Source organism: Panthera uncia, chromosome B1, assembly GCF_023721935.1.
Source record: "Panthera uncia isolate 11264 chromosome B1, Puncia_PCG_1.0, whole genome shotgun sequence".
In the NCBI taxonomy this organism is placed as follows: Eukaryota; Metazoa; Chordata; class Mammalia; order Carnivora; family Felidae; genus Panthera; species Panthera uncia.
In genome coordinates, this window is record NC_064811.1 from 92,722,383 (window position 1) to 92,866,561 (window position 144,179).

A 144,179-nucleotide genomic window follows, 5' to 3' on the forward strand; every position below is an offset into this window, starting at 1 on the left:
TTGACAAATATTTAGGATGTGTAGAATGTATACACTGTGAGATAGATATGAAAAAACTTTTAGCTATTTGCTGTATTCTAAACCTTCATTTATTTATTTTAAGAGAGAGAGAGAGAAAACGTGAGTGGGGGAGGGGCAGAGACAGAGGGAAAGAGAATCCCAAGCAGGCTCCAGCTGTCAGTCCAGAGCCCAATGTGGGGCTTGATCCCATGAACCATGAGATCATGACATGAGCCGAAATCCAGAGTTGGAAGCTTAACTGACTGAGCCACCCAGGCGTCCCTCCTATATTTTATGTTGCCTTTCCTTAGAACACCATTCCTGCTTGCTGGTGTATCAGTGTCCGTGGATGCTTCTGCACCTGTACTGGGGGAAATAAGGAATGATACAGATCAGGAATAAGACAAAAATTGCCAATGAATAGTCAGTCAGTACATCTTGGTGTCACCTTCAAATTCTCTTTGAGATATTCAGTCAATTCAGTGTTCACCTCCCATTAAGTGCTGTTTCCTCTCTGTCAATGCATATTCTCTTCCTTTCTTCCCTCCAGCGTTGAAATGAGAGGTCTAGACACACATGCCCTGGTGGGGAGAGGATCATTTTTGTGCTTACTGACTTCTCTATGCCTTCAACAAGTTGTTCACTTTGCTTGGTCCATGGTGTCCTGAGACTGTACTAAGAAATGAAGTCTGTTTTACGATTAGGGAAATAGAACACTTGCTCAAATAGTCTTGGATTATCCCAGATCTATCTGGGTGTCTTTCCTCCCGATTCCCCTGAGGTTTGGATTGTAATAGGAAGTCGGAATACTTACTTCAATATTCCTAAACAGTTTCATTTCTCTACCTCATTTACTCATCTCTCCCCCAATTCACACCCACCCACCCTAAATAGTCTTTACCATTTCTCATAAGAAGGGACTTTCTCTACATCGTATCATGCATTTCCATATCATACATGTGCCTATCATATATCCTCCCTGCAAAAGGCTTTATCAGAATGAAGTTTATGTTTTGTTCCTCCTAGTATACTTTATACTCCCCAAGTCTTATTCTTGGTGTGTAATTATAAACTTTAGATATTGGAAGACCTTTGCCTATTTCTATAAAACCTGGATTTCAAGGGGCGCCTGGGTGGCGCAGTCGGTTGAGTGTCCGACTTCAGCCAGGTCACGATCTCGCGGTCCGTGAGTTCGAGCCCCGCGTCAGGCTCTGGGCTGATGGCTCGGAGCCTGGAGCCTGTTTCCGGTTCTGTGTCTCCCTCTCTCTCTGCCCCTCCCCCGTTCATGCTCTGTCTCTTTCTGTCCCAAAAATAAATAAAAAAGGTTGAAAAAAAAAAATAAAACCTGGATTTCAATATTAACATTTTACTATTCACACAAATGAATTCTAATTTGAAAGTCAAAGTGAAACAAAGAGCTATTTATTCTTGACTATCTTCCCTACATCGTATGTAATAATTCAAAGACGGAAAATATAGGAGCCCATAATGAAATTATATTTACATGTAATAAAAAAATTGAAGCATGTTTAGAAAAGAAATTCTTTGTGATATATACATTGGGTTTTTGATAGGATGATTCATTTTTATGGGGTATTGGTGAGGATTCTACATTCTTTCCAAATTCATATGTTGCTGGTGGAAATGTAAAATGGAACAATCACTCTGGAGAACAATTTGACAGTTTCTTAAAAAGTTAAACATACATTTATCATATCCAGCCATTCAACTCCTAAATATTTACCCAAAATAAATAAAAGCATGAATCCATACAAAGACTAGTATGCAAATATTTATAGCAGCTTTATTTGTAATAGTCCCAAACTTGGAACAACTCATCAACTGCTAAATGGGTTAAAAAAAAAAAAAGAGAGAGAGAGAGAGAGAGAAAACTATTGATACATACAGCACAGATGATCTCAAAATAATGATCTAAGTGAAACAAGCCAGATATAAAACAGACACATACTGTATTATTCCATTTATATACAATTCTAGAAAATGCAAACTAATCAATAGTGATAGAAAGGAGATCAAGTGAGTTCCCGGGGACAAGGATGAGAGTAGGGAGACAGATTACAAACGGCTGGGAAGAAGCTTTTGGAAAGATGAAGTTAATTTATACATTAGAACCCACATTATGGAGGCGGTTCCAGTGGCTGGGCCCATGTCACAAATCCAAACCTAAGTCAGTCTGCAGTTACTACAAACGCCTCACTGTCAAGGAAACCTAACACATACCAATCACAATCTTCCAGCTCAGCTTCAGTTAGGTTACCTTACTTAGAAAATAGGACCTGCTAGTCTAATAAGGAAATCCTCACCTCCTCACCAATCATGCCCTGTTTCTCCATGCCTCTTCTAATGCTCTGTAAACCTTGCTCTTACCCAAAATCCTTTGGGAAGAGTATGCTACTGCTTGTGAGGCACTGCACCCCCCTCCCAAGTCCATGGAGTGGTTCCCCTTGAATAAAGGACATCAAATTTGTTACTAAATTGTTTTAGTTTTGTCATTTGACAGGAAGTAATAAATGTTCAATATTTTAACTGTGGTTACAGGTACGTACATATATGAAAACTCATAAAATTGTTCTCTTTATACACAGGTTATTGTGTATCAATTCTACCTCAATAAAACTATATTTAAAAAAGGAAAACATATATACTCACTTAAAACATGTCCTATGTTTGTAGAAGGCAGTAGGAACAGTTCCTTTTATTGCACCATTCACTTAACTTTCATAATATTTCATCTATTTTACTCCACATACATTTTAGAGTTCTCTGCTAGTGTGTTTGTGCTCTCTGGTATGTTAAGATTATGGTTGAGATTATGGTGAAATGAATTTTCCTGTAGTAAGACTACGTAAAGATTTCAGATTGCACCTACATCCCTGTTCTGTGGAATTTCTGACAGACCAACTCCCCTCAAAACTACTGGTATCAAATATGCTTAGCAAACACAACCAGCACAACCGGTTTTTCACTTCAAACCCTTCAAATGCAGAGGTGATGCCTTCATCAAATCTCTTGGATTTTTCGTTTCTAGTTAAATACTTAAAAAGACGCAACAGAACTCCCCTGTTTGGGGAGAATGTATCCTTTTTTTTTTTTTTTTTTTAGAGTCTATGTGTACACAAATGTTTTGGCCATCTTTCTAATTGCAGGGTCAATTTTGACAAAACATTGCTACCATTGACTACTTTGTCTAATTAGATAGCATGTGAGACATAATACCGTATACAAAGGTCATCTTTTGAGCTGTGGTCCTAAATGTGATGGTCTTAATTCTTCATATTTTATTCTTCAAAGCTACTGGAATCATACAAACTCTATTGGTTAGACTAATATTTTTACACAGGGTCTGATGCATTGTGAGTGTTTCATCAATCTTAAGATAATCCAGTGATAGTAAATAATTGCCATTTTCAAGGTACATTTGGTGGTTTTGCCAAGGGCAAATGGACTCTTTCAAGCAGAAGTCAATTATGCCTGCCTCCTTGTAGGTGCAATTTTCCCCTCACTCACTGAGCCCTTAGGGTACAATTCAGAAGAGGTTTTGTGCCCAAAATGAGTGATGGTCTTTAACAACTGTAATACTTGGTGCCATTTGCCAGAAGTGTCCTCTGCCTTTCATTCAGTCTCAGCCACATGCATCATATAAATTTGCCGGGTTTTCCAGGATGACTTTTAGGTTGAAAGGGAATGTTAGTGAATGAGAAAAAAAGTGCTCAGCCAGCCTAGTGTACAGTCTGTGCTGAGGGTCTTTGTTTTTTTAAATTAATTTTATTTTTTATATTTTGAGGAGGTATCTTTTATTTTATAAATAGCTGCTGCATATCTGAAGCCCACTGCATTGGTCAGCTATTCCCAAATTGTGTTATGAGAGCACTAGAGGTTCATGAGATATTAATAGGAGTTTGCTTAAAAAAATTAAAATGTCCCATTAAATAAATGTGCCTGAGTGCCTCAGTTGGTTAAGTAGCCGACTATTGATTTCAGCTCAGGTCAAGATCTCATGGCTCATGAGTGGAGTCCCACGTCGGGCTTTGTGCTGACAGTGCAGAGTCTGCTTGGGATTCTCTCTCTCCAACTCTCTCTCTGCTCCTCCCTTGCATGTGTTCTCTCCCTCTCAAAATAAATAAATAAACTTAAGAAAATAAAATAATTTTGGGAAACTGTGTTAAATAAAGTTGAGCAGATTCCTCCACAGCAGGATTTCTCAGAACCTTTCATAAGCCACTGAATTTTTAATCCCTAAGATAAACCCGTAGTACACAGTACTGACTAAGCATATCTGATCACAGCACCTTTTTTTAAATTCAAAAATGCCTAATTTTCATCTTGCAGAACATGAACACACTTAAAATTAATTTGGAGAAATCCTTCTCTATATGCTGCTTTTCATATATATTTTAATTAAATATAAAACCAGATAATTAAAATAAATTTTAATTTATTTAAAATAAAATAATTTAATAATTTAATTAAAACAAAAATAGAAATAGAAAAATGACTATAAATTTAGCAAATAAATTTGTCTTCATACTTGTGAATGTATAAAGTATATACATATATTAAGTATTGCAACACATATATTAAGTATTAATATTAAGTATTGCAACACATATATTATACAAATTGCCACATGTGTGCATTATTGCCTTTTTAAAATATTAAAATGAATAACTTCCTGTCATGCGTCACACTTCTACAATTTTTCTCTGCAACATTCACTAAAGAACATCTAAACTTTTGTACAACAAAATTAGTAGATTTTTAGTGAAGTGCCTCTGTTCATCACCACCTTCCTACCCCATTGTCCTCAAAAAGAAGAAAAGAAAAGGAAAGAAAAGGGGCAGTTCTGTTGGTTAATTGTCCGACTTTGGCTCAAGTCATAATCTCATGGTTTGTGAGTTTGAGCCCCATATTGGGCTCCCTGCTGTTAGTGAGGAGTCCTCTTTGGATCTCCTGTCCCCGCCACCCCCGCCTCTCCTGGCTCCTTCTCTGTCTCTCTTTCTCAAACTAAATAAACTTAAAAAAAAAAAAAAAAAAAAAAAAAAAAAAGAAACTCATTAAAGAAAAAGGAAAGAAAAAAAAGGAAAGATAAAGGTAAGAGCTCATATTCACTGTCAGAATGCCAAATATGAAGTGTTTTGCTGTCGATTTTAATTTTATTTGATGCCCCTAGAATTCTTTCTGGCTTTTCTTCACAAATATCATAGCAAAGTTTTAATTTTGGAATGTGGTATCTGGAGAGTCTAAGAAATGACTGAAGTCTAGAGAGATAAAGGGAGTTCATTCAGTAACACATGCTAAAGTTGGGGCAATTGAGAGTAACATTTGTCTTTCCTTTTTTTTTTTTTTTTTAATTTCCTTCCTTAATTTTTAATTTTTTAAATTTTTTTTATTTTTAAGTAAGCACTATGCCCAACACGGGGCTTGAACTCACAACCCTGAGATCAAGAGTTGCATGCTCCACCAACTGAGACAGCCAGGTGCCCCAAAGATTATGTTTCTTAATTCACTGTTGAATCAATGTGTTTATGGAGGACGATAATCTGATAAGTGAGTTTCAAAGTTTTCAGGGATGTAGAATGATAGGAAAAAAATCCGTGAGAATACAAATTGAGAAAAGCTGAATATATTAGCTAAAGATAGAGTTATATTTTGAGTAAATCAAGAAAACTGGATGTGTTCACACAGCTTCTGGGGAGAAAGTGTGGGTGGTTCAGGTAAACTACCAGTAAATCCACTAAAAACTCCCAGTACCTTCACATAGGTCCTTGTTACAGGTCTTAATGACTGAACAATGACATTAGGATTGTTGATTTCATTATCATCCTCCTCATTATCCAAACCATCAAAATTGTGAGGAAGAGTGACTACTTTTTTTTATTTTGCTTTATCTGTTTTTTTACAAAAGACACAGAAATAATGTCTACAAAACTTTGACATAAATGTTGAACATCTTCCTCCTTTTCAATGTTTTCTTGCTCCCTTTCACTTTTTCTTAACAATAATGTAAACTTTTATAATTGGCTATTAAAAATATCTTATATATGTGTGTGTGTGTGTATGTATGTATATATATATATATATATGTATATATACATACATACATGTATATATGTTTATTTTTGAGAGAGAGAAAGCTCAAGCTGGGGAGGGGCTGAGAGAGAGAGAGGGAAAAAGAGGGTTCGAAGCAGGCTTTGTGGGGCTCAAACTCATGAACCGTGAGATCATGACCTGAGCAAAAATGAAGGGTTGGTCGCTTAACTGACTGAGTCACCTAGGCACTCCAAAAATACCTTTATTATAAAACAAAACATGAATCATGAAGCAAAACTTCCAAAGGGAAGACTGTGATCAATGGTTGATGTATTCTTGAATATTCTAGGCATGTGTCAGATTAATAAATATTTAACTAAGATTTCTCCCTTCCACCCCAGATTCAAAGCATTTCAAGTGTCCCTATGATTTTGATTAGGTAAGAGTTATTCAAATATTATTTTTACCTTTGATTCTAGTGACCATTCATTCTTTATGAATTTGATCTTATACTGGATTCTGGGATACCAGTGAATAAATTCTGCTTACTGTTCTGGTCATTCCTCAGTCAGTCTTGCAAGGATTCCTCTTCTCCACCTGACACTTATTTGAGATTTCCTAGTTTTCTGTTGTCAGGCTTCTGTCCTTTCCCTTAGCTCTCAGGTTGAATGTGAAATATACCACCACTAAATGAGTAAGTTAACTGTAACTGTGTGTTTTAATTATCTCTATTTGTCTATCTCCTTGAAGTTCTCTCTCTAATCCTGGCCAGGAACATGTGCATGCCAAAAAGCTAGAATTCTCTCTCTTACTTGCCATATTCTATCATTTATAAGTCCTAAAATTCTTGGGCGCTTGGGCGGCTCAGTTGGTTGAACATCAGACTCTTGATTTTGGCTCAGGTCATGGTCTTGTGGTGCATGAGATGGAGCTCCACGTCGGGCTCTGTGCTGACAGCATGGCACCTACTTGGGATTCTCTCTCTCCCTCTCTCTCTGCCCCTCCCCCACTTGTGCTCTGTCTCTTTCAAAATAAGAAAATAAATTTTAAAGGAATAGATAAAATACACCATTATATAAGTCCTAAAATTCTATTTCTTAAGCATCTCTTTAATCCATTCCTTGATCTTATTTCAGACCTTTGTCATTTCTTACCTTGAAAATTGAAATAACCTCTATTTTCTTAATTACCAGGCTAGTCCCTTTCTGGGGCACTTTGGACCTTGTCTATTTATAACCCTTCAGTATCTGTATAATCCAAACCCCTCGGCAGGACATAAATCCCCGTTGTGATTGGGCCCTTGTCCACCTTTTCAGCCTTATCTCCCCCCATTCTGTCTGAGGCTGACAGATTTGTTCTGGGAAACTATTGCAATACATCAAGTTACCTCTCTCTCTGGCCTCTGCAGTTTTGTACAAACTCCTCCATCCATCTGAAGCACTTGTGCCTCTTTGTCTTTTGAGAGACACCTATTTATCCTTCAGGTGACACTGTTCTGTGCCGTCATCTTCATGACCCCAGTCCTGTAGAATGTGTTCACAGACTTTTTTATGACATGCATCGTATTATATTTTAGTGGTCTTGGAGACCTGTGTGTTTTATTTGTGTGTGGAAATCTTACCTTGCAGGTCTTTGTACGCTCAATTACAGTTTCAACATAAAAGATAAAATAACTAGGAATTAACAAAATGACAAGTACATGATTTTTTATGAAAAAGTTTTATATATATTCCCCATATCTCAAAGAAGCCATGAACAAATGGAAAGGCATACCTTGTTTTCACATAGGAAAATTCAGTATCTCATACATTTTTTTCCAAAGTTTATCTAAATATTTAACATCCTCCAAAAATAATATCACTGATGTTTTTCTTTATTTTTTTGAGCTACACAAGTTGAGTTTAATATTCAAATGAAAAAGAAAAAAGAAAAAAATGACCAAAAATTGCTGGAAAAGGAGAATAATGTGTGAGGGGAAGAGGACCAGCCTGGATGTTTCAAATATTTAAAAATATTTTATTAGGTATTTAAAGCATTAAATATTTAAAAACATTATAGGGGCACTTGGGTGGCTCAGTCGGTTAAGCATCTGACTTCAGCTCAGGTCATGATCTCATGGTTTGTGGGTTTGAGCCCCGCATCAGGCTCTGTGCTAACAGCTCAGAGCCAGCCTGCTTCAGATTCTGTGTCTCCCTGTCTCTCTCTCTGCCCCTCCCCTACTCATGCTCTGTCTCTGTCTCTCTAATAAATAAATAAATATTAAATAAAAGAAGAAACACTATAGTGCTGTAACACATAGAACATAGTATTGGAATAGAAAAAGATACAAACCAATGGAAGGGAATAGAAGGCCAAGAAATAGATTGGGATACATATGAAGATTGAATGTATGATTAAGGTGGCATCTTAAGTCTGTAGGGACCAACAATTGCTATAGGGACTATGATCAATTTTGAAAAATAATTTTTATGTGACACCACAGTAAGTAGCATTGAATTAAAGATTTAAATGTGAACAATTAAAGCATAAAAGAAATACTTCAATAAGCCATAGGAAAATCTGTTCATAAAATTGGAGTAGGGAAAAGCTTTCTTCACTATATGATGTAAAAACAATACGCCATAAGAAAAAAAAAACTGATAAATTCAACTACATGTAAAGAATTTCTGCATGCAAAGATTACCATAAATAAATTCAAGAAATAATCTCCAAATTAGGGGAAAGTATTTGTAACTCGTACCACAGACATAGGGCTAATCTACCTAATATACAAAGGGCTCTCACATATCAATAAGAAAAAGACCAATGAACAAATAAAAATAGGTAAAATAAATGAAGAGATAGTTAACAGAAAAGGAGGAATGAATGCTCTTCAGTGTAGGAAAAAGAGCGTGACTTTACTCACAAGAGCAGTACACATTGAAACACGTTGTACTATTTATTGTCTTTCAGATTAGCAAATATGAACACATTTTGCTAATAATTTGTGTCAGAAGATGTGGGAAAACAATCTTTTCCCAGAGATTGTTGGTAGGAGTGTAAATGGGTACAACTTTTACAGAGGGAAATTTGGCAACATGTATGAAAATTAGAAATCCAACAATTTGATCCCACCATTCTCTATGTAAGGACTTAATTGACAGATATATTTGGGACTGTGTTAAGGTATTTCCTATTTTAAACTATAAACAAATTTTTAAAATAAAAATTAAATGAACTTTTGTTTAAAAAAAGCCCTCATTTCACCATCTTTTGGCCCAGATTTTCCCTACATTTTGTTTCAAACATTTAGGACTTTGTCATGAATCCCCTGTGATTCTGACAAATACATTTCTCTAGAAACTACATACTTTAAAACTTAGTAAAAATTAGTAGAAAATTTAGAAGGAAAATGTTTACTCTTTGTATCTTCAAGTTTGAAACTGAAATGTTAGCATTTTATTTGGCCTGAGAAAGTAAAGGGTCTTAAAAAATTATTGATATAATATACATTGGTTATATACCATCCACTGCTTTTCTAAAACACTTATTTTTTTAAAAAATCAATTATGTCTTTTAGGGTGGATGCTTTGATCAAATGTTGTTCATTTATTTTAACTGAGAAGAAAAATTAAAAATATGTGTGACATATGGACTTACCTGACTCGATGGTTTTGTGGAGCTATCGTATAAATATTTGACCTTCATCTGGGCCTCCGGGGAGCAGAGTAAGCTTTAAGCTTTTCAGAATAGAGATCTCACACATATGGCTACATGCTCTGCTGTCCTGGAGAAGCAGGTGGCTAAGTCTGGCCCTGGCCACAGAGTCCCCAAAGATTTACTTTTACCTGCCAACCACACAGGGAAACTGTATAATCAATAGTTCCATTATAGGATACCCGGAGTACCATGTGCCTAAGCGCATCGGGATGTCTTTTTTTTTTCCCATGTGCTTCACTGAGAGTGTTTTTTTCTCCCCTTCTCAGAAGAAGACTGTTCCCCAGAGAAAGTACTCCGAAAGACTTCGATATAAGGAAATATTATGTAGAATCACACTGCATTTAATTAATGACACGGGTTGCCAAACAGAGAACATGCACACTGAATTTATTGGTGGCGAAGAAGTTTATGCCTTGAAGTACAGCATTAAGATTTTAAAACAGAAGCAGATAGATACAGGTAAATAAATAAGACAATGTTATACAAGCACGGGCATGGCTAAGATGAAAACCAGTACTGGAGTGGATTGCAAACTAAATTGTAATGTGGCATCAGAAAAATCAAAATGCAGCATTCAGGAATTGCAAAGCGCCGTTTCGGAACACCGTGTAAATCCAGGCTAGTGCGCTCAAGCATTCCAGTTCACCTCCTCCGTAATCGTTCAGTTTCAGGAGCAGCATACATTTTCATCTTTGCAGCCACCATTATGTGCAGTTTTAATTTTGTACCCACACTATTCACTTATTAAGGTTTTTCATTTTTTTCTCCTTCTGAATGGGATTCCCTTGTTTTCCCTTTTGAACTAAATTTTTAGAGGAAATAAACACAGGTTGTGATTTTAGGATTTCTCAGTTGCATAGGACTCTGAACATTGCATAAAGTGTTGTGTGTTACACTTTATTGCCTTTTAAAGGCAGTTGAGTGGAGTTTATTGTACAGAAGTCTTGTATTTGTAGTTAGAGAAAAGCCTCACATGATTACCATCTGTTTGTTTTTGCAAGAGTAGCCTTAGAATTTAGTTTAGATATGCCAACGGAAATGTTATTTTAGTTTTAGTCAGGACTGGAGTTTTTAGACAGGAAATTTAATTCTCATACCAGAAAGAATATTTGTGACCTCTGATGGTAAGCCACTTTTAGGCTACGACTTTGAAAATCACTTACAAAAAAAAAAAAGAAAAATAGAATAGGTGGTGTAAGAATTTCATTTTAATTCCTGCTTGTTACAAACTTGGGGGTCCCTGAAATAGGCCTTTGTTATTGGGGGTTTTAATGTGGAATAAATGTATCCAAGTACTATGTGGAGAACATAGGGAGAAATTTACTGGATCAAATGGTCATTTTCCATTTTGTGTCATTAATGGAGTGATTTTGTTATCTAATATTTCAGACCCTGCATTACTTAAGCACAATTCTTGCTGGCTGGGGGCACATTTCGGCGTTTCATGTCTGAGTGGTGAATAGGAGCAATCCGGTCCAGCTGCCCCCCAGACTCAGCCTGTTCATTAGGGAAAAGGGCTCAGTGACCAGAGCTAACAAAGACAAGCTGGGGAAGAAAACAAAAAACTTGCAGCTGCTGATCGTCAGCTGCCTCACTGAAGGGGCCTCAGAGAAAGAATTCAATTTGTCTTACAACACACCTGCTCATAGAAATATTCTTCCACCATGCCTGAACCAGAGATTTTAAATTATAAACATGTGGAGATGCAGTTAAAGGAGAACACCGTTCTGGTTGGTGGGGTCTTTGCTTGTTTGTTTTGTTTCTTGGGATTAGAGCAAGAGCAAGTGACATTGACGTGGGGTCAAGTGGATTCCTCAGAACGATGGCACATCCATGCTCTTCTTTGGTTTAAATGTATTCTGAAAACTACAGTGTTCAAAAAGTCTGGACCCGTTTTAAATATACATTAGTTATTTTTATTTTTATTTTTTGTGAGTAAGCTTTATGCCTAGTGTAGGGCTCAAACTCATGACCCTGAGGTCAAGAGTCTCATGCTCTATGGATTGAGCCAGCCAGGTGCCCCACCTCAGTTATTTTTTTTTTTTAATGTTCATTTATTTTTGAGACAGAGACAGCATAACTGTGGGAGGGGCAGAAAAAGAGGGGGACAGAGGACCTAAAGCAGGCTCTGTGTCAACAGCAGAGAGCCTGATGCGGGGCTTGAATTCAAGAACCGAGAGTGGAAGTTGGACATTTAACTGACTGAGTCACCCAGGCGCCCCTCCTCCCCCATTGGCCACTTTTAAATTTTATGTGCTCAGTGTATGTTTCTTCATTCTCCAGATATGTTTTTTGTTGTTGTTGTTGAGGTACCCAATTGTTAATCTGGAAAAGATACAATAAATACAAAACAGAGTATGCAAAAAGTCTGCAAATACCAGGAAATTTAGAGGTAGTTCACCTGAAAACATGTCTGGAGGTTGAAGAAAAACATATTGAGAATGCTTTGTGTAAATATGACTAACATACTCTTCTGTTTCCCAACACCCTGTGGTTCTAGAAACTGTAGTTGGATGCAACTGTAGTCGCATCAGAGGATGCCTGGACCTCTCCTGAGGATAAGGAATGAATTTGGAAGTTTTAGCATTTGGTCGTCATATGTCCTTTGTAAAGTAATCCACATTAATCACTGTGATTAACCATTTTTGGAAATGCTTAATTGTATATTGAAAAAAATGTTTTACCTTTATAAAGTAGTTATATGCTTCTAATTCTCATCTTATCTTCATAAATGAGCCCAAAGATTTGGGAGATTCCATGCTTTCCAGGGCTTCATTGTTAGGAGAGATCACACACACCCCATCCATATACACACACTCACACACATCCACACCACTATGCTTGTGGTCCAATATGACAGCACTTTGGTTTGGGAATTAGAAGAACAAATAACATAATAATTCACACCTGGTGGAGGGCAAAAGATGTAATGTGGATCCTCTACTGGGACTACTTTTATCTTTCACTTTTATTTTGCCTGCTTTCTCATTTTGGAAGAATTGCTCTGTGTGATCTTGACTGAAGAAATTCTTGATAGCAGGAAGATTATGTACTTTTTGTAATGATAAGTGCTTTGAGAGGAGTGTTTGGTGTAATGTGAGTCAATTCAATCACTAATATACTGATCATTTAAAAATTGTTCCCTCTACTCCAAAAGGAATACGTGGTTTCTCATAGATAATTTCAAACATAAAGATAAGCCCCAAAGGAAAAACAAAAACAAAAACAAAAACAAAAACAAGCACCCCTGCATCCACCAAATTGTTAAATTTGGTCTTTTTTCATCTTTTAATGCACATGTATTTACAAAAACTCTTCTGTTTTCTCATTTATTCATTCAACAAATATATGCTGAGCACAGACTAGGTGCCTGACACTGTGCTAGATGCTGTAAACACTTCAGTGAATACGACAAATAAGATCTCTGTGCTCCTGGCACTAGCTGGGAGCGACAGACAGTCACTAGATGTGTAAGTGAAGAAACAAATGGGATCATCAATGGTTGTGATAAGTACTATGAAGGAGGTAAACAGCACATGCGATGTGAGATGGAGAGTAATGCAAGGGTCGTCTTTAGACATGGCAGACAGGAACTGACTCTAGGAGGAGATTCGTAAGTCCAGATCTGAACTGAAGGATAAGAAGGAACAGGCCATGTAAGAGAGAGAGAGAGAGACTATTTCAAGTAGAGAGGACACTCGATGCGTACACAATTTTTATCCTGCCCTTTTCCACTAAATATAAATGTCCGCAATTCTTTGTAGACATCTCTTGTGGTGATATTTGGGAATTCAGAAGTTTTTGAACTCTTGAAACATATTATGGTTAAGTATGCATATTTGGTAACATTTTCAGCAGTGTCTGGGCAGCACCCTGTAATCAAACACATGACTATTTCTGCAATGAAGCATAAGAATAATCACGCTGTGTGAGATAAATAAAGCCTCTGAATAGTCTCCCTTCTAATTAGGTTTTGGTGTCAAATGAGTTCTAGCGAGATTGGGTTTTTCTGCCAAATAATTTATACATAAACTTGACTTTTTGTACTTTCTAGGTTTCAAGATCATAGGTAAGGGGACTGTGGAACAGTATTCCATAATATGAAACATCATAGGGGTGTCTGGGTGGCTCAGTCAGTTAAGCATCCGACTTCTGCTCAGGTCATAATCTCACAGTCCATGAGTTCGAGCTCCGCCTCAGGCTCTGTGCTGACAGCTCAGAGCCTGGAGTCTGCTTCAGATTGTGTCTCCCTCTCCCTGCTCACTCTCTGTCTCTCAAAAATGAATAAATGTTAAAAAAAAATTTAAAAAGAAAATAATCATAATTAATGCCATGTTTTTGTATATTTAGATCGTCTCCACTTAATTATTTTAGCCTGCTGGGATGAACATTCTTCTAGCTACCTATTTGTGCACATTACTAATGATTTTCTCAGGAAGCATTAAATCGTTATATAAGGGATGTGCAAAAAACATTTTAATGCAGATTTTTATATAGATTTGATATTTTAAAGGAACGTACCAAAATTGGGGACTCCTCAAAAGAGCTTCCTAATTCTAAGCTTAGCTGAGGGTAAATATTTTCATAATATCACATCCCTATCGAATTTAATAACTTTTAAAGGCAATGACAACAACAAAAAGCATATCTTTGCTTCTGGTTGGTTTTCACCTTGATACCTTTTCACTCCTCCACTTGTAACAGAAACCATATATATAGAGAGATTGGATTATTAACCACTACAATGTCACCACTCAGGGTAAGGGGAGAGTGTACCTGGTTTATTTGCTATATCCAAACAATGATTCAGGATCTGTGCTTATAGAAAAAGCATCCTTCATTTAATTATAGAAGCATGGGTCATGTTTGCAGATTTCCGGGCTGTCATTGTCTTCTCTGAGCTTTTATGGATCTGATCATGCATCTGACCTTCCTGATTAAGATCAGCCTGGGGAAAACTCCAGAATTTAGTATTCAAATCTTATTCTGCTCAGAATGTGACAGATCCTTCCTTTCAAAGCAGTAACTCAATAAGTTCCTCACATCAGCTCTGGTTTAAGCATGTGTGATATCAAGGCCTCATTTCTGCTATGCACCCTCATTATGAGCCGTACGGTTCTCTCTCAAAAGTACCTGGGGTTTTTCAAGTGTGATGCCAATTCTGATGAAAACTTTAGAATCAAAATGTCAAATTGTTGCTGTTTGTTGCAAATGTAATTTTATCATCTCTGTCAATTCACTATGAAAGAGTATACAGTTTGTTTGAAGAGCATGTAAACTTTAGCAACTACAATATGAAATTCAAGGATTCTGCCATTATTTACACATATGTGCTCCAAGAGCCAAATGAAATTCTTCTTTACTTACACTGTACAATACACCTTTATATGGGTTTACTGTATGCATACAGGGTGTGTTCAAGACCCAAGTGCATTATTAACTCGCTATTCCTTTGGATCTCACAGGCTTCTCAAGCATAGATGTCTGTCACTGAGATCTGAATATTTTAAAAATTGGAATGTCAACATTATTCTTCTTGGAATAAATGAAGGGATTGTGGGTGTGAGTTGTGGCTGGTTGCTAAGAATATCTAATCAGGTTGCATTGCTATAGCAACAGTGTTGCTAGGACTTTAAAGTTCCCCTGCAATCAGTTGGAATTCATAAGTGAAAGACATTGTTTATCTCAGTGGTATTTTAAAGTGATCCTGGCTAGCATAAGGCAGGAATCCCATACTTTGGAAAGGAATGATGCCCCAAAGAACTGCACTCTATTTTATGATTAGTTCAGAGTATGTAATCTGCAGTACCAGGGTGATAATCTAACAGCCTGTTTTTAAAAGTGTTTCTCTTTCACAGACACTACCTAATTCAAGGGCATTACCACCTGACTCCTCCACAGGCCCACAAAGTAGCCACACCATCAATTATCACACATTAATTATTTGAGAGGAAAAGTATCATTTCACATTTCTGTCATACATCAGAACGTTGATAATGCCAAAAAAATTCTATTAATGTTCATTTCTCTTGTTTCCAAAATGAAAATCGCTTTTTTTAAAATTATAGTTGACATACTTCTTATCTAAAATACAGACAGTTTAGAAAGCATAAAGCAGATAGTTAAAAATCTAGAGCTAACTACTTTTAACATCTTGTAGTAAAAATCATGTATATCCATATTTGCTAAATAAATAGATATAAAGCATGTATATGTTTCCTTGGCAGTGTGTTATTTCAAAGGTAACTTTACACTGGATTTTTAAACTGTTTTAAAATTGTCTTCATGTTTGATCTATTGTAGTTTTGAACACTTTTTTTTTCCTTCATAAATACACTCAAAACACTGAAATTGTTAGGGGTTAGTCTCAGAGTGGAAAGCCTCTGTGTTTCTTACATATCTGCTCTGTCCTATTCTAAGAGGTATTCAAAATATTTGGTTAAGGATTTTGGTAATCACCATCTTAATGGAACATAAAGTCAGCATTTTTTTTCTTGTTTTAGTCACTAAACTTTTAAATGAGGGAAAGACATTGTATGACTGTTTCATTTCAACTTTTTAATACAGAATTTGATTCAGTTTAAAGAACTAAAATAACTACATTTTTTTAAATGTTTATTATTTTTGAGAGAGAGAGAGTGAAAACAGGGGAGAGGCAGAGAGAGAAGGAGACACAGAATCTGAAGCAGGCTCCAGGCTCTGAGCTGTCAGCACAGAGCCTGACATGGGCTCGAACTCACGAGCCGTGAGATCATGACCTGAGCAGAAGTCGGACGTTTAACTGACTGAGCCACCCTGGCGTCCCTAAAGTTACTACATATTTTTTTAACAGGTTGAGCACTGAGGACTGAAAAACTAGTTTTAGGTTGGCTGAACATGTAGTTGAAATGAGGCATGAACTATAAGTAGTATTCTCTGCTGTTGGTCATCTCACAGAGACCCAGAAATGAAAATAAAACAGAAAATCTTTGAAGATTTCATGGGGTGGCTTGGCTAATCAATAAGGACTGAGCTGCTTGTGGACCTAAGAGATAATAATAATAACTAACAATTTTTGAGAAGTACATATGTGCCGGGCACTGTTATAAAGATTTCATTATTATTAACTCACGTAGGCTTTAGGATACCCTATAAAGGTTCTATTACTTATGATAGCCCTATAAGATTTCTGTTATTCCCATTCTATAGATAGGAACACTGAGGAAGAGTAAGCAGCTTCGCAAGGTTACATGGCTAGTAAATATCAGAACCAGAATTTAAAACTGAGAGTTCACTTGCAGAGCCCTCTTTTAAAACCACAGTACTTTGCTTTGAGAAATACTGGGTGGCTGTTTAAGCTAAGCTTTTCTGTTGGGGATTCACAGCCCATGATTTTATCCACAGTTTTGCTGGTCAAGAAACGTGCTTTTGGTTTTGTTGGTTTATCCAGGGGGTGGACTATCTTTAGTGGTTTGCTCACAAAAACTCAATGCACAGGGTATGGATTATAAATCATTTAAACTATCTACAAGGAAAGATACAACTCACCCAGATACACAGACTAGTAATCTCCACAGAGCTTATATCATTTTCTTTGTATAAATCTACTAGAGAAGCAAGTTACAAATCAAAGAGTTCTGATGAAAATGGAATAAGTATTTCTCAAGAGAAGCTTTCATTTTCTTTTTTTAAATTTATTTAAAAAATTTTTTAACGTTTTATTTATTTTTGAGAGAAGAGGGAGGGGCAAAGAGAGAGGGAAAAAGAATCCCAAGCAGGCTCCACACTTACAGCAGAGAGCCGGATGCGGGGCACAAACCCATGAGCCGTGAGATCGTGACCTGAACCAGGAGATCGTGTCTAGAGCCAAAGTTGGACACTTAACCAACTAAGCCACCCAGGAGCCCTGAGAAATATTCATTTTCATTGTATCTGATTTTAATTCTAGGAATATATTATGTGAAGAAAAAAAAGAGGTCATCTGAGGTCAAAACACCTTCTCTTCACAGCAGTACTGATGGAACCAGCCAATTGGTATTAATTGGTTGTTCTTCATGCATTTAGCTTGCCTCATGTTTTGATAAATGACAATTTACTTCTTCATTTGCTGACCAACTTGAAGAGGTTAAGGCAATATTGCCAACTGGTTTAGGGCCATAACTTTTGCAGGCCGACAGACTGGGATCAAACCTGACTTTGCCACTTAATGGCTATGCCCCTTTGGAGAAGCTACTTCTCCAAGCCTCAGTTATCTCATCCTTATAAATAGAAATAATAAGGGCACCTGGATAGCTCAGTGGGTTAAGCATCTGACTCTTGATTTTTGCTCAGGTCATGATCCCAGTGTTGTGAGATCCAGTTCCATGTCTCTCTCCCTCAGCCCCTGTCCCCTGCTCATGTGTTCTCTGTGTCTAAAAAGTAGATGATAGATAGAGATAGTTAGATAGATAGATAGACAGACAGATAGATAGATAGAAATAATAAGTAACTATTGCTCTATTGCTATAGATTGAATGTGTTCCCCTCCCACCCAAATCCATATGTTGAAAACCTATTGGTATTGGGAGGTGATGCCTTTGGGAGGTGATTGGATCATGAGGGTGGACCCCTCATGGATAGGATTAATGCCCTTACAAAAGAGACCCCCAAGAGCTCCCCTGCCTCTTCTGCCCTGTGGGGGGTACAATGAGAAGTCAACAGTCTGCAGCCTGGAGGAGGCCACGCTGGCAGTGACCACACTGGCAATCTGACCTTGGACTTTCAGCCTTCATAACTGTGAGAAATAAATTTCTGTTGCTTATAAGCCACTAGTCTGTGGTATTCTATTATAGCAGTCTGAAGGGACTAAGGCATCCTCTTAAAGTTACTGTACAGAATAAATGAGAAATGTATATAAAGTGCATAGTGCTGTGTCAATACCCCACTGCTTGGAAGCCAATATTCTGTTCATATTGATTGGACTGGGGAGACATCATTTCTGTAAGTGGGGATCATATAGCATTTTGTCTACTGTTTATGGAGCGGGTTTAAAGAAATTGTTAGAAATAGCTCTGGCACCTTATAAATGTGTAGCTTTTGGCAAATCCCTAACCTCTTTTAAGCCTTAATTTCCCCCTATCTTTGAGAGTTATAATAATACCTTATTTTCAAGGTTGTGATGAAGTTTAAAGTTAGGATGAAAAGAGACTTAGCTCAGAGCCCTAAATAAATGCTAATGACTACTTTTTACTAATGTGACTGGTTGAAATTTTAACAGGTCTTACTTTCCTGATCATATGCCCAAACTTTGAGAACATCTAACCTGTAGCTCTCTATGCACTGTTAACTGCATTTTTAGTTGTTGAACTAAATGTTATGACTTAACATGTTCATAAAGTTGTTCACAATATCAGTATTCTTGGGGTTTTTTTTATTCCTTTTCTACCTACAGTTTCGTTGCTCTTAGTTCTACTTCATGAATAATAAAAAATATGTGGATTGTTGGATCACATTGAATCATGTTCCCTTTTCAGTGCAAACTACATGGTCTAATGATTAGGGTTAGGTGGGGTGTCATTTCACAAAAGGAATTCAGAAATATCATGAAACCTGACAGATTTTGAATTCCCAGTTGTGTATATTTTCTTTTGTTCAACATGTTTTTTTTTACTTCCTTGAATTTTTGCTTGTTTATTTCCTAGAGGATTGAAGACAATTCAGCATAAATCCAAAAAGTCTTGCTCAAGGTTGAAGGATTAGCATCTTGTACATTTGGGGAGATGAGCAAATAAGGAGATAACGGTATGGTCTTTAGAAGTCAGTGTTAGCAAAACACAAATGTTATCAGGGTACAAAAAAAAAAAGATATAGAAACATTCAAGAGAATTATCAGAGAAAGTTCTTCCCAGATAGTTTTGTTTTTTTTTGTTCTTCTTAATTTTTTTAAATGTTTTTATTCATTTTTGAGAGACAGAGAGAGAGCACGAGCAGGGGAAGGGCAGAGAAGAAGAAGACAGAGAATCCGAAGCAGGCTCCAGGCTCTGAGCTGTCAGCACAGAGCCCAACGTGGGGCTGAAACCCATGAACTGTGAGATCATGACCTGAGCTGAAGTCAGATGCTTAACCCACTGAGCCATCCAGGTGCCCCTCATGTAGCCTTGTTTTATTCCAAATTCCCTGGTAGATGACAAGTTTCCTATCATTGTGGACAGTTAGGGAGAGAGGCCTAGAGAGATAGAAACTTCATCTGATGTGTGGCCCGTAGAATCTTTTATGGACATTTTAATGACTGGGAAGCACAAACTCTTCTAGGTTCTTCACCCACCAAGTTTCTGCTCAGCAACTCATAGCTCATGTGCCAAATGGTGATGCAAGACAGTTTTGATGGAATGGTAAAATTGTCACATTCTTTTTGAAAACTACCCTTTTCATTTTCAGAGTCCCTACTATCTCTTCCTGCTCTGGCATGCTCTTCCCCACGTCTCACCTTCTTCACTGGGCTGCCATCTTGGCCCTGCAAAGGGCTAAATTTCTGCTGAAGGCATTAGCTGATGTGATACCTCCCTTCACCTCTTGTGGCAAGAGCTGTGACACATCTCCACCACTGTAGGATTTGTGCTTTTTTTACAAGACCCAAAGGAATGGAAAATTATAGAGAAGGAAAATGGCTCCAGGGCAACAGTGAAGAAAGGATTCTGATTTTTTAGTGAGTATGTACAACATTCTGCCAGAGAGAGTTGTCATGGAGAGATTGTGGGAAGGTAGTGAGGATGGGAAGGTTCAAAAGGCCTACTTTTGCTACTGTTCTTCCCTGTTCCGCTGAGTCTAAGGCTCAGAAGGGTGTGGATTGTCTCTCACTGCCCACCTCACATCAGTTTAGAGGGCTTGGGGGCCATGTCTCCATACCCTCTGCCTGATTCCTCTCTCCAGCAGATGAAGGAGAATAGCCATTAGCACTCTTTACTGTTCCCTTCACTTTTTTTCTAAGCCTTAGAAATGTGGCTCCCAACTTCTGAAAATTTTGTGGGTACCTACAGCAAATAAACAGCCCTTAATTTTTTTAAAGAGTTTATTTTTAAGTAATCCCCATACGCAGCATGGGGCTTAAACTCATAACCCTGAGATCAAGAGTCTCATGCTCTACCAACTGAGCCAGCTGGGTTCTCTAACAGCTCTTAATCTTTAATTTAAAAGTGTCTCAAAGGCTTTGTAGCTAATTTTTAACCTCAGTGTATGCTGCTGGATTGTCTTTTGCAAAAGTTTATCTTCCTGTTTTGTTTAGCTAAATATTAAACGTATTTCATATTCCTTGAGTACCTTATATAGCTTAAATGTTTCTAAGCACCCATTTCACTTTTGGAAAATGTCTTGGATGTGTGAAAAGTCTGATTTGGTCAGTTTTCTGTTTTGTGAACAGCATTGTGGCTGACAATATGAACTCTGCAGAGAGTAGAAATAGAAAAAACAAAGGGTGAAGCCCAGTGTGCAGTATGTCTGAACAAGGTAGTGTTTTGTTTTGTTTTGGTTTTTTAGGTTTTTACTTAAATTCCAGTTAACATATAGTGTAATATTAGTTTCAGGTGTACAATATAGTGATTCGACAATTCCATATATCACCCTGTGCTCATCACGACAAATCTGCTCCTTAATCCCCTTCACCCATTTCACCCATTCCCTCTCCTGCACCTCCCTTCTGGTAACCATCAGTTTGTTCTCTACAGTTAAGAGTCTGTTTCTTGGTTTGCCTTTCTCTCTTTTTTCCCCATTTGCTCTTTTCTTTTGTTTATTAAATTCTACATATAAGTGAAATCATATGGTATTTGTCTTTCTTTGATTTCGCTTAGCATAATACTCTCTAGCTCCATCCATGTCATTGCAAATGGCAAGATTTCATTCTTTTTTAAAACTAAACACTATTCCATTGTGTGTATATGTGTATATATATATATATATATGTATATATACCATATATGTATGTATATATATATATATATATATACACACACAACTGTGTATATATATATGTACACAACTGTATATATATATAAACACACATATATATATATACATATATATATATGTATATATATATACACACACCACATCTCCTTTAACCATACATCAGTAGATGGACACTTGGACCATTTCCAAATTTTGCCTATTGTAGATAATGCTGCTATAAACATTGGGGTGCATGTGCCCCTTTGAGTCAGTAGTTTTGTATCTTTTGGGTAAATACCTGGTAGTAAGCATAGTCGTTTTTGGGTTTTTTCTTTAAAGAGAAAACTTGGCAAGACTGAAGTCTCTACTTTGGCCTATCACAGAAGAGAAAAGCTAAAACCAACATTGCAGAAATGAGAACTGTAATACATTTTCTGAAGGTTCTAAAATTTAGTTAATGGACTCTTTCTTATGACATATGCTACAACTGTAAATCTTTTAGGAACCCATATTATTTGGGTTCCATCCAAACCTTGGATTTGCATCTCTCATTAACATGCAGAGTTTCATATGGACCTTTAATGCTCTAGTTGTTTCAAGTGCACTTGAAAATGGGTTAGAAAACCTTGGCTGGTGAAGGGTGAATTTTAGCCGCAGCATGCAGTTTGTACGGAAGCTCCTATCAAGTAGACACACTGAGCCAATGGTATATGATACAATGAGATCCATACCAATTGTTCTGAAAAGCTTTTTCTCTCTACCTTTATTTCAGTGTCAAATGACCCATGAGGCCTGGTTCTCAGATGTTGAAAACATTCATTTTCCAAATAATTGGATGTGGTGGGTGTAAAAGAAAAGGGCTGCTGAGATACTCTTTCTTATGTAGACTTAATGGGATAAAAAGAAGAAAAGTTCAAAGTAATATGTGTGAAAACAATGGGAATCTATCACCCTTCTTGATGATACTTCCCTTGAAAATAACAAGATGAAATGTTTCGTGCGTTAGGTTTTTAAAGAGTGCTTTCATTGTCAGTCAGTCTCACATCTGCCTGTTCAGACTGATGAGACCAGTATTCTGTAGCTGGAGGCAACTGGCTGAAATTAATGATATGAAACACAGGCAACTTGACAGCAAGTCATTTTACAAAGCTAGTGGTTGTGACTTGGAGAAAATGTGAAATTAAGTCTATCTTGGAGTAAGGGCCGTACTTTGAGGGATTTTAGTCATTGACCATCAATCAAAACACCAGCTTACAATTAAAATGCATGGGTTTAACTTTGGTAGCAAAATCTCTAAGGAACTGTTGTGTTAAGAGTCGGTGTCATAGGAGTTGCTCATATTCTTCTAGAAGAGAAGTCTCTGTGAATGGAAGATAAGTTAAATCATTCTTTATTATTTGACAGCTTACCAGTTGAGAAATTTAGTTGAGGAATAGGGTCCAAAGGCTGCTTTCTTTACCACTTGTGCTATATGTGGTAAGTGAGATGATTGTTTTTTGGAGCCATAGCCAGGGCCAGCCACAGCAAAACTGTAAAGAATATACCAATTCTAGCATCGACATGGTTTCTCTTCCTGTCGTCCTACAGAATCACAGGAGCCTGAGGCCTGGGGGATGTTTCTCCAGATTGTCCCTGGCCTTGTTTCAGCCACCAACAGGCAACTGCAGCCGTCCCATTCTTCCTGAAGGGCTAATTTTTGGCTGGGACCACTGTTTTCATTTTCCCCATTTCCTTGGGATGTGAATGAGCAGAGTTTGGGTTGGTGATTCTTGCAAGGATATCAATTTCTTGTGTTAACTTTATAATTCTCTGTGATTATCTATTATTCCTTTCATCTAAGTTGACACATAAATCCAAGGTGAAGCCAATTCTACTAAACTATTGGACTTCTCCCAAAATTAGCAAGTTTAGGGGAACAATGTCACCTTCTTATTCTTGAGTGCTTATGGTAGGATTTCAAGGGTTTTAATTTAAATTAGCAATTAAAGATGTATGTGTATACTTACATTTAATTATATACATACTTATAGATTCTGATCTGCCAGGTTTTTAAAAAAATTTATTTATTTATTTATCTATCTATTTATTTATTTATTTCAATATGAAATTTATTGTCAAATTGGTTTCCATGCAACACCCAGTGCTCATCCTAACAGGTGCCCACCTCAATGCCCATCACCCACCCTCACCTCCCTCCCACCCCCCATCAACCCTCAGTTTATTTTCAGTTTTTAAGAGTCTCTTATGGTTTGCCTCCTTCCCTTTTTTTTTTCCTTCCCCTCCCCCATGGTCTTCTGTTAAGTTTCTCAGGATCCACATATGAGTGAAAACATATGGTATCTGTCTTTCTCTTCCTGACTTATTTCACTTAGCATAACACTCTCCAGTTCCATCCACGTTGCTACAAAAGGCCATATTTCATTCTTTCTCGTTGCCACATAGTATTCCATTGTGTATATAAACCACAATTTCTTTATCCATTCATCAGTTGATGGACATTTAGGTTCTTTCCATAATTTGGCTATTGTTGAAAGTACTGCTATAAACATTGGGGTACAAGTGCCCTATGCATCAGCACTCCTGTATCCCTTGGGTAAATTCCTAGCAGTGCTATTGCTGGCTCATAGGGTAGATCTATTTTTAAATTTTGAGGAACCTCTACACTGTTTTCCAGAGTGGCTGCACCAGTTTGCATTCCCACCAACAGTGCAAGAGGATTCCCGTTTCTCCACATCCTCACCAGCATCTATAGTCTCCTGATTTGTTCATTTTAGCCACTCTGACTGGAGTGAGGTGGTATCTGAGTGTGGTTTTGATTTGTATTTCCCTGATGAGGAGTGACGTTGAGCATCTTTTCATGTGCCTGTTGGCCATCTGGATGTCTTCTTTAGAGAAGTGTCTATTCATGTTTTCTGCCCATTTCTTCACTAGATTATTTGTTTTTTGGGTGTGGAGTTTGGTGAGTTCTTTATAGATTTTGGATACTAGCCCTTTGTCCAATACATCATTTGCAAATATCATTTCCCATTCTGTTGGTTGCCTTTTAGTTTTGTTGATTGTTTCCTTTGCAGTGCAGAAGCTTTTTATCTTCATGAGGTCCCAATAGTTCATTTTTGCTTTTAATTCCTTTGCCTTTGGAGATGTGTCAAGTAAGAAATTGACGTGACTGAGGTCAGAGAAGTTTTTTCCTGCTTTCTCCCCTAGGGTTTTGATGGTCTCCTGTCTCACATTCAGGTCCTTTACCCATTTTGAGTTTATTTTTATGAATGGTGTAAGAAAGTGGTCTAGTTTCATTCTTCTGCATGTTACTGTCCAGTTCTCCCAGCACCATTTGTTAAAGAGACTGTCTTTTTTCCATTGGATATTCTTTCCTGCTTTGTCAAAGATTAGTTGGCCATACTTTTGTGGGTCCAATTCTGGAGTCTCTATTCTATTCCATTTAAACTATCCCTATCTATTCCATTTAAACTATCCCTGTCAAAAGCATTTTGTATTGGGGCGCCTGGGTGGCTCAGTAGGTTAAGCATCTGACTTCATGACCTTGTGGTTTGTCAACTCAAGCCCCACATCAGGCTTTCTGCTGTTAGCTTGGAACCCGCTTTGGATCCTCTGTCTCCCTCTCTCTGCCCTCCCCCTGCTCACACTCTCTCTCAAAAATAAACATTTTTTAAAAAGTATTTTGTATTTCTCATTAATATCTAGTTAAAAGTGCTCATCAGTTCTGTCACTTCACATACAGTGTAAAATAGATACACAGAGAACATGTTACTTTAACTACACTTGTAAATAAAGTTGTGAACACACTTTCTGTATCTAAAATCTGCCCCTAGATTTATAAAAGTCCTTCCAAGCAAAACACTTTCAGTTAAATGTTTTTATTTGTTCTTGTATAAATGTTCTTTATTTTTTCTTTAATTTTATGGACAGAAATAAATCAGGTGAAACAAAACACATACAAAATATTCCAGAAAAAAAATTGTACTGGTTCTTAATGATCTAGTGATCTAATGATCTAGCTATTTTTGTTCTTGTTAGTATTTAAATTTTTTGAAAGAATGGATTCAGTGTTAAAAAGAAATTAAGAGGTATGTTATTTATGAACACAGATTCACAATCATTTTAAGTCTAAATGCCATTGTACATGAGAAAATTATAATGGTATTCAACAAAATTCAGTACTTCTTCTGAGAATGTCGTTTTGGACCATTAATATGTTTTAAGGAGAAATCTCCCATTTTTCTATTTTGTAGCAGAGTTATTTCACTAGGTTAAAATCTGAAATAGCGAAGCTATTTTTTTATGATCATAAAAATCCAGAAAAATACTGTCCATATTCCTAAATGCAACTGACTGTATTTATTTGTGGATTTTGTTTCCAAACTAAGTGTACATGAAGGAGGCATTCCCTATTGTCTAATTAATGTAGTGCAACTGTATAGATGATGGAGCAAACTTCAAAGACTGGATGTTGTTTACTGCATCAAAGATATAGTGGTCTTGGGGCACCTGGGTGGCTTAGTCGGTTAACATTCGACTTCAGCTCAGGTTATGATATCATGATTCATGAGTTTGAGCCCCACATCAGGCTCTGTGCTGACAGCTCAGAGCCTGGAGCCTGCTTCAGATTCTGTGTCTCCCTCTCTCTCTCTGTTCCTCCCCTGCTCACATTCTGTCTATCTCTAAAAAATCAATAAAGCTTTAAAAAATTTTTTTTACCGATATATTGGTCTTGCTGTGATTCAGAAGACCTATGTAACTGGTTATTCAGTCATTAGATTGATACCAGCTGTGCAGAATTTTTCTATTTTAAGTACTTATCAGCTAAAAAATTTATATGCAAGACATATCCCATTTTCGCTGTCTTGGATTTTTTTGCTTATAGTTTTTGACCCCCTGAGCCAAAGAAATCCTTCACTTTTGCTTCTGAAATAGTTTTAATGATAAAATATTTCTGGTCTGTATTCTGCCAAAAGACAAAGTGAGATTCTTAATGAATTTATCTGAAAAATGGAGAGAATAGCGTAGCAGTTCATTTAGAGGATAGGAGTATAAATTCAGGGCATTGCTTTGGGTTAGAGAAATAGAAATAATAAATGATTTTTTCTTTCTTTTTACTCTTTTCAGCAGATACTCATTTATTATAAGGCAGGAGCTATATAGCATTAATTAATAAATAATAATGGCATGGAACATGTTCTTTGGAATGCAGTTCATGGCTTCTTGCCCAGGACAGCAGAACAGCTGTTTCTGCTGAATTATTGGAATGTGAGAAGCAATGATGTAAACTCTTCAAAGCATAGCGAGTCAAGGGATTTTTTTCTCTTAAATCCCAATGAATAGAAGCTTTTATACACAAAGAGAGAATTCGAAGAGCCTTGTACTTTTTGAGCATAACACTTCTTCCCTTTGCACATTCCCATTATTCCACTAGATTCTGAGTGTGAGATGTTCCAGGGGTTTCTGGTCACATAGACTATTCTATTCTCCCATAAACCATTCAGAACCAGACCCCCCTAGAGTCTCCGTAGCGTGAACACCTGTAAAAGCTCTGCAGTGAGAGGGTGGAGAGCAGTGCCAAGTGGAGGGAAGCTTGGGCGTGGCTATCGTGTGACCCATAAGGGCTCTGGAGCTGAAGGACCTTAGAGCAGATCCCAGCTCTGCCTCTTCTTAGCTCTGGGGAACTTGGTCAAGTTACTTAACATTTCTATGCCTCAATTTTTAAAATTAAAGAAAAAATTATCAATAGCACAAGGATAATAATAGTAGGATCAATCTTAAAGGGTCCTTAATGAGTATTAACAGAAAAGATTTGTGTAAAGCAAAATGGCTCCTGGTAAACACTGAATGAATGTGGGGCTACTTTTCATTTTATTCCAAGGCATTTTTCAATAGGTTCATTGTACAGTAGGTAACATTTATAGTATTGAAAGATCTGTTTAAAAACATACTGGAAGGAAAATCAAGGAGATCCTGGTCAGACACTACTAAATACTTTTTGTATGGTCTAGAAAAGTCATTTAGGGGTGCCTGGGTGGCTCAGTCGGTTAAGTATCCGGCTTCGGTTCAGGTCATGATCTCACGGTTCGTGAGTTTGAGCCCCGTGTCGGGCTCTGTGCTGACAGCTCAGAGCCTGGAGCCTGCTTCAGATTCTGTGTCTCCTCCTCTCTCCCTGCCCCTCCCCTGCTCACGCTCTGTCTCTCTTTATCTCTAAAGAATAAATAAACTTAAAAAAATTAGAAAATTCATTTAACTTCTCTACATTTCAGTTGATGTATCTGAAAAATGAAGGCAATAATGGCTTATATTGATTCTATGCTTGTTACATGGTAGGTACTGTGGTAAGTGCTTTGCATGTCTTAGTTGATTTAATCATCTTAACAACTTTAAGTGATAGGAACTGTTTACAACATTATACAGAGGAAGGGACAAGAGAGAAATCTGATTCCATTCATTTGAAGAGTACTTACAGGACACCTACTATGTGCCAGACACTTTTTCTTGAAGATGGAGATGTAGCCATGGAAAACATAGACAAAAAGGGCAACAGCAGGGTCTCTTACAGGCCTATGTTCTAACAGGAGAAGAGAATGAACCAAGTGTTTTAAAAAGAAAATATAGCATATATTGGGGTGATAAGTGCAAAGAAGAAAAAAAAGAAAAAGAAAGCATGAAACATGTGGGATGATTTGTAATATTAGGTACAGTCACCAGGGATGATCTCATGGCAAAAGGTAGCATTTTGAGGGTAAAACCTGAAAGGATTGAGGAATTCTAGAGAGCGGAAAGAAGAAAGTGTTTGCATTTTCAAATGCTTCCCTATGCTGCTAGTGTAAACCCACCCACCTCTTTGAGCTCTTGAGAAGATCAAATGAAATAATATGAATAACCTTTGTAAACAATAAAGCACTAGGTAAGAAATAATAATTGTTATTCAGAAGAGGAAGAGACCGTTGTGATACAATTTAGAATCAGACAGAGATCTATTAGATTTTCTTGACTCTTTCGTTCCTTAAAACTACATTCTCAAATACAGAAGACAATGTGAATTCACTTCCTAAGGCAAATCTTCATAGAGAAAGCACCTTACTCTGCTATCTACCAGATGTAGACGCATCACTGAATTTCAATAGCTCCTTGGCAAGTTTCTTGATTTGTCAAAATGAAGGCAGTGTGGGCTATCAGAAAATTCTTTCTCCTTTTGTGATATAACGTTCAAATAATGCAGCTCTTTCTCATTTTTTTTCATAGTCCAGTAATCATTAGTCACCCATATGATTCAGCCCCACCTGACTCAAAACTAGCACTGAAAACACTTGCGATTTTGTTTAACAGCTTCATGATTTTCTAATGACCCAGATGAGACCAAGTTAGCCAAAGTGACTGACCATTTATTCCAGTGATTAGATCCAATAAGTTCTCTCCTTTTCCATTGTTGTTTCTTTTAAGGTCATATGGCTTTAAGTAAGAATTCTTCCAATGTATTTACTGAAGTTTAGGAGTCTGTAATATAAAAAAGATTTATCTGGGAGAAATCTCATACAATTCAAAGAAGCTTTTCTTTTAGGACTGCAAAGCTTTCAGATCATATAACCCACAAACTTTAAGCCTTGTATTAATTCTGACAATAGTGAAAACTCCTCTCAGTTAAGCAACTATTGATACCGTAGGTGATTCTTCATGTTTCATTCCTCTTATTATTTTTTTTAAATAAACTTTAAATATATAACATTCACATCAGCTTTGTAGTAGAAGAGCTTCCCAAATGTATGGGGTAAAATGATATAGAGAGCCTCTGGTGATTGATCCTGAGTTGAGAAAGCATATCCCTAGCAGAACCAGGGGAAAAAATCCAGACTGGGTTCCTGAGGAGCAGAGAGCTAAATTCTTTGGACACTTTTTATTTACGTCTACTGGATTGGACCCCATTTTATCTCTCTTGTATGATTTTTTAAATGTCAAGCAACATTATCTTGGAAAAAAAACTTTGCCATCTTTCTAAGCAGATGACTTTCTGAAATATATACACGTATCTGTACTTCATTGGCTGAGATATTTTATTATGTATTTACGGCAACCCCTCTACTTCTCTATGTGATTGTTAAACCTGTGTTACACACAAGTATGTATTAGGTAATCTAAGTCACAACTTTTGAGGAGCTTGGAATCTAAGGGAAAGAAAAAACACTTAGATAAAACTTTTAAGAAGTAACTATGCTTTAAAATATTAACATAACGTGAAGCTTCCCACTTTGAAGTCAATAGTCCTTGGATAGCTTTCTTGTTCTCTCCTACTCCCCCCCCCCCTTTTTTTTCCCTAAATCTTTGAAACTTCTAAATGTTTCTCCTGTTTGGGTAATTTTATATTAATAGATCAAAACTTTGGAACTTTTTTTGCTGGTCAGGGAATCTGGCCAGTTTGCTTCTACAAAGAATTGTGTGTGGGGGCACCTGGTTGGCTCAGTCGGTTAAGTGCCCGACTTCAGCTCAGGTCACGATCTCACAGCTTGTGGGTTCGAGCCCCGCATCGGGCACTGTGCTGACAGCTCAGAGCCTGGAGCCCGTTTCAGATTCTGTGTCTCCCTCTCTCTCTGCCCCTCCCCCACTCGCACTCTGTCTCTCTCTCTCCCCCCAAAATAAATAAACATTAAAAAAAAAAGAATTGTGTGTGCACATGTTCATGTTTGTGTGTATTTTTTCCCCCATGGGAAGGGAAAATAGGGCAGATTATCAATCTGTGCATGCAATGTTGCAGATTGTATGTATGTGATAACACACGTAAATCTACACATCATTATTTTACAGCAAATTCAGCATTATTGTTCCCATTATTTATGAAGTGTATGTTTTACCAGATTGCAAACAGGCTTAAGAGGAAAAGCCATTATTTCTGTTAAATTGTATTCTAGTTCCTTTTCCTTAAATTGCATATTTCTCATCTGTATTGTATTTGATATTCAGCTCTAAGATAATGGCATTGTCCAACTGGAAGGGGCTCTGGTACAAACCCTTCACTCTTCACAGTGGTGTAGAACAGTTCAGAGAGTTACCTAGTATTTGGTAGGCCTGGAACCCCGGTCACATTCTACAGGCTCTTGACCATTGCCAGTGAGTAGGCACTGACTATATGTGGAATTTTAGGGTGTATTGCATCCATTAGCGTTAAACATGATAACAATTTTAGAAACCAAAAATATAATTGCTACTGCTTCTGTCAGTGTGGCTGACATGAAGTCATTTAACCTTGAGGGAGTTAAGGGAGTGGCTTTGGTGTCATAAGAACTATGGCCTATTTTTAGCGGAAACTTCATATCACCTTTCATTGACTGGATGATGCAATAATAAGTCCTGAAAAATTAACCAAATTTGCCTCATTATGCTTTTTCCATCCTGATGGGAGCAGTGCTGCTGAATTTCAAGAGGTTAGCATAATCAGTACAATGAAGTGACAGCAAAAAGGAAGATTTCTCCTTCTATTACTTAAATTCTTTTAGAAGTAATACATGTTAAAACTGATTTTAAAAAATATGTACACAGTTCTAGGGGTGTCTAGTATTCAAAACTAGTTTGGAGTATGGGGGGGGGAAGGAAAACAGGAGCGAGTCAGTCCATAAATGAGGACCAAAAAATAGAGTGAATTCAGATCATAAAAAGCACTTTCAAAATGCTGCAAAAATTTTTCTTGATCTACAAAAACACACAAATGAAACACACACACGCAAATTCAATACACTCCAGGGGATACTCCTAACTGTCCCTGCCAGGAGTTGTGTAACTATAGCAATAGTCACGTGGCTTGTGGCCAGCATGATAATTGTGAACTACTCCAGGACAAACCCATTTCTCCTGGGTCTTTGTAAGGACTGTAGAGCTTTTATCTTAAGGACTCCAAGGACATTCTGCAAATTTAAATAAACCTCTACTCCCCAGCCTTACAGAGAGCATAAAATGAATACCGTGTACAAATTATTGTTAGAGCCTAGACGATAGTACAGTCTAGATTATTGGTCCTAAGTATTTGTTAGCTGCAAAATTTCAGGCCCTGTGGTAGTAGTAAAACGTGTGAAGAATGTGCTATTAAACATGCTAAAGATTAATCTCTTCCAGCATATGTTTTCTTTTAGGTTTTAAACTAAAAGAAATCTTTATTTAAAAAAAAAAAGACTTATTTTTTTAAAGTCATTTTAGGTTCACATCAAAATTAAGAGTAAGGTACAGAGATTTCCCATATACCCCTTTATCTTTACATTTATAGTTAATCAGATTGCTACAGTTTTAGAAACTCTATTTCACGTTAGTTTTGTACCTTTTGGTTTCTGTAGCATACAATTGATACTCTTGGAATGTTCTCTCATTAATTATCCAGAAACTAGAATTCTGAAAGTCATTATCTTTTTTTTTTCCCTAATTCTTACATTTGTAATCCTTGTACAAAGTACCCCTCATTATTCCTTTCTGTTCTAATTATTTCGTTGGCTCTTTTCTGCCTTATTCCCTATTTTATCCTAAAAATAACAGCCAGGATCAATCCTTAGATGCCACTCTAATCACATTGCATTTTTTTTTAAAAAAACAGGACAGCATATATAAAGGGACTCCCTGCATGAACTCCCCCATCCCTGACCCTTCACATGATGTAAGAATTGTGGCAGCACGGGAGGTGTATATGTGGGTATTGGGAGTCTCCCTGGCTATTCTTATATACTTTACTTCATTCTTGCCACCCCCTCCTCACATATTTATTTTCTGATAGGACCATTTCCAGTTGTATTCTTCACTTTGTCCAAACAAACGTAAATTTCTCTTTCTCCCTCTCTCTCTCTCTTTTGTTCCTTTATGGATAATCTCCAAACTCCTGGTATATAATGTTTCTTCTATTCAAAACATTGCTAAAAATTAATCTCTGTGACATTTTCTAGGCTTCTCTTGGATCGTACCTAAATTTCTTCAAAGTGAATAATGCTATCTCCTTATGCAGTTGTAATCAGCTTTGTATGTTTTTTTTTCTCCCCCATGGGTTCTTGTGAATGGTTAATGAGTACCTCTTTCTTTTTCTATATGAAATGTGTAAATGCAAATTGCTAAAGGTTGGGGGAAGGGAATTATTTTGTGGAAAGTAAGTTTTTGTGAGATGTGGCTGTATGGGTGGCATAACTAATAGCTATGTAATTTTAAATAGTGAGAAATTATACATAGGTAAACTTATTTAGACTATTTCATCTTTATGTGTTTTGACTTCCTAACTTACAAGGAGGACAGGGATATAAATTAAAATAGGAACAGACAGGTTAAGTAAATGAATGAAGCAGGATGGGCATAAGAATTGCTTAGTTTCTTGGTTATTTTGCACTTTGACATTGATAGACACAGAATATAAGATAGATTTCTTAAGGAAAAACAACACCTACAAGCACAAGTGCTGTGATATATGGCAACTGGCACTTGGGACCTGAGATGTGGAAAGCAAAGCTCTCTCTAAAAGGGACTGCTACAATTGAGCTCTACTTACTGTTTCCATGTAGAGATGTGAGATCCGTGTTGCCAGATCTGAGTTTTCAGAAGTAAGAAGTCAAAATTTTGACACCAAAACTCCTGACTTTTCTTTTTAGTGTTTATTTATTTACTTTTTTATTTTGAGAGAGAGAAAGCAAGCAGGGGAGGGAGAGAAGGAGGGAAAGAGAGAATCCCAAGCAGGTTCTACGCTGTCAGCACAGAGTCCAATGCAGGGCTCGAACTCACAAATCATGAGATCATGTCCACAAGCCTTGAGATCATGGCCTGAGTTGAAATCAAGTCAGACACTTAGCTGACTGAGCCACTCAGGTGCCCCCAAACTTCCTGACATTTTAAGTTGAGTTCTAACAAAAACAAAAAGCTGTGTGGGCCAAACTAAACATAATGAGGCTATGCAGTGAAGCCATCTTCAGCCCAAGGACTGCTGTGATCTATGCCCTAAAGACTAGGCTATCTCTAAGATTTCTTCTTGTGCCAGAGAGCTCTCTTCTAAGTTCCTTGGGGTCAGGAAGTGTCTACTCATACCTCTTTAACTGCTGCTGTGGATTAACAACTGATAATCAGAAATATTTTTATCAAAACTTTCATTGGATTGAATTTTTATAGAGAAATTTGACCAACTGAGGTATTTTCAGTGGACAGAGAATGTTGATAATCCTGAGAGCAGCCATTTATAGGAAAGGGCCCAAATGCGAAGCTGTGAAATATAGTCAAATCTGGCTTAAAAGATCTCATAGGATGCAAAGAAAAATGACAGAAATGACTGAAGAGGGTGGGATCATGTCGGGAAGTGCAGGGAAATGTCTGGAAGTGCAGAATCAAGGAGAAGGAAGTTATTCACGGTGGTGGACTGTGCTGACTGGCTTTTTGGAGGAATGAAATAAAATGATTAGTCCAGGAAAGAAGCAGTTTGATTTGGCTGAGAGGAGGTTATTGGAAACCTTGGAAAGGGTGGCCCTTTGCAGTAGTTGGGATCAAAGCCAGACTGGAGAAGGTTAATGGAGTTAGAGGTGAGAAACTGGAAGCTCCAGAGGTATGCCACTTTTCCAAGAGCTTGGATACAAAGAGAAAAGGGACCGGGATGAGAGTGAAGGAATCCACTGGTTTCAGAGAAGACAGTGCATTGAAAATGGGGAGTGTCTGTGTTTGCCTGAAGCTGGATGGTGATACACTCTCTTCATTGCCGTTGGTATCTTGGAGAGTAAGTGACTTCTTTTGACTTGCATGTCTGGTGACAAATGTGAAGTCCTCTATGGTGTTGAAACAGCATTTCTTGGTAACTTCTGGGTGGAATGATTAATAGAATTTTGAATCATTATTTCAATATATTCAGCATATATTCAGAAGCTCAATACCTTCGCTAAGATACAGGTTTCTTTATTTCCTATGTGTGAAAGTCACTCTAGCATGTAATAATGTCTCGAGACTCATGGTCTTAATTCCTTAAAGGTGGGTTGTACTTCAAATAATACCACTGTGGAGCCAACCTGAGCCAAGTATTTGTGCTGACCGTACAGAACCTGATCTCTACCTATTTACAGGCAACACTTCTACTGAATTCTGTCTGTTCCCTTCCTGGGGCTACCATTACGTGAACTGAACCACATGTTCATATCCCTAGGACTCTAGCATTACATCAGGTTGCCAAGAGCTTAAGGAAAAGCTCATGTCCCCATGGTCTTACAGCCATTTTCTTTGATCTCTTTTGAATGGTATGGTACATTACTATTTTCAAGAATTTAAAAATTCCTGTTAGCCCGTTGTTTCATAAAAATTAAACATAAATCTTGTATTGGGAGGTATTCAGGAGATAAGTAGAAATAGGAGTCTTTGTTTTTGTTGAAATTCCCTAAAAAACAGAAATATAGCTCATATACAGTAGGGAGACTAGTGAATTTATTTAGAAAGGGTGGCTTTGGGTGAAATGATTGATTTCTTTGCTTACAATACACTATCATGTTGTCGTGTAATGTGGTGGCACAGTTTTGTGGATGTTATAAATAATAAAATTATGATGGTGTAAAATGTGCATTCTTCTAGCTAGTCCATTTATTTATTTCAAATTTCAAACTTCAAGGTATTTCTTCTGCTCTGGTAGAGCTATTAAAATAGGTGACTGACATTCACCCATATACTAAAAACACTTATTTGGGACCATCTGTGGATTCTGCACTAGTGGTGATGGTAAGCAGTTTGCACATGTCTACTTTGTTTAGCGGGAAACATGGCCAATTAAATGATCGCAGTGGAGTAACATGTGCCATGGCCGGGGAGTGCAAAGTACAATGAGAGCACAGAGTGGACAAGCAGCTGATCTAACAGGACAGAGCTTCTTTAGGAAGTCACCTTTGGAATAAGACCCAGAGGAGGCATAAGGGGGAGCCAAACAAAAGTATAGTTGTGACCAGAGGGAAAGACCGGTGATACTGTCCAAGACGTAAGTCAGGGCATAGCAAGTCAGAAAAATGCAGAGAACATCTGTTAACTCTCTTTCATCAGAGAGAAAGAGAGGCATTGGATTAGGCGCTGGGAGTTATGAAATGCAAATGTCTTCATGGTGTTTATTATGTAGGCAGGAAGTAACTGGGCATTAATACATTAGCAAATAATTACAGGACAGTGCATAAGAACTAGAACAGAGGCATGTACAAAGGGTGTGGTAGAACAGAGGAGAAATAATTATGTTTGGAGTTCTGAAGGAAGGCTGGAGATTTATTTTACAGCAACCCAAATGTAAGGGGACCTTTTGTTAGGTTTTTATTTTGGGGCTTAATTCAGAATTTAACCTTGTGCGGCCAAGATGGTGTTTGCTTTACAGCAGGTTTCAGAATAAGAAACCTAGAATGAATGAGAAGGCTGCTTATGGAGTGTCCATAAATCCTATTCAGGGCAAAGGAAAACATGTGTTGTTTCCATGATGGAGAAGAACAATTTGCTAACTCAAAGGTTGCAGGAGATACCTCAAAGGCCTTCGACTTCTATCATAAATTGCTTTATATGAACCAAATATGCATAGTCTCCTCAGATAGGGGATTGAAGTAGTCAGTGAACACAAGTACTGGGTCTTAATATACATTAATATCTTGGAATGACATGTTGCTATGTGTTCTGTTAGTGCAACTCGGTTTCTGTTGGCTTGATCATATTTGATGTCAACACAGTTGAGTGAATTTAGAAGATTGAAATAAAAACCTGGATTCAGAATAATTGGAAAAACTCCAGGCAATTTTAACACATAAATAAGAGTAGATTATATATTACTTGTCAGTTTTCCTAGAAAAATAATATTTTAAGAAAGCAAAATTACTCTCAAGCAAGGGGTTTTATGATACATGGGGTTTGGGTATTTTTAAAAAGATACTGCAAATGAACAAGGCAGAGGTTTCTCTAAAATAAAATGGACATATGGAGCTTACAAGAACCACAGTGATTAGTTGGTCTGAGGCCCAATGAGTTGGAGTGATCTGCTCAGAATTATACACCCACAAGTAGAGCCTGACCTGTGCATCTCTCCTCATCCTTGCCTGTGATTTTCTCTGTGGCTCCATGCCTCAGGATGATAAGCTTATCTTAAGAAAAAAAAATATATGTTTACGTATATATTTATATGTTTATTTATTTATTTTGAGAGAGGGAGAGAGCATGCAACAGTGTGAACAGAGAAGGAGAGAGAGAGAGAGAGAGAGAGAGAGAATCCCAAGCAGGCTCTGTGCTGTCAGTATGGAGCCTGATGCGGGGCTGGAACTCACAAACCATGAGATCATGACTTGAGCCCCAGTCAAGAGTTGGTTGCTTAACTGACTGAGCCACCCAGGGGCCCTGACAAACTTATCTTGACAGCTCAAATACTTTTTTTTCAAAATTCCCTGGTAAATTAAGGAGGTAGAGTTATGGGGACACCTGTTGGCTTATTCTTAAGTTATAAGTAAGAGAAATAATACAGCGTGTATACCTTATTACTTGATTAATATTCACACAATTTTACATGATTTTCTCATTGCTCTATTTGAAATTGAAATGTAAAATCTGGTTTACTTTTTGGTTTATCTGCTACTGAGGTATGCTTTTTTAATGAAAGTAAATAATGATATTTATTATCTAGGATAAAATATATTATTAAAAAATAATATCTAGGAGTGCCTGAGTGGCTCAGTTGGTTGAGTGTTGGACTCTTGATTTTGGCTCAGGTGAGTACTCTCTCTCTAAAATAAAATAAAAAAATAATCTAGTGTACTATGTGAATCAAAAGGCAACAGAATGATGGTGTATAGATGGGTAATTTTGAAAAAGAAGGATGTGTTTCATCTGTAGAACTAAAAATTGGAAGAGGGTACATTCTTCATATTACAATAAAAATAAAATAAATCAGATAACTTATAAGGGGAGGGATCAGCCATCGGAGAATGGAAAGTCTTATATTTGACTCGTTTGATAGTTTTCTAAACAAGGTGGTCATCTCTAGCCTGGCTGACCTGTTGAGAAGAGAAGAGAACTGAAGTAAGCACCTAGGCAGTTCTCCATAGTTCAGTTCCCTTCTTCTGAGATATCAAGTAATGAGATGGGGGTTGAGGTCACTTGATTTAATATCTTTACAGATGACCTGGAAAAAAGAATCTAGAATATGTCTGTCAGATTTGTATTAATGTTTAAATTAAGTGAAACCCCAAAGGATAGAAATAAAAATTCAAATAGTTTTACAAACAGAATAAAAATTATATACAGAGAAGTATGGTGCCCTTTATAAGGCGAATACAGGATTGGACTCAGCATAAGAAATGAATCTGGAAAAAAGCTGAATATGAGTTAGCAATATGTTGCCATTGTTTAAAAATGCCTGCACCATACTGACTGTGGTTTTACTAATTCTATGTTTGTGAATTGCTAAAGTGCTTTATGAACTAAAAGGTAAAAGTCCAGAGTGGTTAAAGTGTAATCCATGGTGCCTGGGGGCTCAGTTGTTAAGCATCTGACGTCAGCTCAGGTCATGATCTCACAGTTCAGTCCCACATCTGGTGAGCTCAATCTCTGCTTCTGCTGAACATGAGCCCTAGGTGCCCCAGCTGAGCCCCGCTTCTCTCTCTCTCTCTCTCTCTGTCCCTTGCAAACTCGCGCACTCTCTCTCTCAAAAAAAAAAAAAAAAAAAAAAAAAAAAAAAAAAAAAAAAAAAAAAAGAAAGAAAAAAAAGAATAAATACATAAACAAAACTTTAAAAAATGTAATCCAAATGATAGAAAAGAAAGAAAAATGAGGTCACTCATGAGTACAGGTTTAAGAAATTAGGATGGTTCTAGCCAGAAAATTAAAAAAAAAAAAAAAAGGTAAGGTAAAAATTAATCATGTAGATTCTTTTAAGTACAGGAAGAGATATTTTTTTGGTTTTGGATGAGGGAGAGGTTGATCCTTTCCTTTTTATACTGAGATGAACAGAAAATGGGTTCAGTGAAAGTAAAAAGATATTTTTGGTGACTATGTGAGTAATAAATATTAGAAAGACAAAGAGAATAGTGAAATTACCATCCTGGAAAGCTTGACTAAGATAATGAATGGTTGTTTTTCCTTAAGATTTGAGATATTTACTTGCTTGAAAAATACTTAGCAGATGACTTGAATTGTCTAGTCTGCCAATTCTGTGACTATATTTTGAAGTTTGCCAAAACGTCTTTGAAATGAATTGTAAATTTTAACTAAAATAAACAAAAAGAAGAATTAGGCAACATTGTTAATGTTGAGACTTCTGTAGAGATACATTAGAAAAAATTTTAATTTTGTAATTGATTGATTATTTAGTTCAATATTTCTCTTTATTTCATCTTGTTTGGAGATATTTGTCTTTCTCTGAACCATCCATTCATCTTGCCTTGGATTTATTTATTTAAGAAGAGAGAATGCCCTGGGGACTGTTGCAGAATAATGGGCAGATGGGCTGATTTCTTGCTTATTAGTAAGCTGGAATGATTTGACTATCAACTTCTTCCTAAGGGATAGGAGCCACTTAAAATGAGGTTTGCTCAATCATGGAAATATAATTAAAAAATAAAGATATTATTTTGTCTCTCCCATCCCCCACCTTGTTTCTCTCTCTCTCTCTCTCTCTCCTTTTTTTTTTTTTTTTTTTTTTTTTTTTTTTGGTATTCTGGTTTGGCTTGATGACTTGGTGTTATCCCTGATGAAACCTTACGTAGACAGACCAGTGGTTTGTTCTTTTGTTCTTTTGTTATCAGAGTTGCACAGATGTAACTGCAGGATTCAGCATTAGGTAGCTAGGAGAAGCCTCTCATTAAAGAAGAATTGGGAAATCCCAACTGAACGCCCTCCTCCTATTATTTAGGACATGGGGGACACATGATGAATAAAACAGGGAAATTTTTAATATCAAATGCAAGGGTATGCAAAAACTGCTGTCAACCTATGTGTGCCTTCTTCTTAATTTTTTTCTTTTCTAAAACAAAACATTTGCATTTACTGAAGTTAGACACGGCATGTTTTGAGGTAGTCACAATTGGATGCAGTTACTACATTATCAAGTTGTAGTTGAACTCTTCTGTGAGCCCGATAGAGTACTTGAAAAATACAGAACTTCTGAAACCAAAGCATCCCAGACATCCATGGCAGGAATGTTAGTGTTATCACACATAAATCAAAGTATGATGTTTGACTCTAATTCATAGTTCTATTTACTGTACTACTCTTTGGCTACAGACACTATTTGATAAATATATGCAACTTAAATCATGTGTCTGCAGTTTTTGGAGGGAGAAAAACAATGACTGTTTTGAATTCATCTCTTTCTCTCTCTCTCTTTTTCTGTTTTTCCAATTGGTTTCTACATATGGAAAACCTATTGTTCCATGAATTTGTCCCAGACCTGGCACAAACGGTGTGGAGAGTCAAGAGCATGGGTTAAATGTGGAGCATGTGGAAAGTCGGAATGGGAACTAAAGAGTCTGCGTTGCAGCCTCTCCCCACCCTCCCTTCCCCCCACCAAGTGGGGTTTGCCTGGATTAGTAACCTCTTGGAGCCACAGGTCCCCTCCCATATGAAACAGGAGAACCTCTTCATAGAGGGTTATGGTGCACATTAAGGACAATAGTCTAGGTAAAGTCACCTTTGCATGTTAAGTGCTACGGTACCAGTTTGGTTTCTCATTGGGGAACTGAACTCCATTTTCTTAGCATAAAAGGGATCCCAGAGAAATGCAATATCAATCTTTCCTGTTTGAGTCTTTTTCTCTATTGCCAACTATTCTTTATTCCCACCTTCATCTTTGCAATGAGTCAGACTGTAACATAACTAAGAGATATCGCCTAAGGTAGTTTCTTCTATTTTCCACTGTCAATGATACTAGTGAAAGACCTAAGAATCAGCTTAGAGAGAAGGAAGGTTCTCTTTTATAATTGAGTAATCTCACTTGTATTATATTATCCAAAGAGACAGTCACCCTGTAATGTTCTCTTTCTGATAGGATAGTGTTCCTAGGCTGAATTTGAATACTCATTCAAATACTTGTAGATATATCCTTTCTGAAAACATCTACTGGCAGCCAGGTGAAACATCCTTTTCTGATCTGTGAAAGTAGTGAGTTCCTCCAGAAGAATCAAATTTTGGAAAGAGTTTTAGAAGAGGATCCAGCTGACATTCACTATACCACAAAACAGCGTCCAGTATCAGGGAAAGCATATGCATACACATTTGTGGAATCACAGGTACTGCTTTATTTGCCCACTTGGGCCATTTAGATTAGATTACACTTTCCTGTGTTTGGAAAGCCGCTCATTATCTGGAATTAAGAAACATGATAAAGATCCAAGGAACAACATGTGGCCACCAATGTAACACAGGATGACATCACCATCTTGTATTATATAAGGTAAGGATGGCTGAGTATATATCAGAATTATAGGTTTGTAGAACAACCTTGGAAATCATACCTGTAGTCTAACTTTCTAGACATAAAGGCACAGAGATTCAGGTGATTTGCCCACAGTTGTAATTGTGGTCCATCCAGGAATGGGATTCTTGTGTCCTGATGACTCATCCTATAGAACAAACCAAAAACTCATGGTCTATAATGGCATGATATGCAAAACAGTTCTCTTTAGGCAATTAAATCTAAGAAACATAGAGAAATACTTAAAAAACTAAAACAAAACTTCTCCACATCAAATGCTAACTTTGTGATATTATCATATGATCTTATAACATTTTTGGAGAAGAGAGATTTCTTTCTCTAATAATGTTAACTGACGATTTGAAAAAGAAGTCTGTGGATTTGATTTTAAGTTTGGTTAGATGAACACTGTCATTTTCACTACTGCCTTATCCAACATTATCAAGAAATCCAGCCATATGCATGATTATTTATGATAAAAAACAAATTAAAGGGGTATTTTCCGTTGGTTCTAGGAGTATAGGTTCTGTGACAGGCAGCAGTTTAAGGACAATCTAACTAGCACTTGACCCCTGTATTGACAACCTCCAGCAGTCACTTGCCTTGATTCTTTCTCCCACATTGTCTTCTTTCCACACCTTGGATGCCTGATTTGTCTGAGTCACAGGAAAGGCAGTCTTAATGATCCTGAAGAGTGTGTTGTGGCGTGCTGGCTGGACCTGCACTCCCGGCCAAATCTCCAGACCTGGTAGGTAGATTTGGGAGACCATCTCTTTTCTTACTGGTTCTGTTTTTCTGTGAGTGTGCTGCCATGCCAAATTAGCTAGCTGAATGGAATGAGTAGTTTTATTGGAATCATCAAAAAAGTTCAAGAGGAAGAAGCTCTCTCTTTTTTTAATGTTTATTTTTGAAAGAGAGAGAAACAGCACAAGCAGAGGAGACGCAGCATCTGAAGTAGGCTCTAGGCTCTGAGCTGTAATTACAGAGCCCAGATATGGGGCTTGAACTCATGAACCATGCGCCAAAGTTGGAAGCTTAACGGACTGAGACACACAGGTGCCCTGAGGCTTTAAAAGACTGAGGTTGAATGGTAGAACAGGAAAACCTTGAAGATGGGGTATATCTGAAGATGAAAATTATACCACGAGAGGGAGTCACGATCAGTTTAAATTATGTCACAAATATTCTTTAGGTGGGCCAAGAAGAGGAATCTCTGCCGTTTGTATTTTTGTTTAACTTATAACCAGATGGAGTTTTCCAATTCAACTAATAATAACTGAATAGTCTTGATTTATCTGCAATCTATTCAATTGATTAAGAAATATACACTGCCTGCTGTGTGATGAGTACTACCAGAAATATTGATAAGAAAAGACTGCAACCAATATAAGGGAATCTCCTGGGGGTGGTTTTAACCTTCCTAGGTTAAAGTGAAGGCCGAACAGAGAGTTCTCAATGAGGATGCTTTTTCATGCATACCCTTGAGGGTAAGCATCATGTCTTAATTATCTGTGTATCTAGAATGGAGAAAGGAACCTGGCACTTAGCAGATATACAATAATGTTTGCTGAAGGAGTATTGACAATCTTTCTGGGTAAATGTAGAGAATGAATAAATTACTAGATTCTTTTTCACCTAATGAAATCCCTCTCTCCACTTTTCTCCACTACCATGATGAGGACATGTATTTTGGAATCTTTAGTGGAGTATGAATTTCATTTTCCTATAGAAGACATATTTAAAATGGCAGTTTAGATATAATTGAAAACTGTTTTGGGGAGCACAAGGAACTTTGTGGATTATCTAGGAACGTATCAAGTCATATCTAACATAGTTTCTAGGACCGAATGTATACAAAATTGGGAACACAACCATTTTTCTAAGGTTCATACCCACTTGTTTTAAAAAAAATTTTATTTAAATTCCAGTTAACATGCAGTGTAATATTAGTTTCAAGTGTACAATATAGTAATTCAACATTTCCATATATCACCCAGTGCTCATCATAAATATACTCCTTAATCCCTATCACCTATTTAACCCATCACCCCACCCACCTCCTTTCTGGTAACCATCAGTTTGTTCTCTGTAGCTAAGAGTCTGTTTCTTGATTTGCCTCTCTCTCTCTCTCTCTCTTGTTTTCCGTTGCTCATTTGTTTTGTTGCTTAAATTCCACATATGAGTGATATCATATGGTATTTGTCTTTCTCTGACTGATGTTTATAACAACATTATTAACATATTAATAGCCAAATTATGGAAACAGCTGAAGTGTCCATTGACTGATGAATGGATAAAGAAGATGTGAGATATATCTATATATATATATATATATATATAGATATATATTTAAATATTTATACTTATATTTTATTAATAAATATATTAAAATATATTTATATTTATGTTTTAAATAATATATAATTAAATATTACTCAGACATAAAAAAGAATGAAATATTGCCATTTGCAACAACATGGGTGGAGCTGGAGAGTATTATGCTAAGAGAAAGAAGTCAGTCCACCTGTTTTTTCTAGATAGGCTCTTCTACTGTTCTACTGTTCTAGCTACTATGAGTTTGTAGAGGAAACAACAAATACCAACAACACCTTGCACCCAAGATAAAAAGATACTTATCAAAGAATATCTTTTTTATGGTGAGAGGTTGTCTTGGATTATCCATGGTTATTTTATTTGATGTTGCAAGGCGTCTAGTTGGGCATACAAAACAGATGCATATTCAGCAGTTAACTAGTTTGTGTGATTAATGCAGAGAAGTGGCATAGTGATCTCGAGAGAAGGAAAGTTTGATGTGGTTTGTTGTTAGAAAAAGCTCCATGGTCAATTTGGGACTTGAGTTGGGTACATTTTAGAGAGAAGGAAAAAAGTAAGAGTAGGTATTTTTTTTTTTTCAAAGTGGGAATTTTTCACTGACCCACCAACTCAGGATTTGATGCTCCTCCCAGAAGCTCTGGTAACATTTCCTTAATAAAAATCTGATCACATTATATTTTGATTTACCTATCTGCTTTCATAGGCCACCTTGGAGACAGGAATGTATAAATGAATTTGAGCAATAATTGGAATGCTTAAATTTATTCTGAGGATATTCAAGAGTGGAAAAAAATGTTCTATGAAGAATAAAAGTGCAACAGTCTGGAGGTCAGATTTGAGGAGGAAACCTGAAGGTGGTGAGACAGCAAATCCTGTTGATTAAAATAGTTCAGATAGGAGAGAGAGAGAGGTGGTGCTGCGGTGATAGAAATAGAATGGCAGGAATAGGTAAGATGTGTTTCCAAAGTAGAAACAAAAGGTTTTGTTTCCTCGGCATGAAAGACTGGAAAGAGAGAAGGGAAAGGTGACTACAGTTTCAAGCCTACTGGACACTTTCGAATTTCTGTCCAAACTGGTGGGTAAAACTCCACAGCATTGTACAAGTGCCAGATTTGCTTTCAAGGTCTAAATAATTTGTGCCATAAATGTTAGCATTTCTCTTTTCCTCATTTTCCAACTTCATTTGTTGACCTTGAGAAAACTTAGATTCTGTAGCATCATTCATCTTCTAGTGGGAAAAAGAAAAGCCCATTGAAAATGAAGACAGCAATATGACATTCTGTTTGCTATTGTATCACTGGCTATTTAATCTGCTCATTAAATTCTCTTTGAGTTATTTTCCCCCATAAAGTGTAGGTTTGTAGATTCAAGGACTTTTAGCAGTAAAAAAAAAAAAAAAAAAAGATACAGAAAAGTATCTTAGAGAAAAATAAGAGAATGATCACACATTGGGAGAGATATAGAAAGTGAAGCCCAGGTAAATTATAGGACATGTTGTGAATAAATGGCTGTTAATGACAACATGGGGATTTAAACCTACATGCATTGACTTTCAAACTCTTTTTCCTTATTGTATGCCATAGTGGTTCTGGCAAAACTACAGATAATGTGTGAAATCTTCCAAATGATATAAGCTAACTGTTAAAACTTACCTCACAGACATATATGTATGACTGCAGAGAATATGCAGGAAATCTTGCTTAGTTTCCATTTAAATTTAGACTGTCACGAAGGGCATTTTGGCATTTATCTCCTTAACTGTAGGATAACCTGTATTTTTTGAAACTTCCTGTTGAAGAGAGAATTATCTGTGGGCTCCTTACATTTCTGTACATCTTGCAAGCCAAGACACTGACTTTGTTCCAGATTAGTTTCTCAAGGAAGTTGGTATAGCAAACAGCCTTGGAAGATAGAAAAGCATGCTTACTATCCAGTATAATAAAGGTAATGGCTTCCTCTGTAGCAAAGCACAGATATGTTTACTGCCTACTATAAAAGATTCAGGTGTTCAAAAGTCAGGGTTCCTCTTTTCTGTTCAACCCACTGATTGTGCATGCATCCATTTAGACCATATCCCTCTGGACCACATCTCAATTCTGTGAGAATTGAAAGGAAAACTGACATGAGTATGCTGATGGCCATGCTATGCTGTGAGTCATGAAGTTCTTTGTCTCTGACCCAGGAGTCTCATATCTTCTGGCAGTATCCATAAAAATACAGCAGACCAACTTGTTAGGTTGTAAGTAGGATCTCAGATACTTCACAGTTCTTGACACATACTAGGTGTAGAGGTTTATGGGCCAGGGAAAAAGCTGATAATTGGCTATGTATAAATAAAATTCGAAATGTTGTATATCAGTTTTTACTCAGACTGTAGTTTTAGGTTGAACAGCTTAAGATCTGAGTGTGGTATTACTATCCTGGGGTTCACTGATAGGATTTGTGAAGTAGTACTTGCTCTCATCCATGACAAACTATACAGCATTGAATATAGTATTGTTGTTATATTCTAAATTGCTTTTTTAAATTTATAGGGTGGAAAAGGTTATTTTGGGAACAATTATGCAGGATAAGCTGGTAAACACATATTATGTAGTAATTTGTGTAGATAGTCAATGTGACCAAAATGGATGGCTTCACCATACTTTGGTCCCTGAAGTTTGCTTGTGTGAGTTGGAGAACTTCCTGGAGGAAGATGCTTCTTCCTACCTGAACTTGGAAACTTGCTTTCCAGGTCTGATTCTTACCATATTATCAAGGCTCCAAACATTTTGTTCTTGGTTGCCGGAGACCAGCTGCAGCAACCAGGGGTTCCTGAAGGAAGAATGGCGTTGGTGAAAATAAAATAAAACTAAAATAAAAAAACTAAATAAAAAATGAAAACTAAAATAAAAATGGACACAGACAACAGCAGTGTGTTGAACTGGTTGATTTATTGTAGTAAACGTGGCATCATATATGCTAGTGATTTCCTTGTAGCATACATCATCTATGTTTTTCTAACATTACCTAATTTTGAAAATGTTCCTATGTGTAAACAACCTTTAAGAAATAACATGGTGAGCTTCCTGTAATATTCCCACATACCCTTTGATTATTGATTAATTTCTTACGTTATTCCATTATGCATCTGCGTTTATCTATAATTATCTATAGTCTATAAAGCATTTGCTTTGCTGTTCGCGTCAAAGGCCCTCCATTTCTCAATACCTCAAGTGGAACAGTTACAGGGACATGACCTCCTAACCACATGAGGCCAGAAGAACAATGTGTTTGCCTCGGTCCGAGGTGCCAGGAAGGGGCCGAAAAAGCCTTAGAAACCCATGCCTCATACATTCTCAGAGAGACAATGCACCTAGGAACCAATGAACCATTCTGTACCTTAACCGACTAGGTTCAGTCATCATCTGGAATGCCTCTGGGGGGACAGGTGGGCCTAGGGGTTGAAGTCACCTGTGCCGAGAGATACACTCCTTAGTTGCTGGAGTGAGGCTTTCAAATCCATATGTCTCTCCTTTACAGGTCCTCTTTGCTGGCAAATCTATGAGGCTATCCTTCCTGTAAGTAGAGGAGTCTCCATAGGGGGTGGCAAGGACTAAATGTAAGGCTGCACAATTTCTTGCAGATCCTTATTTTCTTTCCTAATGGTTCTTTTCCCAGGGGGCCTGTCGAGGGCAATTCCCCAACAGACAATACCCCAGGTAGTCTTAAGGCCGAATTACCTAAAAGCGGGAGTACAAGAAGCTTCACTGTCGGTGGGCCGCCTTGAAGTCACCAATCCGTCCACAGCCCGGGCCCTGCCACTCAGGCTGGGATAGCTCGGCTTCCAGCACTTGGGAATTAAGCAGATTGAATAATTAGAATAGACATTGTCTGTTTTAGTTTTGTTTCTAAGCTTGAAACAGTAAATGTGAGGCTTACAAAGAAGAAGACATCATAAAGATTGAATGACAAAGGGAACCCATCAGATACATAGGTTTTGCTAAGGTCCGAAACATAATAGCCAACATCTACACAAATCACTACTAAAGACTAAATTTGGGTATGTGGTAACAGTGTGGTTAACAAGCTAATAATCTTGCCTCCAACTCTAATGTATGTTTAATCATTTTCTTGGTGTTGGGTTTAAAGCTAACAATGAATATGGCTGCACTGTATGTCTCTCTTTTGACATTATTTCAAGTTCTAACCTATTTTACTTTTATTGCCTTTGTAGGCTTTTTTAAAATAACTTTTTGTACAGTAGAATTTGTGTTTTAAAATCATATTTATATTGTTTAAAAGGATAGAATGGGTGCAAGAGTGGTAAGAGAGGACAGTGCAAAGAGAGTGAGAGTAAAGAGAAAAGTGCAAAAGAAGCCATACTTCAAATATACAGTACTTTCTGTGAATGTATTAGACACAATGGCTCATGTTCAGAAAATCTGATACATGAAACTCATCTTCAGAGATCAATAGAGACTTTACTTTGAGAGGAAATAGTAGAGTTTGACCCAGTAATATGTAGTAAATCATTCCAGAAACTGACATCGATAACCTTGTTTGTAAAAAAAAAAAATATGCAGAACGGTGCATTTCTAGCTAGCAGAGTCTGCTCATTTGGGAAAAGACTTTGTGTTTATAGTATGCAAAGTCAGCCCTTATACTTCATTTCCCTCATGGCCTACTTTACTTGCTAGCCATCTGTGGCAGATTACATTTTCCAAGATGGCTCCCATCCCATATGTTCTTCTGCAATGTGACCTGTCCACCCCCTCTCATCAAAAGGTGGAGTCCCTTAAAAACTGAAGATAAACTGAGGGTTGATGGGAGGTGGGAAGGAGGGGAGGGTGGGTGATGGGCATTGAGGAGGGCACCTGTTGGGATGAGCACTGGGTGTTGTATGGAAACCAATTTGACAATACATTTCATATTAAAAAAAAAAAGTGGAGTCCATTTCTTTACTACTTGAGTCTAGATGGGCCCCGGGGCTTCCTTGAACAGTAAAATATGGCAGAGCCCTTAACTGACTTGGTACTTTACATTTCCTGAAAGGTAGATGCCATGGTCTCTAAATTACCTTCTACATCATAATCTTTTGTGTTTTTGTCACTTCCGTTACCACCATGGTTACACATCTTTTTAAAATATGATTTTACATTTATATAAAACTTAAATATGAAGCCTCTGGACGCTTTCTATGTTCGGTACTTATAAATGGACACATACTCTCTCTTCATAGTTAATAGAAGCAAAAACATTTGCCATTTTCAAGATAGTTTAAGATTTAAAATATTTACAGTAATAAAGTTCAGTTGCACTGGAAAAAATATGTCTGTCAAGGACACAACCTACCCCAATGTGCCATTCATTTGCATCTACAGGGAAACCCAATTATAACAGCTATTTTCAAGAACTAATATCACTGGAGACTGAGCAGAGCTACCCTGTAGTAGAGCAAGCAGGTATCAGCGTGTCCTAAAAAACTGACCTAGACAGGAACATGTACATGGTGAGCTTACCCACATTATATTATTCCCCCGTGGAATTCTACATTTGATCTAAAATACTGTTGCTAATGTTTATGTAAAATGAGATTATAATTAATCATTATGCTAATTTTAATAATTTCGTGTCTCAGGTGGATTGAGGTGCTAAAATTGTATGTCGTGGGTTCCAAAAACTGCCTTTTTGGGTTGGGCATGGTACATTTTGCAACCAAATACCTCCTTTGTAAACCTTATGTAAGACTGGCATAAAGCGAAAGAAGCAGGTCCCTAATCAATTGTTGGTGCTACTTTAAGATCTATCTCAAGGAAACATTTGTTGAGCTCACTCCAATCCCTGGCAGGACACACACCATATTTACATAAGAAACAAGGGTCATTCTTCCCAATCATTCCTTGGGGGAGTGGACTAATTTCTCTCTGGTCTGTTACACCTTATGCAAAAGTTGATGGCTCCTTAATTTCAAATAATAATAGATAAGATTTGACATAGGCTTTTTAAGTTCACCCATGTGGAAAGGCTGCTCACTGAGGTGGCGTGATCCCGAACTTCCCTATGTCATTAACTAGTTGTGGAACCTTGAGAGCAATCTCTAATCTTTTTGAATTTTGTTTCCTCGTTTGTTAAAAGAAATGGACTTCAGAAAATTTTCTTTGAGGCCTCTTACCAATACGAGACTTTAATGAAGATGAACTCTCTTTCCCCTTGCTATTTAGGCAGGAGACCTCCCCACTGCCCTCTGCTTGTTTCTTACTTTTTCCTAGGACTTATGAATGGAACACTGTTCACAGTGACAGACTAAACAGTGCGTCTGTCCACTCCGTCACCATCTTTTCTTCTCCCAGACTGCTGATAGAGCCTCTTAAACACATCTCTTCATATCCATTCTCTGTTTGGTTCCCACACAATAGTTCTTTATATTAAAACAAAAACAAGACCACCAGATCTTATGATTTCACTTCTCTCCTTAAACCATGAAAAATGGCTTCGTGTGGCTTTTCAGTCTGAATCCCAAACCCTCAACATGGCTTACTGAACTTTCTGCTCTTTAGTCCCTCCCTACACCTCTGACACTTCTCTTGCCCCCCTCACCTTTCAGTTTGCAGTGGCCTGGAGTTGTCCCTCGGAAGATTGAGGTGGCAGCTTAGTGAATATGAATACTTTGTTGTGGTATAGATGTGTTGCAATAAGCACAATGGATATGCTTTTACCAGAAGACGTGGTGACGTCAGACAGAGAAATTGCTGGATATGGCTTCTTAAGAGTCCTAGTTCTTCCTGGGAAGCATGGTCAGTTTTGTGGTCATGGAATTTTTCCTGTCCAGAGTATGGGTTGGTTTTTTTCTATCTCCAAACATGATCCATGAACCTATGGAGATGATATGTTACGTGGTTGCAAACTCAGCCTTTTCTGGCCACACCACTTGCTTTTAACATCCATAAGCCAACAGGGCCATCTTACTAGTGGTTTGCAAGTTGTATAAGAATGATTAGATATCACACATGGATACTTACATGGAACAATAACCAGTCTATGGACAGGCACATTTGGTGCTACATTATGGCCTAGGATGCAGTCACTACTGCAGGCCTGCCTAGGGAGTACTATACAACCACATGCACCTTGTCTCAGTTATGCCAGTGCCATGTTCCTTCCTACTGGAGCGCATTTACCCTTGCTGTTCCTTCTTGGATCATTCCTCCCAAACCCCACCTTATACCTTCCTTTCCATTTAGACACTTCCTACTTATTATTCACATCTTCTCAATATTTGAGTTACTTCCTCTTAGAAACATGTCCTGCTCCTTAGACTAAGTTGGATATCCCTGTCTGGTCCTTCCATAATGCACTTAACATCCCCTGTAGATAGAGTCCTTGCTCTTGTAATTCAATGATTGTCCCACTTTTAGATTTTAAGCTCTTTAAGGGAAAACTTGTCTAATTTATACAGAACCCCAACATCAAGCATGAGGCCTGACATATAGTAGTCAGTCACCCAATAAAGTATCTGTTGCTTGAATAAAGAAATACATGAACAGTGGAAGGGGAACTCCTAGATGAGAAGACGGAACAGATCACAAGGAAGGAGAGGAAGTACTTCCTGCTGATGCTGATGGTGGAACTGCAATTAACTGTGTGGTAAAAAAGAAAAAGTCTCCTGCCTGGCCCATGAGCCTGACTTCAGCTTCCAAGGAAGTGTAATTGTTAGAGTCTGCCTAGGTTTCCTGTGGAAGAGAGATTGCATCAAATAAGACCTGTGCAGTACACCCAACAATTCAAGAAAGGCACCAGAAGAGAGCAGCCCTGAGGCCTGGAAGTGGATCTGAGCACAACTCTGGCTACACACCCCCATGCATTCTAGGACTTGTATGGTGAACTTTGAGAAACTATGTTTTTCCTTTGCTCTCTTTCCTTCATGTTTTCTTTCTTTTTAAAAAAAAAAATTCTTTTAATGTTTTATTTTATTTTTGAGATTCAAGAGAGAGACACGGTGCAAGCAGGGGAGGGGCAGAGAGAGAGGAAGACATAGAATCTGAAGCAGGTTCCAGGCTCTGAGCTGTCAACACAGAGCCTGATGCAGGGCTCAGATCCATGAAAGCAAGATCATGACCTGAGCTGAAGTTGAACACTCAACTGACTGAGCCACCCAGGCGCCCCAACCCTTTATGTTTTTCCCATTGATAATAAAAATATTTAAAAAGAGAGAGAGAAAGAAGAATCATTAGAGGACATCAAGAAGTTACATGCTTGCCAAAAGATAAGCAAGCATTCTGTGTTTTCATTCTTAGTGGGTCAGAAGCAATGGCATCTGGAAATAGGAAAAGAAAGGATTTATCCAGGAAGAGAGATAGGAGAAAAAGGGGAGTGGGCAAAGGCTGCTTTGAGATTGTGATCCCCTGAGACCTATCAGGTATCCCTTTCTTGTACCCATCCCTAATCAATAATATTCTTCTCTTCATCTCTTCTGATTTCTCTCTAATTACTTGTGGTCCTTTTTTTTTCATCAGAGTAGCACCTTTGCTCCTGGACATAGGATCCATTTCCAATGGCTAAAGGCTTTGATGCACTGAGAGTATCATTGGTAGAACAGGCAACCCAAAATAGAAGTGTAAGTACATATTCCCTGGGAAACATAGATAGACATGGTTAGGTACCATAAGCTAACTGTTGTAACAAATAGCGCTGTAGTCTCAGTGACAAAACACTCATGAGAAAAAGTTACTCAGGTCTACTGAGGGTCAATGGAGGAGGGAATGGGAAGAAGAGAGACTCTGCTCCACACAGTGACTCAAGGACTCAGGCTTTTTTCCAACCTGTTACTCTTCCACCTTCTAGGTTATGTCTTCCTCTGTTTTCAGCCAGTCGGTGGGTAAAGAAAGAAGATCACTCATGGGAGGGTTGTATTAGCTAGCCCTGAAAGTGGCATACACTTCCATCTTTTATACAAGCCAGAACTAAGTCACAAGGCTGCACAAGGCTACCAGTGGCAAAGGTAGCTGGCAAATATGGTTGTCCTACTTTCCCAGGGTTGTCAAAACAAAGTACTGGGTGGTTTCAAATAACAAAACTTATTCTATCACAGTTATGAAGGGTAGAAGTCTGAAACCAAGGTGTCATGAGGACTAGCCTCCCTCTGAAAACTTTAGAGAAGAATCTTTCCTTACCTCCTCCTTGCTTCTGGTGGGTTGCTGGCAATTTGTCATCACAGGCTACAGCTACACTTCTCCAGTTTCTTCCTGAGTCTTCGCATGGCTGTCTTACCTCTGTGTCTCTGTTTCCAAATTTCCCTCTTTTTATACGGACACCAGTCATTGGATTAAGGCCCACTCTAATCCATTATGACCTTCTCTTAACATGATTACATCTACAGAGGCCCTAATCCCAAATAAGGTCACATATACAGGTACTGAAAGTCAGGACTTAAACATATTTTGGGGGGAGAAGGGTTGTGGTACACAGTTCAAGTATGACAGTGGCCTAGAGGAAAAGATGAACTGGTGAACCAGTTTCCAATCTCTCTCTGCCTAGCTGTTAAGCTGTTAAGATACTCTATCACAAGTAATGGTGAATAGGAAGGCCTTTTGAAGGGTTTTTTTTTTTTTTTTGAAGGTTTTAGAGAACTAAGCCTTTATTTATCACATTGTTTCTAGATTAACTGGATTTAATACCAGACAACTCTGACTGATAAAGGAACTTTTGGAAGTTAACCTACCTCTAAGACATAACTGCTTATACCTCAGGGAAATTTACCCCACTCAAATAATGTTGCAAGTTTTTTTTAAAGTAGTATGTGTCACATTTCATAATAATATTAACTCTGATGGTTCAATAAAATAAAAGTAGGCATATTAAAATTAATATAAGCACCTCTAAAACTCCATGCCTATTAAATATGCTTAGCATAAAACAATAAAGATTTCCTTTTTCTACTTGGGTCACTGTCATCTGACTGTGGTTTCTGCTCTTGGCATTTTCCATCTTGGTCTTTGCTCATCTGACCGCACTTTATTAAAGTGTGCACTTTGTTAAGTCAGCCATGATTTAATAAAAGAACAGTCGCCTTAGAATCCAAACTTTAGCTCTGTATTTTATTAACTTTGTTATCTTGGGCAAGTCACCAAAAAAAAAAAAAAGTTACTGAGTTTACTTCAATGTTTTCACCTGTACTGTGATTGATATTAACCCTTTCCCTGTGTGGTTATGAGAATCCTATAAAGTCACTTAATATTTGAGTGTGTGTCATATGCCAGGATTGTTATAAGTGCATGAGATGTATCAGTGACACCCGACAAAGATTTGTCTTCACGGAGCTTTTATCCTAGGAGATAAAAATCGTATACATTATAAAATGCTTTACAAAGGTAAGGTATTATCATCATTGCTATCTTGCCTGAAGCAGCTCTAATTTTTCAAATATCTTTAAAACTCTTATTATGCGTATCTCCTACATATCAAGTACACAAAAAGAAAATCTAAGAAATGAAGTATTTACCCATTAGAAGTTTAACTACAAATATAAACTGGATGGTAAATATCGAAAATGTTTCTTTACTGCATTAAAAGTAATCCTCGGACCCCTAGTATATGTTGTGAATGAGGCTTTGTGTGGAATGTGAAAATAGGCATTAATCCTGTCTTCAAGGAATTTATAGAGTCCAGTGAAACACATGCCCACGAAATACCTGCAGTACTGGGGGGAGGGTGCCTGGGTGGCTCAATAAGGGTCTGATTCTTGGTTTCAGCTCAAGCCATGATCTCATTGTTTCATGGGTTTGAGCCCTGTGTCGGGCTCTGCACTGACAGTGTGGAGCCTGCTTGGGATTCTCTCTCCCTCTCCGTCTGCCCCTTCCCCATTTGCACTGTCTCTGTCCTCTCAAACAACATAACAAAACAAAAAACAAACAGGCAAACAAACAAACAAACAAACAAAACCCCTGCACTGTGAGGATAGAAAGTGAATAGTGCCCAAATGTGAGGCACCAAAACATTGATTGAAAGCTTCAAAAGACGACCCCAAACACCTGCAACACTGTAATGTCTTATTGACATTTTCTATATGTAAAATATTTACCTTCTACTGTTGTGATGGACATAGCACTCCTAGTACCTGTTTCAATTACCTACTTACTGTGATTCCGTTTTACACGTTGAATGTAGATGTTGACATCTGTGGTATGCTGGTACAGTGTTTGTGCCATACTCTCACTCTGTAGTAGAAATATATTGCCTAAGAGCCTACATGATATTTCAGAACAGCATCCGAGCATCCAGAAGGTTATAACTCATTGTCAAAATTGGAGGCCTGTACCTGACTATTTAAAGAAATTTTTTTAAACATTTATTCATTTTTGAGAGACAGAGTGTGAGCAGGGGAGGGGCAGAAAGAGAGAGGGAGACACAGAATGTGAAGCAGGCTCCAGGCTCCCAGCTGTCAGCCCAGAGCCCAACACGGGGCTCGAACCCACGAACTGTGAGATCATGACCTGAGCCGAAGTCGGACGCTTAACCGACTGAGCCACCCAGGCTCCCCTGTACCTGACTATTTAAAGCCATGTATATATATTTGGGTGTTGGCAGAGAAGACACTGTTATAAGAGCCTGTCTCATCTTAATCAGAAGTTTCTAATTCATGAAGTATTGAAATGTGAAGTACATTTATTTTCAGTTTACGTTGCAGTGATTGGGCTCCTAATTGGTCCACCAAACCCATTGATTAAAAAACACATTTTGATGTCACTGGAGAGTAAAGGGTGTTAGTAACACATCTCTTCTATTGATCCAGTTGCTAGAAAAGTTTTCCTTTTTCCTTCTTTTCCCCTTTTGGTGATATCACTTTTTCCCCAAAATATGTGACAAGAAATTCCCATTTCAGGACTTTGGAGGGCTGTTCTTCTTGGCTAGCGTGTTTTTACTCCAGGTAATTGCTTGACTTGGTCCCTGAGTTCATTCGTGTTTTTAAAGAGCATTCCTCGACACCTTACCTAAAGTAGCACCTGTCTCCCATCACTCCTTATCCTAAACTTTTTTCCCAGTAGCACTTACCACTTACCAGTGTCTTAGTTCCCCTGTAAGAATATAAGCGCCATGATAGTGGAAATGTTGCCAGTTTTGTTGACCATTATACCCCCAGTGGTTAGGACAGTCTATCCCTAGTGCTTAGTTCCTGGTACATGGTAAATGTTCAATAGATATTTATTGTTTAGGTGAATCCAGTTTCCAGGCTGGGGGTGCTCCTGAGAAAGCTTGAGTAAGGGGGGCCCAGTGGGGATGGGTGAGGGAATAAGTGGAATAGCTGAAGGGCTACCAGAGGATTAGGATACCATGGGGGATTTCTGGCAGGGCTCTGACAACAGTGGGAATTGAGTTCCCGAGGTTTTTGTACAAGTCCCTGTAGGATTTTGTTTCATAAAAAAGAGGCCCAGTGCCCCTGCCTGGCTGTGGGATCCAAGACACCATTGGTGGTGGGTGTATCTGCTCAAGAGGAAGGAGGGTGGAGAGAGTAAGGGGCAGCAAGACTGGGTTGACTCGAGATGAAGATGTGACAAATGTCTTTAGGGTGGTAAGCCAGAGAGGAAGATTAATCCCAGTAGCAGTCTGGACGGAAGGTGAGTTTTTCTTCTCATGTCTATTAAAAAGATGAGTTCCCAATTTTGGTAGCCTTTTTCATGTTAGAAACATTTTTTAAGGTCAGTTTTTCTAAGTGGAAAATTACCTGTATTTGTAAAAATAATGGTAGGATCAACAACGACAATAACACATTGACATGGGCACCTTCAGTTTTCAAAGTGTATTTAAATACATTATCTCACTGATTTGATCCTTACTTTATTTTTACATTTAAGTATTCTGTGTATTATACTTTGAGTTTGTTTTCTAGGAATAGGGATGAATGTTTAGCATATGTATTACTATAAAATACTGGTTGCATCCACAATTTAATATGTTCAAATATACGGATATGGCCACCTTGATCTAAAAGATGAAATTGGGTTTCTTGTGATAAAAACCAACCCTGTTTTCTTCTTATCAAGAATAATTCTGGAACTTTATATATATAATTTCCTTAAAAGCTGGGATTGTGTTTTATTTGTCAGTCAATAAGGAGAATTAGGTTAAGATTACTTATAAAATGTTTTAACTGCATGAATTTCTTGTATTTCTGTTACCCAGTGTCTTACATATAAATTGACAAACCTTGACTAACTGCCTTCAATATATCATGCTTGGTTCTGGGAAATGCAGTGATCTCCCTCCAACCCAAGCACGCATGTACACACACACACACACACACACACACACACACACACACACACACACTTTCCCTGGCCTTAAGACGCTTCTGTTGGGTAAACGTACGGTTGTGCGATATGTTACAGGTGCCTTGTCAGAAGGGTACAGTGGAAAGAGGAGGCACAGGGGCAGGAGTGGTCTGTGTTACCTGCTTGATGGGGAACCTGTTTTCAAGTCTCCACGACAAAAGTCATCCTTAAGCTGAGTTTTGAAAGATTATCATTTGAAACCAAGTGAATAACATCTTAAAACTGTAACTTTCCTACATGCACTTTAGGATATTAACAGCTAATCCTTTCCCTTGAGTAGCCTCTTCACTGGCTGAAATGTATCTCCTCAGTTTTAGAGACATCAAGATTGTTATAGTTTTCTTATTATGCATTGTGTCTGTTCTGTGTTGAAGTACCTGTAGGAAGAAAATTAAGTGCAGGTTTTGTGTGTGGGTTGAGAGCTGATCGAATTGAAGGTGTGTCAAGAACCAACCAGCAGTGTCCCCACATCATCCGAGTCCCTGGTATCCTTTTTTCCAGGCTTTCTGCATTGTAACCGGTCCTGATGGTAATTGGTTGAATCAGATTTAACAATGCAGTCAGATAAACAGTTGTGGCAGCTGCTGCCATGGCAACGTCACCGTCCTTACCCTCCCAGCGCGCGCCCCTTCCCCACCCCTCCTCCTCCTCCTGCTTTCCTCCAGTAAGTGCATACTCGCTAGTGGTCTGTGCAGGCAGCAGGGTTTAATGGCAGAGCTATTTTCTTTCCAAACTGTTCAAAATGATGAACGAAGATGCAGCTCAGAAGAGCGACAGCGGAGAGAAGTTCAATGGCAGTAGTCAGAGAAGAAAAAGACCCAAAAAGGTAAATTGGCAGAATTAAGAATGTCTGTATCTCGATATGTGTGTGTATGTGTTAGTGTGTAATCTCAGTGAGATTATGGAACCCGTAGAGCCTTACGAGTGACTGTAGACTGTAGCAGTGCCAAACATTGCTTTTTAAAGAGGCAGGTGCACACTGCTGCTTTCTGAGAATAGGAAAGGAACCCGGGTTCATAATGGATTCATTGACTAGAGCACGGTGAAGTGAGCAGAGATAAGGTGTGTTCTGTATGTGGATTGTTGAGGATTGTGGCCACCGATGGATGCTTCTGGTGTGAACTGGGTATAGAGAGAGTCATTTTATTTTTAGAATGGGTGAGTTTAAAAGGAAATGTTAAGCAAGGTGGATTGTGAAGCAAAACGAAGATTGTGGCCAGATGTTTGCTCGGGGATGATCTTGAGACAGCTAGACAGCAAACGCCTTTTGGTTCCGTGCTAAGTGTATTCTTCCTGAGGAGAAAAGACTGTTGTGACAGGAGAAATATGATCCCCAGCATGGTATTTCTTTGGTTTGCTTAGCTCCTCTACAGTTTTCTCAGACATTATAGTGTGATGCCTCTTTCATTGATTAAGATAAACAGCTAAAGATATTATGGGTGGGGGGTGTTGGGCACACAAAGCCGTGTGTAGGTTTTTTTAGACTGGCATACATTCCCACACCCTTGATTTTCATGGAAACGATACCAGTGAGAAACAGTGGGAAAAGATGCAAACTATTCAGCCCCACCCAATGCTAGCACTTCTTTCTTTATGGCCTGACTCCTTCTGGTAAACTGTTGCAGCCTCACAGAGCCATGTGAGCCCCACCTCTGACAGAGATGTCTTTTAAATAAATTCTCCTAAAATCCGTTTATTTCTTGAGGCAGTAAGACGGGCAGAATGTAACATGATTCTAATGTAAATGCATTCCGACGTTAGACGGTTTGCATTTTGAGTGAGCAGGTTGAAAAAATTACCATGAACAAATGAATGTTTTTCATTTTGACAATTTTGAAATTGCATTGCACTTCAAAATTATAGATCTCTGGTACTAAATGTCTCATAATCTAAAGAATTAGAAATGATTTGAAGCAAACCTCTGATATTTAAAAGATCATTGTATTAGCAAATAGGGGTTAGTAAATTTATATGGTGCCGCGTAATTTGATAAAGATAAGCATGCCCACATATGAGTTTAAAAAAAAATAATAGCGTAAAGATAGTGATGCAGTCTGATAAAGGCAAAGGATAATTCAGGGTAGGCAGGAACATTGGTAGAATATCCTTTTGTACCTAAGGATTCTGGATCCTCCAGCCCTCGATGGCATTTTTGCAGAGTGTTAGCTAATTAATTGGTTAACCTTTAAAAAGAGAAAAAACAAATAGAAAAGAAAAAACAAATAGAAAAGAAAAAGAGAGCAAGTGATAGGGAAAAAGAAAGAAGGAATTTTTGTTTGAATTCACGGTATCATTTCAAATTCATCTTAATTTCTCTCTGAAGTCCCTATGCTGCATTGGAAACATTATCCTCAGAACTACTAAAGGGGTGGAGAATCTGTATCATGAAGATTTTATAAGCTCCGAGGGTTGATACTAAATTCACATGGCCAAAGCCATCTTAAAGTATTTGAGGTGGCAGAGAAGATGAAATCATCATATGTGAGAACTATAATATTTTTTCAGCTCTGTTTTCTCAAATATGTTTATTTAGGAATAAAGTCTTTTCCAACTTGTATTCAAAATGATAGCAATTGATTGTAAGCTTTGCGTATGTGTGTGTATTTTTACATACATTCAGAAGCATATATTAAATGAGCTACGAAAACACAGTGAATATTGAGGGTTAAGGAGTAATTCCCCCTAATAGGAAAACATCCACACACATGCATGCACAAGTAACCAACCTTTAGTTTGTCAAATCAGACATAAATGGGTTTGAATCTTAGCTCTATCTCTGAATATAGTGTGTTTGCAGCATATCGTTTAATTTCTCTGACTTAGGTTCTCATCTACAAGGTGAATGATTCTATACACCTATTGGTATTTTGTGAGGATTAGAAATAACGGGCATCAAATTCTTTGGGTAGTATTTAATATATAGTTCATGGCAATGACTTTTAGGTGTTGTTACAATTCCCTTGAATGGAAATCACTTATGAGAATAAGCCCTATAGAAGCAAAGTCTGTTTATATTCTTAAGAGAGGCAGAATATAATATTGGTACTTCGCAAAGGCTAGTATTCATTTCTCAAAAGGCCAGAAGTTATATACTACAATTGAAAACTTGTGATCTCATACAAATTATTGAGATCCACATAAATGTACCTCAGGTCTTTAGATTACTGCTTCACATCTTTTTTCATAGCAGGCGACTTAAATTTTCATATTTAGAAACTAGACCATTAAATGTGCTTTGATGAGGAAATAATAATCAAGAGATAAGCATCCCTCATAAGGATAAAATCTGAGCAAAGCAAGAACTGGACCATCGTCAGTGTCATATCACTTCAATTCAATTGTCTGTTTTTTTTACTAGAGGTTCACATTGAATGCATGGTAGGATTCTGTGTGAGCATCCAGGACTGTGGACCACCAAGCTCACTGTGGCCCGGGTGCTGATCCAATAGGATGAATCATATTCCTTGAAAACATGCCTCCTCCTCTAGTAAATATTTAACAGATGAGCCGTAATACACTTGTTTATTCCACATCTCATAAAAGTGGTTCTTCTCAGGGACAGAATGAAAGGGTCTTTTGCCACAAAACCCACAATGTGGAAAAATAAGCAAAGGAATTTATTTTATATTAGAGTTTTAGTGAGTACCTTGAAAATAGAAACGATCCTACCTTTAGTAAAAAAAAAAAAAAAAAAAAAAAAATTCTATTCTGTTTTTAATAATTGAGCGTCTCATTGCCCTCCATGCAAAGACCACTAAGAACACACCTGTGATTGGGGGCACCTGGGTGGCTCAGTCGGTTGAGCGCTCGACTTCAGTTCAGGTCATGATCTCGTGGTTCGTGGGTTTGAGCCCTGTGTCTGGCTCTGTGCTGACAGCTCAGAGCCTGGAGCCTGCTTCGGATTCTGTGTCTCCCTCTCTCTCTCTGCCCCTCCCCTGGTAGAGAGAGAGATCTCAAAAATAAGTAAACATTAAAAAAAAAATTAGGGGCACCTGGGTGGCTCAGTCGGTTAAGCGTCCGACTTTGCTCACGTCATGATCTCACAGTCCGTGAGCTCGAGCCCGGTGTCAGGCTCTGTGCTGTCAGCTCAGAGCCTGGAGCCTGCTTCAGATTCTGTGTCTCCTCTCTCTGCCCCTCCCCAACCTGTGCTCTGTCTCTGCCTCTCAAAAATAAGTAAATGTAAAGAAAAAAAATTTTTAATTAAAAAATAAAAATAAAAAAGAACACACCTGTGATTGAATGTGTCGGGGTTACAACTCATTGCAGTGAGGGAGGATGTACATTGTGAGGAGCTGAGTTAGCAAGGACTCCTAGGATTTGGGCTTTGGATGAGTGATTTGGGGGAGGGTCCAAGAAAGTGGGAGCTCACTCTGGATTGAGTGCTGTCAGAAAGCAGGGACAGTTCTATGATTGTTTATCCCAAGAAATCTTTGCTCTAAGAATGCAGACTAAAGCTAGAGTTGGGAAAGGAAGAAAGAAGGAAAGAAAGAAAGAAAGAAAGAAAGAAAGAAAGAGAAAGAAAGAAAGAAAGAAAGGGGAGGGAAGGAAGGAAGAAAGGAAGGAAGAGAAAGGAAGAAAGCAAGCAAGATGGCAAGAAAGCAAGCAAGATGGCAAGAAAGCAAGCAAGCAAGCAAGCAAGAAAGCAAGAAAGCAAGAAAGCAAGCAAGCAAGAAAGAAAGAAAGAAAGAGAAAAAAAAAACCCAGCAATCTCTCATTTAGTAAGAAAGGGGCCTATCTGGTATTTTGTGGCTTGGACACAATGTTCGTGTTTTGTCTGTGTTCAAACATGATAAGGGACTGGTGCTGTTTTTGCCCTGCTCCATTTTAGTCCCAGAGTGGCCTGGTCTGATGATGATGCTCTGGGAACTTGTTTATGTTCAGCAAAACACAAAGGCCAAGTTGATAGTACCCGGTTCACTCCTGGGTGCCAGTGACTGCTTTTCTCTTTCTCAAGCTTGAACACAAAGATTCTTTTGGAGAGACAGAGATTTATTATTGGATGCTCTTTAGTGTTCAAGGAAAATAAATCAGATATTGTTGCTAAAGTATTCATAGAAATCTTTCTCATGTAATACTTCAGCAAATAGTTTACTTAAGGCCCAGTTATTTCATGCAAACAAATATTACCCGAGGTACAGATCTGGGGTTGATATTCTAGGGGTTGTTCAGTGGAAAAGAGGAAATGGGAAATACTCTAATTCCCAGCAGGAATCCTGGACTAAAAGGAAGTACAGAGACCCATACTGTATCACTGTATGGGAGTGTTTAGCCTATTCTAATCCCAGACAACTCGATAAATATTTTATTCCAGACAATATTTTGGCAGATTAGATTAAAATAATTCAAGACCATATTAGTGTGCAGCACCTCACATTTCCCAATTTTGTGTCAGTGACAAGGCTGTAGGAGCCTCTGATAATTTACATAAATGAAAATGGAAATGCCCAAGCATCAATCACACATGACAGAGCCATCTGAAACCATGAGGCTTTGTGAGTTCTTCTAAAACAAGTAAACAACCAAATGACTTAATAACTATTCACTCATTTGGTGGAATACCTATATAAAGATTAAAATATAAATCCTACTGTTTTCAATCGAGTAGTAGGATAAAATGGCTTTGTGGCATATTTTATATTCATTTACAATGTTTTGTTCTGGACCATTATTTTAAAATATTCATGAGTGTTGCAAAATTTTTTGGTTATATATATTTTTATTGCTGTTTACTTGCCACTGCCTAAATAGGGAGATGAAAGTGATACCAGATGTGTGATTGAAATGTTGCACCATTGAAATGTGAATGAGAGACACAGAAAAAAAAAGGTTAATTTTTCAGCAGCCACAGAACGTATGGCTTTTCTAGTACAATCAGGTAGCAGAGCCAATGTTTGGGTGTTCAAATCTTCTTGCAGGCAAATTAGTTTTGAATTTAGTTGGTGCCTTACCTAGTTCAGTCAAGTCTAGAAAAGCTTTCACGTATAATTCATTCTGAATAATATCCCCATTTCTTCAATCTTCCAAATAAGTTATGATTTATCTTTTTTTTTTTAACATGAATTTATAACCCAAAATAGCACGTGTTGCCTGAAGACAGCAATTCCCCATCACTGAAGGTGTTTAGGATAACCATCTGTCAGAGGTGATGGAAATTTTTTTATTGGAAAGAAGAATCCCTTACAGCGTGGTATTCTGTGGTTTTCTATGTCTCTCCAGCTTTCTATGTACCTTCATAATAGGATTCTTTCACTGATAATTTCATATATAAATAGTAGCTACATATTAAACCTAAAATACCCTTTTTAGAGTAAAGTCCTGTCTGCTGATCACGACTATCAGAATTCCCTGGGTTGCCTGATAAATGAAGAGAATTCTTAGGACCCACTTCAGACTTGCTCAGTCACTTTTGGGGATTTTTTTACCGGCTTCTAACTCTTTTTTATGTACACTAGAGTTTAGAAACATTGCCTTAGAATGTGGTCAGCAGACAGGAAGTGGAGTTATTTTAGAAAGAAGAGTCTCTAATTTCAGTTAGATGTGTTAGATTGTTACTTGGCTCTTACAGTTACATCTATTTCTTTTAAGTCTAGATGGCAATAACAATGACACAAGAGAATAGACAGCATTTCTCCCCTATTTTACTCTTATTCAATGTCTAGGACCTAGAATTACTTCACATCTCTTTTAATCTCCAAAATAACTCTCTGTGAGTATTATTACGCCAGTTTTGTAGATGAGGAACTGGAGACTCGGGCTTTATGTGGGGATGTAGCTGGAGAAATGATAGACATTTTTCCTACTATTCACCAAATGACATATTTTGAACCATTTCTCCCCCAGAAACCAGGTGCTAACCCATATCTCTGTGTCTCCTGCAAAGCTTCTAGAGTATCTATGGCTTCATCTTCTGCTATAAGATGTCCTCCAGATTTTTCCCCCAGTTTTGCTTCCTGTCTTGCTTCCTATCTTCTACCAGTTGGTGACTTTCTCCAAAATGCTGACTCTAATCTGGGAATAATATATGTAAAGGTGGTTTATTTCCTGGATGTTTGTAATATTCTCCCATTCAGGCCTCCCCTTTCCTCTCCTTTTGCTCCTATTACATTTTGTGATATGTTGGGGTAGCTGTTTCTTTCAGTCTATACAGACATGTACTGGACTTTGAAAAATCCACAAAAATGAATGGGATAACATAAGTAAACAGGTATCTTTCTGTGGTTTAGGTGTATCAAATTAAGCTAGCATAAAAAGTTGATCCTACTTTCACAACTTTATTCTAATTGCCTGAGAAACTTTGTTAGTATGATATTCTCAGTAATTGTTGTATGAAAGATTCGTTTTCACATACAGTAAAGTCTTGGTTTGCAAGCATAATTCGTCCCAGAAACATGTTTGTAATCCAAAGCACTTGCATATCAAAGCAAATTTCAAGAACCATTGAAATGGTTGTGATCATGTGACATTCAGCATTACATACTACTCGTATTGCAAGACATTGCTCGTTTATCAAGTCAAAATTTAGTAGAAATGTTTGCTCATCTTGTGAAACACTCACAGAACAGGTTACTCACAGCCCAAGGTTTACTGTACTCTTTTCTAAAGTGTTTGTGGGGTTTTTTTTTCCTTCTCAATAAAGTTTCTAAAGAGACAAGTGAATGCATATTGAAATAGAATTAAGATTTTTAAATCTGTATTTGTTACTATCTCGCCCTGATTTAGAGCATACTAAATTATAAATATGCCTACAGCTTTGTTTCTTTCCTGCTTGTAATGTGTTCAAATTCCTGTTGGTAGCAGAAACAAAACCACTGTCTATTTTTATCTCAGTGGGCACTGGCAGGATTCATCACAACAAATAAACTTACCATCTCCATTTCCTTTCACTTGAAAAGATAGAGTTGGAATTGCTACCAAATGAGACCATCTTTTGATAGAAAAAAATTAACTGTTTTATAACTTGAGACCAACTAAATATGATAGGATATTCTTTTTCTTTGAAATTCATTAATACCTGCCAACCCGTTTTGGAGAGTCAATTTTTAAAAACCAGAGGGAGAGAGTGAAATATGTTTTCATGAATGATACACCTAATCTAGAGGGTGAGCTTATAGTTAGTTATCAAACCTGGTTTTTATTCATGTCTTTCTGTTAACTCACAATTATCATCTTCTACCCACTAATTTGTGTTTGTACTCATTAAGAAAAATACCTTGATTTCTAACATTTGCTTAATGAGCTTTAGTTTCCAAGAATCCACTTGTTTAACTCAGTTTAACTTAAGTGTTTCCTCCTAACACACAGGAAACCTCCCTAACTCAACAATTTTGTATTGGTTTGCTAGGTGCATAGAGCACTGAATTAACTGTTATGGCATTTCAGGGATGAAAGTCAATGGTTGATACCTTCATGGAGTTTATAATCTGATGGAGTAGACATTTCTATCAAAAAAAGGTAATGAGCAACTCAGAAATATTATAAGTATTATTTAACAAGGATTGTAAGTATTATGTTGTGCAGTGCCCAAAATAAATTCTCTAGGATCCTAGAGAAGAGCAAGAGATCAGTGTGATTTTGTTAAATTATTAAGCTCCACAAGGCGGTGAGCAAATAGCCCTGGGCCTTGATTTATGGCTAATACTGGAGTATGAAGGATGGGGATAGAAAGGCAATCTAGATGGGACAACCTCAGCCATGTAATCACAAGTCACATTAACGATTAGGAAACTGTTGAGAAATTTGTTGTGGTTTATCATCATACCTTTTTTGGGTGAATTCTCCTTGACATGTCCTTATGCTCTGAGCCTTGGTCAGTTCTAGGCTCACATTTTAGAATTCATCTTGTTTGGGAGACTTATCCTGTGCCCTTCTCTTATAGCGCATATTTCTTTAATCACTGATCTTATCTCTGAAGCCTTCCCCCATATATATTCATGTTTCTAAATTATTCCTTTTGTCAATAGTAAATTCCAATAAATAAGCCTCCAAATTAATAAGGCATTTCAGTCTACTACTGTATTATCCAAATAATCAACCTCTGCCTTTAGAGAAACTGCTATGGTTACCCTAGGACTGTAGTTGTCTAGAAACTTACATAGGAGCTCCCAAGACTTTACACTTACATGTTAGCTAAAAATGGTTTTTCTCATTTGGTTATCATTATATCTGTTATATGTTGGCCCATTTTATGTATTGGCATACTTTTGAGTTTGTTCTGAGTGACTAAATCCTGTTGAATTTTCAGATCCTTGAACATGAAATTCATGACTTTCCCCTCCTTTCCACTTCCTGGTCTGTCCACAGGTTTCTGTGTATGGTCTTTGTTCATCTTCACTGGCAGGCAGAGTGACTTAGGGTCAATTATTTTACCTCTGGCTGCCTTGAACTTTTTATCCATAAGAACAATTGTAGCCACTGGTACTTCAGAGAACACTCACGGTTTAAATAAAAAAGTAAGGGGGGCGTATTAGAAGTAAAACTATGGAAACAGAAATAAGTGTCAGGATCTGTGTTGATTTGGGAAGTTTGAAGAATTTAAAAATGGAAGGTGGACCATTCTAGAATGTTTTACCAAGTACTAGTAAGTGATATCTTTTTATAAGTATTTTAATGTAATAATGTAGTAATTTATTATACTGCTGATCTTTAACAACATTTTTAAGAATAAATATTTCTCTGTGAAAGTTGAGCCAGTCTAGGTGAGGGTGTTTTAACTGGACAAAAAAATACTAAAAACTTTAAAAAGGTGAAACACCATGAAAATTATGGATGGGAAATTTGGTATTTTCTGCGTCATGATTTTAGTTCCCTTTTCACATAATACTTATTATCCCTAAAGATTCCTTTTCTCAGATGTTCTAAATGTTTGCCCTGAATTCAGGGGGTGTGACGGCAGATTGACTTTCTCTCTTATTTTATAGTATTGTCTCGTAATCATTGCACGGGGGTGAGGGGTGGAAGTGGGGAATGGCAATAGAGATAAAGACCAGTATTTTTTTTTTTTAATTTTTTTTTAACGTTTATTTATTTTTGAGACAGAGAGAGGCAGAGCATGAACAGGGGAGGAGCAGAGAGAGGGAGACACAGAATCTGAAACAGGCTCCAGGCTCTGAGCTGTCAACACAGAGCCTGACGCGGGGCTCGAACTCACAGACCGTGAGATCATGACCTGAGCCGAAGTTGGACACTTAACCGACCAAGCCACCCAGGCGCCCCAAGACCAGTATTTTAGAGTGAAAACCAGGAAGCGAAAAACCAGAACAAGTACAGACATTTTGCATTCGGTAGTTTAGAGACGCCATTAGAACTAGTAGATCTATTCATCCTATTGGGTTGTTAAAATTGGCATAAATACCTGCTTTAATTTGTTCACATTCAGTCCGACCTGTATCAGATCAAACTGGCATATGATTGTTTAGTATTTTCCATATAGTTGTCACAGTAAGTCATTTCGGTATCCTCTTGAATCAGTCAAATTCAAAAGAGTAGGTTTACTTAAGAATTTGATAGGTGTACGTTGTTGGTATGAACTGTAGTAAATATATTTGTAATTGTCTCTGCAACTTAGACTTAGTATGATCTATCACATATTATCATTTGTGTAGAAAAGTTGTTCAAAAGCTCATATCTAAATGGCCAGTGAAGATACTTTCTAAGTACCCTATAGGAATCAGTTCTGTTCTGCCTCAACATGAAGAGAAGATTAGCATAATGCTGTATTCTTATAGGTCATTCTTCTGTCCTGGTACTTTGATGTGGCTGTATGCCACACATCTGTGCATTGCTGGGTCACACAGCATGTAATGGGGATGTGTGTCTGTGACAGAGTTAAGGCAAATTTGTCACACTCAGGGTTGTGATAATTCTTCTAAATCTCATGAAATAAAGCTGGTATGTTTTTTTCAATATGGTTGTCGGCTTCCCACCTTGTGTAGAAAGTCAAGGTTCCTGCTCTATCCTAATGACAATGTTTTATCCTGTGTAGTACAAGGATAAAAGGTGAGGAGAAGGATTAAGTCAATACCATGTAGCAGCTCCTCTTCCATTCATTTCAGAAGCCGTGCGTAAGTCTGTGGATTCAGAAGTATGAAAAACATTCACATCTGAGGTTTACCTGCAGAGTGGTTTTGTTTGTGTTTCATGTGACACTTTGAGAACATAAATCTGATATTAGAGTAGAATTCACCTGTAGAGTTTACCCCCCACTATACCAAAGGGATATGGTTCTCCCAATACAACGTACAGAACAAGTGACAGGGGCAAAGTAAAGTACACCTGTAAAATTCTTTTCTGAGAAATTTGTATTTGTACCTTGAGAATTCAGAAATTGGCAACACTGTCCTCGCAGTTGACGGTTTACAGTAGTGACTGTGAAGAGACTTAATGTGAATGATCCATTTGTTTTCATGATTTTAGACTCTTTTGAAAACCACATTTGAGTAGCATTAATAATATGTTAATAAGTAACACATTATTCTGAGACTCAGAATAAGTCCGTGTAGTGAGGTTTCAGGATAAGTGGTGACGAGGTTTTGGTTTGAATTGCGCAGCTGGTTAGGACATAGTGCTAATCTAGCCACTGCTATTCCACACAAGGCAATTATCTTCATTTAGTCTCAAAGGCATAAACTTCATTCTTAAGCTCACAGAGTAGCTGATCAAAGGGAGACAGTACAGGAGAATACTGCTAGATGTGTACAAACCCAAATCCATTACCCCACAAAAATAAACTTAAAAATCGACATTCTATAGGCACATATTTATGTGTCAAGATTATCCCCTAATTACTTATCTCTTCAATATGAAAAGGAATCCCAGTCCCTTTTTAGGAGGTCCATGTGAGGGGTAACAATAGTAATAGAATTAAAGTAAAAATGGAGGTCTTCTATGGCTTCATGATGAAGTTAACTGAATTCAAACTTGTTTGAATAAGTTATGTTTTTTCTAATAAGCTGAACAGTTTAATTATGGAAATATTTTTCATTAGGAAAAATAGCTTACCTCATTAAAACATTTTATAATAATAGGAACAACATTTTTGAATAATAAACAAAAAATAATACATATTGAGAGTTTATCATTGTATTATGCACTACCCATTGTGCTAAGAGTTCTACATAGATTATCTAATTTTATCTGCACAATAATTCCATGAATTGGCACTACCCCGTATTAAAGAGGAAGAGGTTGATGTCTAGAGGGATTGAAAAACTTCCGTGATTGAATTCACATAGCTACTAAATGATGGACCCAAGATGTTACCCCAAGTCAAAATCACCTTCCTGCCTGTCTCCAAACCCCTGTGCTATGCTGATAGAGCAACATTTTAAACAATTAAAATAGGATCAAGAATTCAAAAAATAGAGGTTTCTTTACGTTCAAAACCCATTGGTTCCAATATACCTCGCTGATTAGTCAATGAATCTAAAAAGCTATTTTGATTGTTTTTTTTTTCAAATATATTTCAAAACTGAAGTATAAATCCAAATAGGAAAAGGTTTTTTTTTATTTGGTCATTGATTAAAATTATCAGATGCGCTCATAATATTCAAGTCAGATGTGAGTTCTTGGTCTTAGCACTAGAACACTGAAGAATGAAGCCTTATATGTTGATATTTCCATCTGCACTTCAACTATTTTTGTCAAATGGCTGACACTCTTAACATAGCCTCTTCAGTATAAGGGGGAGTTCATGTTGTTTGTCCTAATTCAAAAGGTCAGTAATCTATCATGTGCTTCATAATCTCATTACACAGCAGGGACTTCTTTCCAGTTGTTAAAGAATCAGTAGGAGTGATTGGGCCATTACATGGGGCAATCAGACATTTGTATACCGACCCATGTAGGAACATGCACTCTAAACTATTTTTTGAGTGGGTAGGAGGTCTGTTCCATCAGGAAACTCTTCCAGAAGACCTGACCCCAAGTGGCTTCCATGCCTGATTTGTGCAGGTAGTTCTTTGGCAATAGCAACAGGTTGGATGTGGTTTGGGAATTTACTCTTATTTTGACAAAATGCCTTGATCAGATAAAAAACTGTTGTTGCAACAATTTTCTGAATCACTTGCTGGCCAGAGTCCAATGGAAGAGTGAAGTTTGGCTCCTTATTGCTTCTTTCTGATAACAATTTTAAGGGATGATTATTTTTAAAACTTTACAATTTATCACATATGAAGAAAATGATTTATGAATGGAAATAATTCATCCTTTGCAGAGCAATTAAAATTTTCTTTTTCAAAAAGGAAATTGGGAGATACTTCTTATAGATTGTCTATACAACAAAGTCAAGAGTTTAGGAAAAATTATATACACACATAGATACACACTTGGATTATTCTCGGTTTCAGATATGATACTATTGGAAATGGCTTAGAAACTTTGGACTTTTTAAAACAATAGTCTTAATCATGCTCTAATTCATAGTTTCCTGGTGTTTGAAGTGTTTTCATTATTACCATCACCATAGAAAGCTTTTATAATGATAACTAATCCTCTAAAAACCTAATGCCATGTCATATGCAGATTTTAGATCCTTGTATAAAGCTGGATTATTAATTTGGAAGTCATAAATTGAATTTCCAAATATTCAAACAGGCTTCCCTCCCCCTAAGGTGAGTTTGGCTCTCTTTTTCTGTGTGTGTATGTCAGGACCTATGATGGTAGTCTCATGTTCCAACCCAAGAATCAACGGGCATGTGAACACTATCAGAGGATGGCCTAATCTATAATTTAAATACCATGTACATTTCCATTTCATACTTTAAAATAAAAGTAATATTTTGGGAACTTTTACTATTTAGAATGATTTCTCAAATTTATTTTAACGTCATCAGTGAACAATGAGTTTGGATCATAGTATATTCTTTATATCTGTTGCTATACAGTTCTTTGTATACTTCTATATGAATACATATCAACCTTTTGCAGTGTCTTTTTTTTAACATCCGTAAGAGCCTTATTTTAAATAGAGATTGTTCAATACTATATGAATTGCAGAAGTAAACAGTGTGAATAACTTGATAAATTGAGAATATGTGGTCTAACATGGGACTTTTAGAATATATTTGACACGAATGAGTACATCACAGGGGTGATTGATACTTAGGCAGGTACAGCTGACTACATCTTTCAACATACTGAATTTTCTGGAATATGAGAAGGATTCTTGGCAGCTTTTCAATGGCAACTGTCTAGTACACATTTATTTACTATTTATCCAGTAATTTCAAGGTTGTATGGCTCAGATATTTATGAGTATGATTAATATTTTTCCCTTTCTTTCTACAGTACTAATTTGATTATTTCCCTAGGTCTATCATGATGACAAGTAATTATGTCTTTTGACCCTAAGATGACCTCAAGGAAATGAGGTGCTTATACCAATTTAGCTAACAGGTGACAAGTGTCTGTGTTATAGCTGACCAAAATTCAAATTCTATAGTGTAATATCTTCTTAGAGTTGAAAATTCTGAGATAGAATATGAAATTGAATATAAATGTGTCTATACATAATCACTTCTACATAATCACTCATATATGTGTGTATGTGTGCATAACAAATACTATCTTTGGATATTTCCAAATAATAGCAAAAATGCCACAAAATTTGCCGTGTTTCCTAAATGAATTGTATTGGGTTATCATTTAGTAAAAGTTTTCAAATTATCCCTGCAGCCAGTATTGCACATAACATTTGGTAACAGTCATTAGTAAAATAAATTCTGGGAGAGGTAAATTTCAATACTGCTTTCTCAAAAAATATATTGTAGTTCTTGAATTTGCTTTTTTCTATGTAGTGTCTAGTGAAAGTGTATTTCTTTGATGATGCAGATATATCCTTTCTCAGTGTAAAATGCATTGTCTTTTATTACAATCAGAAAACATTGTTTTTGTGTGGCTACTTTCTCAGTTGGCAGAAGATGAGAGATCAAATAGACTGATAAGTAGAATCCACATCTATGATATTAATTGCAGATTATTTTTATTGGCTGGCGGTTATAGGTAGGTATTTTTTATATTATAATTAAAAATTCTTGCAAATTAACAGCATATGTGGAAGTCAAAGAGTTGAATTATGAAAAATGGTATTTTTTCTCACATAAAAATATTTCTACTTTTTAAGATGTATGAAACTTGACTGTGCAAATATAAAAGTAAGGCTGAAAAACACATTTCAGGGCTATTTTGAGTAGACATTGTGTTAATTCTTGCTAATTTTCACCAAACTACATTGAATTTGTTTAGATTGCAATGGGAAACATACTTTTCTGTTTCTTTATTTCACTTGACGCCTCAAATGGCAACTTACTTATGGGAAGCTCACCTCCCAAGTTATTTTAACATAATGTTTTATTTTCGAGTTGACCTATAACATTAAACTGAAATTTAATTTTTTTTTCATAAACACACACACACACAAACTGTTTTTTCAGTAGATATATACAAATGTCTTTCTTCCCACTGAAAGTTGTGTTTGGAATTTATAGTAACATGGTCCAATTGAAACTGTATAGCTTTTAGGTGTAAAAGATCTATATTATATTGTTTTATTTTAGCTTATTTTTATTTTGGATACTTTTTTTTAAGTTTATTTATTTTGAGAGACAGAGCACGAGCAAGGGAGGGGCAGAGAGAGAGGGAAAGAGAGAGAATCCAGTGCAGAGCTCAATGTGGGGCTCCAACTCACGAACTGTGGGATCATGACCTGAGCTGAAATGAGGTGTTGGACACTTATTTTAAAGAAATTTTGGGGTGCCTGGCTGGTTCAGGCTGGTTCAACTTAGCTGGTTCAGTTAAGCATCCGACTTCGGCTGAGGTCATGATCTCAGTGTTCTGAGTTTGAACCCTGTGTCAGGCTCTGTGCTAACAGCTCAGAGGCTGGAGCCTGCTTTAGATTCTGTCTTCCTCTCTCTACCCCTCCCCCACTCACGCTCTGTCTCTGTCTCTCTCTCAAAACTGAATAAACATTAAAAAAAATTAAAGAAATTTTGCCTTGTTAATTCTTTAGAACATGAAGTGCTTTAGAATTTGGTTATGACACAAATGCCTTTTGCTGGGAGTCTAACAGGAGAAAAAGTCCTTTTTACCTACCTCATTATCTCTCAGTGCAGACTAAGCTCCCATAAGAATACTCTGTGTGGTTTATCACGATGGTGGGATTTTGTGTCTGATTCAGTAATGTTTCCCATATGCAGGTAGCCAATTGTTCTGGGAGTTTATACATAACAGCAGGTGGTACGCGGCAGGATTCAGCTAGGATTAAGGAGGAGGGCTCTACATTCCTCTGTGGTGCATTGGCCACCTTTTGTTTTTCCCATGACTGAAACCCCTTACCTCCCCAGCTGCCAGACCAGTTTACCCATCTCGCTCTAGGAGCTCAGTCTGTGGTGATGTGCCTTGCCACAGAGTACTTACTAGTCCTTGCCGCCTCTCACGCCACCCCATTTTGAGAAAATCCAGACTATTTATGAAAATTGTGGCCTTGTATGGTTCTTTGGAAAGTTAACTTTCTAGGGCGCCTGGGTGGCTCAGACGGTTAAGTGTCTGACTTTAGCTTGGGTCATGATCTCACGGTGTGTGAGTTCGAGCCCCACATCTACTCTCTGCTGTCAGCGTGGAGGCCGCCTTGGATCCTCTGTCTACCTCTTTCTCTGCCCCTCCCTCACTTGCACACTCACTCTCTCTCTCTCAAGAAGAAAATATAAAATAAACATTGAAAAAAAAGAAAAGTTAACTTCTGTGATTTAAGCCATGCATTAAAAATTAGCTTCCTTGTACATCTGTAGAACCTCCAACAAGTAAAAAATGTTAAAATTGAAATTTAAACAAACACAGTACCTCTCAAATTCTACAGAAACATATCGTATCACTCATCCTGTGTGTCTAATAAAAGCAATGATTATTTTGTTATTGCAGTCAATATAAATATATGAGTGTACTCTCTCTCATGCATGTGAGAGCGTGTATACATACAGGTGACTTTGATATTTGATTAACACTAGTTTTCTTTGAAAGTGATACAGGCAGGCTGGATCTGAGGACCCAGAGAGGGGGTCCCACAGGACCAGCCAAAAGGGTCCCTCGCTTCACATAGGATAGAAATCAAACACAAGGTGGAGAAGGTAAAAACAGAGTTTACTGAATAACATGAGTGACAGAGAATAGCAGAGTATTTAGGAGACTCGGAAAGGAAAAGAGAATGAGTCCTGTGGTTGTTTGGGGTTAGGGATTTATATCGGAAAGGGATCGAGAGTATGTGTTCCTTTGGGGATCTAGGTAGGGTTCTATCAAAGGCGAGTGTCAGGTGAACAATAGATGTTATTCCAAAATTATCCAAGGTAGGGTATTGATACCAGCATCAGCAGAGGCTTGTTTGAGGCTAATGTCCTAGAACATATTCAGGATCTTCTTAGATGTTATAAGGTGTTTGGGGTCTAGGACAAAACTCAGAGAATGATTAACTTTCTTGCTTCCCCCCTTGAAGTGGGAACATAGCTTCTATGGCTTATTCAGGGGCAGAATACAGAACATGGGTAAACGGCCTAGCAGAAAAACAGAAGAGACAGGGACTTTCTAAAATGGAGTCCCTTCAGCTTCCCTACCTCAAGAGTGTAAGCTTGTAGAGCTGAAATTAGCTTAAAATTTCCAAATTCAAATGTCTTATGTTACATGAGGAAACTGAGACCCAGAGAAGTCAAGCACATTGGCCAAAATTGTGTAAGCAGTTACATGGGCCTAGACTTCACATCTCCTGACTCCTAGTGATCTTCCTATTGCTTAGAGGTCATCTAAAAGAGCAATAAAGCCTAGCAGTGAGAAAGAATTTAAGTGTTGATGTTGAGAGGTACAGCATCAGAAATGTCCCTGATGTCTGCTGTGTGAAGGACATGTGGGCCAGCTTGACAATGAGGACAAGCTATGTTTCAAACACCAAGTGAGCTACCAAGTTTTTATCTGCGAAGATATTATGCAAAAGCCAATTTCCTGGTATTTACTATCAAATGCTTCATGAGAATGTGTTATACTAGGGCTACTAAACCAGAGCTGTCTTTCACTGTGACTTAGGAAAGGAGAGCTGCTTTGCTGTGTCATTGCTCTGGTGTCTGCCTGTATTCAGGTATATATTTTATGATACCTTAAGGCCTTTTTAAATTAGAACTTTAAAACAAACTAAAAAGATGGTTGAAGTCAAAACATTGTGAGGGAACCGTATACAGAGTTGTCGAACCATTAACACATATTAGTCTTAGAAAGGTGCTTCGTTTTACTTTGTCTGTGTATACCATCCTTTTGAGTCCCTTGCTCCCTTGATTTATGTTATCCTGTCCCTCTGCCTGCATCACGCGTGCGCGCGCGCACACACACACACACACACACACACACACATTCAGGCTTCATAAGGTTTTTGTAAATCAACTGCAGTGACTACTGGGCTCACTCTGTAGGTACTGGAAGTTCAGTTACTGTAGTACTCTTATCAGGAATGGTTCTTGGTTCCTGGTGGGGGTGCCCTTTACTCCTCCACGTATTAACTAATTCTTCACTCAGCACACATTTATCGAATGTCTCTTAATGTCTGGACACTGCTGTGCAAAATACAAAATATCAAATACAAAAATGAGGGAGACATATTCCTTGGCCTCAGTTAAAGAGAATTCCTCAAGGAATAGGTCCCCTTCATTAAATAGATACATTTTTAAAATTTGTTTTATTTGAGGAACCTCTACACCCTACATGGGGCTCAAACTCACAACCCTAAGATGAAGAGTCACATGCTCTTCTGACTAAGCCATCCAGGAGCCCCTAAATAGATAATTTTTATATTAGAGGTTAACTGCTGTAATGGGAATATACAGAGCCTACTATAGAAGCACAAAATAGGGGCACCTGGGTGGATCAGTTGGTTAAGCATCTGACTTCAGCTCAGGTCATGATCTCACAGTCTGTGAGTTCAAGCCCCCCGTTGGGCTCTGTGCTCACAGCTCAGAGCCTGGAGCCTGCTTCAGATTCTATGTCTCCCTCTCTCTGCCCCTCCCCTCTCTCAAAAATAAACATTAACAAAATTTAGAAGCACAGAATATATGCACATATATATGTTTTATATGCAATATAAAAACAACAGAAGTGGCCCCTGTGAGGAAGGGAAGAAGGTTAGGCAAGAACTCCTATAAGTTGTAGTGACTGAGCCGCTATCAGCTATGATGATTGCATTGAGCTTTAAAGGATATGTAGGACTGACCAGGCACTGGGGTGACAGAAGATTTTCTGACATACGGTAAATGTGGGCCATGTCATGGGGAAATGAGAACAGGGCTTCGTCCCAGGAAGGGAGGGCATAATGGGGTACAGCATGGAGTCTGCACCTGGACCACATGTTCTGACATGTCAAGGTGTGTAACTTGGGGCAAGCAGCTTACTTCTCTCTGCCTGTTTCTTCATCTATAAGAACTGAGGTAATTACGGGACCTGCCTAATAGGGTTTCCGTGAAAATTATGTGAATTAATGTATATAAAGTGCTTAGCGTAGGACTTGGCAATAGTGAACACTCTGTAAGGTTTCTGTCTAACTTATAAAGGGAAAAGTAAGTAGGTCTTATGATAAATGAGACTGAAAATGTAGGCAGGAGTAAAAATGTTGTACCTCATGCTCATAAGCTTGGGCTGTATGCTGGGTAGCTAATGAGGAGACTTTGAAAGACTTTAAGCAGTAAAGTGCCATGGCCAGATTTTTTTCCCATTACGGTGGAGATGGCAGAGAATGGGAAAGTCTGGGGGCAGATTTTATTTAGGGAGCTGTAATGCCTGGGGAGATGTGGTATGGGCATCAACTAAAGCGTCATATAGTAGGTGTGGCAAGGAAGGGATAGATAAAGGCAAATTAGCCTGAACCAGCCATTGAGTGGATACGGGGGTGAGGTGGAGGTGGCAAACAGCAAGTAAAAAATGACTTCTACATGTCCAACTCTGGTGACATGGTAGCTGGGGGTACTAGGAACTGACATAGACAGTAGTAAGGGAGGAATAGGTTCAGAGGGCAAGATTTCACGTGGAACCTCATCCCTGAGGTTCCTGTGGGATAGGCAGATGGAAAAGTCTAGCAAGCATTTGAAATGTGACACTTGGGCAGAAGGGTCAAGATAGATACAATTTTAGGAACCGTCAGCCAGGTGAGATTGAAATCATAAGACGTAACGAAATCACTCGTTGGTGGAAGACAGAGTTTTGGACAGAGTTAGCTACAGGGAAAGTTAAGAAAGAGGTTTTCAGGAGAGACAATAAAAGGAGATAGCAGAGCTCCCAGGAAAGCTGGGAAAGAGAATGTGTTCATGTTTTTGCCTCCAAGAATGATTTCCCCATTTGAATGCCAGGCTTAGATTCTAACAGGTGTTCTTCTGAGGCTGCACTTTGCAAATCGAAGCCCCAAGCAAGTCTAAGTCCGCCTAATTTGTCAACACTCCATATAGGCTGCCTGGCCACAGTGAAAATAAGTTAACTGGTCACATCTTTCTCTCTGGGTGGGTGGACCACTCTTGCTCTCCGTCTATACTGGTCACGCTGTCACCATGTCTCTGGGGCCACTCGGTGATGCCAGTTGCTTTTTCAAGCATGAGGTTCTGAGTCTATCTAGTTCCTGGGGCAAATGCAAATTAAAGAGATCATTTGGGCAACTATTCCCAAAGAGAATCAAAACAAGTCCTCTCCATCGAATTCTTATTTCTTTCTCTTCTGTTTTCCCCTGAGTGTTGGAAAGATGTAAACTTTATAGCCACATCTTTGGAACAAAAACAAATTTGCTAATAGTTGCCTGTGAGTAGCAGATATTTCTGCCCTATGCATGAATTTCACCTGCACAATGAAAAGACTGTAAAAATACACAACAATTGAGACAGTTAGTTATGTCTATACTGGATGGGTTGCATATAAGCGAGACTGGATGGGTTGCATATAAATGAGGCTGAAAATTATCATGAGAAAATTTACATTGTTATTTTTAAACAGTTTGCATGCTGGAGGTCTTCAGCAATCCTTTAAATTTATTTTACCCTTATTTATCTCTACCATTTAATGGTTCTGAATGTCACGTAAGAGGCTTCTCATAAAAACTGGAAAATTTCAACTTTATGATGTAAGATGAAAAACAAATAAAAGTATATAACACTATTTTAGTAATGGATTTAAAAATTCCCTTGTGTAACAGGATCCTAAGTGTATTTTCCAGATTTTAGATAGAGAGTTTGCTATCCCATAAGGATAAAGAGAATGATCCGAAATGAATCATACAATTGTATATTTGGATATTTGTATTACAGTAAGAACAATGACATGGCTAGGAGTCAAAAAATTGTAGACGATTTGATAACAAACAAACAATGAACAACCACTTTAGGTTTAAGGGAACCTAAGGTCTAAAGTCAAGTAAGGGATTTCAGACTCAACAGATTAAGAAAATGAAATGAAATGAAGATCGAAGTCCTGAAAGTAACAAGTAATGTAAGCAGATCACAGAAGAGAGTGTAAAACAAGGAGTGAGAAACGGCCTCCGGGGCGTGTAATCAGCGAGGAGAGAATGAGCAAGGTCAGGGAGAAATGAAGAAAAGAGCATTTATGCCCTAATTAGCCAGCAATTTGTTATAAAACAGCTTTGCCACCTGGAGAGTAGAATTAAAAAATTTATTGGCACAAACTATCAAATGAGCCAAATGAGAACAGGCCGTCTTCCAGGTCCGCAGCCCAGGCTGCAGCGGACAACTGGTAATAGCAAAACAACTCGCGAGGTCTGAGTGAGAAGAAAGCGTGCTTTACTAAAGTAAGACAGACGACAGTCAAGGATCAGCATAAACTCATATGAGACTTCCATATTGCAGTCAGTCCTTTAAAAGTTAAATAATGAGGGACCCCTGGGTGGCTCAGTCAGTTGGGCATCCAACTTCGGCTCAGGTCCGTGGGTTCGAGCCCTGTGACAGGCTCTGTGCTGACAGCTCAGAGCCTGGAGCCTGCTTCAGATTCTCTGTCTCCCTCTCTCTCTGTCCCTCCCCCACTCACGCTCTGTTTCTCTCTCCTTCAAAAGTAAATAAACATTAAAAAAAAACTTTCTTTTTAAGTTAAATAATGAATTTGGCCTTTGGCACAACTATATGATATCTTAAACTGAGTGTTTTGCTGCCACATGAAACTATATAGGACAAGGAAAGAGCTGCTCATCTCTTTTTTACATCATCATTTATACTAAACTTTTCCATTGAGGGGTCATGTTTCTCTTTAACCTTGGGGCCATATGTGACTCATTGTTCTTTCTTATGCTGAATATCCAATATATTTCTCTAACTCGTCACTTTTACCTTTACCACAGTGCCTATTCATTCCTCCTTCTCTAGCCCCCCACAAAGACTGCACAACTCTGCTCTACCTGTAGGGCCCCTGCCAAAGTGGTCTCTTCTGCTTGACTCCTCCCTTTCATCTTGTTTTTTAGGCATGGGGGTTTCCAGGCTTCCATCATGCTGTGAATTGATACTGTCTCCCTCTGTGTTTGACACTTGACCAGAACGACCTAAACCATCTCCTCCTAAGCCCAGTTGGATGTCCCGGTCTACACTGTCACTCTGCTCATGTGTTGAGAGTCAGTCCACATTTCAGTCTTTACACCACTTGTCTCTTTTGTCCCTGATCCTGAGTGGACACTGCAGAGAACTGGCACACAAGTTCTTTCCACGCCTTTATACTCAGAGAGACTACATCTTTATCCTCCAAATTGAAATGTAGCTTCCTTTATTCACTTCCCTTCTCTTGGTATGCTTTCTCTTATTCTAGACAAAGTTGATCAGCTCTATTCCTAGAATTTGGACATTATCACTTTGTCATTTAAAAAATCTTGGCATTGTTAAAGTCATGAAACCGTGAGTCCTAACTACAAGGGTAGTGGTGATTCTCCAAGCACATGATTACATGACATCTTTTACTTGGAGATTCATCAATATAAATGACATTGTTCCATGTTTAAATTTTTCCTTCTCATTCTGACTGAACTTAGTGACTCTGAGTGTGAATCTCAACCAAAATGTATTTATTTTAATTTCCTGGTTTGGCACATTCAAGCAATAAATTTCACTGGAAGACAAAGGGTCCATTTGCCTTATGAGTCTATCTGTACAATTTAGGAACCAACCAATCAAATACTATTTTTTGTCCTCAGGTGGCAATCATTCCTGCTCAGTCAGATTATACTACATTTCCTTCCATGGAGATCCTGCAGCCCCATTCCCTTGTGTAATTTTCCTGATTTTATTCACTGCTGCCATTGAATGCATTGAGTCTTTTAAAAACCCTTAAACACTAATTAAATGAATTTATGGCATATGTCATTAACATCCCATTCTGCTTTGATCTTTTCTGTCTAAGACAATAAGCCCTTGGGGCATTTGAAATGCTTAGGTTTAGTTGCTTAGTAAATCCTTAGTACCCATCATAACTCAGATTTTGATGACAGTAATGGTGATGGATAAAGGAGGCCATCACACCCCAGAGAAGTTATGAGCCAAGAATGTCTAGTTGGATTTATTTAGAAGAAGTAACGGACAGGATAAAGCACTAAGAATAAGCTTGGGTTCATTTTAAATTGAGATGACAACCATCCCATAGTCCTAAAATAATGACTGCTTCTCTTATATACTGTACATGTCTAAATTGCCTCACATTTATTTAAAAACAAAGCCGTAAATGAAATAGCAGCTGACAGAAGTTTAGGCCTTATGTCTTTTCAGTCAGATTAGGGACAAGGACTGGCAGATAGCATGGTTTCAAAGTCAGTCAGCTGACAGAATAGTAAGCTAGATAATAAATCCCAATTACAGTTCACTGTGATAAAGGCTATGATGCATGTTTTTTAAGAGTGGTACAGAGAGGGGTGGTGCCCCTGGCTGGCTCAGTTGGTAGAGCATGTGACTCTTGATCTTGGGGTTGTGAGTTCAAGTCCCGTGTTGGGGATAGAGTTTACTTTAGAAGAAGAAGAAGAAGAAGAAGAAGAAGAAGAAGAAGAAGAACAGAGATTCATAGTATGGTTCCCTACTCAGACCAAGGGATCAGGCAGGGCTTCATGAAAATCACCATGTATTTCATACCTTGTGTCTTACCTGCACTCTAGCCTATCTTGGCTGCCAAGATGACTCTAACGAGACTTAATTCAAATCCACCTTCTTAAGCCGGACTTCCTCTTTGCTTGATCAACTAAGATGTTCACTCTTTATTCCTCAGGGTTTTCTTAACCCTGGTAGGACTTATTCCTTCCATTTAGTTGCCATAATAGCTTTATAGTCTGGTCTAGGCTTAGATAGAAGTATATATACCCTGTCCCTAACCCATTTTGAATAAAATCAGCATCGTACAGCTAGAGAGATCAGACAGAAGGACAAGTACCTTAAGAAGACATTTACAAGCTAAACCACCCACTACAAGCACTTTTACCATTGCCCTATTAATAGGAGTAGAAAAGGACTCTGGCTTCATGATAATCTAAAGGTTACTTGGTATGGAAAAGAAGGTCAATAAAACAACAGCTTTTATAATAATCTTTACATGCTCAAACCAGATTCCTTTTCCAGGGCATCTTCAGCATGGAGGGAAGGATTCAGAGACTCAGTCCTATGGAGTCATAAAATCAAACTCGAGCAGCATATACAATTGGATTTCTGGGGAAAATTGTGTTTCCAATGCTACAGTATTCTTTTTTTTTAAAGTTTATTTTTGAGAGAGAGAGAGAGAGAGAGAGAGAGAGAGTCAAGGAGGGGCAGAGAGAGAAGGAGACACAGAATCCAAAGCAGGCTGCAGGCTCTGAGCTGTCATCACAGGGCCCGAGGCAGGGCTTGAACTCATGGACCGCGAGATCATGACCCAAGCGGAAGTTGGACTCTTAACCGACTGAGCCACCCAGGCAATCCCCACCCCCACCCAATGCTACAGAGTTCTGGTGTCAGTCTCTTCAGGTGTTCAAATGTCAAAGACCTAGCAGACTGGTCTTTGTGACATCCAAATAAAATGAGCATGAGATATCCTCAATATTAGAAGATACCTATGACTATTTTCTTAGAGGGGTGTGGGGAATGGGGCATGAGAACACCTCAGCTGAGTTGTAGAGCAAGGTTGTGGGAGCAATAACAATGCCTAGGCAATGCTCAACCAAAATATAAGTGTAAGAAATTCCACTATGACTTTTTTGCTCTCCCCCCACCCCGAAAATGAACAGTTACTTAAAAAAAAAAAAAAAAAAAAAAAAAAGGTTTTCTCTGTCCTGCCTTTCCAGCTTCGAAAACATGTGTTTAAACTTTTTATTGTGTGCTATAATTGTAGATATTATAGTATTATAGTGTCTTTACTCAAACTGTTTCTATTATAGGATTTATGACAATTACATCTTGCTGTTAGTAGACCCGTCTTCACAACTGTGTCACAGACACTGTGTCTTATAATTCCTGGATTTTTGCACAATACCTGGCACATAAATATGTCTCAGTTCATTTATTTTTAAAATAATGAGTAAATTAGCTAATTATTGATTGAATACATACAATTTCGATCTCTACTAAATGAGACTGAAGCATACCAGAACAGATTTATCTGGATAATACATCCAAAACGACCCGGTATACCTGGATCATCTATGTAATTCAGGTGAAACTAGGTCTCAGGCTGAATTATTTGAATAATTGCCCAAGTCGTCCGCAGAAGAGTATAGGCCGAGTAGAACAAAGCAAGGAGAATGGCATTCTTTCTTACAGTCAGCTTTTAAAACACCGCACTCTCTTGTTTCCATGGCAAGAAAATCTCCTGGGTGCATTGCCAGGAGGTTCTCCCTTAGAAATTGAAAAGAAGAAAGAGATGAAGGGAAAGAAGCAACCCGTTGCTGTGTTTTCTGAAAACAGCCTTACTCTCCTGCTGATCATCGACTGCTGCCGCGCCATGGAAACACCTCATCCAATGGTGCCCAGGCCGCCTCTACTCAGCATGCTGGAAGCTCGTGATTAATTTTGTTTGACAGCAGCAAAAAGTGTGTCCTACCTTGGATGCCAGCTGATTATTTCCAGTATGGTTGCTGCTGAAAATTCCATTAATGATTTGCAATATCTATTCAACTTAAAGAGAGGAGAAAAGTGCTTTCCTGAAAAACCAAAAGTAAACCGGACCCAATCTTAAGGAAAATCCTAATCTACAGAGTGAACATTTGATGGCAGAGGAATTGAGAAAGATATCAGCAACTTCAAAATTTTTTTGCACAAAAGATTTGGTCTGTTATTGACAATGTATCATTAAAGAATGTGTTGTGAAAAAATAAGTTTTGATTGATGTGCTTTCCTTTTCTTTCCAGTATTCAAATATGACAAATGTGCAATTTGTGTGTATTTATTAGGTGCCTACGGTGTTCAAGGTCCTTAGTAAAATGTATTGAGTTGAACTGAGTGTACTGTTCCAGATGTTTGTGAATAGGACCTAGTGCAAGCCCTTGAAGAGCTTCTCATCGGAGACAGTGATTCTCAACTGGGGCTGCACATTAGAATCCCCACAGATGACTTAAAAAAAAAATCCTGATGCTGGGTTTCTTCCCAGAGACTTTGATTTAATTCATCCAAGGTGAGGCTTGTGGCCTCAGTATTTTTTTCTATGTCTCCTTATCTCCATGATGTGCAACCAGATTTGAGAATGAAAAACTGATCTAAAAGGAAGTGAAAAGGTAGCACATGGCCAAGTCCAAGTCTCTGTACAAAGGACATTGTTTTTAATCATTTGTCTGCTTGAAAAATTTAAAAAATTTAAAAGGAGGAGAAACTACATTTCATTGAGTCTATCAGGAAACATTTCAAGAAGGAAGTAATATTTTACCGAACTTTGAAATTTTGATCGGCAGAGATAGGCATCAGAAAGAGGGTCAAAGGCAAGGCTAAGCTTAAGCCAGTTCTGTGAAAACTAATGCATACCTGATATTATGAAAGTTATCACAGATTTGTAATTTTAGCTAGCTAGTAAGAACTCAAATACCTTTATGAAATGGTGGGATATTTCAGCAAGTTTTTTTCCCCATACTCTAAACATTATTTCTAAAACAACAAAGCTGAAAGTGCCTCATATATGGTGGGGCAGGCATATATTTAAAATGCACTTTAGAACCTTGCTATTAAAAGTATATGATTCTCAGATCAACAGCATTAACATCATCTGTAGTTTGTTAGAAATAGAGAATCTTGGATCCCACTCCAGACCTAATGAATCAAAATCTGCATTTTAAAAAGATTTTTGTATGGACACTGAAGTCTGAGAAACACTACTTTAGTATATAAATTACTATTACATAATTAGCTATAATCGATTGAGGGAGGTAGAGAAGTGTACATATGTTTTAATAAATTAAATTTCTATTTGACTATGTGAACAAAGAATAGTACTGACAGACAATAATCTTCTCATTTAATCAGACACCATTAAAAATGTTTGTTTGTTTGTTTGTTTGTTTGTTTGTTTATGAGACAGAGCATGAGCAGGGGAGGGGCAGAGAGAGGGGGAGAGAGAACCCCAAGCAGGCTCTGTGCTCTTAGCATGGAGCCCCACGCAGGCTCAGTCTCACGAACTGTGAGATCATGACTTTAACCAAAATCAAGAGTTGGATGCCTAACCAACTGAGCCACCCAGGCTCCCCTCAGATACCTTTTTATATTTATCACACTATATATTGTCATGTAATAATTTACTTAAGTGTGAGGAAAAAATTTCAATTCCTGTAACTTTGTCTTGGTGTTTCTCTCCAGTTCCATCCCGGTCCTGAATAAGACCTTGGTAATATTTCCTATGCTTTTCAAATGGATATCCTCAAAATCACCTCTGAAAACCAATTATAATCTAAGATTCTGTGCCTCTGCCATCCCACTGCACATGGGTTTGGGTGGCATATGGCAGATGGGAAAGAAAGACAAGGGACTAGAAAACTCCATCCATGGAAACAGGGATGCCAGAGTAAACTTGTGGCACACAAGAAGATGGTCTAGCGTGGGTGCTTAATCATTATTTACCTCTTTAAACTGAATTAAACAATTAACTGTAAATAATGATTCAGAGAAGTTTTGCTAAATAGAATATTTCATGGATGGGGGTTTTCCAGCAATGCCTCTGATCCATGAAAAGGCAATATATTTACAAATAATTGTTAAAACATTCCTTTTCCCAAGTAGTATTGAATTTAGTGATCTGGTTAAATCACCTTAGGTTGATACTTAGCAACAAGAGCTAATATGCTTAATTAACAGAAATGATCTGCCTTTCTTGAGCTGTAGTGTGCAAAAGAATATCTGAGAATGTTGTTCAAAAAAGATGTTCCAAACCCTACTGAGATTGTGACTCAGTAACTTGGAGAAAGGCTCAGGAATCTGCACCGAAACAAGCAACCCAGGAAATTCTGTTACTGGTGCTAAGGATATTACATGTTGGAAGAACATTGCTCTAAGACACTGCATTCTTAGGAATTGCGAACTTTCTTCTAGTCCCAATTGTCAGTCTAATGGTAAACTGTAGATTGATCCATTTAATCAGGCAAGCTTTCTGAAGACGATATTAAAAAATTACTTGTATTTACTGGACGATTTTGTATTTTAAGCATTAAAATATGCAATCCATTATGTCTAATTATTGATCATGTTGCATTTTTATAGGGAATAATTCAGTACTTTTTTTAATAAGAAAACTATAAATTAGTATCTGACTAGTGCTGGGAGGTTTTCTTGTTTTGTTTTGTTTGTTTCTTACTACTTACCATTAAAGGAGGAAAAGAAGGAAGGGTGGAAGGGAAGATGGGAGTAGGGAGGGAAGAAGAAAAAGGAAATAAGTGGTGTTTATTGTGATGCACTTCAGTGGACTGAGAAATATTCGAAAACAATTTTCCTGTCGTGAATTTGTTACATGGGTCCATGTCAGGAACTTTTAATTTTGGAAAAGTGGAGAGTTTGTATCATTTCTCATTTATCAGTGAATATTTGCAATTGTGACTAGACAATGACTTCATTGCCTTCCCATGTAAAATGGAGCTAAGAGAATTTGTAATATATACAGAATACAGGAGTTTAAATATTGAAGTTGACAGATTTGGAATATCTTTTTGACAAATAAGGGAGAAAAAAATACCATTGATTTATGTTACTTGATTAAGACACCATGAAATCTTTTACTTGAGGATTTATTTATGGCATGACCAAAAGCTGGCTCATTCCTTTATGTTTCAGATCACTTTATCTCTTGTTCCTAACTTTATGTTCCATCAGACAACAGCATTAAGAGTTTGTAACATCTTAGACTTTGTTGTATTCCAAGGCAGTTTATCTCCAGTCATTCAGTGTTTTGTCAAGGGTGGTTGTCAAATCTCCTTCTCTGTATGTCTTTAAAAATGAAATATGTTCCAGAAATATTTACATACTTTTCGATTGCCGAATTAAAAAATAAATATAAGCATAATATTCAAAGTTGACGAGTGTAGAGGGTGCCTTTTTTATGTTACTGGTGCTTTCTCAAAAACAACTTGTCAGTGTTGTAATAAAAATCATAAAATCTGAATACGTCCTCAACTAGTAATTCCCTCACTAGGAATTTGTGTAAGGAAATAATTAGAAACTTGAATTATTTGTATGAGTAGACATTGTAGTATCATTTATCAATAGCATAATAAATCTGTTGACCCGTAGAAACGTAGGTAAACATATTATAGTATACCCATATAGTTTGGAAAACACAACCATTTAAATTAATATTTTCCAAAAATATTTAACATAAGACTCACCATACAATGTTAAGAGAAAAAAGCAGGATACAAGAAAGTTGATTTTGAAAGTAAAAAATATATATACACATTAAAAATTTGGATGGAAACATGTCAAAGTATAAGAATGGTCATATCTGGATTATTGAATTGCAGGTGATTTAAACTTTTTTTCTTGATAACTTTCTGTACACTCCAAAATCTTTTCAATGAGCTTATGTTACTTTTACAACTAGGAACAAATTTTAAAGGAATATAAGTTTAAAAATTTAGATCGTTTTAAGGGTAGTTCTGCTTAAGAACAGGTGTGGGGTGGGGGGAACCTGGCTGGCTCAGTTGGTAGAGCATGCGACACTTGATCTCGGGTTCATGAGTTCATGCCCCACGTGGGGCATATAGCTTACTTAATAAAACAAAACAAACAAACAAACAAAAACACAGGTGGATGGGCTGAATGAACCTTTAATGTCCCTTCAGTTCCATGGGCCATCTGCCCAGTCCTATTAACCAGTAACCACTGAAAGAAGTTCTATCCAATTAGTAAAGGCAGAAAGAAACCATGCCTTTGTGAGTTCTGTCTGTTATCTCTGTGCATATGTGCTGCCTTAAACTAATGGACTATTTATTGAGTTCAAGCTGTCCCCAAGGAAGGCTGTTTCCACTTTGCTTCTATGCAAGTGTTGTTCACGTTTTGCAACTAGCTACCGGATCAAAGCCAGCAGCTGGCCATTCGTGCTGCTGCACAGATCCACAGCCCAAGTCCAAGAGTCTCAGGAATGAGCCTGCTCTGGCGTCTTGAATATGCCTGTATAAAAAGCAGACACCACTGAGGATGGTTCTATCTGCTTCCGCTCATGAGGTAAATACATAAAACGTGAAGACAAAGCATGTGGAGGGCCACAGCTTATTGGGTGACCTTGGGAAAGTCAACTGCACTTCAGTTTATTTATCTTTAAAATAAGAATCATAACGGCTTTCTCTGTTTATGTCCTATAAAATATTGTAAGAAAGAGGTTTCTAAACTACAGTTTTAAAATATTAGTTGATACATGGTCATATTCACCTTTTCCACATTTTTCTTTTCCTTCTTAAGTACATAGTGATGCTAAAGAGACATTAAAATAGCAGCCGTCCTCCCGCCTTGCCCAGGACTCATGCCGCTTTGTAATGTGATCTCAAAATGGAGTGCAACTGGATGGCCCGATGCTATTTATTATCACCACTTAAAGTGAACCCATATGCCAGTGGCATATTGAGCTGACAAGCTGTGATGTCATTGGCAGGAGCAGTACTTCCAGAAGGCAGAGTTGCTGAGGATTGTTTATGACATTATTGTATGAACATATTGAATGCTGCTGGTCAATAGTAACAGTGGTGTCTGGGGAAATAAGGTCAAGCGAAGTGAAGACCTGAGTTGCTAATGACTTAGGGGTGACCACCTGTTGGAGGCACAGGCTGGACACAGATGGATTATGATTTTTTTTTCTAAAATTAGGCTTAAATCCAGTAGTGTTGTCCGCACTTATTTCTTTTGCCTTCAGAAAGTTTATTAATTTTATGGCAGATAGACGTTTACCCTTTGTCAAAATAGAAAAATAGCCAGGTGTGAGCCCACCCTGCTATGTTTTCTTTTAGCTGTTTTATTACTGAATTTATAGAGGAATATTCCTGCCTTTTTGGGAAAGAAGACATATTTTTGATATATTTTACAATGGGCAGTACACTGTTCTGATTCTCTTTCTACCTTACTGATTGCACTTTCCGTGACATCCTGTCTGAGGTCATTTTATGATATTTTGTCTGGAGCCTGGTAAGCAAAGAAAGGTGAGTAGGCACCACATATTTTAAAAGCCTTAAAAGCCAAACTACAGTGTTCCTTGAACTTTTAACTTCCGCATCTTGAAGTTGCACTTACTTGATTTTTATGTTCAGTTTTCTAGAGAGTTGGTTAATTGGGGACGGGAATCATGCTTTATTAGTCCTAGGTTTCTTAGCGCTCAGCATACTGCTTGGCACATTTCAAAAAATGCTTTTTAAGGGCACGACCTTAAATATAACTGTATTTCTTTTAAAAACATCCTTAGTTTATGTCGACTTTCTTTCTCATTAATCTGAATCATTGTATCGTTATTGAAAATGATTCGATCAGATGAAATAAATATTTCAGTTGCATGTGGGTCATTATCTTACTTGATTTTCCCTCAGAATACCACAAATACCCAAAAACAATAAAGTAAAAAATATTCAAATGTAACTACAGATGAAAGCATAAGGCTGTTTTAACTATTAATTTAAGAGAGGAGAGCCAGGGGCAAGCCTGGACCTTCTATGTCTTCCTTCTGGAGGATGTGGTTCTAACCAAGTTGGGTGTGGTCTTTGTGACTTTAGAGAATGATGAACCTGCCACATGGTTTAGCTGGGCTTTGAGATGATCTCTAGAGCCCAACTGTTGATATTCTTCTCCTGAGGAAGAGATTTGTGTGTGGCTTATTGCAGTGGAATTGGTTTTATTTCTTAAAGCGGTCTGTCATTTCACAGTCAACCTAGAATCGTAGTATTTTCCATTGTTATTCTTTAGTACTAGAAGACTGAAAATCAGGAATGATAAAATCAAGTACAACAGTTCTGGAGAGCCTTTTAAACTGTTGGGAAAGCAGTTTTGTTTATGAGGTTCACAGTTTGGTGGCCTCCTTTTCATATAGTTTTGAGAATATATGCTCAATATAATTAATATAAACTCTACTGTATATAAGACTTAGATTCTAATCAAAGTTAAAGGTCACTTTGTAAATGGAACCATGACCGATTTCTATATGATTATGAATTATGACTAGGCTACACAGGAAAACAAATCTCATGACTTTATAGTTTTACGTGTTGCAATGTTCAAGTCTGGAATTACCATGAGTATATGCAAAGACATTAGAATCCCTTCAAATGGAAAACAAGACATTCTGCTACTTGGAAAACATCTGTCACATCTGTAACTGGCTTGGTCTGCTTTACTAGCTTTCTTTTCCCTTTTTTTTTTTTTTTTTTAATTTTTAAGGTTTATTTATTTTTGAGAGAGAGAGAGACAGAGTGTGAGCAGGGGGAGAGGGAGACACAGAATCTGAAGCAGGCTCCAGGCTCTGAGCTGTCAGCACAGAGCCCAGTGTGGGACTTGAACCCACGAACCACAAGATCGTCATGACCTGAGCTGAAGTGGGATACTTAACCAATTGAGCCACCCAGGCACCCCTGCTTTACTAGTTTTCCTGAATCTTTGCCCTGTCACCTGTTGGTTATCAAGTGAGCTACTTGGTGATTTTGTTTTCTTTTTCACACCTTTGTCTCTGTAGGGCTATATTTGGAATCAGTCTCCCTAGGACACAAAGTCAAAGGAGAAAAGCAAAGGAGGTAAAAGAAGATGAAACCAGGGGTGCTCAAATAGAGATGGAAAGAGGTTGGGCAGAGGAAAAAGACACAGGAAAGTCTGTTAGGTGCTGTGTGGTAACCTCCACGCTGATCTGCTATCAATGCATTGACAAAATGAACAAAATTGTACGGAAACATTTTAATCTATAAAATACACAAGCCAACTTGTTTTTAAGCGCTTCAAAGGCATTACTTATGAAATGTATATTATTCTTATCAGACTCCAGATATTTATTTTGTATATTTTAAAGAAGTTGAGTTTCTTTTGAAAAAACTCTAATATAGAGTTTTCACTAACTCAGAATGTCTTTTCTTTTCATTAGTCCTATTGATAAGAGTTTACCGCATGTATCTAGTACCACTTACCACTTTACATTTTAAAAGTCAGCATTAACTGACATCAGTGGGAAGTTCCTATGGACATCGATTGCTTTTAAGTTTGAAAGGAGTATTCTTCTAAATGGTCGTTGGTTCCTTCAAAGAGCATGATTCCCTTCCAGGATGACATTCCTTGACGCCAGCTAGAATGATGGGGCATTTTCTCTTAATTAAAAAAGCGACTTCTATTTAACTTAATCACTAATTCAACTATCTTAATCCTAGCAGCATGACATGTAGACCATTTAGCAATAAAGTAATAAGAAGCTGAATAGTTTATAGAAAGATCTATTTTTTTATTTTATTTACTTATTTTTATTGTTTCTCTTTTCTTTTTTCTTTTTAGAGAGAGAGATAGAGTGCGTGCATGCGTACAAGCAGGAGAGGAAGGGGGGGGGGGAGAGAGAGAGAGAGAGAGAGAGAGAGAGAGAGAGAGAGAGAGAATCTTAAGCAGGGCTCCGTGCTGAGCACGGAGCCCAATGCGCAGCTCCATCCCACAACCCTGGGATCATGATCTGAGCCAAATTCAAGAATCAGATGCTTAACTGACTGAGCCACCCAGTCACCCCCCAAAAAGATCTATTTTCTAACATGAAAAATTCATTGTCACTGACAATTCTTGGGGAGATTTTTACTATCATGGCAATTATTCTTAGCAGAGTCTTGCCTTGTTCTTCTGTTGTAGATCCAGGTGTTTTGATGATAGGATCTTAAATAGGAACCACCTTCCTTTGAAGAAATTATTTAAATCCCTTGTGGGGAATACATAATAGTTGTCGGTTTAGATTTCAAGTAGTTTTGTATGGTAATTGATACAGTGCCTTTAATGATGATGAAATATTATTTATTATTAACAAGCAAAACTGGCCACTCATCTGTCCAGTCTCCACTTAGATGTTTTTTCCTTAAGGAAATCTTTCTTTAACCTAGAATTAAGTAAATTCAATCATTAAATTCTACACTTTTTCATCTTGTATCCCATAAAATAACTTGCTCCTATTTATATTCCCATCAATTAGTACAACGGCTGTACATTGTAAGTGCTCAATAAATATTTGCTGAAAAAATAATACATGAAAACCTGTATGTAACATACAAAAATTTTACATTTTGTACTAACTTGGGTTTTTTATTTGCATGATTTATGTTTTACATCTAAATATGTAGCAAATGTGTATAATAATTTAGCTTTATTTGCTACAAGAATGTATTACTTCTTATTTCTTTAGGATTACATTTATTTTTAGATTTTGTAAAAGTTATACATTTTATTAATTTATTTAATTAATTTTGTATCACTATTAAAGATGAAATGCCATAATTATGAAAACTTAATGAAACATTTTTTTAAGTTTATTTTATTTATAATCTCTACACCCAACGTGGGGCTCAAACTCACAACTCTGAGATCAAGAGTCACATGCTCCACCGACTGAGCCAGCCAGGCGCCCCAGAAATACATTTTTTTTAAGGTTTATTTATTTTTGAGACAGAAAGAGAGCATGAATGGGGGAGGGTCGGAGAAAGAGGGAGACACAGAATCTGAAACAGGCTCCAGGCTCTGAGCTGTCAGCACAGAGCCCGACGCAGGACTCGAACTCACGGTCTGTGAGATCATGACCTGAGCCGAAGTCGGATGCTCAACCGACCGAGCCACCCAGGCGCCCCTGCATTTTGTTTTAATGCATGATTTCCTTTCCATTTTATCCATTGGGCTGTTTATAAAACCAATTCACCTTCAATATTTGAAACATACATCGGAGTATTCCTCTATTGTGGATGATTATTTCAGTTGTGAATATTATACAAGCAAGGAGAGAAAATGTGGTTTAAATATTCTGACTTAAAATAGTTTGCATCTTATGAATATAATGAGGCAGAATGTCTTAGTAGTTTAATTCCAGTTCTCTCTTTAAATTTTATATATTTGGTGCTCATTGTTATGGTTCTTGAAATAAAATATCATGTAAATTTGCTATAAATGTTGAGCCAGCTTTATAAAAGTGGTCTTGCTGAAGACTACAAAATCTGTCTGGGAGTCACATAGGAAGGTGGGAATGTGTCCGGGCAGCTTGGGCACAAGAATCTGAGTGACTCTCAGATAGATGCCCTCAGCCTGATCTGGAGAGGACAAGGCATGTCTCAATATTTTCTTAACTGCTCTTGCAGTTAGATAGCACAAGTGACTTGCATCTGGTTTTCAACCCTATCCTCTAACCAGGTCCGTGGTGACAAGGAGTGGAAAAGTGGGATTGCTGTTATCCTCCCATTGTGTAATCTATAAAACTCTCTGCACCAAGCAAAATCACGTGGGCATTTTAGGTCAAAACCGTAACATAGATATGTTGATTTATAGTGGTAGTGTTGCTTAGGCAACAAGCAATCTCTCCAGTAGGCAGCAGAAAATCTTAATCTCATTAGAGAAACTAGTCACTAGCAAATTTAAACTATATGATTTTATATATCTGGTATTTTGAGTCAGTTCATTTGTATTTTCTCCCCCTACGGCTATATCTCCAATGGATATTGAGATTTGATGCTAAATTTAGCTGATATGAGAGTTATGGCTGATAGTTGCTATAACATGTAAGCCTGCAACTTCATGGCTTAGCACAAAAGGAGCTTAGTTTTGGTTCACCTGAAGTCTAGTGGGGTTGATGGTGGAAAGGGGCAGGGTGAGGCTTTTGTATCTTTTACATGCAATTGTCAGGGATTTGAGCTTGTATAAGTTTGCTTAGAGACTCAGGTTAGTAGGGACTCTACTTCTCCCATTGGGCTTCTGAGACCTCCCTAGGGGTTGACATCCATTCGCCAATTGAGGAAGTGAGAATGTGGAGGCCAGAAAAGGTACGCATCTCTTCTGCTTAGGTTCCGTAATCCGTCTTATGGTCTAACCCAATGCAAAAAGGAGTGGGAAAATGAGGTCTTCCAGTGGGGTGACCATTTTCCAAAAACAACACTTCTTCGTGATAAGGCAGCGTGAGTTTTTGGTGAATAGCTAGCTTCCTCTGCTAAGGTGAGAGAGTGATTATGATTGCTATATTCAAGCAACAACTGAAAATTATCCTTAGAATAATGGTATTGGAAATAAGGCTATTTTTTAAAAATGGAAACAATATACTATTAACCCATAATTGAGTAAGTTTAGGACTAGAGGGGTTGCTATGTCATCAAATAGAATCCTGTTTAGATGATTAAGGAGATATTCTTAGATTTCAGAAATTCAGAACAGTTGTTCTCCTTTTTTCCCTCTGGTGATTATTTTTAAGTGGAGGGATAAAAATCCCTCTTTCTACAGTTGCTTAAATAAAATTGCTAAGCAGAATGATAGTTTTATTTAGAAGATACATACAACACATCCCTCTGTGTTATAATGATTATATAAATATTCTATCATGCTAAAATAAATTTCTGTGATTAAGAATAACTATGTCCTCATATACTTTACAAAGTATCTCTAGGTCTTTGTGCCACTTGAGCCCCTCAATGACCCTTTGAGAAAGTTACAGTAGGTATTATTAACTCCCCTTTTGGACAAGGAATGTGACACTCACAAAGTTTTTGTTTGTTTTGTTTGTAAATACTCACATAGTTTAAATCACTATCTCAAAAGCCTTTGGATTGTAAGGGTTAGAAGAGTGAGAACTAAAACCCTGTGATGCTGTTTTCATGACCCAAAGTGGTATCTATCTGGACACTGGAAAGGACTATTAGTGTCAATTTTTCAGTTTGTACAATCTATACACATGACCACAGATGCAGATAATGTGAGAATCACCAAGGTGACTGAAATGACAGATCAGCATTGCTGGTTTTTTCATTTTGCTGGTGCAGGCATATTTTGTGTTTTGGCTTTTAAATATTTATAGAGTAGAATTCCGAGAGTGGACAGATATTAAGCCTTTTTCTTTTGATCCGCAAGGCACAAGCCATCAAAACGACAGCTCCAATGTATGTATTTCTCAATGAAGCCAGAGCTATTTCTACTATTTTCAAGAAATATTCTCATTTAGTATAGTTGACTTTTCACCTTTTATTCATTGCCTCTTTATTGAATTTTTATTGCCTAAAATTGTTCAATACAGAGATAAAAGACAAGGTCCCTTTTCCCAAGATCACAGTCTTCATGAGGGATAGACAGAGAGGAAGCTGAGACTTCCTATAGTCTAATAAAGGTGATAAACGAAGGCTACTAAGGGAGTCTTATAAGCCCTAGGAGTAGAGGCTAACAGCTTTGGGTGGGATGGAATGGGGTGCTATAGAAGGTGTTCTGGAGGAGGTGATGTTTGAATTGATTCTGGAAGGATAAGTAAGAGTTCAAGTGGACATGTATTGGTTTTTTTAAATGTAAAATACAAACTTCAGTTATATTTATATTTATTTACAGTTTTTTTTTTTTTTTTGAGAGAGAGAGAGAACATGTGCATGTTGTGGGGAGAGGGGCAGAGAGAGAAAGAATAGTAAGCAGGCTCCACACTCAGCATGGAGCCCAATGTGGGGCTTGATCCCATGACCCTGGGATCAGCCAAAATCAAGAGTAGAACACTCAACCAACTGAGCCACCTAAGTGCCCCCAAAATTTAATTACATTTTAAATATTTCACTTAAATTCAGAAATAAGTCTAAAATATAATTTCCACATCTGGGCTTCAAAAAAATATTTAAAGGACAGCTCTGTAGAAAGTCATAAACACTGGGAAATAAAACCAATAAAAAATACTGGGTGCTAAGGGTGCCTGGGTGGCTCAGTTAGTTAAGCGGCCAACTTCAGCTTAGGTCATGATCTCGTGGTCTGTGAGTTCAAACCCCAGGTTGGGCTCTGTGCTGACAGCTCAGAGGCTACAATCTGCTTCCGATTCTGTGTGTGTGTGTGTCTCTCTCTCTGCCCCTTCCCTGCTTGCTCTCTGTCTCTCTCTCTCTCTCAAAAATAATAAACATTAAAAAAAGATTTTAAAAATACTGGGTGCTAAAGTCAGCATGCAATAAATATTGTTAGATTCATAATGAACTTGAACTTACTTTGTACTTCCTCATTTATTGTGACCTACATATATTTCTTGATTTGTAAAATTTATCCTTCTTTTTAACTCTGTCTCTGTTCTGACTCTGGCTATCCTATATGAAATCTGTCCCTGCACCTGCTGTGATGTACTTATTATGTGTATTTTTTCCATAAGTATATAAATATTACATATATTTGTTGATTATTTATGCCCAGTTTCACTGTATCAGCACTCATCTTTTATAGATTTCTGTAGCACTTATGGTTCTGTGGGATTTTTTTTTTGTTTTTATTCCCAATGACGATATGTATTGTCTACCTAGAAGTCTTCTATGTTTGCATATGAAAATAAAAACCTTTATCTAATTTTCTTTTAAGAGAAATAGGCTCTCATCTTCTGGAACAGTTTATGAAAAGTTATGCATGACAGTAGAAGAGAAAGGGAAAGATGGAAAGAACAGAAGGCCTAGAAAGAACATATTAGTTTTGAGCCCCGTATATTGTAAGTCAATTTCGTTGGAACTTGGTTTGCAATAATTCTGAATATTTCTGTGAAATATAGAATCCTATAGTCCCAGTGCTCAGACTGCAAAAGGTTTCTCCTGTCTGTGGTACTTTGTTGGCAAATGGCTTGAAGGCAATGCGGCTGAAGAGCTTGTCCTTGACTGCGATGTCAAAGAACAGGGTGGGTTGACCTTGGCCAGCCTGCAGCAGTGTTGATTGCGTCTGCAAAACCTCATTGGTACTCTTTTTGAAGACTGAAGTTCTTCTAGAATTCTAAAAGAACATTGTATGCTGTCCATAAGAAATTAGAAATCATGAATGTTTTTCATTGGATATGTTTAAATTGCTGTGTCAGTTACCCCTTGATGCTCTTCATTAGAAGTTCTATGGTGAACCAATGTTTTGGGAACTGTGAGCTGTGTAGAATTTGAGCCCAGGGACTCTGGGGTTCTCCAGAGGAGGAGGCAGCTCCCTGAGAGGCACGATTGGGTCACTGGGAGTTTTCACAGGCGCCTTTCTGGCTATGTGCGAGGGCCTTCGTTCGTATTAGCATCATTCTTCATTTTCAAACATAATTCTAGAGTGGAAGTGTTTACCTATATCAGGTAAAGATTTTTAGAGCATACCATCATTAACAATTGGCCACACATGTCTAAAAGCATGATCATAGTCTTATTTTAGTGGACTTTATATGACAAAGCTCAGAAACCTCGGAATATTAATCTTTTACAAACTGGTATTTAGAGAAGAACATTTTATGTCTCCAAAAGACATTGAAACAGAAGTCAAAGGACCTGAGCTGGGAAGGAAACTAACATTTATCTGCCTATGGGCCTTTCTTCTGCTAGTGGAACACATCAGTTCATTTACCTGCCCCAGTTGTTACACAGACATAAGTAGCACCATATTACACAAATGCCTAAACTGAGGCTCAGAGAAGTTGGACGACTGTATCATGAATCAGAATCTAGGCCTTTCTGGCTCTTATGTCCATGGTGTCACCTATCAATTCTACTTAAACGCATCATTTAATCTTTCTGAGCCATGATTCTGCTCTACTTAATTATCACAGCGTAATGAACCACCCCAACACTTAATGGTTTAAAACAACAACAATTTAAATTCTCTCATACTCCAGTAGGTTCCATCAGCTTTATTATATGGTAGTCTCAGGGCAGCATTCCAAGAAGTGAAAATGGAAGTAGGGTCTAGAAGTCCCACGGTGCCACTTCTCCACATTCTGTTAGTCAAAGCAAGTCCTAAGACCAGCCCAAGTTCAAAGGGTGGAAAATAGTTTGTACCTCTTGATGGGAGGAGCCACAAATTATTTATGATCATATGAAATTAAATTAAATTAATTCACTTATCTTTTTAATTTTTAAGATGTTGTATTATGCTGCACCATTACCAAAGCACTTAAAAATGTTAGAAAATGAAGTTTTACATTCTTAAACACGTCTTCTAATTTTGTCCTACTTTACCATTGTGAAGGAGATATTTGAAAGAAGATGATGAGCATGAAGATACCTTGAAAACCTATAAATAGAGCCCTCTGTAAGCTAAGGTGTTATTATGATTTCTAGAAGATGCTAGAAGGACTTACAGTTGAAAGGAGTTTTTCATAGATTAAAAATAAATGAAAAAGAGATTTGAAACATAATCTGTAGTTTACAGGGCATATAAATTTTCCTCAAGACTTGGAAGTATGATTGGTTTTCTGAAATGAAATAAGATGTGATTTTTTTTTTAAAGTAAATGTTTTGTTGCTTGTTTGTGCAGAATCAAGCAATTAGTAAAAGTTGTGCAAAGTCAAAGTCTTGCCATATTTTGGGTTAATAGTATTAGATCCAGATGCTTTCATACCAACAAGTCTGTGGAATCATATCATGGACATGGAATCACCCTGACAAATGCAGAAATGACAGATTACTCAATCTTAATCCCTCCATAAAATCTAATTCCTTTTGGCATCCCAGAATATTGTTGCAGTGTGCTAAAATGAGTTCTAAAATGGGAAACCTACGTGGTGCTACAAAAAATATATCCTCCAGGGATTTCTAAGAGAGGGCTTGGTGAGATTTGGGGACTTTATTTAGGAAGAAGTTCTTAAAAATTAACCTTGGGAGACACAGGCTTCCAGTTATGGAATGAAGAAGTCACGAGATTAACAGGTACAGCACAGGGAATACAGTTAATGGTTTTGCAAGAGCGTTGCATGGTGACAGGGAGTGGTGAGCATAGCATACTTGCAGTGAGCACAGCATAATGTATACGGTTGTTGAATCACTATGTTGTAGGCTTATAAGTAATGTAACATCGTGTGTCGATTATATTCAGGTCAAAAAAAAATGTATCGGTGTGTCAAAAAATATTAACAACCTGGTCACCATGACCCCACTTTCCATACTTGCATAACCTGCTTGCCTGTGTGAGGCATTTGAGTTTGAGACAGTGATAGAATTATGGCTGAAAAGAGTCAAACACCACCCTCATGTTTGATAATTAAAGAATTTGGGGGCTGCTACTGGGCATGTCAGTGATACATCAGTGACAAAGGGTACAGACTCTCAAGTGTAGGGAGGCAAAATGAAAGGATGGACATAAGAGTTTCGTCTATGCCTCCTGATCCAGCTCTGAAAAACAGTGGGGCAGATTTTGCCTGTCTACGAACCATATCATAAAACCCGATTTTGGCAGTAATACTTCAGCACAGATTGCACCTGCTGCTTTGAAAATGCGGCTTATCAGTCATCCTTAGCATCATATTGATATCCAATCCAACACAGCCTGAAATTTTGACTTCTCTCAATATTGTTGTGAACTTACTTCAAAGAATGGAGAAAAATATTCACTCCAAACTGCCTTGAATTCTGAATTCAGAAATTTAAGGAAACTGAGTAGTAGTTAAATTCTTTGATCATATTTTGGATTGGCATAGCCTTTATAAGATATGATATATATATGATATAAATATATATGATATATTTATATATATTGATATATATGATATATGATATATATGATTTATATGTATATATATCATATATATCATATATCATATATGTATATATATCATATATATACATATATATCATATATATCATATATATATCATATATATTTATATCATATATATATATTTACATTTAAATGTTATGAGTTCTGTTGTGTTTATCATTATTAAATTTTTCTCAGAGTATAGCTATGATTTTCATACCAACTGGCAATTTTAAGAATGATTAGAAAGAAAAATTACCAGGTGATGGTAGTTCTGTTTTCTGAAACAAAGAAATGAAATAGATCAACTTGGATCATTTTGAAAATTGCCCACTCAGTTTTAAATAATGGTAGCTAACATTATTGAGTGCTTATTATGTGCCAGTGTTTTAAGAATTCCATATTAATTAAACCATTTATCCCTGTTAGGTAGCCCTGCTTCATAGATGAGAAAATTGAGGCATAGAGAGAGAATACAATTTGTCTAGATTCACAGAGAAGAGGGATTTGTTTCTGGCAGTTTTATTCCCCTGTCTGGTCTTAATCACTCCCTTCTACCACATCTTGCCTTGTCTCTCTCAGACATGCATCTGGTCTCCTCTACATTTCCCACAGGCCTGGGTTTTTAGACATTGTTACAATGTGCAAGAGTCTAAACTTTATTGGGCTTTTGGAATATTTTGTATGAAACTTAAGTATGTATAATCATAGTTGCTGTAATGACGGTATAAAGTATAAAAACAAAACCCATCAGTACAAAGATTGGTGGAAGCTGTGGATTTTCCTTATTGAATAAAATCATGTGTTTCCACCCTAAACATTATTCTTCTCTTCTAAGATGGTTTGAATAGAGCCAGTGTACATTCTCAAAATTATTTTTTAAAAATGAAAATTAAGGTTAGAATATGAGGATTTGCTTAGAATGGTATTGGCTCCAGGATTACAATCCATGTGGTCAAAGTACAAACTATATACAAGAGCAAAGTTCTATACAGCACTTATGCTAGGGTAGAACTACCCTCATTCCTGACTCTGAGGACCGGAGTTTAATAAATATTAAACTTAATAAATACAAGGAAGCAATAGTGAGAAGAAGCAACTTGATAAACAGGCAAAAACAATGGTACAAGTCCTTGCTATTTAAATTTTGTCCAGGGGTGCCTGGGTGGCTCAGTCGATTGAGCGTTGGCCTTCGGCTCAGGTCATGGTCTCATGGTTCATGAGCTCAAATCCCACATGGGGCTCGCTTGCTGTTCTTAGTGCCGAGCCCACAGTAGGTCTTCTGTCCCCCTCTCTCTGCCCCTTCTGCCCCTCCTCTGCTCACACTCTCTCATAAACAAACATTAAAAAATAATAAAATATATAAAGTTTGCCCATAAAACCAGGAGCATGGACATTACCTGAGAACTTGTAAGGAATGCAGAACCTCAGATGCCAGCCATCAGAGCCCGCGGGGAATCAGAACCCATGTTTACATCAACAGGTGATTCATGTGCACACTGAAGTTTGAGAAGCCCTGGGCCAAAGCATTGGTATTCTGTTAATAATTAGTTGTGTAAACAGGAATAAGTCACTTACTATGCTCTGTATTTTAGTTTCCTCCATTCCTGGTCATTTAGTGTGCATTGATTCTGGACAAGTTAATTCTGTAATCTTCATTTAGTTGTCTGTAAAATAGAGGTGCTAATAATAGCTACTTTATATCATTATAATGATTAAATGAGGTAATAATAATTGTAAGGTTTGTGGAATACTGTCTGCATAAAGTATGTGGTTAATATATGCTTGCAATTATTATTTTAGTTATTGTTTCCTCTGATATGCTATATTATCTTGTGGATTACATGGCAGCTGGGATAATAAATTTCTCCCAAATTTCCTATACAGATACATAAATTGTTTTTTTTTTTCACATTTTCAGCTTTATGAGATAATGTAAAACTCTTCCAAAGTGGTTGTACCAATATAAATATTGGTTTTAAATACTTGCCTTTAAAAATTGAAAAGTTTAAAGCCGCAAAATTTTCCAAGAGTTACAGTGCCCAGGGGGAAAATATCACCGGCACGGAGATTAGGTGGACTATATAATCTGGCCCCAATTCTTCTGACCTCGAACGTGTCATTTAACCATTTGGCTTTCGTGGATGTTATATGAGAATATAAAGTGCTTTAAAAACACTTACAATACTATTTTATGGATTTTGTAGAACTGGCAAAACCCGGGGTGCCTGGGTGGCTCAGTCGGTTAAGCGTCCGACTTCAGCTCAGGTCATGATCTCGCAGTTCGTGAATTCAAGCCCTGCCTCAGGATCTCTGCTGACAGTGCGGAGCCTGGAGCCCACCTCGAGTTCTGTGTCTCCCTCTCTCTGTCCCTCCTCTGCTCACACTCTGTCTCTCAAAAATAAATAAACATTTTTTAAAAATTAAAAAAAAAAGAGAACTGTTAAAACCCAATTATTATGCATATGTTATTTTAGTCTGTGGAATTTGTGATAGGGTGTTCCCACGGCTCTTTTGTGGCACCATATCGGGTACTTTTAGAAGCTTCAGAAAATCTTCCAGATTATATTACTGTTTCAGCCACAAATATATGCTCCAATTCTCTTGATTTAATCCCAAATTCGTTATGTCTACAAGAAATAATCTGCTATTTGAAAGTGTGCTGATTATAGAATAGTATCAACACATTTATTAAAGCTTCACATAGAAGTCTTCTGTCCTCTCTTCTATCACCTTATTGTCCGAGCGTTATGTGAGCACACTGGCTGAATCATTGCAGGCCTGCAACAAATCTTCACTGAATGAAAGACAGTGACTTCACCTGCATCGTTCCCCATTTGAAAATTCACTGAAATTTGTTGCTTACCTTTCTTGATAAATAGTTTGTAGCAAAATATCGACTCTATGATAACCAAAAAGTCAAATGTTTGAAGTTCACTGAAAATGAAAATCTGTCTCCAATTCACAATTAACTCAGCCAGTGTTTATGTGGGACCAGAGTATATAATGAGACTTTCATAAATGAAAAGAATTTCTTGAACTTTCCTTAGTTTGCTGCTTTTGTGTCTCTTTCTCAATTAGTGATGATAAATTTCCCTGCTGAACATGTGGCCAACAGACTAAATATTTAAATTGAACTGGATGTTGAAGTGATTGCAAATTAAATAAGGTCATTTTTTTCCTGCTTATTCTGATTATCTGCAAGTCACAACCCATTGAGGTACTCTGTGATTTAAAAAGAAAAGAGCAGTTTCTTAAAAACTAGGGGAATGCGATTTTGCTTAATCGTTGGATTCATAAATAAGTAAAGACTGTTATCAACATATCTCTGTGGTAAAGACTTTAAGTCATTAGAAAAGAGATGGTCCTGAGGGAATTCCGTTTATATAAAATTTTAAAATGTGGACGTTCATCTGAAGATCTCATTATGTATTCAAAACAATTGCTTCAGCACCGAGAGGGCCAGAAAGAATTTATTGTCATGGAGAGCAGGGTACTGCTTTTATGCATATAGAAGTTAAAAAGCTGCAATGGATCTGTTATCTTCCTTTCTTTTAGTAGCTTTTAAAGATGTGATTGACATAGATATTTAGTGTGGCGTACAATGGGAAGTTTTGACATATATATATATAAACCATAAAGCCATCACCACAATCGAGATAATCAACATATTTAGTGATCTTTGGAATGATAGAGGTCTTTAATTGAACTATCAGAACCAGATTCCATCTTTTCTTCAGCAAATATTTTACTGCTGGGTTGGATTTTAACATTAAAATGAGATCTGAGTACACGTTTTTGTGGCTAGTCACAAAGCATTGTTTTCTATCATTTAGATCTATTCATGTTTTAATTTAGGGTGTGGCTGGAATACAAACTGTAGCATGACTGGCCTCCAGTGGTGTCTTTGAAGAATAGCATCACAGCTAGATTCAGAGCCACAGGTGAGATTGAGAAAAGAGCCTTTACCTGTCAGCTAAGATCATGCACATACACTACTTGGCAGGGCTGGTGAAATGGAACGTCTATCGCGGGCAGATTCCTCTGTATCGGAAAAGTGTGCTGATGCTAGGTTATGTTTTAATGCAATTGCTGCTCAAACCTTTTTTATAGAGGCAGATTTACACTGATTTTCATTTTAGGAAAAGAGACTTCCTTCTCTCTGCCTATGTTCTCTCTGCTATGCTGATACTTCTTCAAAATATATCTTTATTATATTACCTGTTTTTTCTTTTGTGTCTTTTTTTTTTTCCTTACAGCTTTTGATTTTGGTTAACTACTCTAAGGACTCTGAAATAACACCTATATGAGTACAAATTAAGGATCCACATAACAATGGCATTATTAATTGGAAGTAATTTTAATGATGAGTGAAGGTAACTGGGAGGTTTGCCTATGGTTAGTATCAGGCATGAAGACAAGAAGTATTCAGATCTTTTTTTTTTAAATTTATTTTAACATTTATTTATTTTTGAGAGACAGAGAGAAGGCATGAGCAGGAGAGGGGCAGAGAGAGGGAGACACAGAATCCAAAGCAGGCTGCAGGCTCCGAGCTGTCAGCACAGAGCCCGATGCAGGGCTCGAACTCACGAACCGCGAGATCATGACCTGAGCCGAAGTCAGATGCTTAACCAACTGAGCCACCCAGGTGCCCCAAGAAGTATTCAGATCTTAAACTGCTGTGTTAGGGCGTGTTTTTATTTTCTTGCTAATATTTCTCGTATTCTATTGTCCACAGCAGTAGAAAAGAGGAATCATAAATAAAATAAGGAAAACCAGGGAAAGAGTCTAGGTTAGAATAAGTGAAGCAGATATTATTTTTTTCTGATTATAATAACAATTCTTCTATAGAAAATAAAATCTTTCAGCATAGGGGTGGGGAGCCTGGGTGGCTTATTCAGCTGAGCATCTGACTTCAGGTCATGATCTCATGGTCTGTGGGTTCGAGCCCCGCGTCGGGCTCTGTGCTGACAGCCTGGAGCCTGGAGCCTGCTTCAAATTCTCTATCTTCCTCTCTCTGTGCCCCACTGCCCCCACCATGCTCTGTCTCTCTCTTTCTCAAAAATAAATAAACATTAAAAGAAATTTAAAAAATCTTTCAGCATAGGAAAAAGAGGACTTCAAATACTTGGATTGGTCAGGGCCAGTTGAGGTAGACAAGAAAATCTGTCCCACCACTAAATTTTTTTCTCAGACTTTTCTGCTCACTTTCTCCAAGCCACCATCACTACCTAACTTTCTTCTGATTTCTAGCCAAGGCTAGGAACTCTGGAATCTTTATGTTTGCCTAGTATCTCATCTAAATACATTTATGCTGTACCTCTCACTGTCTGTGTATGCTCACATTTATGTTCTTCTGTTGCTGTTGTACATGTGGGTTTGTATTTGTTCACTGTAATTCAGGCAAGGGCAGATGGAGACCATATCCAGATGTCCAAATTTTCTTAGGCCTCATCAACTATGGATACAAATGAAGTCAGTTTAATAGTCACATGTCTTCTTTTATGACCCATATCACCATCCCAATCTCCTGAAAAGCCTGCTTTTCTTCCCCCATTCACCGCTCTTGTATTTTTGGTGGGACTGTCTTCAGGTGGGTCTAATATGCTCATGAATGAATCCTGTGAACCATCTCATCAGCTGCCATAGAGTCTCTAAACATATTATCCCTTTTCTTCTGCTGCCCACTGCCCTATCACCAGGCTCCACTGAGTCACTACACACTTCAGATGCCAAAGACAACATGTTATCTCATTGGAACACATTCCCCCATTGTGTTATGTTGGAGGGTGACTGAAGTGGTATTGCTTTTGCCTCAGTGCCTGACAAAGTCCATCCCAATTCTTTCTATAAAGTTTAAATATGAGAAGCACTTGGGAGCTGGCAAGGAGTTAAATATCTGTGACAGCAGCCAGCTCTTCCTGTTTTACGAAGAAGACCGTATTATTGCATGAATCTCCTGTGATTTTCTCTCCTTCCATTTGGATGAGTTCTTTACCAAAAGGCTCTCTGGTTTCTTTATCAATTAGGATTAATTGGTTAAATAATTGATTTGCCATTAGAACCAATGAAAATCTACAGTAACAGTGAGTTAAATGGGTTAGAAGTTAATTTCCCTCTCATAAAATAAATACAGATATGAATAATCTGGGGCTGATAAGGTACACACTCTACTTGGTCAGGATTTGAGGGTCCTTTTGTCTTTTGCTCTTCATCCTCTCCATGAAGCTTCTACCTCATAGCCTGATCTGATGGTTCACGTTCTAACTGTTATGTCCAGCAGAATGGAGAATGGTGGGAAAGGGTATTTATGCTTTGTCTTTAAGGACATTTCCAAAGGTTGCAAGTAAGCCTTTAAAAAAAAAACCCTATTGGTCATCACATAGTTATACGACCACGCTTGGTTACTGATGAGGCTAGAAAATGTAGCCTTTACTATGGCAATGATGTGCCTAACTATTATTATTATTATTATGATTTTATCAAAGCAAGAAGGGAGCACATCTATTAAGGAAAAACAAGTGGACTTTGCCACAGTACCATGGAAATAGGTTTCCAGAACACCCAGCCTACCAGCTGACCTTGGGCCAAACCAAGATTGTCATTTATAAAAGTGTCCAGTGCACTTTTCCTTCCTTTTTATCTCATTGGATTAGCTTAAAATGAGACACTCATTCTTTCTGTGCTGTGCTAGATTTATCTATATGATATTATTGGTTTCCTGACTGTGATCTTTGCACCAAATTGTGTCAGATGGCATGCTTTGATGACAAGTATTCATTCCCTTGATATCAAAACCATATAAAGACATGACAAGAAAGGGAAACTGTAGACCAATGTCTGTCATGAAAAAATAGGTGTAAATATTCTTAATAAAATACTGGCAAAGAGAATGCAGCAATGTATAAAAAAGATTTATACATCATGACTAAGTGGCATTTATTCTAGATATATATGCTAGGTTCAACATCCAAAAATTAACTAAAATAATTAATTACATCAATAGGCTAAAGAAGAAAAATCACATAATCATATCAATAGATGTAGAAAAAACATTCGACAAAATCCAATACCAAATTGTTTTGTTTTGTTTTTTAGGTAAACTCTACTCTCAACGTTGGGCTCAAACTTACAATCCCAAGATAAAGAGTCACTTGCTCCACTGACTGAGCCAGCCAGTCATCCCCAATATCAAGTTTGATTTTAAAAAAACCTCATCAGGCGTGCCTGGGTGACTCAGTTGGTTGAGCATCTGACTTTGGCTCAGGTCATGATCTCAGAGTTCATGGATTTGAGCCCCACATTGGGCTCTGTGTTGACAGCTCAGAGCCTGGAAACTGCTTTGGATTCTGTGTCTCCCTCTCTCTCTGCCCCTCTCCTGCTCATGATCTGTCTCTCTTTCTCTCAAAAATAAACATGTTAAAAAAAAACTCAGCAATCTAAGAATAGAGGAAACTTACTCAACTTGATAAAAAACATCTACGAAAACCTACAGCTAGCATCATACTAAATGCTGAGAAATTAAATGCTTTCCCCCTGAGACCAAGAATGAGACGAGAATGTTCCCTAGTATTTTAACATCATATGGGAAGCTTAGTTAATGCAATAAGATAAGAAAAGGAGTGTATAAAAATATTGGGAGAAAGAAAAGTTTCTTTGTTTATAGATGATATGATTTTCTATGTAGAAAACCCCAAATAATCAGCAAACACACCTATGGAACTAATAAAAGATGATAGTAAATTTGCAGGATACAAAGTTAATATACAAAACTCAATTGCTTTCCTATATGTCATCAATGAACAATTGTAATTTGAAGTTAAAAACACAAACAGGTACAAATCTGACAAAACGTATACAAGAACTACATGAGAACTACAAAACTCTAATTACAGAAATCAAAGAACATCTAAATATTCTATGTTCATGTATAGGGAGACTCAATATTGTTAAGATGTCATGTCTTCCCACTATGGATTTAACACTGACCAAAATCCCCGTAAGTTATTTTGTGGATATTGACAGAGTGATTCCAAAGATTACGTGGAAAGGCAAAAGATCCGAAACAACCAACACAACACTGAAGAATAAAAGAGGACTGACACTACCCAACCTGAAGACTTCTCAAAAAGCTACAGAAATGCAAACAGTGTGGCATTGGTGAAAGAATAGACATAGATGAGTGGAACAGAATAGAAAGCTCAGAAATAGACCAATGGAAATATAGTCAACTGATCATTGGCAAAGGAGCAAAAGTGATTCATTGAAGCATCTTTTTAATGGTGCAGAATAATGGGACATCTGCATTCAAAAAATGAATCTAGATGCAGACGTTACACTTTTCACAATAATTAACTCAAAATGGATCAATATTTAACTGGAAAATTCCAAACCATAAACCTTCTATAAGAGAACATAAACCTTCTATAAGAGAAAAAAAGTCTAGGTTACCTTGGGTTTTTAGGTATGGCACCAAAAGCATGATCTATGAAAGCAAAAACTAATAAGTTGGACTTTATTAATATTTAAAAGTTCTGGGGATGCCTCAGTAGCTCAGTGAGTTAAGCATCTGTCTCTTAATTTTGACTCAGGTCATGATCTCACGGGTTCATGGGTTCGAGCCCCACAGTGGACTCTGCTCTGGGCCTGCTTGGGATTCTCTGCCTCCCTCTCCCTTTGCCCCTCCCCTGCTCATGTGCTCTCTATCTCAAAATAAAATAAATAAATAAAATTTTAAAAAATGTTAAAACTTCTGTCCTGCAAAAGACACTATTACAAGAATGAAAAGACAAGCCAGAGACCGGGAGAGAAATCTTTGCAGAACACACACCTGGTAAAAGGGACTTGCATTAAAAATACATAAAGAATTCTTCAAAGGAATTCAACCATAAGAAAACAGCTCAATTTAAGAAGAAAGAGACAAAGGATTGGAATAGACACCTCACTAAAAAAGACAATATGGATGGCAAATAATCATATTTAAAAATGCTGGATCTTATAGGTTAAGGAATTGCAAATTAAAACAGCAATGAGACAGCACTATACACCTATTGGAATTATTAAAATCCAAAAAACCTGATAATACCAAATGCTGGTAAAGATGTGGAGTAACAGGGGTCCTCACTTATTGCTGTGGGAATGCAAATGGCACAGTCACTTGGGAAGTCAGCGCTTAGCAAAGCTAAACATAGTTTAGCAGAATCCAGCAGTTGTGTTCCTAGGTATTTACCCAAATGAGATGAAAACTGTCCACACAAGAACCTGCACTTGCATATTTATAGCAGCTTTAGTCATCATTAGCCAACACCAGAAACAATCAAGATGTCCCTTAATATATGCATGAATAGGGGTGCCTGGGTGGCTCAGTTGGTTAAGCATCCGACTTTGGCTCAGGTCATGATCTCGCGGTTTGTGAGTTCGAGGCCCGCATCAGGCTCTGTACTGACACCTCAGAACCTGGAACCTGCTTCGGATTCTGTGTCTCCCTCTCTCTCCACCCCTCCCCTGCTCATGCTCAGTCTCTCTCTGTCTCTCAAAAATAAATAAATGTTAAAATTTTTTTAAAATATGCATGGATAAATAAACTGTGCTACATTCATACAATGGAACACTACTCAGTGATAAAAAGAAATGAACTATCAAGTCACGAAGAGACGTGGAGAAATCTTTTTTTTTTTCCAATATATGAAATTTATTGTCAAATTGGTTTCCATACAACACCCAGTGCTCATCCCAAAAGGTGTTCTCCTCAATACCCATCCGCCACCCTCCCCTCCCTCCCACCCCCCATCAACCCTCAGTTTGTTCTCAGTTTTTAACAGTCTCTTATGCTTTGGCTCTCTCCTACTCTAACCTCTTTTTTTTTTTTTTCCTTTCCCTCCCCCCTGGGTTTCTGTTAACTTTCTCAGGATCCACATAAGAGTGAAACCATATGGTATCTGTCTTTCTCTGTATGGCTTATTTCACTTAGCATCACACTCTCCAGTTCCATCCACGTTGCTACAAAAGGCCATATTTCATTCTTTCTCATTGCCACGTAGTATTCCATTGTGTATATAAACCACAATTTCTTTATCCATTCATCAGTTGATGGACATTTAGGCTCTTTCCATAATTTGGCTATTGTTGAGAGTGCCGCTATAAACATTGGGGTACAGGTGCCCCTATGCATCAGTACTCCTGTATCCCTTGGATAAATTCCTAGCAGTGCTATTGCTGGGTCATAGGGTAGGTCTATTTTTAATTTTCTGAGGAACCTTCGCACTGCTTTCCAGAGCGGCTGCACCAATTTGCATTCCCACCAACAGTGCAAGAGGGTTCCCGTTTCGACGTGGAGAAATCTTAAATGCATACTGCTAAGTGAAAGAACCAAGTCTGAAAAGGCTCCCTACTGTTTGATTCCAACTATAGGACATTCTGGAAAAGGCAACATCATCAAGATAAGAGAAAGGTCAGCATTTGTCAGGGTTTCTGTGCTGAGATGGAGGGTAATGAATAGAAGAAGCATAAGGATTTTTCAGGTGGTGAACAATTTTGTATGATCCTTTAATGTTGGATACACGACATCCCAAGTTATTTCTCCCTATACTTCTAAGTTTTCTCCTTTTTGGACCAAAAGAAAAGGATGTCTCAGAGACAGGGGAGGCAGGAAAAGGACAAAAGAAAAGGGTAATACAACATACAATGCGACATATGATTCCTTTGTACCATTCTTTACAAAATTACTTTTCCTCCCTGTTACAATACCTCGAGTTACTTGCCTTCATCCACTTAGAAAATTCAATTATAAAATATCTGCTTAATATCTGAAATGTCTGAAGTTCAATATGAACCCCAGGGGAACTTTTCATGAAGCCCATGTAAATACATCCTTGTTTTGACTGCTTCTGGTGTGTTGAATCGCAAATAGAGCTGTTTTGCATTGCTGTAATCCATAGCACAAAATGCAATTGATCTTAGTGTGGAGCACAGATACTGTGATATGGCTTATGTCAAGATGACTTGAAACTTTTCATCCTTTTTTCACTTATGTTATTTCTTTATAACATATAAGAAAAGCCATTTAAAACTGTTTGTTTATTTTGAGAGAGAGACAGAGAGAGAGAGAGAGAGAGAGAGCGCACAAGTAGGGGAGGAGCAGGGAGAGAAGGAGAGAGAATCCCAAGCAGACTTCACAGTCAGCACAGAGCCCAACACAGGGCTCCATGCCACACACTGTGAGATCATGACCTAAGCCAAAATCAAGAGATGGGCGCTTAACTGACTAAGCCACCCAGGTTCCCCAAGAAAAGCCATTTTTATTCATATCAGAAAAGACTTGGGGGATGTCTGGGTGGCTCAGTCGGTTAAGCATCTGACTTCGGCTCAGGTCATGATCTTGCAGTTCGTGGGTTCGAGCCCCTCATCGGACTCTGTGCTGACAGCTCAGAGCCTAGAGCCTGCTTCAGATTCTCTCTCTCTCTCTCTCTCTCTCTCTCTCTCTCTCTCTCTCAAAAAATAAATCAACATTAAAAAATAAAGAAAAGACTTGGCATTAAATGCTAAGAATAAATGCTTAAATGGCCAGGAATTGACTAAGTTTGTTAGCCTTTATGGTACAAAAGCATCGACTATTTTGAAAATAGTGTTATCTAAGACTAAAGATTTCTTTTAAGTGGAAAGTGTTTTTTTTTTTTTAAATAAAGGTAAATGTTAGTAATGTTTTAATGGCAATTTCTGAAAGTAGTCAAAAGGCTCTAGTGTATACATCATCATGCATTTATTGTAAGGGACTAAAATCATTTAGAATCCTGCTTAGTACCAAGCAAAATCCAGTTAAACTGGGTGCTTAGTATTTTCAAAGCACATAGGATCTCTGGAAATGCATTACTGAGTATTATTTGTGCCTTTAATGATTCATCAACATTTAGGAATATAAGCTTTTATTGTCAGTGTTTTAAAAGTCAGCTATATAAAGTTGATAGGGTATACACATTAGATATACCCATTAGTCATTTTTTAGGAAATGGAATATGTATGCAAATCTGAATGTTTATCTAGATATAAAACAAGAGGAAGATATGCCTCATTTTGTAATAAAAGACAAATATTTGAATTTCAGCAAGTTAAAAAAATATTAGTTGTCATTTTTGTCCCTGTCTGTCTTCATGCCGCTCATCCTTTCCCTCAGAAAACACACAAGCTGCTTACTCAGGCAGTACTTTTTAAAATATCAAGGATCTCAGAAACCTGGGGTTCTATAGTATTTGATAGTGTTAGAATAGGCTGAAGGGTAAATCTTTGTCCACACTTTCATTTTCCAGCCTGTTTCTTTTCTAATAGTTAGCCAGGAGTATAACCTCTCCATAATATTCCTGTTCCCTGAGTGAAATGCCACAGACCTTTTTTCAAAAGTTAGATGCTGTGTGTGTGTGCGTTGTGTGTGATATTGATGGAGACATGGTGGGAATTCTGGGTTGGGAAATGAGAAAAAAAAAAAAAGAAAAGCAGGTTTTTGCCCTTTGCCTTTTAAAAAATTTTGGAAAACTAATCACAAAGAGCTTTACAAATCTAGGCAGTTGCTTTGAAGAAAAGAATTGTGAAAAACAAGTAATTAATTAGGAAAACAAATGAAAGAGAAGGTAGGATCATTTTTAAAAAGGCAAGTGAAGTAAGTCTATGATTTAAAATTAGTAAAATAAAATATAATGGGTGAGGATGAAAAACCTAATTTTGGTAAAAGTGTAATGTTGTTACTGGACAGAGAACCAGTTCTGAACTCATGTTTTCCTGCTCAGCACTTGAAAATCAATACTCAAGAGATGAGTGAGAGGTGCCTGGGTGGCTCAGTCAGTTAAGTGTCCAACTTGGGCTCAGGTCATGTTCTCACAGCCGGTGAGTTCAAGCCCCATGTTAGACTCTGTGCTGACAGCTCAGAGCCTAGAGCCTGCTTCAGATTCTGTGTCTTCCTTTCTCTCTGCCCCTCCCCTGCTCACACTCTGTCTCTGTATCTCTGTTTCTCTTTCTCTCAAAATAAATAAACATCAAAAACAAAATTTAAAAATAAAAAAAAAGAGACGAGTGATGGTGGAAAAGAAAGGTTACTTTATTCAGGAAGCCGGCAGCCTGAGAAGATGGTGGACTAACCTCTCAAAGACCGTTGTCCCCACCGAGACCAAGCTGGAGGGTTTGAAAGGGGAAGGTGCAAAAAAGGGAGGGAGGCCTATGTTCAGGAGAAGCAGGTGCCCAGGCTAGTTGTTTGTCAATATAACCCTGAACAGACTTGCTGGCATCCCTGGCACTATTTTCAAATGTAGTCAGGCCTTATCTCTAGGGAAAGTCTGGTCCTTCACTCCTCAAGGTGAGTAGTCGGCAAATCTCAAGGAAAGTAGGTTAGTTCTGCTGCAGGCCAAGGGATTTAGGTGAGTAAGCAAGGAGTACATAAACTGGAAGCAAGTTAACCCCTCAGACCAGTTGGAGTGCTGTTACAGAATCTTGGGACTCCTCCTGGCAGTGTCTAATTAAAGATAATGAAGAGCAGACATAGGAAGTAGCTGGACTTCAAACACTCAATGGTTGTGGTGTTCATAGAAAATGGCCCCAGGCAGTAGGTAATAATCCAAACAGATTGAGAAGGTCTAATGGGCATGATGCTCACATGTCCCAGCAGGCAGGTTATACTGTGGACACAGAAATTCAGGAGAGGAGATTTGGAGATTCAGTAGAATGATGGGCAGTTGGTAATAAGCACATCTTGCCCGTTGGTAGCACTTCTAAAGTCCTACCCATTTTACCAATCTAGGATGGGATTAAATTTTGTCTTCAGAGCATAAGCCCAGTTATCTAAACTGAGATGCAAAAGTGAATGGATCCTACATTTTGGTGAATTAGAAAGGAATTCCTTAATCCCTTTTTAAGACAGGACTAGCAGAATTTGGAAGTGAATATCACATGGCTCTGTCATGACGGCGAGAAAGTTGAAGAGACTGTAGACCAGGCAAAACCTTATCAATGGTTTTGGAAGCAGCAGGGACAGCAGCTAGGTATATGAAGAGAGGATTGAAAATAAGAATTTTTTTTTTTAATTTATCGCTTTTTAAGTTGATTTATTTATTTTGTGTGAGAGAGAGACAGAAAGCATGCACAAGCAGGGGAAGGGCAGAGTGGGGGTGTGTTGGAGGGGAGAAAATGCCAAGCAGGCTCCGTGTTGTCAGCACAATCCAACCCTGGGCTCCATACCACAACCTGTGAGATCATGACCTGAGCCGAGATCAAGAGTCGGATGCTTAACCCCAGGTGCCCCAATAAGAAACAGTTTTAAGTGATACAACAGGAAGGTTAGGATTTTAGGAAGATTAGATATGTGAATAAAATTAATCCGAAATTGATCCAAGATCTTTAGAGACTATTTCAAGACTCATTCATTTTGAGACTTACTATTAAGACTTGCAAACACACATCAAATAATTTTCCAATTGGGTTTGAAGGTTCATTTGTAAAACAATTTTTGTAAAGATAATAGTGTTCTAGGACCTGACATGCTTCAGAAACTGTACATCCAAATTAAGAGTTGAATGAATATTCTAGAGTGATTCTGCCATCTTGTTGAGAAATTGTCTTGCTCTAAAGAAAAAGCCTGATTAAATTGTACTACTCAGAAATGTAGAAGAATACAACTGACTTAATGCATATTAGTGTACAGTTTGAGACTGCATCAACAAATAATTTTTTAAATTAATTATAAATATATTAATCTTACCTAGAATGAGGTTAAGACAAATACCAGATACGGATTTGACAACTGAGAACTTACAAACATTTTGCTTGTGCTCAAATTTTACTTGCTTTGTTTCAATTTCTATTTTTATTAAAAAAAGAAAACCCTGGGGGTGCCTAGGTGGCTCAGTCGGTTGAGCCTCTGACTTCGGCTCAGGTCATGATCTCACGGTTAGTGAGTTCAAGCCCTGCATCGGACTCTGTGCTGACAGCTCAGAGCCTGGAGCCTGCTTTGGATTCTGTGTCTACTTCTGTTTCTGCCCCTCTCCCGCTCACACTCTGTGCCTCTCTCTCTCTCTCTCTCAAAAATAAATGAAAATTAAAAAAATTAAAAAGATGTGTACTTAAAAAAAAACCCTGCACAATATTTGAATTTATAATCTGTATTAGATGCTTCTGGTTTAATCTATATTGTATGGCTTGGAGATATTTCCTGTCTCTCTTGTGTAAAACAGAAAAATACCCACTAAATAAAAAGAAAAAATATATATATCTATATATTGCAAGCATTAGAATAGTCCTCTAAATCTTATGGAACATTTAGATCCTCAAATACTGCTTTCTTGTAACTGCATTTAATATCTCTCATCCAGCAGAGGGCTATCAAACTCCATTAATTTCTATTTACACACACAACAACATAGAGTTTATTTCACTCTTCTGGTCTTTTTTTACTGTTTTATGTATGTATGTATGTATGTATGTATGTATTTATTTATTTATTTATTTTTTAAGTAGTAAATTCCTTTCTCAAAGTGGAGATTTCCAGTATGTAAAGTAGGTATATATATACCCAGAGATGCTCTAATTGCAGAAGGGACCGGAGCTGCCACTGTGAAAACCCCCAGCAAGGTGTGGAGGATAATGGAAACTCTCCGCTCTGATCTATCCAAAAAATACTCTTCCAAATTCAAAGTCAGCTCTTCTTGGGTGGAGTTGTAAATATTTTTTCCCTCTGTAAAAATCCAAATGCTGACACTGCAGGGAAAATATATAAGCAGGATGATGTCCAAGTTATGGAAGTTCCTCATGGTTGGATTGCCTTCAATTGCAATTGTAATTCCTACCGTGCGGTTGTATGTCTTGTTTGTTTTTGTTGTTATTTATTTATTTATTTATTTAAACGTTTATTCATTTTTGAGAGACAGAGAGAGACAGAGCATGAGTGGGGAAGGGGCAGAGAGAGAGGGAGACACAGAATCCGAAGCAGGCTCCAGGCTCTGAGCTGTCAGCACAGAGCTTGACGCGGGGCTCAAACCCACGAACCGCGAGATCATGACCTGAGCCGGAGTCGGTCGTTCAACTGACTGAGCCACCTAGGCACCCCTGTTTATGTTTTGTTTCAGTAACGATGGAATACTATCTTCAGCATTTATTATGAGTACAGAAAGCATTTATTTTGACAAATTTTGTTCAAATATTTTAGGTGCCAATTTGATGGACTGGTTGACTGTGGCTTTCTATATTTATGGCAATGGGGCCCGTTCTGCTCTCTCCTAAAACCGAATTTTAGGGATTAATTACGAGAGTGAAAAAGCATTCCATCTCCTGACTATTTATTACTTTGCATTAGTAATAAATCCATTTGCGGAAGAAGCTATTACAGAACCTTCCATTTGGAACTATGCCTAGTTGGTAGTCTAATGGTAATTGTTCTTTGTTTTGCTTTTCCATTCAAAACAGAGCTTTTACATGGTGTCCCTTTATTCTTATAGGGTACTGAAGGTATTCTTATAGGGTCCCTTTATTCTTATAGCCTGGTACTGAATTGGTACTGAATTCATTTAAGTAATATGACCATAAGGAGCTGTGTTATCATGGGGTTAATAAATACTTTCTCAGGCACATATTTTGTCTTCATCTGTTCAGGCTGCTATCACAAGACACTATTGACTGGGTGGCTTACAAACAGCAGAAATTTAATTTTCACAGTTCTAGAAGCTGGGAATCCAGGGGTGCCTGGGTGGCTTGGTCGGTTAAACGTCCGACTTCAGCTCAGGTCATGATCTCGCGGTCCGTGAGTTCGAGCCCCGCGTCGGGCTCTGTGCTGACAGCTCAGAGCCTGGAGCCTGTTTCGGATTCTGTGTCTCCCTCTCTCTGACCCTCCCCCGTTTATGCTCTGTCTCTCTCTGTCTCAAAAATAAATAAACGTTAAAAAAAAATTTTAGAATCTGGGAATCCAAGATCAGGGTGCTAGCATGGTCAGGTGAGATGAGGGCTATTTTTCAGGTGGCAGACTTCTTAGATCCCAACATGGTGGAAAGGACACAGGGAGCTCTGTGGAGTCTCGTTTATAAAGGTGTAATCTCAGTCATGACCTAATCACCTCCTAAAGGCCCTCTCTACCAACATCAGCACACTTGGGGTTAGGATTTCAACATATGAATTTTGCAGGAGGTATAGAAACATTCAGACTATAGCCCGCGTTGCCTGATTTTTAAGACTCATTCCATGGTGTTACAAGCTTTATCATTAACACATAGTCTTAAGAAGTATGAACACACTTACAGAGTGATCAGCATTTTTTTAAGTTTATTTGTTTAATTTGAGAGAGAGAGGAAAAGAGAGAGTAGGGCAGGGGCAGAGAGAGAGAGAGAGAGAGAGAAAGAGAGAATCCCAAGCAGGCTCCACGCTATCAGTCAGAGCCCAACACAGGGCGTGATCTCACCAAGTGTGAGATCATAACCTGGGCTGAGATCAAGAGTCAGACGCTTAACCGACAGAGCCACCCAGGTGCCCCAGAGTGATCAGCATTTTCTTCCCACACACTATTTTTGTGGGTGACCCTGTCTCATTTCCTGTCTATCCCCCTAGTTTCTGTCTCAAAAGCCTACTTTTCTTCCCTTTCATGCTTTTATATTTATGTTTTGTGTGTGTTTGTTTTTCTCAGAACAGTAACCATAGTAGTCACTACTTACTGAACACCTACTAGATGTTTGACACGTGCTATTTCTCTCAGTTCTGTCAGGTAGACATTACCTAAAAATCTATATAAAAGGAGATTGGAGCTTACAAAGGCTAGGTAACGTACCTGACGTTACAGAATCCAAGTTGGAATTCAAAACCCGCACTCAAGACCCTTCATCACACAAATAAAAAGCTTGATTTTATAACATATCAAATCTCTGTTATTCGATCAATTAATGAAAAAAGATGCTTAATTAGAATACAAATGATGAATACTGCTTTGGAATATCTGCCTTTAGCAACTAACAGGAAGTCACTGATGCCTCAGCTGTGTCTTCGTGTAATAATTTTGAATCTATAAAACATTAAATAAAAACCTTTAGTGAACAACATTTAGTTGGTTTATTTAATGTTTCATATTATGTAGTGTGCTCATAGGTAATAAAAAAGGCAGACTTTATTTTTTTACTTAAATTTTAGTTAGCTAACATACAGTGCAATATTGGTTTCAGGATTAGAATTCAGTGATTCATCACTTACATACAACATCCAGTGCTAGTCACAACAAGTGCCCTCCTTAGTACCCATCACCCATCTAGCCCATCTCCTGGCCACTTGCCTCCAGCCACCCCATAATTTGTTCTCTATCATTAACAGTCTCTTGTGGTTTCCCTCTCTTCTCCTCCCCTCCCCATATGCTCATCTGTTTTGTTTCTTAAATTCCACATATGACTCAAATCATGTGGTATTTGTCTTTCTCTGACTGACTGACTTCACTTAGCATACTACGCTAGCTCCATCCATGTCCTTGCAAATGGCAAGATTTCATTCTTTTTGATGGCTGAGTAATACTCCATTGCATATGGACACCACATCTTCTTTATCTATTCATTGGTTGATGGATGTTTTGTTACTGCTGATAATGCTGTAAGCTACAAGCTTTTAAGTGGGCATTTGTGTTCATAGAAGGAATGGAGATATTTTGTTAAGTAAAAGGTAAGAGAGCCTCTATTCTATGTCTTTCAAGAAATGAGGGAAGAAAAGGTAATTTGCTTTCTGTGAAGACATTGAGAGCTAAATGTATCACAGGACTTGAAACAGTAAAAATTCCAGAGATGTTTTTACTTTACTAAGTTAATTGGGTTGAATATTGATGAAAGTTTTTACTGAAGCCACGTTTGTTTCCACATGAAATTTTCAATATGTGAAATTATTCTACTATATTTTTCAGTTACATCTTATTCGATTTTGGTGACAGTTTTGAATTCTCAAATGTTGAAGGATGCAAAAATATTTTTTTATTAAGAAAAAAAATAGACCTTCTAAAGTCCTATTATAAATACATATAATCCTACAGTACATATTATTTCTACAATTCCTTCGATGCTTAAAATGTTCATTTACCTAACATTTATTATTATCTGTTCTTACTCAAATTAGCATAGCTTGGTGGACAGGGAGAGGTAAAAACGTGAAATAAACTTGAGCTCAGTGAGTTCAGATTACTTAACTCCCGACTAAATGCTTTATATGCTTTAATGCTTTTATATTTATGTAAATATAAATGATATATAAATGATATATAATTATATAAATGATATATAAATATAAATGATATTACTTCGGGGAAACTGTTGTCATTGTTGTTGTCTGTTTGTTTTTTGTTTTGTTTTATTGTTTGTTTCTTTTAATAACTCATCCCTTTTGTGTCACTGGTTTGTCCATAGTTCTATTATTTGAAGGTTTTAAGGGTCTGTTTCTCTGTCCTGTTGTTTCTGCTATATGCTTGATCATCTCTGATTGTTTGCTGATCGCTGTACTTGGAAAATTATTTATGCACATAATTCAAGGCCAAGGATGGAGGTCAATCCTTCACAGAAGATATATATTCACTGCAGGCTCTGTGGTTAAAAATGATTTGGAGATCACCCTAAGCCAAGTTCAAGGCTTGAGTTTTGTTGAAACCCCAGAAAGTAAAACCCAGTTTGTAAACCTGCTGGAGAACTGGTTATTTATTATTCTACCCTTAGACTAAGGGTATGGCTTTTTGAGGTTTCAGATGATTGTAGGGAGGTCCCATAGTGGACCCTCCATCTTGTATAGACACTGACCTTTGATTTCTGCCCTCTTGCTTACGATGTTTTCAGAATGAAAGTTTAAAATTTCTAGGGAAATACACTCAGGAAACAAAAGCAGTTTCTCTGTTTGTTTATCTCCCAGTGGTTCCATTTTCCTTCAGAAATTCCTTATTATCATGCCCGCTATTTGTGGCTTATACGAAGTTACTTATATTTTATCCAGCATTCCTAGCTTGCTTCAGTGGGAGGGTTGGTCTGAGGGACCTGGCTCCTATTAGCTGGGAACATACACTGTATATAGGTAGATACTTCGTATTTCAGTGATTGATTTGATTCAGAAGTGATATAACCACCGTGTCACGAAAAAGGTTTGATTGTGCCTTACCTTTGAAAGTGTGGTTTCCAGAGAAAGTTTGATTTAATTTTATGCTCTGGTTTCCATATTTATGGACTATGACTTTGCATGAGTAGGTATAAAATGAAAAGTGCTGGTCATGCCTAAAGCAAGAAACATTAACTGCCTAGCAACAGATTTTATTTATAGGTCAATTGAACAAGGGTTGCAATAAAAAGAATAGCTTGTATCTGTTGGTGAAAAAATGAAAATGGTTCATGGAAACTCTTTCTATTTTAGTGTATATGTAGGGAAGGTGGGGAGATAGTTAACTAAATGTGGTGGCATCCAGAAGCAGTAATGATCCAGATGTTTCTTATACGTTCATAAAAATTACTAACCACCCACAGATACAATAGTAGCACTTTGTGGCACTGCAGTTTTCTGGTACCAACAACACAGCCACAAGGGGATTGTTTTTTGTATGGCTGTGTTATTGAAACAACATATTTTAGAAGTCTTTTATATTTATCGCTGTATCCATGCACAAAAACTCTACTGGGTATAGAATTGATTGTAGGAATTGCCAAAAGTGTTTATGTCCCTGTCTTAATGGTAAGGGCATTGGGTCCGAAAACTGGAGATCTTAAACATCTGTCACTGATTTGATGTTTGATCTTTAACAGATTTGGATATACTCTAAGATTGCATTCTGCCATCTTTCCGTTGTTAATTCTGAAGAATAATTAGATATTTTTGCTAATAATTTACCAGCCAGGAATGCTGAGTAAGAGAGCTATAATTCACGGTCCATAAAAAGTATAGGATTAATAGCTCAGTCATTTAAAGCCCACATTTACTCGCTTTTAAGCCTTATTGACTTATATGCAAATATAAATTATTTCACAAAATTTAAGATACACATGGCTTAAATTTGGAATCACGTGAAGAATAACAATTAAAAACAGTTTGTCTCAATCAAGAAAAATTAACCTTTGCCTTTTGCAAATAATCTAACTAAAACATTTATAATCAATGGGGCGACTGAGTGGCTCAGTCGGTTAAGCGTGGACTTCGGCTCACGGTTCATGGGCTCAAGCCCTGTCGTGTTGGGCTCTGTGCTGACAACTCAGAGCCTGGAGCCTGCTTCAGATTGTGTGTCTCTCTCTCTGCCCTCCCTCGCTCACGCTCTGTTTGTGTCTCTCTCAAAAATGAATAAACTTAAAAAAAACTGTCCCAATAGCACTTCAAATTGACACTATGCAAGTGCACAAGTTTCAAGCATTGATCCAACTTCTCTCTCCATTACCAATAAAGTTGTTTCTTTTAAGATACTAAAATACTAACATATAATTCCCAAGTAAAAATATAAATCCTAAAATAAAAATAAAAATTTCTTTATAGATAAAAGGCACACAAATCTGTCTTTGGAGATCTTCAGGACTAGCAGGTTTAAGATTGCATTTTCACATCTTAACCACAATTTAGTGCTTTTTATTTGACCAAAATAAAAGGACCAAGAAATATGCGCAGAATTTTTATGGGGAGTTGTTACAAACCCAAATGGCAGGTTATATGTGTTTTAAACCACAACAGCAAATTGTCAGCAGGAGTTAGAATTTAACTCAATTTAAGTCAATCCCTAAAGGACTATGTGGCTTCCTGATCCAGGATTGGTCTGTTTTTTTTTTTTTTCCCAGAATAAAAGTCCATTTATGAGAAGAGAATAGTCCTGAGAAGATATTTGAAGATATGTAGAAATAATCTGAGACTTGAAACCAAGCATTTGAAAATTGTGAAGCAGCTTTCTATTCGAGATATGAATATTGGTAGTTGTAGTCACTGTAGATGTTGCCGGAGGTCTGCAAATAATTCACTTATAACAGCTGGACTTTTATGACTTTATCATTTTCACTGGTGGATCCCCAATGCTTCTTGACTGACTCAGATTAGGCCCTCAGTAACTGTAGTTGATAAAAAGATAGCATCAGAGATAGGTGCTGTGCAGTAATGGGATGACAGTGAGAAAGTTTTCAATTTAAACAAAGAATATTTAAAAGGCAAATATAAATTCCCAGGCTTTCAGTCTAAGATAACATATAGCAAACTAAGAGGAAGAAAGATTTTAGCCTTGTGAGGCTTTTCGAATTCCTGAATGAACTTATTTCTTTATTTCCCGTCAAAGTGAGCACAGAGAAAATAAATTTGATTAAGAAGCCTCAGTGAAGGGATTTTCTGTCAGAAGAGTTTTCACAATGAGCAAATCCCAACCCCGTTTACACAGGCTGCCTCCAATTTACACAAGCTAGGCTAACGCACATTCATCTTTGTTCATCTGGGTTTGCACTTTGGGGATGAATGAATGGAGTTGGGGATGGAGGTTGGGTGGGCGGCACAGGGAGATAGGCTGTGTCTCTCTTTTCCTTGTGAACAGTTTTTGATTTTCCTTTCCCTGTGCCTTTCCCTTCCCTCTGCTCACCGAGGATGTGGCTGCTGTGGGTCATCCCCTGACCATCCTCAGAGTGGTTATAGAGCCACAGCCTATGGTGGTGACAAAATGCTAACTATTTGTGACCTACACTTTTGTGGCTTTATCTTCTTTATGTAAAGGGATCCCCAGAGGGAAGCTTTTCACTCCTTGTGTACTTACCATTGTTATTAGCTGGGAAGTTTCTGTGAAACATCAAAAATGTTAATGAGCTTGGTTAAGAGGCTGGAGGACAGGGGTCTTTAGGCTCCTGCTTCCTTGTCTTAAACTCTGGACACCACTTATTTTGACTTGGAACTGGGGTTCCTCAGGCAGAAGTAGAAGAACTATACCATTTTGATAGTCTCATTTCAATCAAATCATCGCCTTACAGAATCTGTTAGGAACGGGAAGTAGGATCTAGGATTATTAGCAAGCTCTGCTCTCTTAATTTAGTGTTATCAAATTGGCTTTTGGATTTGGCTCCGGGTAAAACAAAGTGGGGAGGCGGATGTATGAATGCTACAATTCGTTCAGTCTGCATTATCTTACGCGGACCATTCGGGAGTCTCAGAACACATGTGAATCCTCAAATACAAACACCATTGCACTTAAGCAGAATGAACTCTTGGCTCCTAGCTCAAGTGAGCAGAACCTTTGCTTTTTTTTTTTTTTTTTTTTTTTTTTCCTTCCTGATTAGGTGATGCTTTAGCCGTCTTTGTGGTGCATCTGCTTCTTTTCCCACTTACCACCCACACTCCATTTGTGGTAGAGTGACAATATATGCTGTTTAATTGCATTGCTCCTTCTCCTGGGTGAGACTGGGAGAGAGAAGGGGGATTAAGTTGCACATGGCTAGCTCAGTTGTTATTGAACGATGCCCTGACTGATGCCTGAGGTCTGCAGAGGATTTTCTTTGGATTCTGATCAATGGAGTGCTGGACACTGAGGACAGCAAATGGCCATTTTCTCTCCTGCCTTTAAAATGAAGTAAGTCCTCTCTGAAGGGCAGTCTATCTAGGCTGGCTCTCAAGTTTAAATGTAAACGACAGTGTGTTCCTTACTTTGAAGGCAGACACAAGCTTATCCCATTGATGGGCAAGATGCTTTGTGGAAGGAAGCGGCTTTTGTTACAAGTTTAAAATTCAGCCAGTATTATATCTCTGCTGGAAGCTTGATGGGAAGACGCCTTTAATGTGGTGCGTGTATCCTTTAAATGGCTGGGAGCTCCTGGGACTGGAACCTGGTGCCCTGTCTGTGCAGAGGTCAACTGGTGAGTGTGCCCTGCTCTCTTTCCTCAGAAAGACTGGGACTGATTTTTTTCCCATTCAAGTAGAAATCATAGGAAAGTCTGAACAACACAAATATACAAGAAGGTATGGTTTAAAAAAAAAAATCTTTTTCTCAACAGCTTACTATTGAATAAGTCAGTTGTAGAGAGACAACATTATCACTGCGTAGGGATGCCTCATGTGCCTGGTGCTCCAAAAAGGGTTCTGTGTTGCCATCCGTCTCACCAGGAAGCAGTATGTTCTATGATTGGGGGAGATAAAAATAAAAGATTGCACACTAAAAAAAAAAAAAAAAAAAAAAAAGGACTTGTGACCAGTTCATTTTATTTAAAAATATTCATCCCAGTCTGAGATTTCCTGTTTTGTGATTTGAGTAGTAGAGCCTGCAGTGGGGCTTTTTGAGTGGGTTCCTTCTCCCGAGATAGGCTGATTTATGAGTGCTGAAACCTGGTCCCCCTGCCATTGTAAACTGTCCTGGGAAAATTATCTGGAACACGTTATTCGCCTTCTAGTGTCCTCAACTAGAAAAACACAGTGACTTTCTGTCTCTGCATCGCATCTAAAGACATTATGAGAATATGTAAGCAAAGTAGGGTAATTACTCTTTTTAAAGATTTGGCAATCATAGTGAAATATTTATGTTAAACTAACACCTGACAAACTAACATCTGATTCATTATCTTTTCTTCATGAAACAAAGTAATGAAACAGCTCTCAAGCCTTGTAGAAAGAGGGGACAGAGGGACACCTGACTGGCTTTGTCGGTAGAACATGAGACTCTTGATCTCAGGGTCGTGAGCTTGAGTTGGGCATAGAGTTTACTGAAAAAATAAATTATTAAAAAAAAAAGAAAAAGGGGGAGAATCTTGAGGGCTAAGACTGTTAACCATGTCTAAGAATGTGTTGTTGTTGTTATCAGATTGAAGTTTTAAAAGTATATAATTTTCCTGGCATTAGAAAACAGCAGAATCCAATTGATACTGTCCAATGTACAAGTAGGGCTATTGAGCTCATTAAAGGCTAATGAAATAAACATGGGTTTTTGGGTTTTTTTGCTTTGTTTTGTTTTTTGTTTTTATTTTTGTTTTTTTTATAACAGTAACTCCTCACTTTCTTCTCTAGCTGTGCTTGTGATTTTCCACCTTCCTTTTGGGAAAGCTACAAAGGGACGAATATATTGTGAAACACTATGAACAGGTTCTAAAGGGACTAGGGAAGGGCATTGTCCCAGAGGAAGCCCAAAAAAGTCCTTCTCACTAACGGGAAAACCACTGTATGGCTGTGGCTCAGCCACATTTTTGTTGGGACACATGTTATTAAGTTAAAAGGACATCCATGATCCAAAAAAGAGTAGCTTGGTTGTAAACATTTTTAAAAAAGTATTTAGAAGAAGAAAAAATGCCAGATGGTGTTAAGAACACCCTGTGCTCCAGTCTTACCACTTTCCCTGAACCACCTTCATTCCTAATGACTGTTTTGACACCATCACCACTGATTATCTTGAAGTACCTCAGGGAAGAAAATGTTTCAATTATGTTATATCAAGTGGCAGGCGATGATTCACCTGGTTAAGAACATATAGGAATCCTCCCCAAGTCCACATATTATCTTCCCAGGAGGCCTAAATGTCTATGTGTGTTTCCTTGTAAATATGTACAAGATTTTCCAGAGGACGGAGTTGATAAGCTGATTTTTTTTTTTTTTTTTTTTTTTAGGAGATTAATTCTCAGCTGTTTAAGTCAGGGAGGGTTATGCGTCCCGTACATAAGAAACTAATAGTGCTGGCTAGAAGTTCACTGACCTCTGAACCATGCATGCTGGCCCATACAGTGGCAATTATTTTCTCCTTTGACTGGCTTTTGGACGAGGTTAAGTGCTGGGTTCATCCTGATTACTGAGTTGTATCCTTTCATTCAATGAGTCTCCCTTTCGGGTATGTATACAGCAATATCTAGGAATGTTAAACCCTCTTTACTTCGTCACATGGCTTAATGTTTATTTGGTGTTTAACAGAAGCCTTTGGTAACTTAACAATGAGTACCTGTATGCCCCTTAGAATGATGGAGAGTGGTTTTAGGTGTTCCTACCCCCTCTCTCCCTTTTGCCTCTGCCTTCCTCCCCCTCTTTGGAGGGCCCACTTTTTCTCCCAGGGTAACGTGGCTGAGCCCAGATTATGCTGTGTGCTCACTGACAGCTCCTTTCGATTCCGGCTTAATGCAGCTCCCTAATGCAGCCTCACGTGGGGCTGTAAATGACACAATGAGGACCGGGCTACTCCCAGCCCTTCCCGGACGCGCTCACCCGGGTATTGCCATAGCGGTGGCAAGTAACTCCAACTGTGCCCGTCTTCTCCCCAAACGGCAGCGTTGATTCTTTTCTGGAAAGGAACCTTGGAGAAGGGAAGGGCTGAGATTTAAAAGGCAGGAATTCATGTCATGTGCTACAGCAGAACTGCCGTAGCAACAGCAGCAGCAGCAGCAGCAGCACCCGCAGCGGCAGCGAGTCATTTAGTGAGACTGCACCATTTTCTTCTCACCCTGCATAGAGGTGTGGTTGGAAGCGGCAATAAACTACCCACCCCCTAGCAGTTCCACAGAGGTGGCCTCTTCCTGGCTCCAGTCGGAAGACACAGACTGTCTGGAGGAGTCCCCAAAGACTGTTCCAATTGGTGTTGTGTGTCTAAGGAAGGCTTTTTCAACTAGTAGGATGCTTGCCTGCACTTGCGGCCACCCAACTGCTGAAGAGCTCCAAGTCTAGTGCTCCGCCTTCCCCTGGGACCATTTCCCAGTGTGGGTGCACACCTATGCCCGCGTGTGTGCAGGTGTGTGCTGCTGGGGGGCTTGGCCTGGGACCTTGGTACGTTCTGGTGAATTATGGGTGCTGCAGAGGCTGGAGCAAGATTATGACCTAGCTCGGGGGCGGAGTGGATTATTTTGCGAGTGCTCTGGCCGCCAGCCATTGCCCTGGTGGGGAAAACCGTATCTCCATCTAGCTCTAAAATCACCTGGCTTGCTGGGGAGTGGAAACTGAGCCGCCGAAACTGCTTCTGCTGATTTTCTCCGCAAAATGGCTCACGCTGCTGCTTCTATTAAAAAAGTTCGAGAGGCTGAACTGGATGAAAAAGAAAAAAACCTTGAGAGAGAGAGGAAAAAACAACGGAAAATCCCCAGGGAACGTATGGAACGGAAAAGAAAGGTAACGAAGAGCATCCCTTTAACCCTTTGCCTCAGAGGCTACGTGTAGAAACCCTCCATCCTCAGAGCCGGCAACTTCATCTTCCCTTCCCTCCATCATTCCCCTGCACCATTCCCAAGCTCAGTTTGCAGCCTATAGCTCATGTCCAAATTTGCTGCATTGGGAAGAGATGCCTGAGCAGGGCAAATTTCCTTCGCTTTAACCAAGCCAAACTGCACTTCGTTTTTCTCCGGTTTTCTCAGTTATGTGTACTCAGTCTCGAGCCAGGTGCTTTATTCCTCCAAGTAACTCCCAACACTTGTCTTAGGAGAAGGAAAGGGCTGATTGATGGTTAGCAGGGTAGAGTATTTTTCTCTTCTTGTTCCTCATCTCTACTTACTAGACCTTCAGCACAGCGCCTTCTCACTGATGATATATGTTATGTAGATCGCTGGTAGGAATAAGCCTCAGGTTTTATTTACTCCTTTTTCTTTCGCCTTCTGGAGGTGCACACTGTTCTATGTGAAACTGCACTAAGAATATTGGTGCAGTGAGCTGTGTCCTTGCATCTTTAAAATTTTAATTCATTTATTTTCTGGTTTCCATCAGTAATCTTATGATTTTCTCTCCTGGCTGTAGCAATTAGATGAAAAGACCAAGGTTAAATAACAGGAAGAAACGCGGATTCCCTATACATTAAACTAGAGAATTGTCTCTTTCTGTCTTTCGAAACATTATTTTTTCTTTACAATAGAAATAACCTTACACCTGGCGGAAGGGAAGTGTTCATTTAGTCAGTGGTCTGGTTCTATAAGGGAAGAAGATCTCAGTAAATGCCTTAATTCACAAAGTAGGTCACTGAATAATTTCAGAATGTGATAAACAGCATATTACATTAGCAAAGCATAAAAATAGTGGTTGGTACACAAGCTGTTGTTAAACATAACTCGGGGGCTGGGGATACACTGCAGATCAGATGCTCCATAATCCATATGTTCAATGCTTCCCCCACCCTTCTTCATTAATAGGTATGTTTACCTTTCCATTTTGAGGATGCTATCTTTGCTAATTTTCGGAAAGACACGTGAGGACCCACATTGAATTAAGATCTTACTATGTAGGGATTCGTCCCATTTCAGTTTTACTACTTATTTCACCACTAGTTAGTGGAAGTAACTATTATTAGGCAACATAATTAAATAAAATTAGAAGCATATTCTCGTTTTTCCTTCTGGGAGAAAACTTTAGTATTGCTTGTCTGACCTTTAGAAGGCCTTGTTTCAAGGATGCCGTAATTCTTTTTTATAATACCTTGGCCATTTTTGTGGGAGCTGGCTTACTTCTTGACAGTTACCACGGTTCTGCTTCTAATCCTCTAAATGGAACATTATTACATAAAACAATTTCCTGTGATCGTATCTTTTTTATCTTATATTCTCCAAAACATAGTGTATTGCTTCTTGGCCAGGACTGTTCAGCATCCAGTTGTGACCTAGTAACTTTGCTTAGCTAGCGTACCACGCATACACCTAGAACATTTCTTGGTCTTGCTGTGGCTTGTTTCTGTATCTAGTTCACTTTTCCCCTTTTCTATCCGTTCTTGAAATGGAAAGACTACATCATTAAAATGGAAAGGTGCCAATAGTTGTTGAGAATCTCCATTGTTTTGATGCTGCATTGCTTTAGCTTGAATCCAGCACCGTGGCAAGATCGATGGTTAATCATGCAGTCTTATGACAGCATTATCTGATCTTCACATCCAGATAATATCATTAAGCTAGAACCAAGGAAAATTGGGGGAATAATTGCATAGCTATTATTTGTTCTTGTTCTTTTTTTTTTTTTTTTAACATACCTTCTGGACCTCTTCCCTTTTATACTGCAGATGCTTGAGTATTTACACAGCATAACAAATGCTAGCTTAGAAGAGTGACTGACATTTTTAGGTGTTTTAGATTTATTTTCAACGCCCCCCCCCCCATAACTACTTAAGCCAGTTCTAAAATTTGGTTTAAGATAAAAAAGTGTACCTCATTATTATTATTTAAGGTATGTAGAATAGTAGTTCATAAAGAAATGAAAAAAGGATACTTGCCTATTAGTGGTACTCTGGAACACCATCTCCGGAAAGTAACCTAAAACTTATTATACTTTATTTGCTGTTGCCTTTTTATAACCATAAAGAAATGCATCAGTAGTAGTGGTGATTAAATATATCACTTAAATATCCATTTGTAAAGTATCTTGCGAAAGAACTTGCTTATTTGCAAAATTCAGATGAGACCTGCCCCAATTCAGGTAATAGCCAGCTATGGAGCTCAAAAAAAATAAGCTGGTGTTGAAAAGATTTTTACTGAAGTAAAAATGATTGAGTATTAAATCAATTAGGCAGCTTCATATTTGGATCTCATTTTAAGATTTTTGTAAACTTGCTGTTGATTAAAAGAATCTTTGCATTATTGTTTTATACTCTGTAAAACATTTTAAGTAAGTTTTAATTATTGTAAACTTGAAACACATTGCATGCTTGGCTATAAGCCCTCTACTAAGTTGTCAGTGGTATGGTTTTTTAAAATGACTAACTTGTATAGTAGGGGATCTAGTTTCAACCTCAGTATAAGCAGAATTTATCTTGGAATAAAATGTTCAGTCTTCTTTGAGTCTGGATAGCTAATATTTAAATATAGCGTATACTAAATATATATAGTATATGTGTCATACTATGATAGAGCTAGAATAAAGCTTACCTTTAAGCAAAGGGACCAAGATTAAGATTAGTTGAAGCAAACAAACATTTTTTGCCCCAAATAGTACACTGATATTCTAGGTTTTTACAGGAATAAGAGGATATTCCTATACTAATTATTAGCTTATATGAGCTGAAGTCATTTCTTTGTAAGTCCACGTGTCTTATTTCTACACTAGAACCTGAGACATTAGACTTGAGAAGGATGCCAAAAGGAATGATTTCTCACAGACTTGTAAGATTTAGTTGTAGGAAGTGATTTTGAGTATAATATTCTCTCCACAATCACTTTTTTTTTTTAATTTGGAAAAACATAATTTCAGAGAATCTGTAAAAAACAAAACAAAACAATTTCATCCTTGGAAAAAGCATATACTTAAATAACCCTTCTTATTTAAATTTATGATTACCAGTTATTTTCAAATAGTAGATATGTTTTCCATTTCTCAGCATGGACAGACCATTCTCTAATCCATTATAGTATCTACAACATTCGCTGGAATCGTATGTCATAAAAGGCAATCTGTAGGACTAGTGCTCAGCATTGTGATGTTTAAGAAGTTCTTCCTTTATTATCTTAGTTTATACTATTCAAAAAGCCAGAGTTCATGTTTTCTGTATAAATTATGTGATAATAATATTTATTGAGTACCAATATGGCCCTGTATCTGGCACTTTATATACATTGTACTGTTTAATCAAGAGACAGGTCTACACATTAGGGTTTATTCTCTCCATTTTGCAAATAAGGAAACTGAGACTCAGACTCATGGAAACTGCTGTATCATATGCAGCTATTATGTGGCAGAGTTGGGATTTGAATCCAGGCTCCAAAGTTCATTGGGAAAAAAAGGTGATGATTCCTTGGTCTTGTACATACACTGAATGTAGGGAATAAGTAAATAATTTAATCTGTCAATGCTTCAATTGCTTCATCTTCAGAATACCTCCCTACACTGAAAGGGATTTTAGTTCCTGTAAGAAGTTAAATGACATGTTTGAGAGGAATCTATGTATTTAAGTTTGTGATTCTATCATAATTGCTTCAAAATATTCCATGAGATTTCTTGGAAAATCAACTTATTAAAAGTTAACATTTGCTCCTTAAATATAGCAGTTGCGGTCAAGGATAGACTATGATATATTATCACTCTTTGTTACAATTGTATCAGGACTTCAAAATGTATTTGCATATTCACATTTGCAAGCTGACACAGGAAGGTGATTTTGCAGGGGATTTACATAGAAAATGAAAGCAAACTTTTTTCCAAGTCTTTTAAATTGAATTTCATAGGAAAAGGTTCTGATTAGTTATTTGCGTTTATTTTTTCTATATATAATTTTTATCTTGAAGGGAACAAGGCTCACTGTTTTTAGGATAACCTTTGGGAACCCTCATTGACACTCCCCCCCCCATATTCTTGTCCACATGGTTATTAACTTGATGACAATGAGAATACTTATTGAGTATATATAATGGACTTATCATCCAGTTGTAAGGAGACATGAAGAGATGGAGACTTTCTAAAGTTATTAATTAGTGTACTTTATTAAAATGGAAGAATGTTTTATTTGCAGTTGTTGAGATGAATATATTCTGTAACTTTTTTATTGTGTTATAAGAATGAGTTTGTAAAGAAACACAGTAGATAATGGCTGACTGTGGCATTTTTCTGGTGGTCTGTAGGTGAACCCTATGTTATAGGAGGAAGGTGGATAGCCCAATCATTCTTTCTATCCTTCAGTGTTCTGCTCACTCAGCAGCATGATTCCAAAGGCAAGACCAACACTGACAGCAACAATACTTAGCCAAGAACCAAATACAAAAAGATTTCCAGGCACTAAATCAAACATAATGTGATGAAAAATACAATGACAACATGATAGTGTGATCCTTTGTATTTATTACATGCTAGATCTTTTCAAATGTGGTAAATGCCAACAACACTTTTTAGGACTTACATCAAATTGTCTTTATATAACTTCTTATAACCCCTTCATCAATATGTCAGTACTTACAGAAACCATACTAACATAAGGTAGGTTGGTGATTTCTTAAGCTTTACCTGGACATTTGCTCTTCCTATGTCCTAATGTCTACTTATAAGTAAAAACTCAAAAGTTTTGTTGTTGATTTCCCATTTGAGTCTAAATAAATATGTTCAGGTATATCTACTTACATGCGGAGGTTTCTATGGAATCATGATTTTTTTAAACCCCATTTTCCTCTTCTTTAACATTCCTTCTATCCCCTTTTGTAGTTCAATTCATAAACCCTATCTTGGCTAGAGCAATTATCTTTATATAAGTGACTTGCACCATTAATGGTATTCTTTGCCAGTACTGTAAGTCTGAGTTTTTATTAATTTTTACTTATAAAGAACCTCTTTCAACCATTGAGTGGGTGACTACTAGCTTAGGGTTACAGCTGTCAAATTTGTGGGATTGTGGCAAAAATAGTCCCAATTATATGGCTTGAGATAAGTTTTTAAGAAGACTGTAAAAAGACAAAATCAATGTAGAAAAGCTACTATGAGTGAGTTTAATTTGTTTTGGAACCTAAAAACATATAAATGTTTTTATCTTGAACAAAACCAGGATTAATTCACTGGTGTTCTTTATTATGAAAGTTTTAATTTTATTAGTTACCTCATTTATCCATAATGATATTTATAGCACATTTTGACATCATAAAGAATACTGAAAATACTTTATAGAAGTACTGTAGGGGTCAGTGATAATATAAGGAGGTTAAGTCTACTCACATCATATTTAATAATCTTTTAGTGTTTATATTTTACATTGAGTCACACTTTTTCATTCATATTTCTCAAAATAATTTCTTCCTCACAAAGAATACACCTTTTTTTTTTTTTCAGTGACACTACAAAGAAGGCACTTCCCAAATTTTGGAGTTCTACATAAATTGCTAGTGGAATCATCAGTATTTAAGTGTGACCCTTTTTCCCACAGAAGTGACTTCTGATTTTAAATGTGTACAGTATTGTGGAAAATCTCATCAGAGTGATTTGACTTTATCCCGATAATAAGAAGTCAGAATCCTGGGGTAGATTGGGAAGGAAAAGGGACTGTAATCTATATATTTTTTAAGTTCTCCTGGTGATTCCTACCAGAATTGAAAGCCACTGGAATAAATATTCATATTCCCTCTGCCATCCCCTCCGACCCCAACTCTTACTCTGTCCCATCTTTGAATTTGGAACAATAAGAGATCTACTTTTAATAATCAGTATGACACTAAACTGCTACCGAGAAAAAATTTCCTGTGTCAGTAGGAGGCACTCTGGCAACCTTTTGAAAGTTTAATGAGACTAAGTGGTCTATATAATAACCAATTAATTCTGAGCATAGAGAGGAGGAACCAAATGTTTAGGAGATAAATTGTAAAGCTTCACGGTCTGTATGACCATCTCTGCCCTAATGGAGTAACCTTTAGGAATGAGACTTGTGTTTTTCTGAGTTCTATGTTAACCAAGCTCAAAGAAAATCAGACAGTTATGTAAGTTAGGGTTTTGAAGGAAAGCCATTCAAATGTGATTTAAAAGTGATGTCTTAAATAGATTTTGCTGTTTTGAATACACTCAAGTAAATGTCCCAGGGATTTCATTGGTAACTTAGCAGTCTTGGTGTCCTCAGACCTGTAGAGATGTCAACACTTCTGGAGCTCCTGATGCAAGTCAACAACTACTTTTTGTTTCTTGTACCTGACTTTGATAGATTTTCTCTATCTTTATTATATATATAATCCTTATATATATTTATTATATATTATTCTTTAGATATTTCCTTTTAATGTTTCTAATTCATTAACTTCTTAGTGCCAGGGTTTTTTTGTTTGTTTGTTGTATGTTTCTTTTTCAAGTGAATATTTGACTTTCTCCCTCCCTTCCCAGTTCACCGCAGCTGCCAGGACAGCCAGAAATGGATTTCCCCACCAGTGTGTACAGAATTCAGGAAAGGACTTTTTAGCATGTATAGTTGGAATTACTCCTTCCATTTTCCCTCACTTTTTTAGTAGCTTGCCAGGAAAAAACCCTTTTTCTTTCCCCTTAGAACTTCACTGTAAATTCAACCTGGCCTTTCTCTAGAGATGTTCCTTTAACTCTGTATCATTACTATGCTGCTTATGTAATGGGGAACACCTCGATAGAAAATCATGGATCTCGTATTAAAGAAGAGAAGTACCAGGGTGCAACAATTATTATAAACGTATCAACCTAGTCCCCATTTGATTGGGAGTGATAGTGTTATTTCACATTAATAATTTTATATGAATATGTATTTCTTGGATTTTTATATATTTTGCATGAAGACCTGTTCATTACCAATTTTAACTCACTTGTTTATAGTCCTTGTCTGTAAAACAAGGCTGAAATCTAGACTGACAGTGACCTCTCTCTTTATGTAGCTCTATGCGAGTAATGGCAGTTTTCCCAAATGCCTGACTTTCAGGGGAGCTATTAAATCTCAAGGTTAAATATTTTAAAAATAATGTTAATATTACAAACATGGACTCTAAGAATCTACTTTAGCTTTATTATTAATATAGAGATAAAATATTGCTTTTGCCTTTGAACTCAACTGTAGCTGTCAATACTTTCAAGATGTTAAGCACAATTAGAAGTGGATGTGAAATATAAGAATAGACATCACAGCTATGGAGAATACACAACACAGCAGAAAGGTGTTTACTAACTTAATAAGCGATATTTATACAAAATTATCGGATGCTTCTAAAAGCTCCATAAAAGCAGATTTAGGAGACCTGCGTTTAATTCTATGTACTGACTGTGACGTTGGGTAAACAACTGATCTGACCTTAGTTTCCACATCTATAAAATGACGAGGACCTGAGATCTGTTAGAATTCTTTCTGTTCCTGTATGACTGTACAGTTTTAACTGTGTCTTTCCCTCTTTTCATTTTTATAAATGATTGAGATAGTTCAGTGGAATCTCTAAGGTTTTCTTTATTTAATAGAAATTTTCTTGAGTTGATACTACATCCAAGGCACAGTGCCTTCATCCAAGGGGTTCTCAGACCAGCCCGGGGTAATAGGTACTTTGACACATAACAAGAATAATATGTTATTTGGGCTATTAAGTTGGGTTGGAGATTGTTTATCTTGTATATATTATGCAATTTTTCTTTAAGAAGTCTTGTGTCAGTAAATTCTTATCTGGCAGAAGAAATAATAGAAGGGAATAGTTTCTGTTGTGGTACTTGACATTTTCTGGAAGCTGTTAAGGCAAGATATATAAAATGAAGCATTCTTATGGATCTGTGTGGTTGGATACCGTATTTGGGATACTGATTTGAGTCATTTCTCAGAAAGAAGTTTATTGCGGTTCCCTTAGATCATCCGTATGCTGATAATACCATGAATTATAAATCTACAGAGAAATATTATCATGGTGTTTTAAATCATTTTACAAAGATATAATAGTAGCCAGAATAGTTATCTTTGAACGGCAGGACGCTATGATGAACAAGAGTCAACTGTAAACACTTCTACCCTAGCAACTCACAAACCATTCAACTGTCCAGCTCAGTGAAAATAAGACGTTGCCTGAGTTGTTCCAGGAGTACGAGTATAAACTTCCTCCTTATTTATGGTTCCTGCCTCAAACTGGGCCAGAATGCTTAATTAAACCATGTCACATCCTGAAACAACTGAAACCAATAAAGTGTAAGTGGAACAGGTTACCTGGAAACAGTAACTCCTTTGAGAAGAGAGGTCACTTGGGAAATGAGGAGCTTTTGTTCAGGGTGGTCACCTTCAAAACATGGGGCTTCAGTGTGGGCTCCGAGGGACAGGAACCAAAGACTGGGTGTGGGTGGGGGGGAGAAAAAAAGACATCTGTGTAAGCACAAGTTGTCCTTACTGGGGAGAAGGCAGATGACAAAGGGCCAAGTGGCAGATGCCAATTCTCTGAGTACAAACACTTTATCGAATTGGATAAGGGCCTTTGGTATAACATAAACTACTCATACTCAGTCATTTAACACAAAAAGAAATATTTCAGAACTTCTGGCTTTTATGCTAGAAAACAACACTGGAAAGATAGAAGAAGAATTGGTGACAAGCTAGTATCAGAAATATTTTGCCATCGAAGGAAGCTTGATAACTGAGATGCATTTCACTTTAGTCACTGCGATTAGCCTTCCTACAAGATCCTTCTGGGTTACGTATTCCCTAGTAAGTTGTATAAGAGCTCATGAAACAATATAGTCACTCCAGTGGTCTTTAAAATTCTATAAAACTTGATTAATCAGGAAGCTCAGATAATTACACTTTCTTTTTTTTTTTATTTTTTTTTATTTTTTTTCAACGTTTTTTATTTATTTTTGGGACAGAGAGAGACAGAGCATGAACGGGGGAGGGGCAGAGAGAGAGGGAGACACAGAATCGGAAACAGGCTCCAGGCTCTGAGCCATCAGCCCAGAGCCTGACGCGGGGCTCGAACTCAGGGACCATGAGATCGAGACCTGGCTGAAGTCGGACACTTAACTGACTGCGCCACCCAGGCGCCCCTAATTACACTTTCTAGTTTTGATTGCATTTTACACTTAAAGTCAACCAGAATCTCTTTCTTTCTCCCTCTCTTTCTTTTTCTTTCTTTCTTTCTTTCTTTCTTTCTTTCTTTCTTTCTCTTTCTTTCTTTCTTTTTCTCTTTCTTTTTCTTTCTTTTTTTCTCTTTCTTTCTTTTTCTTTCTTTTTCTCTTTCTTTCTTTCTTTCTTTTTCTCTTTCTTTCTTTCTTTCTTTTTCTTTCTCTTTCTTTCTTTTTCTTTCTCTTTCTTTCTCTTTCTCTCTCTCTCTCTCTCTTTCTCTCTCTCTTTCAGTTTATTTATTTAAGTAATCTCTACACCAACATGGGCCTCGAACTCACAACCCTGAGATCAAGAACTGCATGTTCCACCAGCTGAGCCAACCAGGCACCCCTCCAGAAGCTCTTTCAAATTATGCTTGTTTGTTTCTCTTCCTTCTTGTGCTGGATTAAAAAAAAATTATCATGCTTCATGTACCATCAATCATCTTCCCTATTTTCAATGTGAATTTGATATGTACAATACATGTAATATAATTCAGGATATTTCACTTCTTTGGATCAAAGAATTATTAAATAACTACCATGAGATAAATTTTAAGTTAAGAGTGGTCAAGATTTTGGTTGAGTTAAAAAATTTTTCTCAAGAAATTTCTCTGTTAGATAGGTATTTAAGGTTAATGTCAATGGGGAAAAAGTAGAGGACAGTGCTAGCTTAAGTGTTATAGCTTTTTTATGTTTATAGAAGTTGTGGATTTCAAGCTGGGCCTTGGGAAGACAGTCAAGTTTGGCTTAAGCGGGGGGAACATCTCAGAGGACACACATAGGAGCTGATGAAGGGCCTGGCATGACATGACCAGAGTGGCAGGGCTGGGTAGGAGTTGGTAAATACTTGGGAATAATGCTGACCACACAGGAGAGACTTCAGGGCAAGGAAGAGGTAACTGAACTCAATAAAGAAAAAAAGAAAAAAGAAAAAGAGGAAGAAAGAAAGAAAGAAAGAAAGAGGAAAAAAAAAGAAACTATGGAAGGTTGTATGATAATGTAAGATTATGGGGGAGGAAATGGACGTCATCCAGGAGACTGTAAAATAATCTAAGAGGGATGAACAGATCTGGATTAGAAGATTTGCACGGGAAAAATCAGTGGAGAGGGAAACAGGATGGATATTAGCACCCAAGTGGGAATAGTGAAAAAAAGAGAGGTGAATAAGCATGACTTGAGATTACATATTTCAGGGGCACCTGGGCGGCTCAGTCAGTTGAGCATCTGGCTCTTGATTTCGGCTCAAGTCACAATCCCAGAGTTGTGGGATCGAGCCCCACATCAGGCTCCACAGATTATACATTTCAATGATATTTGAAAGGTGGTGGTGTCATTAGCAGAAAAGAAAAATTTCAAGTGAAATTCAGGGGGAAAATAAAAATACATTACTTTATACATGGTTAATTTGAAATGTTGTCAAGATGATCTCTGTCATATTTAAATGCAGGAAATTTTTATATAAAAGGCCAAAAAATAGAAATGTTATCTATCTTTCTGATTTGGTATAATGGAAGAAGTTGTAAAATGTAGAGTCAGTGTACTGCTTAGCTCTACCACATTCTGGTAATCTGATCCTTAAATTGGTTTGCTTTTCTGTAAATCTGGGTTAGTAATAGTTAACTCTAATAATTAACAACATATATATCATAGAGGAGGTGTAAGGACTAAAATGAAACAATGTTTTGAAATCACTATGCACATGATATTATTCATTATTATATTACTAGATTTACTTGCTTTTTATGCAGGAAGAGCAAAGGAAATATACTCACCACTGAAAGGATCAAAAATGTTCTTGTGAGCATCAGTATAATGTGCTATGTCTCCTGAGAGCCCCTGGCAGCAATGATGCCTCGGTAGCAATGAGCATATGTAGCCCAGATTTTTTCTAAATGCCATTTTCCAATGGAAGGAACCAGAACTTCTTGGGCAAATGGCTGATTCAAGTAAGGAAGTGTTCAAAAAGTGATGGGGCATGTCAACTTGCAGGAGCTTCCAGTGACCTACTATAGAGAAATTGGAGCAACAAAATAAATAATGGAAGTAAGGAATTATAACTCACAGAATAAATCCCTATGAGTTCGTACTACCAGAAATAAATAATTGAATAAATGAATAAATAAGTAAGCAAGAAGGGAAAGCTTTTTCTTCTAGTAGAATTCCACTTAACACATTTGTAAGAAATCATGTAAATTATAAATAATACAAAGGTCAGCAGTTTAGCCTATTTGATAGTTCAAACTATCAAAAGTTCCATAGTGAATTGTTTTTAACTACAGAATTCAGTAAGAATTAGCTGACTGTGTCTAAGGCATCACAGAAGGAGGAATTTAAGAGACACAGTTACCTTGTGGAGTTTAGAACAGCTTTTGCTCTCTCTTGAACTCCCAGATACATTCAGAAAAAGAAATTGTGTTGATATTTATTAATGATTTATTTTAAAAACATAATGAAATTATAAATGCAAAACAGAATTTTTTGTTTTTTAAATATACTTTTGTAGGTTTTTATATAAATTAATATTTTCTTTATTTTTAAGTTTATTGATTTATGAGAGAGAGAGAGAGAGAGAGACAGCATGAGTGGGGGAGGGGCAGAAAGAGAGGAAAACAGAATCCGAAGACGGCTCCAGGCTCTGAGCTATTAGCACAGAGCCCAACGCGGGGCTTGAACTCACATACCATGAGATCATGACCTGAGCAGAAGTCAGATGCTTAACTGACTGAGCCACCCAGGTGCCCATGCATCAATTAATATTTAAGGAAATGGTACATGTAAAGAACTTCTGGATAGTATTGAATGATATAACCAAATTACCAGCATAGTATTTTGTTTATGATTGTTGTTTTTGTTTTTTTTTTTTTTCCAAATAGCTGTACTTGGTTTTTACGAATCACATGTCTGCTTATATTGAACATGGCACTCTTGACATGGCTGATGTCAGCACTGATGCAGTGTTTTTCTAATTTTTCCATTTTATTCCTGAATTCTTTCTGGGTAAAATCATTATTTAAAAGATCGTTTTTCTGGTAATGGGTAGAAGTATTTTTATTTATTTATTTACTGGTGATATTATATACATAATGTATATAATAACATTGGCAACTGACATTTGTTGAGCACTTTTCATCTTCTTACCAGTCTGGAAGATTTCATTTTATTTAGTTTGAGTAACTCAGATAATCATCTTACTTCTCTGCTTCTTCTTTTTTTTTTTTGTTTTAATGTTTATTTTTGAGAGCAAGTGAGCACCAGTGGGGGAGGGGCAGGGAAAGACGGGGACAGGCCATCTGAAGCAGGCTCTGCACTGATAGCAGAGAGTCCAGTGTGGGGCTGGAACTCAGGAACAGGGAGATCATGACCTGAGTTGAAGTCAGCCGCTCAACTGATGAAGCAAGCCACCCAGGTGCCCCGTCTGCCTCTTTTTTGTAACTGACACACCATGAGTCTGTACGGGAATCTGTGCGATGTGCTGCTTCTATTGCAGTGGTGATAATGCATGACTGAGTTATCCTTTTCACTTTGGCCATGAGAATTAACTTTCTCTTTTATTTACAAAACTTGATTCTCTAATAATTTTCATGAGCAGGCCGCTGCTCTCCACATACAGATAATATTCTCACAACTAATGAATCACTCCCTGGTCTCTTCGAAAAGTGCACTCCATTTCTCATTTTAATTAACTTTGCTACTGCATGGCCAAACTCAATAAAATTTTTCCTTCTGTTTTCTCTGCCTTTAGTAATTCACTTGCTTATCTTAATTGAGCTTGGTAAAATATTTAGATATGTAATGTTGGTTCCCTCTTGACACTAAATTCTTAGTTATAACCAAATGTATAATGATACTGTAAGTTGAGCATATATTTTAAGTACTATAGAGCACTTGACCACCGATCAGAGAAAACACAAGTACTTCTATTAACGTTACATACATGTTCTCTTTACCTAAATGTGTTTACCTTAGGAGGATTTTAGGTTCTTTTTCTAAGCCTATGTACTTGGAAGTTTTATACATGAGATGAGAATAATATCCTACCTGGGGCAGCCTAGCCCTGGTGTCACAGTATTTGACCAGCTTGCTGTGCCCATAATGGGCACTGATTTTCTTCTTATATCATGTCACATTGCCTTAGACACAGCAAATACGCACTGATTCTAAACATCTAATTATTGGGGCACCTAGGTGGCACAGTTGGTCGAGCATCCGACTCTTTTTTTTCTTTTTAGTTACGAAAGTATTTATTTATACTGAGAAAAAGAATCACAATGAATTACACATTTTAAAAGTAATAAATACCACATACCATGAAATCCAGATAAATAATATGATATTTTTATTAATTAATGGCCTGAATCACTTTTTTTTTTTTTTTTTTTACTTTACATCCACATCAGTTAGCATATAGTGCAACAATGATTTCAGGGGTAGATTCCTTAATGCCCCTTACCAATTTAGCCCATTCCACATCCCACAACCCTTCCAGTAACCCTTTGTTTGTTCTCCATATTTAAGAGTCTCTTATGTTTTATCTCCCTCCCTATTTTTATATTATTTTTGCTTCCCTTCCCTTGTGTTCATCTGTTCTGTGTCTTAAAGTCCTCATATGAGTGAAGTTATATGATATTTGTCTTTCTCTGACTGACTAATGTCACTTAGCATAATACCCTCTAGTTCCATCCATGTAGCTGCAAATAGCAAGATTTCATTCTTTTTGATTGCCGAGTAATACTCCATGGTGTGTGTGTGTGTGTGTGTGTGTGTGTGTGTGTGTATATATATATATATATATATATATATATATATATATATACCACATCTTCTATATCTATTAACCCATTGATGGACATTTGGGCTCTTTCCATACTTTGGCTATTGTCGATAGTGTTGCTATAAACATTGGGTGAGCATCCGACTCTTGATTTCAGCTCACATCATGATCCCAAGGTCATGGAATTGAGCCCTATATTAGACTCTGCACTGAGCATGGAGCCTGCTTGAGATTCTCTCTCTCTCCCTCTGCCCCTCTCCCCTGCTGGTGCTCTCTCTCTCTCAAATAAAAAAAAAATAAATAAAATAAACATCAAATTACTATTTTTGTGTCCTAAACTCAAATTTGTCATAGGTTAGTGTTCTGAATCAAACCCAGAGGACAAGGTTATTTGGGTAAGTTGGAGATTGTATCAAGCATGAGCACATATTACAGAATGAAACATAACCAGAGCTTTTAACATTTTGTGATCAACTATTCTCAGTCACATATATTAACAAGGAAATTCAAGACATTACAAAAGAGGGGACAAAAATTTTTCTGAAATGTATTTTTTAATTTAAAAAATTTTAAATGTATTTATTTATTTTGTGAGAGACTGAGACAGAGTGAATGGGGGAGGGGCAGAGAGAGAGGTAGAGAGAGAGAATCCCAAGCAGGCTCTGAGCTGTCAGCACAGAGCCTGATGCAGTGCTGGAACTCACAAACCGTGAGATCGTGACCTGAGCCGAAGTGAGAGTCAGACACTTAACCGACCGAGCCACCCAGGTGCCCCTGAAGAAATATTTTTCATCTTCTTTGGTACAAGTAATATTTAAATGTTAATTTCCTGTGTTTCCATCTTAAAGTCACACTAATGTTTAAAAACTATTAAAAACCCTTTTAATTGTTTTATAAACTATTAACTTTACTATTTTCAATACAAATTTTCTCACCTTTGTGGGACTTGAAACGTTCCTCTGGAGTACATGAAATCTACTACATCAAGCTGGCATGACCCTCTCAATACCCTATTTGCACTGTTTCTCTCTTAACCTTGATTCTTGTTCACACTCAGTACACATTATTGGCATGTTTAGCTGCCCTAAAGCAGGGCTAAACTCCGGAACTTTCCTTATTCTCTTCCTGCTTTGTTTTGATGAATGTCACTCAAGCTCCTGGGATGAGGTGCCTACAGGCCAGTGACTCAAGTATATAGGTTATCTAGATATAAGTTACATTGCTGAAATCTAGGTTCCATTTCTTCTAAGATGTATCAGTGCTCCATTGATTTATAAAACTTTTGAAGGACCCCTCCTCTGATATATATAGGTTTCTCCCATTTGAAAGCTGCTAAAAGGCATGCATGTCATTGTAATCCAAAACGACTAAAACACAAGGAATTGAAGTGTGGTGCTCATTTAGACGTTAAAGGCTGGGTACATGGTTGTGCCCACGTCAGGTTAGTTTCCAGACTCTCAAGCGGAGACAAACCTGTATGTAGAGCACGCCACCAAAGACACTTCGGTTACAACAAACAGTATATCGTAACTGACTTTAAAACCTTCTAACAGTCCTGCACACTAAAGCACAGTGGAGTTAAATGGGATCTCTGTGATTCCACATATCCTAAAGAAGCAGTTTTTCTCTGTGTGAAACCACATGCATTTTCATGGATGATTCAGGGATAAAAACACATCCGGGCAAGATACAAGAGTGGAATGTATAGACAAAAGCTTTAAGGGTTCAAAGGCTTTTTCTTTTTTTCCCTTCTCTTTCCTCTTTGAGCTCAAGTATCATTGAATGCCATGGAGTAAATAAGGTCAAGAATTTGACCTAACAGAGTAACAAAGTTGACTAGGAAAATGTCTCTACCATATAAAAGAAAAAATAGAATACTATCCTGAAATGTCAAAACTATCAGACCCTAAACTCTGATACAACTTGATTAGAGTTTTTTTTTTCCTAATTAACTCATTTCAGAGTAGGTTCTTATTTGAGGACATCTATGGTTGGAATTCCATTGTTCTTAAGGTATGATGTGTATGTATATGTGTACATATGCACGTGTATACAAATATATCTATGTTTCTCAAAGTTTTACTTTTATATGTGTTTTATCTCTCTCTGCTCTTTTTTCCTATGAGTTTTCAATAAATTGAAGTTACAGTGTTGTAGTTTTACTATAGTAGGTACTCAAATGTACTTCAGGGATTGATCATTTTAACAAGCTTTATCAAAGGGATGGATCCTTTTCATAAGCATGTGAAATTGAAAACAAATTTTGTAAGTTAAACAGTATTGAAATTTAAAGTATAGAATCATTCCACAGAGCAGCGTTGTACTTTGCAAGTATATCGTGAGGTACGGTAGTCATGTCTCAACCAGACTCGGCCCATGAGGGCTTTTGGGATCTGGCTTTAGAATAGATCTAGCTGCAGACACTGGGCCCAGCAGACTATGATCAAAGATGGGATCATGTGTCACTAAGATAAATAAAAATATTTCTGACATATCAAGGAACAAAGCAAACTGGATAGGGAGAGCCTCTTAAGAGTTGTAATGTGGTTTATATAACAAAAAGGTCTTTAATGATAAGAAATGCAAAGAAGCAGGACAGAAGGGTTAGAACTATCAAGTACTCAAACCATCTGTAATACCTGTATCTCTAACAATCAAAATAGTATCAACGAAGATGTCTAAGTCCTAGATGTTTTCAACAGGAATCTCTTAGAAGAGTGGGGGACAGGTGAAGTCAGTTTCACAGATCCAAAATTCAAATGGTTAATATGAAGTCTGTTTATCAAACTGCAGAGGAAGGTCTAAAATTTCCTGAAAGTTAATTTTTTTCACTGGACTACGGAAAGAACCCAAGGACATAAATATATAGCAAACTGGACAAGGAAGACTACTGAGGTACTATTGGCTACAGAGACAAAACATAGCACATAAAGAGCTTTAAATGCCATTTCTGCTCTGCTGAACAATGAGATCAAGGGTCTGCATGATACCTTTATAACATAGAAAGAGCCATCTTCCATTATGTTAGTGTGGGATATTAATAAACTGAACTGTATCAGGTTATAAAACAAAGAGAAAGTAATACCTTATCAGAGGTAATTTTTAACGTTTGATCCCCAAAGCAGCTAAAATTGAATGTTACCAAAATAGAAACAACATATTTCAGTAAAATTGACATTTTAAAATGTCAGTGGTTAATGGAAGCTACTTTCACTCTTATTGATGATTCTTTTTTGGAAGAATTTAGTATAAAATTAAGTTGTCGTGACATACTTCTTGATCAACCAAATATAACATGACCTATGTGTTTAGTAAATTTGACAAAATTTGGTTAGAATCTTGCCATAAAGTCTAATGAATTATCAAAATATGAAGTCAGAAATAAATGTTATTGCCTTAGGGATTTAGAAGCTAGAAATCCTTACTTTGTTTATTTTTATTTTTTTTAATGTTTTTACATTTATTTTTAGAGAGGGAGAGTAGGAGATGGGCAGAGAGAGAGGGAGAGAGAGAGAATCCCAAGCAGGCTCCACACTGTCAGTGCAGAGCCTGACGTGGGGAGGGGCTTAAATTGATTTCCATGAACCATGAGATCATGACCTGAGCCAAAAATAAGAGTTAGATGCTTAACTGACTGAGATACCCAGGTACCCCTGGAAATTCTAATTGTAAACATTAGAATGTCATAAAAAAGAAGGCAAGACTTTAAATTTTTATGGTGCTCCTTTCTTCAAGATGTGCCTTTATTGCAGTTAACATACATCTAAATTACTGATATCTAACAGTGGAAAAATTGGGGAGTTGCACCTGCCCCCTTGAATTGGTTGTTTATCATGAACAAAAGTAGGAAACGCATGTCTTTTCTATGACTACTTGCTATAGGCTGATAACTGTAAGGTATTTTGCTATGAATTTGTTATATTACTGGTTGTTGTCTACAGAGGTTAGTGTTTGTGTTGAAAGCAAAACATGTTAGAAGGAAAGGTATATATGAATAAATAAAGAGAAACAGTGGAGAGAAGGAGAAAGAATTGAGTGTCATAGGTAAGAAGCAATGTCAGAGAAGGTCATGGCCAAAAAGAAGTGAGGTCTGTGCAGAGGATTAGTTGTGACTGTAAGGGCAGGGATCTATGGATAACCCATCATCCTCAATAAAAAAGAATGAGATAACACAGAGCAACTCTATGGGTGGAAAGAATGGAATGAATAGAGGTTTGCAGGGCATATAATACCTTAGAGGCCCACGATGGCCAAGCCATGGAGTAATCGGGGGGAGGGGG